This window comes from Oryza sativa, chromosome 7 (assembly GCF_034140825.1).
Source record: "Oryza sativa Japonica Group chromosome 7, ASM3414082v1".
Classification (NCBI taxonomy): domain Eukaryota; kingdom Viridiplantae; phylum Streptophyta; class Magnoliopsida; order Poales; family Poaceae; genus Oryza; species Oryza sativa.
Genome location: NC_089041.1, coordinates 24,551,844 through 24,666,496, shown reverse-complemented (window position 1 = coordinate 24,666,496; position 114,653 = coordinate 24,551,844). Strand labels below are relative to the sequence as shown.

At 45.8% G+C, this 114,653-nt stretch overlaps 11 protein-coding genes, 1 long non-coding RNA gene, 1 other non-coding gene and 1 pseudogene across 20 annotated transcripts; 5 read left to right on the top strand and 9 right to left on the bottom strand.

Moving 5' to 3' along the window:
- Positions 1–1,279: 1,279 nt before the first annotated feature.
- LOC107278250 (zinc finger protein ZAT1) lies at positions 1,280–3,227 on the bottom strand. The gene has a single exon (XM_015790755.3). The coding sequence runs from the start codon at positions 2,920–2,922 to the stop codon at positions 1,651–1,653; it is 1,272 nt and encodes a 423-aa protein (XP_015646241.1). The 5' UTR covers positions 2,923–3,227; the 3' UTR covers positions 1,280–1,650.
- A 5,711-nt stretch (positions 3,228–8,938) lies between these two features.
- LOC4343806 (uncharacterized) lies at positions 8,939–12,605 on the top strand. Of its 2 annotated transcripts, none has more exons than XM_015789731.3 (7): positions 8,939–9,396; positions 9,653–9,733; positions 10,546–10,648; positions 10,743–11,344; positions 11,539–11,706; positions 11,911–12,021; positions 12,175–12,605. In XM_015789731.3, the coding sequence occupies exons 2-7, from the start codon at positions 9,653–9,655 to the stop codon at positions 12,214–12,216; spliced, it is 1,107 nt and encodes a 368-aa protein (XP_015645217.2). In that variant the 5' UTR covers positions 8,939–9,396; the 3' UTR covers positions 12,217–12,605. The 2 variants fall into 2 exon arrangements, with proteins under 2 accessions (XP_015645217.2, XP_015645216.1); XM_015789730.3 differs by having other exon boundaries at positions 12,144–12,605.
- A 5,253-nt stretch (positions 12,606–17,858) lies between these two features.
- LOC107277183 (amino acid transporter AVT6A-like) lies at positions 17,859–19,166 on the bottom strand (annotated as a pseudogene).
- Positions 19,167–19,439: 273 nt separating this feature from the next.
- Positions 19,440–21,874, top strand: LOC4343805 (pentatricopeptide repeat-containing protein At4g21705, mitochondrial). Its single transcript, XM_015789589.3, has 2 exons — positions 19,440–19,819; positions 20,443–21,874. The coding sequence occupies exons 1-2, from the start codon at positions 19,469–19,471 to the stop codon at positions 21,610–21,612; spliced, it is 1,521 nt and encodes a 506-aa protein (XP_015645075.1). The 5' UTR covers positions 19,440–19,468; the 3' UTR covers positions 21,613–21,874.
- Positions 21,875–22,278: 404 nt separating this feature from the next.
- LOC4343804 (heparanase-like protein 1) lies at positions 22,279–24,455 on the top strand. Its single transcript, XM_015790812.3, has 4 exons — positions 22,279–22,609; positions 22,720–22,756; positions 22,833–23,016; positions 23,108–24,455. The coding sequence occupies exons 1-4, from the start codon at positions 22,376–22,378 to the stop codon at positions 24,240–24,242; spliced, it is 1,590 nt and encodes a 529-aa protein (XP_015646298.1). The 5' UTR covers positions 22,279–22,375; the 3' UTR covers positions 24,243–24,455.
- Positions 24,456–25,282: 827 nt separating this feature from the next.
- Positions 25,283–38,529, bottom strand: LOC4343803 (uncharacterized). Of its 3 annotated transcripts, none has more exons than XM_015791573.3 (25): positions 38,033–38,529; positions 36,828–37,163; positions 36,273–36,405; positions 35,151–35,326; positions 34,705–34,778; positions 34,055–34,090; positions 33,888–33,978; positions 33,344–33,403; positions 32,732–32,924; positions 31,672–31,868; positions 30,658–30,759; positions 30,420–30,530; positions 29,719–29,784; positions 29,534–29,632; positions 28,920–29,007; positions 28,657–28,814; positions 28,438–28,569; positions 28,273–28,362; positions 27,835–28,143; positions 27,123–27,307; positions 26,931–27,033; positions 26,642–26,787; positions 26,367–26,446; positions 26,148–26,293; positions 25,283–25,581 (listed from the first exon to the last, which is right to left on the bottom strand). In XM_015791573.3, exons 1-25 carry the CDS (start codon positions 38,381–38,383, stop codon positions 25,513–25,515), a joined length of 3,531 nt encoding a protein of 1,176 aa, XP_015647059.1. In that variant the 5' UTR covers positions 38,384–38,529; the 3' UTR covers positions 25,283–25,512. The 3 variants fall into 3 exon arrangements, with proteins under 3 accessions (XP_015647059.1, XP_015647061.1, XP_015647062.1); XM_015791575.3 differs by having other exon boundaries at positions 28,687–28,814; XM_015791576.3 differs by lacking the exon at positions 33,344–33,403.
- A 2,466-nt stretch (positions 38,530–40,995) lies between these two features.
- On the bottom strand, positions 40,996–45,594 carry LOC4343802 (EID1-like F-box protein 2). Its single transcript, XM_015791571.2, has 3 exons — positions 45,300–45,594; positions 44,145–44,968; positions 40,996–41,347 (listed from the first exon to the last, which is right to left on the bottom strand). The coding sequence occupies exon 2, from the start codon at positions 44,909–44,911 to the stop codon at positions 44,165–44,167; it is 747 nt and encodes a 248-aa protein (XP_015647057.1). The 5' UTR covers positions 44,912–44,968; positions 45,300–45,594; the 3' UTR covers positions 40,996–41,347; positions 44,145–44,164.
- Positions 45,595–48,180: 2,586 nt separating this feature from the next.
- Positions 48,181–52,616, bottom strand: LOC4343801 (uncharacterized). 3 transcript variants are annotated; one of them, XR_001547227.2, is made up of 6 exons: positions 51,895–52,616; positions 51,089–51,227; positions 50,499–50,560; positions 49,916–50,054; positions 49,247–49,502; positions 48,181–48,585 (listed from the first exon to the last, which is right to left on the bottom strand). XR_001547227.2 is itself a non-coding variant. In XM_015789546.3 (5 exons), exons 1-5 carry the CDS (start codon positions 52,446–52,448, stop codon positions 49,365–49,367), a joined length of 1,032 nt encoding a protein of 343 aa, XP_015645032.1. In that variant the 5' UTR covers positions 52,449–52,616; the 3' UTR covers positions 49,019–49,364. The 3 variants fall into 3 exon arrangements, 1 of the variants encoding a protein (XP_015645032.1); XR_010742786.1 differs by lacking the exon at positions 48,181–48,585 and adding an exon at positions 48,872–48,894; XM_015789546.3 differs by lacking the exon at positions 48,181–48,585 and having other exon boundaries at positions 49,019–49,502.
- A 2,494-nt stretch (positions 52,617–55,110) lies between these two features.
- Positions 55,111–57,374, bottom strand: LOC4343800 (NADPH HC-toxin reductase 1). 2 transcript variants are annotated; one of them, XM_015790288.3, is made up of 5 exons: positions 57,174–57,374; positions 56,901–57,067; positions 56,582–56,806; positions 55,672–56,060; positions 55,111–55,431 (listed from the first exon to the last, which is right to left on the bottom strand). In XM_015790288.3, the coding sequence occupies exons 1-5, from the start codon at positions 57,283–57,285 to the stop codon at positions 55,299–55,301; spliced, it is 1,026 nt and encodes a 341-aa protein (XP_015645774.1). In that variant the 5' UTR covers positions 57,286–57,374; the 3' UTR covers positions 55,111–55,298. The 2 variants fall into 2 exon arrangements, with proteins under 2 accessions (XP_015645774.1, XP_066168334.1); XM_066312237.1 differs by having other exon boundaries at positions 56,901–57,056; positions 57,174–57,332.
- A 12,887-nt stretch (positions 57,375–70,261) lies between these two features.
- On the bottom strand, positions 70,262–71,042 carry LOC9269852 (uncharacterized). Its single transcript, XR_001547360.3, has 2 exons — positions 70,637–71,042; positions 70,262–70,487 (listed from the first exon to the last, which is right to left on the bottom strand). It is a non-coding gene; the product is annotated as an uncharacterized lncRNA (long non-coding RNA).
- A 1,911-nt stretch (positions 71,043–72,953) lies between these two features.
- On the bottom strand, positions 72,954–75,064 carry LOC136357485 (uncharacterized). The gene is made up of 4 exons (XM_066312757.1): positions 74,773–75,064; positions 74,438–74,696; positions 74,060–74,345; positions 72,954–73,969 (listed from the first exon to the last, which is right to left on the bottom strand). Exons 1-4 carry the CDS (start codon positions 74,886–74,888, stop codon positions 73,485–73,487), a joined length of 1,146 nt encoding a protein of 381 aa, XP_066168854.1. The 5' UTR covers positions 74,889–75,064; the 3' UTR covers positions 72,954–73,484.
- A 9,954-nt stretch (positions 75,065–85,018) lies between these two features.
- Positions 85,019–86,115, top strand: LOC9266470 (uncharacterized). Of its 2 annotated transcripts, none has more exons than XR_001547309.3 (3): positions 85,019–85,385; positions 85,466–85,770; positions 85,882–86,115. It is a non-coding gene; the product is annotated as an uncharacterized protein (transcript). The 2 variants fall into 2 exon arrangements; XR_010742443.1 differs by having other exon boundaries at positions 85,045–85,388.
- Positions 86,116–89,936: 3,821 nt separating this feature from the next.
- On the top strand, positions 89,937–93,793 carry LOC4343798 (probable LRR receptor-like serine/threonine-protein kinase At1g74360). The gene is made up of 2 exons (XM_015792147.3): positions 89,937–90,182; positions 90,267–93,793. The coding sequence occupies exons 1-2, from the start codon at positions 90,137–90,139 to the stop codon at positions 93,539–93,541; spliced, it is 3,321 nt and encodes a 1,106-aa protein (XP_015647633.1). The 5' UTR covers positions 89,937–90,136; the 3' UTR covers positions 93,542–93,793.
- Positions 93,794–95,807: 2,014 nt separating this feature from the next.
- On the bottom strand, positions 95,808–100,599 carry LOC4343797 (probable mitochondrial saccharopine dehydrogenase-like oxidoreductase At5g39410). The gene is made up of 2 exons (XM_015792407.3): positions 99,836–100,599; positions 95,808–96,742 (listed from the first exon to the last, which is right to left on the bottom strand). Exons 1-2 carry the CDS (start codon positions 100,517–100,519, stop codon positions 96,056–96,058), a joined length of 1,371 nt encoding a protein of 456 aa, XP_015647893.1. The 5' UTR covers positions 100,520–100,599; the 3' UTR covers positions 95,808–96,055.
- Between the last annotated feature and the right edge of the window lie 14,054 nt (positions 100,600–114,653).

Genomic DNA, 114,653 nt, shown 5'->3' with positions numbered 1-114,653 from the left:
CCTTTTGGCATTATATTCAGACACCTCAATTTTCGACAAGAGCTACATGATAACCAACACCACAACACATATGGACCTACAAAAAATTGTTTTCCAGCAGCACAGTTTACTGAATATCTCAAACTGAAGCAAGGCATATACTATTGCAGAGTAACAAGATTGAGTTTAAAAAGCCAATGTTGGAAAATTGACTACGATGAAAAAAACCCTAACATCAACTCTAATATTGAGTTTTAGTACTAAAAATTTTGGTCGCGGCTGATAAGCTAACAAGTAAACGATGAAAAAGGCCTGCAAGCTGCAGTTAAAGGATGCAGCTATACTGTGTCCTTTGTGATGGATAGAATCATAGAATTATAAGCAACACTATTATAGCAGATTAGCAGGTTTCTCCCTGACAAAGAGGCCAGCCAGGCAGCCTCGAGTGTCCTGTGTGTCTCCCAAGGCAAACCAGTTCAACAAAGGTAGGCAAGAAAGAGACATGAACAACACAATGTTTGTGTGAGCTGTCTGTGCCTGTGCACCTCCTCCTCTCTCTTGAGAGAGAAACAGGTGAGGGAAAGATGTCATGATTAACAATACTATTAATCTTTATTGAGGAAAGAAAACATAATCTAGTTTAAGCTGCAGGCTTGCTAAAGCAACAAGAGGAGGGGTTGAGAGAGAAAATGACACCGGAATGGTAGAGTGAGAAGACTTGTCCTGGTTGCTCTGGTGGACAAGTGAACAACCCCAGAAGCATTGATACCACATGCCATCACACACACACACACATGCATGCTTAGTACCTGCTTCTTCATAGAGACTTGTTGTTAGTTGTTACACTGTACTCACCAATCATTTTCATCACTAGTCTGCAGCTTCTCTCTGCTTCCATCACTCTCTACTCACCTTGCTGCTTGCACAATGCTTTCTTGATTCTTTATCAGCATTTGCATTCTTGTGTTCTCTGTCACAGATAGAGATAATGTACTGGTTCTTGGGGGTCCAATGCTATTGTTGCTTGCTTCTCTGCTGCACAATGTTCACTCACAGCCACACCAACCAATGGCATGACAGTACTGATGTACTAAGCATGCAGCAACTGAAGCAAGTGGTTACTTTGAGGCAACCAAGCTGTTGCTGGCTTTGCTGCTGCCTGCCTCCCCCAAGGCAGATCTCGGATTAGTGCAGCAAAAGTAGGAGCAGAGCAAAGGTTAGCATTGACCCAGAAATTCACGGGGGATTCAGTTAGTATACTGACACAGGGATAGTTGCTAAAAGCAAGCAGATAACAGAGTTAAAAACAGTTGCTTTGAGCTAATCTTAAGCTATTAATAACTGAATCAGTTCAGATGCTGTGAGCTCTTATCATCATAGGCTTATTGTGATTTAGCCCCTTCAAAGAAGTTCAAAGGAGAGAAAACTAAATAAAGGAAATGTTAAAAAAAAAAGAAGAAGAAGAAACAAAAATGAAGAAAACTTTGGAATAACCTGAGAAAACTCTGATCACTTGTCGATTTTTTTTTCCTCAATGATCTTGGAAAGCTTGGAGCTCGAGATTGGAATGAATGGAATGAATTGAATCTGTACAGTTCCCCATTGATCGCCTCGATTTTCGGATCAAGAAATCTTTGGCTCCGTGCAGCTGCTGACGCGGCCAATTCTGCTTCAGTTCACGCCAACCTCCGATGAGGCCGGCGGGAAGTTGAGATCAAGAAACCCCGCGGCCGCCGCCGGCGAGCGCTGCTCCAGCTCCAGCTCGGCGTAGAGCTCGTCGGAGGAGCACGCGCCGCCGAACTTCTCCTCCTCCGCTGACGACTTGTTGTTGGCCTTGCGGTCGCCAATGCCGGCGGCCGCCGAGCCCGGCGACGCCGAGGGGGAGAGGGTGCTCAGCGAGGCGTACGTCTCCGAGCTCGGCTCCGGCGCGGGCGCCGCCGCCGCGGCGGTGGCGGGGGAGACCTTGGGGGCGCTGCAGCTAGTGTTGATCCGCTTGTGGCTCGCGCGGTGGCCGCCAAGCGCCTGGTAGGAGGCGAACACCTTGCCGCACCCCGGGCACTCGTACCGTGTCCGCTTCGCCGGCGCCGCCGCGCGCGGCTGCTGCTTCTTCTTCGAGGAGATGGAATTGGGAGAGTGGTAGCTAGCCCTTCGCTTCCTGCTCTTCGCGACGTCGCCGCCGTACTGGAGCAGAGCTGAATCCTCGTCGGAGTTGTAGCCGTAGCCGTAGCCGTTTCTTGGGAGGGGTAGCGGCGGCGGCTGCTTCGCCGTCGCCTTCTTCTTCTTCTGCTCCGGCTTCTCGAACGTCTCCGCCTTGACCGGCGAGCGCCACACGCCGGTGTCGCGCGAGAGCATCAGGAGGCCGAGCGCGACGTCCTCCTGTTCCTTCTCGAACCCGCCCAGCAGCACCGGCCGCGGCGGCGCGGGCGCGGGCGCGGGCGCCGCCACGCGCATCGACCGCCGCCTCCGCCTCGGCGGCGCCGCGATCACAGTCACCGCCGCCGGCGCCGGCGCCACAATCTCCTCCTCCTCCCCGCCGCCGAACTCATCCTCCACATCCACGTCGTCATCGTCGTCGTCGTCGTGATTCCTCCCTCCGCCGCCGGATGCATGGCGCCGCATGTGCCCGAACAGCGAGCGCCACGACGAGAACAGCTTGCCGCACTCCCGGCACGCCCTGAGCTCGCCGCCATCGCCACCCTCCTCCACCTCCACCTCCTCACCATCACCATCACCATCAAACTCAGACAGCCGCCTCGTCTTCTTGGGATTCTCCCTCAGCCCGTACCCAACCACGCCGCCATTGGCGCCGAGCTCCGCCGCCGCCTCCCCAAACGAGATATGCGACCGCATGTGGCCACCGAGCGAGCGGCCGCACGAGAACCCCTTCCCGCACACCCTACACCGATGCATCACGCCAGAGAGCTCCACTCCCCCCGCATCCATGGCGAACCCAAGAAAGAATTCCAAGAAACCCCGGAATTCAGGATCCGGGGATCAAGAACGAACGAACCTGACCCAGCTGGGCGCGATCGCGCGGGAAGATCTGAGGCGGCAGCGAGCATTCGATCGAAGTGGAGGTGGAGGAGTAGAGGGGAGGAAAGGTAGGGTAGGGTGGGGTGGGGTGGTGGTGTGGTTAAGCTGCAGAGATGGCGAGGGGCGACGCGATCGAGCGGGGGGTGCGGTTGAGGTTGAGGGAGAGGGGGGAGGAGAAATCCATGCATGGAAGCAAAGTTAAAAACAGACGGAGAAGAGAGAGTCACATGGGCCGAAGAGGAGAGAGAAAGAAGGGGGTTACATTGGAGAGAGAAAGCTGGTCCGCTGTGGAGGCTGCTTTGATGACGTGTCAAGTCTACGAGGACATTTTTTTCTTTTTTTAGAAACATAACCTGCCCATATCTTTTATCAAATTTGGACGCCTCGCTGTCGACAGAATAATTAGTCGTAAATAACAACACTCATGTTAAGTTAGGACTTCGATTTAAGTGGACTGGTTTTATCATAAGGAATCTAATCAATTGAGTTATGCTTACTTCACGAGAATAATATGAAATGATACCTTGGTAAGTGTTCACACAATCTATAAAAATCATCTCTCTTTTTCTCTCACGGAATTTACAGTTTTTAAGTTGGCTGGAGTTGACAAACCACTCGGTAAATCAATGATTTTTTTTTAAAGAAAGTCAAACTGAATTTTATTTTTTCAATAAAATTTAATCACTTTTCGTGAAAACTTGGAAACCCACCAAGGAGACGGCTTTGTGAACCCTGATCATGGTGATATGGATATATACCACCGTATATAGATTTTCTCGAGCAACTGTATATAGCTATCTGTAGGGAGCAGTAATGGTAGAGGTGGCCAAACGGGCCGGGCCAAACGGGCGGCCCGGGGCACGGCCGAACCTGTAGCAGGCACGGCCCGGCACGGCCTGCTACAGTAACGGGCCGTGCCGGCACGGCCCGAGTAGCCGTGCCGTGCTTGGGCCGCTGGCCGAGCCCGCGGGCCGGCACGGCACGGCACGGCTACTGTAGCGGCACGGCCCGGCACGGCCCGCGGCACGGCACGACCCGTTTCGCCGGCGGCCCGTCAGGCCGAAAGCGCCACGTGGGCGGGCGGCGGTCGAATGGGAAGGCGCCACGTGGCACACTAACGGCTATTTGACCGTTCAAATTTGAAAATAACCGTTGGGAGGCTAAAAAATTCATAAAAATTTCGAAAAAATTCTAAAAAATCTCAAATTTCGCCCCGAACGGCCCGTGGGCCGCAGGCGTGCCGTGCCGGCACGGGCACGGCCCGGCCATCCACGGGCCGTGCTTGGGCCGGCGGCTCGGCACGTGGGCCGGCACGGCACGGCCCGTTTCATCAGCCGTGCCTAACGGGCCGTGCCGAAACGGGCCGTGCCGGACCCGTGCCCGTGCCGGGCCGGGCCGTGCCGCCCGTTTGGACACCTATAAGTAATGGCGATGACCAGATGGTGTCTATCTATCTACAATGACACATACGCATCGCTAGTTGTTCATGGGTAGGCTAGTGTAAGCCGACAATATTCATTGGAGATAGAATGGCGTGATATATGGTAACATCGCATACATCGTCTTATAATAAAGTAGTGGATATTTGTCTCTTTGCTGCCAGCTGATAAATTCATCCACTGGACCTCTTTTTATGATTATTGCAGATTATATTGCAGGCTTTTTTCTGAGTGGTAGGAAAGAATTTAGAGCTTTTTCATTATTGTTTGGATACATTTAATTATTCATAACACTATTAGTTTACCACTGAGTTTTACCTATCGTTTGGCCTACAACTAATAAGTTGTTTTACGATTTATCGGTAAAATAAATAACTTATGAGTAATATTTTTATACGTGTCCTTAGTGACTTCTAAAATCTATGTTTAAAAAACAAACTATAACGAAAAAAACCTAATATCAACTTTAAGCTTAAGTTTTAAAGTTTAAAATTTGATAGTGGCTTATAAACTGAAGAGATTTGCTCCGATACCTCACAGTACCAATCATTTCCTATCGTTGGATCTTAATGGGCATTATTAGATCCAACGATCGAAAACGATTTGATACCGAGAGGTACTGGTACCTTGAGATACTTTTTGTTGGACCGGAGCAAATCTATAAACTGCAAGGTAAACAATAGAAGCTACCACGTAGTTTACCAGTGAGGTCTGGTAGATATACCAAATGATTATTTTCTAAAATATGGTGCTGGACTATGTAGCAATTGCATGCGTATCCATCGTTTTCTTGTACCTTGTACCCAATAATAATGAATTAGTAATGTACAGTACGCTATTACCGCACAGTGACACGGCAATATAACGCATACATATGTGTTTTATATGGATGATCTCCTGGATAGTTGCAAATGTTATGGCGTGCGAGTGACAGCTTATTTACACTTAATTCTTTCTTAATCAGTCTAGCTGCTTATAATTACCCAAATTGCCGTTTAATTTCCCAGTTGTTGTTGCTAACCAAGTCTGTCAGTTTTTTTTTAATTCACAAGGATGTCGGCAGATTTGGCCGTCATGTAGTATGTAGTAGCTTCAGTGATCAATCACACCCATCAAACACTTGTTCAAGACTCCAAAAGGAAACAAGAAAGACGAAGAAATGCAAATTCTCTATACCTGGGAGGCCACCGCCAACTTGAAGGAAGTCCCAAAGAAAGCACTTCGCAAGTTAACACTTCTGGTCAACTGGAAAATCTGGAACGAGAGAAATCGTAGAATTTTCCAGCACAAAGAGCTATCTACAGGAAGTCTGTTAGCCAAAATTAAAGAGGAGGCCAAAACATGGTCTCGGGCGGGGGCGAGGCATCTTGGTAGCTGGCTTGCTTTTTATTTTTAGCTCAGTAGGACCGAAGGTCCTGGGCCTGGTTTTTCTTACTTGTAAAGTTTACTCCTTCTCTATTCAATGAAATTGGCAGCTTGCCGATTCGTTCAAAAAAAAAAATTCTCTATACCGTTGAGTGCTGTGCTTACTTCTCAATGCATGCAACTATGCGCCTATGCAAGGTAATAAGGGGTACATTTGAATGTGGATGATGGATGAATCTGAGTTAAAAACAAATGAATTAGCTATTACAAAGTAAAATAAAAAGATCAATTTTTCTTAAGAAATGCTCTGTTTTTATATTAAGATAACAGAAGATTCTATTAAACTTAATCAATTACATCGAGACGATACAATTATACCGAGACAGGACTCCTGGCCTCTGCCATAAGAAATGCTCATGAAAAAGTTTTAGTAACAATCATAACATTTAGAAGATTGGGATGTGTGCAGTGATAATCCGGGACACTATTTTAACAGCTCGAGTGGACGTCCACCAGTTTATTGCATGTCATCTAAATGGTTATAAAAAAAATTAAAAAAATATGAACAAGATAGGTTAATATGTAATATATCAATCCACAAACATGCAAGTTAAAATTCAACTTCTACAAATTGTAACAAAAATAATAAACAAAAATTAAATTACTATATGTATATTTACAACTAAATTTGTTATTTTTGTTACAACTTATAGAAGTTGAATTTGAACTTGCATGTTTGTAAAGTGATATATTATATATTGATCTATCTTGTCAATTTTTTTGAAATTTTTTCATAACCATCCAGTTGACATGCAATAAACGATCGAACATCCACTCGAGTTATTAGAATACATCTCGGTGATAATCCATCAACCATAAAAGTCTCATACGAATGGAGCAACATTTTCTATCAATATGGCACTTTAGTTTTACTTGTCTGGCTGTCTGAGAACGTGCATATACTGACTTTAACAACCAAAGGACATTGGTGAGTAACACAACTTTGGTGTGCAACTCAAATTGAAGATTCAGGTGAGAAAAAATAATATTCAGGCTAGGCTAACTGAGGTGTAAATAGGTTCTCCTTATGAACCTAGGCATAAGGAAGATAGAATGACACAGTTAATTACAAGATTGTAAACTGTTTATTAAAAAAATGTTTCTTCCCCCCCAAAAAAAGAAATTGTTTCTGTTTGGAACAAGCAACAAATTTATATGGGAACTTATCTAGTCATGGGAAACACTGAGTCCACTAAATGGAACTACAGGACAGCAAGCTGAATAAACTAGTGCTTCATGTTGACATTTTTTTGGGCATCAAAAACAAACCTAATCAAGCTTTTGCCAATAGCTGTGCAGCTCTTCAAAAGGGAGTACAATACGCAAAGCTAGTACTACGTAATTTAACTGCATGCATATAATTAAAGAACTGCTTGATAAACTGTAGGTATCAATATGAACATCACTTTCTGTCAATTAGCCATTAGGTCAGTAGCCCAAAGTCCTTTGTTAAACCTTCATCCAGTCCTGAACACATAAACAGCTAACTTTGCTGCTGTGTTTAAATACTGAAACAACAAAAGTTGCTCAATTAACAAAGTTGATTAATCAGACTAGTAGAATCGCCGGGTACCCACATGCCTGGTCAGTGAATCATCACGCTCTGCATGCCTGCATCTGCATGGACCAGCATTATGTGGCGCCAAATTAAAACTAGTTATTAGTGTGAGATGACCAGCGAGTGATTGGTAAACTGTTTCAGTGGAGTTGTTGGAACATCCAAACACGTCGTATCTTTGCTGCAGCCTCCCCATTTGCTGCATCTTCTACTGGCATGTCTCCCTGTACTTAACTACGGCCATCAAGGCATCAACTTTGCTTTGCTTGCTGCTTATCTTGCATAGATACGGCCGGCTTTTCCCTTGGGTGCACACATCGATCCCTGCAATTAATTAATTCTCCATCGTTGCAAGTTAGCCAATTTTTTTCATGCAAGATTAATTCTTCCAGAAGGATCATTAACAAGAACTCCAGAAGGTGACTTTCTGTTCCTTCCTGAAGAAAATAAAGGGAGAAGTATCATTGACAACGCATAGAGGCTACACTGATCAACCTGAAAAGAAAAAAAAAGAAAATTCAGAAATCTAGCACTAGTTGAGTAGTCCTTGGCATGGTTGGCAATTGGCAACTTTATTAAATTCTTTCATGATCTTACTACTGGGATAAGAGGTATGAAATCTAGAACTAACAATTTTTTATTAGTATGCTACTTGTGTATGTTGAGCTATTATCTAAAAGAAAAACCTTGTGTGTGAGCTATTGAGCAAAGAAGTGTCAAATTGTACTTATACCGTTTTTAGTGAGTTTAGTCAGTGCGTACTTAAACTGTTGACCAGCAGTGCTGGGTAATGATTTTCCCGGATGGGTGATGCTGTCATAGTGAAGAACAAGTGGGGACAAGTGTGCCTACATCTGTGAGACATTCAAGAACAGGACTAGTACTACTAGATTAACTAATGAGCTGCATTCATGAAGAAACACAAATGCACAATGCAGTTGCATTGGCAGATTGAGTAGCAAATGACAAATACACCCTTAGTAATAGTAATAGAAAATTATCCTGAGCTTTGCTCGTTCCTTTGTATACCCTTGAATTTTTTTTTTATTTTGATCCCTTTTATACCTATTCTTTTAGCTGACTGTTTAATATCAACATCTCATTTTAACGGTGCAAAGTTTAGAATTTGGTATATATAGTCTCATGTTTGACCCATACAACGAAAGGCAAACCCCAAACCTTATGCGTATTGAGTAGTAATGTGCTATTTGGGGTTGTCCATTGATAATGAGGAGGATCTGTCTGTGAGACAAAACCTTGGTCGCAAAGCTTAGCATTGGACCAAGTGGATTGCACAAGTTTTGGATATGTCTTTCTTGCAGCTACTGTCCCTGAAAGTTCCTCCCTTATAGAACGGAGAACTAAATCGAGCAGTAGTAGCTTAGCTTGTCCAAAATTTGATGAATTTTCGCTTTTGGATGATGTTTTGAGGTGAAGCATTTGGCAAGTTTGGTTCACACATTTTCTCATATAGGTGGCGTGCATGTTGTTGTGGCCAATTCTCGAGAAAGGTGGGCAAAAAGCCTCTACTGCTTTACTCCGTAGCGGCGGCGGCGGCCAAGTCCCCACCACCCTCGCGTCTCACCCCCCCACTCCGGCGACCACCGCCGCCGCCACCCAACCCCACCCCGAGGCCGCGGCTGGCCCCCCGTGCTGCCCTGCCTCCCTCGGCCACCGGCCGCCCTCGCCGTTCCGCTCCCTTCCCCCCTCCGCCGCCGCCGCCGCCGCCGCCGCCCGACCTAACCGGCGGGCTTGTCGTCGGTCGCCGACGCCAAGCCCGCGGCCGGGAACTGAACTCGCGGTCCGCCGCCGGCCGAACCCTCCTGCTTGACTGCTTCCCGGAGCTAAGGTCGGAGGCAGCGGTGGGAGCCCAAACTTGCTCCCGAGTAGCTCTCGATTTCGTCGCTTGCTCATAGTGATTCCTGGTGTACTGTATCTATCCATTGCTGAATCTATTCAGAGGTACACGCTGTTTTCGTTCAGGGCACGGCTTCGGTATGCTATGTAAATATTGGATCCGCATTTTGGTTTCTTGGTTTGCAACTATAGTAGCATGAGAGTCCATGTTGGAGTGATTGCCAATCTCTAGCTTCGATATGGCAGCGTAGTAACTACTCTAGTAAATATGTTCTTGTGCTTGATATCACAGGATAATGTCATCTTAATTGAGTTCCCCAAATTTTCTGTCAGTAGGGCTTATCCGTTGCTTTCTTTGCAGATGTCTAGTAGCTCCAATGGCAATGGGCATTATCCTGTTAATGGTGCAAAGGTTCTGCAAAAAAGAGAGAACAATCAAGAGGTACCTGACATGTGTTTCGTGATTTATTCGTTGTAAAACTTAATTTTTTGGGAGCACTGGTATTTTTTAGTGTTGTGAGAAACCAGTAATCTGACATTCTTTTTGTTCAATGGTAACTCTGATATTGGCACTTGGAAGATTTTCTCCCTTACCCTGCAAATTAATGATTGATACAAAAAAAAAGAGAGATTTTTCTCAAGTTTCCAGAACACTTTCTTCTCAGCCTATTTGTCTACTCACTTGGTCACATGTGTAATGCCAAATTACCTAACCATTTCTTGATATGCATTGAGGATTAGGTTGTTATTTACACTCAGGTGTCAGTTCATATGATTCATGTGAACTTAAGTTACCACTCCTGGTAGTCTGGTATCTAACCTAAGTAGCTTCATGAGCTTTCCTATGCTTGAAAACTGTTCCTTGTTATTGTTAAGAAGGTGAGAAGTCTTGGATATTTCCACCTGGTATATGTGTCAATCTATCACTGTAAAGTGGAAATTTTAGCTAAACAGTTGTTTGATAGAATCCTCATATAGTGTTTATAAAACATGTAAATTGAACATAACTATGACAAACTGTAAGCCTGTAAGGTGCAAGCTCCTTCATGGAATTTTCTATGTACTGGCATGATAATGTTTCCATCTCATTTCGAAGTGACACTCCAGATCATGTGACATTTTGATATGTTTCCAAATCAATGTAACATAGGATAGTATTGCGCATGTTCTCCAAAACAATGTATCATAAGAGAGAATTGTGTTATTGATTTGTTAGCACTCCGATGGAGCTAATTGTTTTATTAATTAATGCAGAAAATGCTGCTAGACAAAAATGCAGCTTTTAGGGCCTGTCAGAAGGACAGGCATTACATCGAGAAATTGGAAACAGAACTGAGGAACTGCTATCAGGAAATTGGTATATTCCTTTGTTTCTACTCTCTCTATTTGCTGTTAGTCCGTGCTATTGTTAACACAATGACTTGAACAGTTTTTGTTGGTTTCAAATCCAGACTATTTGCAGGATCAGCTAAATATCCGAAATGTTGAAGCAAACATCATGGGAGAGCATATCCACAGTCTTGAACTGAAACTAACTGAACTTGAAAAGTTTCCTGAAAGAGTTAGAGTTATAGATGATGAGCTGATGCGGTCTGATTCTCAGTGCTGGCTTCTGATGGAAGAAGTCCGATGCCAAGAAGAGAAATTGAAAAAGGCAGCCTTACAAATAGAGAAGCTTGAGAATGTAAATTTGGATTCACAATGTGAGATTGAGAGCTTAAAACTTGATTTAACTACACTTGAACAGAGACTGTTTGATGCTGACAGCTTTGGTCAGCATGTTTCTGCTGATAAAGCCATAGCAGATAATAAACTGAGGGAGTATGAGCTCCAGCTGCAAGAGGCACATAAGACTATTGACCATCTTTTACTTGAGAATAAAGAACTAAAACGGTTGTTCCCTGGAGGAGTTGCCACTGCTTTAACATCTGATGAGCAAGTTGACAAAACAATTGAGAAGATTGATGGTCAATACTATGAGAGGGGCGGTGCAATACTTGAAAATATGGCAAAGCGAAGTGAAGAATCTGAACTACTGATTGAGCAGCTCAAGGTTAGTTTATGTCTACTAAATGTACTTCGGCACTTTTGCTTTCCCTCCCTCTATTCTCCCGCTGCCACGTCCTACCGGTGTGTTAACTGTACCAAAAGTAGCTAATTTGAGGATGTATCTGTTCCATTTGTTTTTTATTTGAATAGCTTCGATCATTTGGTGTAATGTAAGCATTTTGTTTTTAAATATGTTAGGAAGAGCTTCGAGAACAAAAACTGAAGGCAAAGGAGGATGCAGAAGATCTCACCCAAGAAATGGCTGAACTAAGGTACCAAATAACTGGCATGCTTGAGGAAGAATACAAGCGTCGGTCTTGCATTGAGCAGGCAGCTATCCAACAAATCCAGGAACTAGAGGCTCAGGTACTGATAAATAAATAAGTTAGATGTGTAAATGTAGCTAGAAAAACGTAAGTATAGACTACGTGAAATGGTTGCCCCATGATTTAAAAAACCAAGTATGTTTTAGTATATAAATATAAGTGAATTTGACTTGTACCTTTGTTTTGATATATCTGTGGCTTATCTAGTTTACTTTTTATTTTTTATTCCTGATGCACTAAGCAGGTTTCCAAAGAGCAGAGAAAATTGAGTGGAGCCCTGAGGAAACTGCAGGAATCACATGAACTAGCTCAGAAGCAATCTATGGAGATAAAGAAATTGAAGGATTCTTTAGGGGTATGTGCTTGCCAGGGCGATAGTGGCCTAGTGCTCCATCATGTTTTCTTAGTCTTTACATTATTCCTCTGATGCTCCATCATCAGCTTCATGGTATACTGATATGTACGCGTCCATTCCAGAGGTTTAACTCTGCGTTGAACCATGGGACAGTTTGCAGATCTTGCTCCTGCGGGTTCTGCGCAATGTTGTTAGAGCTGTCTAACTGCTCTATCGAAGGACTAGTTGATGTTAGATCTTCCAATGAGAAGCCACAGAACCAAGCTCTACTAGAATGGCGTCCTGATGAAGATGCGGATGGTGAAGCCGGCTAGAACATAGGAGTGCTAGATGATCACTTTTGCACTCATGCGTGCAGTTGTTGTAGATAATTCTTTGTACCAACATTGTTATATGTAAATGGGGTTAAATGCACATGTATTTGTAAATCTTAGTTAGCTGTTTTGTTTTCCAGATTGCTTTTTCTAGCTTTCTCTGGGTGTTGATTTGCTTTTTCTAGCTTTCTCTGGTGTTGAGCTCCAATTAGTAGTGAAAAATGTATGTTAAACTTCATGTTTTTTTCCCAAGAAATTTTGGGTGTGCCATTTGTGCAGCAAGTTGAATGCTGCATCTTTTCCTTAGATAATGCTAGAAGAACATGCATCTTAAGCAGTCGGACCACCTTGGTGATGCTGTGTGTGTTTTCAGCAAGGGGAAAATCCAAATACCCCCCTACAAGTCACTGCTCTTTCTACTCTCCCCTCTACAACTCAATATTGTTCAAAACACTACACATAAGTTAATTTCTCTTCCAATTTCCCACCCTATTTGGTTTTCACGCTTTCTCTGATGCGCTCAATTTCTCGTTATCGTGGGCCTTTAGCTCAGCCCATGAGCGAAGTTTCCTCGTGCCACCTTGGCGGCAAAAGCGCGCGCATCTCCATCCGCTCTTAATTCTGCGAGCCATATGGGTAGGACGACATGACGCTAATATAAACACAGGAAAACAATTTCTAGTCCACCAGTGCAAAACAACCGTGTCTGCCTCCTGATTCGTGATTCCACATCAATATGAAGAATGGCAACACCAAGTCAAAAACACATTCCAGAATATTTAAGACATGCTTATTGAAGTAGAATCCCCTTAAAAATCACAATTCAAATCTGATAGTTAGAAGTACAGAAAATTATTTGTCGTAAAAAAGATGGTACTGAGATTAAGAAGGGATCAGCATCCCCCACTAATTGTAGCTAAGAATTTTGATGTAAATAATACTACTGCATAAAAATAGGAGATCAGTTTCTCCTAATTTGCAGCTTTCTTCCAGTAGGACCGATATAAGGCCCATCTGGCACATGATGGTAGAGACCAACACCAAATGCATTGTCCATATATACTGGTGGCTGTGTGGATGTTGTTGGAATATCATCTCTTGAACTAGAACTAATAGGCTGGGAATTGCTCCTCTTCTTCCTCCTAGTTATTTGTGTTTTACACTGAGAGAAACAGACAACAAATTGTGAGAAGTAGCAAAGTACAATGTCTTTATATGATAAATTAGTAGTGTACTCACATTTTGAGATGAAGAACTTTGGTTGTCTTTTCCATGCTTTCTGCTGTTATGACCAAACTCTTTGCAGACGCTACATCTAATTGTTGTCTTTGCAACCGACCTTCCTTGAACCCTAGGTTCATCAGATGCTCTAGTTCTCTTTGTTTTTGGCCTCCCTGGTTGTGTCCTAGCCACAGGTGGGTCTACATCTGGAAATGGAGTTTTTTCCCACTGTGTCTCATCAGGAACGGGATAAATCATCCCACAATATGTCCTCGCATATGCATCCTTTGTCAATATGTCATCAACATAGCTCTCTGGCCTTTGCTTGAAACCTTGAATAGCTGAAACAACATGCAAACATGGGATTCCAGTTAAATCCCATTTTCTACACCCACAAGTGTGCTTGTTCAAATCCACTACATATTGATTACCAAATGCGGACACTTGCCAAATGCCCCTACCAGCACACACAGATTTGCAATATCTTGCCTCTCTCTTCTCTGCCTCAAGCTTCTTTAATATATTTGGTGGGATTTGCCAATTGTCCCTTTCTACACCTTCCCTCTTATTATTGAAATCACCCATCATTTTTGTCCTTATGTGCTCAACCATGGTAATTATGGGTTCATCTCTAGCTCCCAGTATCTTTGAATTGTATGTTTCACTTATGTTGTTAAGAAGAAGATCTGTCTTTGCTCTAGAACTAAACATATATCTACACCAATGCTTGGTTGGAACCTTGCTTAGCCACTCCCATGCCCTCAAATTGTTAACCTTTAGTTCTTGCATAGCAGCATTGAACTCAGATTGTCTATATGCATATGCTGCTCGTTCCATCAAACCCTTCAGATATTCCCCTCTAAATCCTGCTTGGGAAAAATTGGCATGTAGGTGCCTAAGGCAGTAATGGTGCTCAGCTCCTGGGAAAACTTCAGCCACTGCCTTGCGTAGTCCCTATATATGGCAGCAAAATGTTAAAAAAAACAGTTGACATGTATTAATGCAAAGTAGACATATATGATAGCCATTACCTTTTGTCTATCTGACATGAATACCCAGCCCCCAAACTCTTCTCCTTTTCCAATGGCCTTCTCCAAACATAGTAAGAACCATGTCCAAGATTTTGTGCACTCAGACTCCACTACTACAAAGGCAATAGGGAAAAGATTATTGTTGGCATCCCTGCCTTGTGCTGCTAGTATTTGAGAACCATTGTTGAGTTTGATGTCACATCCATCTATACCGATGAAGGGTCTGCAACCACCTAAGAAGCCAGTAATTTGAGCATCAAATGACAAGAACAACCTTTGAAACCTAGGCCTTATTTCTGGCTCAGGTGATACTTCGCACTTAACAAAAACATTGCTTCCCGGATTAGCAGATAGCACAGCATGAGCATAATCTTGAATTCTTTTAAACTGCAAATCATGATCGCCCATAACTTTCTTGTAGGCCTCCCTCCTTGCCCTATATGCCTTACTTATGCTGACTTCTATATTGGTATCTCGCCTGACACAATCTTGAAAGGCATGTGCATCCCATTTCTTCTCAGATCTAAAGAATTCCATGTATTCATTAGTAAGCCATCTCCAGTCAAGCTGTGCTATATTGTGTGATTTCCCACAGCTATGTTTTGAAACATACTTCTTTATTTTAAAGGTGTCTTCACCAGGCAATTTTGAAGCATATATGTACCAAGGACAATTATCTGCCTTACACTTGACAGAAACTTGATTCCTATCATTCTTGCCCTTGAACACCTCCCTCCCCTCGTTGATGATCATATTCTTCAAAGCAGCTCTGAAAAGATCAACATTACTGAACAACATGCCAACTTGCATGTGTGGACGCCGTAGGGTGGACTCATCAAAAATGATGTCTTCAATTCCTCTTGATCTGTGCACATAGATAGGTGCTTCGTCATTGAAATCTATTGTGTCATCATTGGGCTCATCTGACAAATAATCCACCTCAGCTGATTGGCCTATATCCTTCTCTTTTCTCTTGTTAGTTTTTTTCCCTACTAGTTCTTTTTCCTGTGTAGTTTTTCCCGGATGTGGTTCTGCTTGGTTAACCTCTGCATCTATCTGACTAGTACCATATAGGTCCTCAGTATCAGAGTCTCCTTGGAAGAACATTACTGGCTCCTTGCCAATAGCAGGTTCCTTGCCTTTTTTCTTTTCCCTCAACTGTTGCTGTACATACTCTTCATGCAATGTCAAATCATCTTTATCAAAATCACCTGGGACACTGTTATGATGTCCGATTAATGGGATACTACTTGGGCTTACAAACCTTGATGTGCTTCCATTATCAGTCACTAATTCCTGCGGCCTTGCAAAAATGTACAGTGAGCACTCTGTTTCCGTCTTATGATCATCCAACATCATCTTGATTTTTTCATCATTTAGAATCAGTACAAGACCTTGTGGAGGGACATAAGAAGGCTTCAAGTAGTATACACCATCTCCTTTTTGATATCCATGTATAAGCAATGACTCCTCCAAATCGATGAATTTCAGAGAATCCCTGTCTAAAAGATAGATCGATGAACAATTCCTTTCCCCACCAGATTTCCTAGGGCTTCCACTAGTTGTACAACCAGTATGAACAATGAAGGAAATACTAGTTCGACCCATCTGCAGAGATTATACCAATTTATTGGTTTGCAACCTAAATCAAAGAGCAAATATTCGATTATCTGAATCTAGTAATACAACAATTACATGCATAAAACATGATCCGACCAAAACCAGGGAGAAAAAAGGAACCTGTAGAATGAATTGACGAGGTGATCGAAGTACAGGATGCTTCAGTGCTTCCTTCTACGACTTCTCTTGCCGGGCAGGGGATTTGATATCCCTTCTCTCTGTACTATGCGATCATCGTCGTACTTCGCCGTTGTACCGCTGTTCTTTCGCCGCCTTAGTGTTGCAGTAGCGATCGTGAAATTAAAGCAGGGAAAGATGGAAAGTGGAAGAAGGTGTGCGCGCTTTTGCCGCCAATGTGGCACGAGACAACTCCACCCGTGGGCTGCGCTGAAGGCCCACGATAACGAGAAATTGAGCGCATCACGAGAAAGCGTAAAAACTGAATAGGAGTGGAAAATTGGAAGAGAAATTAATTTATGTGTAGTGTTTTGAACAATATTGAGTTGTGGGGGGAGAGTAGAAAGAGCAGTGACTTGTAGGGGGGGGGTATTTGGATTTTCCCCTTTCAGCAATGTTCTGTGAGATTTTTCACTGTGACAGGAATTATACTAGCAAATCATACATCCTAATTCAAATTATCTCCTTTGGATTATAAACTCAAATTAACCATGACCTACAAAAATAAAACAAATTAGCATTTAATAGCCTCTCATCGTTTGCTCTATGGCTGATAAATAAGTGGAGAAATCAATGTAGCAACCAAAAAAAAAAAACTTGTCCTAGTTTCAACAAGTTGGCCACGGCGGAGGGCCTAGGGGGAGAGGTGTTCCATCTTCTCTCCCACCCTTTCTCCCTAGATCCTGAAGACGTGGATGAATTGGGCTTTATGTTGTTTGTAAGGATAGGGTTTTGGGCGATCTTGGTTGTTTCCGTTGTTAGCTTAGCGGCGGTCGGTCCGATGCTAGTCTTCTCCAAGACTTGTAGTTTGGCGCTACCGGTGTGTGGGTGGTGGTATATTTTTTCGTTTTTCCTAGTTACGACCTTACATGGTTGTAATCTTTGTAATTTTTTCCTGTTCTATCAATAAAATTTTGCACCGTCTTGTGCAAGTCGTTAAAAAAAAACTTGGTGATGTTCTTAGCAACTTAATTGCTAATGTGAAAAAAATAAACTCTAAAATTTTTCGAAATTTAAAGTTCGGATGCAGCGGAGATAAGCTGGAGTAACAAACAAACAGCGGAGAAATTATTTTGTCACCGCGTAAACCATTTCCCAAATTTAAGAAAATTTGCACAACCGCAAATTGAGGAAAAAGTACACCGAAGGTCCCTCGACTTGTCATCGAGCTACAAAATCATCCCTCAACTGCAAAACCAGATATCCGACGTCGCTTAACTAATCAAAACCGGTTACAATATGTCCTTCGGTGGTTTTGACACCGGTTTTATCCTACGTGGCGCCTGAGTCAGCGTAGGACCCACGTGGGCCCCACATGACAGGATGACACGTCATCTCTCTCCCCTCCTCTCTCTCTCTCTCTTCTCTTCTCTTCTCTTCTAATTCGCCGGTCATGCCGGCCGGCCGAAGCAGGGGCAAGAGCCACTGGTGGAGGGGCTAGGGGGGTCGTGTCGCCAGCGATGGCCCAGACAGAGTTGGGCGTTGGTGGTGGCGGCGCTGGCGGCGGCATTCCGTGACCCGCCGCAGCCTTGTCGCATCGGGGCGCAGCGGATGGCGAGCACCACCTCGTCGCCGTCTTCTCCTTCTTCCCCGCCACCGGCGTCGAGCTGCCGCCACAAGGATTACGGCGTCGAGCGCGGCCTCATCGGAGACACGGCTGCTGCCACAAGGATTACGGCCGCGAGGCAGCTGTCGCCGCCGCCTCCGCAGTCGACGTCGTCGCCCATGCAGCTACTCCCAGTGAACTGGAACGCGTCCCAGATGTTGGGGTCGAAGTTGGCGGCGAGGAAGATGACCGTGAGGAGCGCCGCCGTGATCGCGCCGAACCTCCGGTTGTCGCAGCCTCGCAGGAGAGGGGCCTCGCTGAGGGGAAGAGGAGGCCGTCCATGTTGAATCGCAGCGCGTGGAACACGATGGGGAAGACGAGCATGTCGTCCAGCGTCGCCTCGCCGAAGAGGAGGAAGTCGAAGAAGCTGGTGGTGGTGTACACGACCAAGCAGAGCAGCAGTGACGCCCGCACTATTGGCCTGATCTGGGAGTGGTCCTTGAGCTCGTTGTGAATTGTGTGCACTGAATGCAGTGGCAAGTTAATCACATTCCCACAGAAAAATGCAAACTTAGCTGGTAATTAAAATGTACCGTTGTAATGGCAAATGTAGGCGGTCACAACTCACAAGAACTGGAGCTGCAGTGTGAAGTCTCCAGGTGGAGCTCCAGTCATGAACATCAGGGAACAGCTTAGGCATCGGAATCTGCCCTCTCATCAGCTTGATGGTGGCGATTCCGACATTGATCACCACGAACACGATGGCCAGAGCAACCGACACGGCCGGCGTGTATTTCAGTGGATCTGAACTCATCCCAGGGAAAAAGAACACAAGCCATTAGAGTCACAATGAAATGTTCAGTGAATCTGACCATCACGCCGACGTTGTTCAGTTGTTGACGACGACGCAGAGCTAGAGGATCCCCCTGCCGAAAGCACCGAAGGCGTCGCCCATGGCCTCGCCGTACGAGGTGGCGCCCACAGCGCGGCTGAACTGGACGAGGAGCTCGATGGAGGCGTCCGTGAGCACCGCGGCGAGCATCACCAGGATGAGGCCCAGCACGAGACTGAGCACCTTCATGGTGGCCGGGAGCGCCATGATGCCCGCGCCGATGATGGTGGTGGACAGGTTGAACACCGCGCCGGAGAAGGACGCGCGCGGCTCCTTGCCCCGCCGCCTGCCGACCGTGCAGCTGCTCCCCCGCCGGTGCCCGTGAAGAAGAGAGGAGAGAGGAAGAGAGGTGGAGAGGGGAGGGGGAAGAAGAGGCTGACGCGTGGGTCCCACGCTGAGTCAGCTGCCACATCAGACAAAACCGGAGTTAAAACCATCAAGAGACCAAGAGACCTAGTTTGTACTGGTTTTATAAGATGGGATGCTTTATATCCGGTTTTACGGTTCAAGGACGATTTTGTAATTCGATGACAAGTTGAGGGACCTTTCGGTGTACTTTTTCCGCAAATTGAGCAACCTTCACAAGTTCATATCACCTCCTTCAACCCAAGAGGCCCAAAAGGGAGGAAAACCCCAGTTAACCCCCATGGCCGCCTCCTCTTCCTTCCTCGCCGCCGGCCGCCGCCTGATCCGCCTCGGCTGCGGCAGGCTCCTCCCCGCCGGCCACGCGCGATCCCATGGCTCCACCCCTGCCCTCATTCGAGCCGCCGCCGCCGCCTCCTCCCCCGCCTCTCCTCGCGGCCACAGCGGGGGGAGGAAGCCGGCGCGGCCCCCGAGCCTGCAGTCCACGCTGTGGCCGCTGGGCCACCCGGGCACGCTCCTGGTGCCGGAGATCGAGCGGTGGGCGGCCAAGCCAGGCAACCGCCTCCGCCACGTCGAGCTCGAGCGCATCGTCAAGGAGCTCCGCAAGCGACGCCGCCACCGCCAGGCCCTCGAGGTAACTCCACCTCTCCCCCCCCCCCCCCCCCCCCCCCGTGGCCCGTACCTCAGCTCAGCTCATCATCAGTAGACTATTATGGGGCGTTCGATGCCGTTGCGGCCTCAACCGCTGTTTGGTTTCTTGAGTTGCACTCGCCAAATTGTTGGCCCTCTTCATGCATGTGAGGTGTATGATGTAATGCTGCACCATGAACAAGAAGAGAGATGTAGTAGCGTCGTGTTAATATAGTTTGGGCGTTATGAAGAACTGGCGATTGGCTGTGTACAACTGAACATCATGAGGAGGCTTGCATGACAGTTTGTTGTCAATTGGGAGTTGGGAGTGTTCATCCAATTAGAGGATTTGACTGATTGCTAAGTGTTCCATCGGTTAATGTATTTGGTTTAGTTTCTGTGATGGGATTGTATGTTTTTTTCCCCAAGAAATGAAACCTGATCAATAGTTAAAAGCACTAATATAATGTGCTTATCAATTATGGTTGCAACACTGATTCATATCTATAATTTACACTCCAGACCTCAAGAGCTTATCACCATTGGGGCTTCTTATTTTAATAATCAAGTGCACTTCCTAGTTGGCATGTTTAATTTGATTTCTCTGTAACCTTTTACTTTGCGCAGGTCTCTGAATGGATGAATGCCAAGGGACATGTAAAATTTCTGCCAAAGGATCACGCTGTTCACCTGGATTTGATTGGTGAAATTCATGGAAGCAGTGCAGCCGAGACTTACTTCAACAACCTGCCAGATAAAGATAAGACAGAAAAACCCTATGGTGCACTTCTTAACTGCTACACACGGGAACTCCTGGTTGAAAAATCGTTGGCTCATTTTCAGAAGATGAAAGAGTTGGGTTTTGTGTTTTCCACACTCCCCTACAACAACATCATGGGTCTGTATACGAACCTAGGGCAGCATGAAAAGGTTCCTTCAGTAATTGCAGAGATGAAAAGCAATGGTATCGTTCCTGACAATTTCAGCTACAGAATATGCATTAACTCTTATGGCACAAGGGCTGATTTTTTCGGGATGGAAAACACCCTTGAAGAGATGGAGTGTGAACCTAAAATCGTTGTTGATTGGAACACGTATGCTGTCGTGGCAAGCAACTACATTAAGGGCAACATAAGGGAGAAAGCATTCTCTGCCTTAAAGAAAGCAGAAGCAAAAATAAATATAAAAGATTCAGATTCCTATAACCACCTGATTTCCTTGTATGGACATCTGGGGGACAAATCAGAGGTCAATAGGCTGTGGGCGCTCCAAATGTCGAACTGCAATAGGCATATTAATAAGGATTACACTACAATGCTTGCAGTGCTCGTGAAACTTAATGAGATTGAAGAAGCTGAAGTGTTGCTGAAAGAGTGGGAGTCGAGCGGAAATGCATTTGACTTCCAAGTTCCAAATGTCCTGCTCACTGGATACCGCCAGAAGGACTTGCTGGACAAGGCTGAGGCACTTCTGGATGATTTCTTGAAGAAGGGAAAGATGCCTCCTTCAACCAGCTGGGCAATTGTGGCAGCTGGCTATGCGGAGAAAGGTGATGCTGCGAAAGCATATGAGCTGACAAAGAATGCCCTATGTGTATATGCTCCAAATACTGGTTGGATCCCTAGGCCTGGGATGATTGAGATGATACTTAAGTATCTTGGAGATGAAGGTGATGTCGAGGAGGTTGAAATTTTCGTTGATCTGCTGAAAGTTGCTGTGCCACTGAACTCAGATATGACTGACGCTTTGTCAAGGGCTCGAATGAGAGAAGAAAAGAAGGTTAAAGATGCAGTGTAAGCACTATGATGAAGAAGATAATGTTTCACGAGCTCTCAAGGCTGCTCTTTGGTCTGCACTGACACTTTGTTCTTGCTGCATTTCTTCTTCTCGTTTTTTTTTCTTTTTTAGGAGAATGTGGGTGGGGGATGGTAACCAAAATGAGATATTATCTGACATACAGTAGTTCTGGTAACATTGTCTGTACCTGAGTACCTGAGTGAACTTGTTATCACTCGATTGGTCACTTTAAGTATGTTGCTGGGATTCTCAGCAATAGTTATATTGCTTGAGTTATAACGATCGTAGAGCCAAAATCACTCAAAATGTAGATGATTTTGATCTTGATTTTGCACGTATGCATAACAAACGCTCATCTCACAATCGTTTGAGAGTTGAAGTGAAGCAAAAACTTCCACTAAACCCATGTTTTCACATGATATTTCGCCAACCTTCTTCGGCCTCTCTTTGCGTTTCCACTGAACAGCATATCCATGTATCGATTCATCCATCTATCCATCCATTCAAGATCCAACCACTTCTCCCTAACTCATAGGTGTGTTGTTGCGTAAGCTAAGCTCCGATGGATTTGCATCCAAATCCAAAAACCGTTTGCATGGATGCATGAGAAACAGCTCATCCCTATTAACTCTGCACCTAATAACAAATCCAAATCTCGCCAAAATCTTATCCCTTTTCAAAATCTCTCTTTTATATACATGTAGCTCTCCATCTCATTTCACACCATCACTGGACGAGCAGTAAGTAAACACTCTGTGGAACAATGGCCGCCGTCCTTCCCTTGCTCGCCGCCGCCCTCCTCGTCCTCTTCTCCGGCCTGCATCCCGCCGCCTCCACCGCCGCCGCCGGCGGCGAGGCGGCCACCGTGGTTGTCAAGGCGGCGGCGGCCGTCTCCCGCACCGACGACAACTTCGTCTGCGCGACGCTCGACTGGTGGCCCAGGGACAAGTGCAACTACGGCATGTGCCCCTGGTACAACGCCTCCATCATTAACCTGGTAATTACCACCCCTGAAACTTGATTAGCCAAACTTAATCACCTTCATTTCATATATGGATCAATCTACTTCTAACTGACACTGAGCACGTCACTCTTCTTCCCTCACAGGATCTGAACAACACTATTCTGAACAATGCTGTCAAAGGTAAATAATTTGCAGATCACTGATCTATCAAAAAAAATTGTACTGAAATTAACCAGAGTTTTATGTGATGTTGCAGCGTTCAACTCGCTTAGGATTAGGCTCGGAGGGTCTCTTCAGGACCAGGTGACGTACAAAGTCGGCAGCAACTACGGCGATTGCCGGAGCTTCCAGCGAGACGACGGCGGCCTCTTCGGCTTCACCGACGGCTGCCTTGAAATGAACCGATGGGACGAGCTCAACGTCTTCTTCAAAAGAACCAAGTAATTAAACTGCAATTATCGGCTAATTAATCGCCATTTCGAGGAGGATTAAATGACTAATTATCTTTGATTTGATTTGATTGACGTGCAGCACGACGGTGACGTTCGGGCTGAACGCGCTCAAGGGCCGGAGGAAGGCCGCCGGCGGCAAGGACACGCTGTACTCCGGCGACTGGGACGCCCGGAACGCGCTCGACCTGATGCGGTACACCGCCGGCAAGGGCTACCGCGTCGAGTCGTGGGAGCTCGGCAACGAGCTGTCCGGCAGCGGCGTCGCGGCGAGGGTGGCGGCGGCGCAGTACGGCCGCGACGTGGCGGTGCTGAGGAAGGCGGTGGAGCGTGTGTACGGCGGCGGCGGCGAGGTGCCGAAGGTGCTCGCGCCGGGCGGGTTCTACGACGGCGCGTGGTTCTCGGAGATGCTGCGGGTGTCGGGGCGCGGCGCCGTCGACGGCGTGACGCACCACATCTACAACCTCGGCTCCGGCAAGGACAGGGACCTGGCGAGGAAGATGCAGGACCCGGGGTACCTCGACCAGGTGGAGAAGACGTTCCGCGACATGGCGGCCACGGTGCGGGGCTCCGGGCCGTGGAGCTCGCCGTGGGTGGGCGAGTCCGGCGGCGCGTACAACAGCGGCGGGAAGGGCGTGTCGGACAGGTACGTGAACGGCTTCTGGTACCTCGACCAGCTCGGCATGTCGGCGGCGCACGGCACCAGGGTGTACTGCCGCCAGGCGCTCGTCGGCGGCAACTACTGCCTCCTCAACACCACCACCTTCGTCCCCAACCCCGACTACTACGGCGCGCTGCTCTGGCACCGCCTCATGGGCCCGGTGGTCCTCAAGGCGGCGACCACCGCCGGCGGCGGAGGTTCGCCGTACCTCCGGTCGTACGCGCACTGCTCGAGGGAGAAGCCGGGGGTGACGGTGCTCCTGATCAACCTGTCGAACGCGACGGCGTTCGACGTGTCGGTGGCCGGCGGCGCGCTCGGCGCGGCGCCGTGCGGCGGGCGGAGGGAGGAGTACCACCTGAGCCCGCTCGGCGGCGACATCCGGAGCCAGGTGGTGCTGCTCAACGGCGAGGCGCTGGCGCTCGGCCCGGGCGGCGAGATCCCCGAGCTCCGGCCGGCCGTCGTCGGCGACGGGTGCGCGGCGCCGCTGCGCGTGGCGGCGCGCGGCATCGCGTTCGTTAGGTTCACGGAATTCAAGGCTCCCGCATGCGCGGCCTAGCCGCCTAGGCTTAATTAGCACGTGCTAGTAATCGCGAGTTCGTAGATTATGCAGACATGAACAACATTTGCATTGTATCATGAGTTTAATCGTTTTTGATAACTCTGAGAAATGGAGACGTGGTTATCAGCTTTGCTTCTGGTTTGATCACTGTAAAATTATTAAAGCACATTCTGCACCGATCAGTGAAGGCAAGTCAGTGAGATTTGATCATTTCTAATAGAGATTTTTTTTACTTGAGTACGTACAAATCGTCCATGTAGTTTATAGTTGCACGCAAATCGGGGAGGTAGTTGTGCCAGTTGATCAATAATTTTCAGTTACGATTGTAACCTGTGTTTTCATATTACTCCATTTGTCGCAAATTATAGGACATCCTTTAAAGGAAAATCAGACTCGATAACTTTACACTTAACCAATATCACTAGATTTATATTTATATTTTAAAGTATTTTCATGTGATGCTAATTTCATTTTTGTTGGAAACATAATATGAGATAAATTAATGGTTAAAGTATGTCATTAAAAACCGTGTAAAAAAATATAGACTTTATAATTTGGGACAGCGAGAGTACATCACAGCCTATATATAGGGTGAGTTTGAGGAGAGGAGGATAGAGAAGATTGAGAAGATAACGAGGTGAGCCATTAGCGCATGATTAATTGATTATTAACTATTTTAAATTTCAAAAATGGATTAATATGATTTTTTAAAGCAAATTTCCTATAGAAAATTTTTACAAAAAATGCACTGTTTAGTAGTTTAGGAAGCGTGCGCACGGAATACGATGTCCCTTTCTCACCCAATCCCCCAGAACGAACGCACCCATAATGTACAAACAAGTTTGCCTCCAAACAAAGTTTTTTTTTTATTTTTTAGACTTTTTTATTTTTTTTTATTAATAGATCATCCCAACAAGCATTTCCAAATCTGAACCTTGGAAATGTTTTTTTTGTAAAAGTCTATTAATAAAATTAAAAATAAAAAAGTTCCCAAACAAACATGTGGCAGTTCTCCAATGTTTCGTGTGGGTAAAAACTGAAAACAAAATTGACATTTCCTTTCTTCTTTCACAACCATTCCTTACACAGCCCAAAATGCCGCCCCGACTAAACAGAAGACGGTTGCAGATCGCAATCATAATGCATGAGTGCAATTGCAATCTTGGCCACACGCAACAAATATATGCACAAAATATTGGTGCCCTTTGGAAGAATGTCCAACTGTAATCTACATACATATGCTCTAGCCAGAACCACGCTACCCAACTCAGGAGTAGGCACTACCAGGGACAACGACAAGCAACGACTTATCATCTTCTTCTGCTGCTTCACTTGCCTACAATGGGAAAAAGAAAAAAAAAACAATTGGAACCATAGTCCAGGAAATAAGTCAGTGAGTGCAATCTTACATAGCATAAAGGGATAGACATTATCCAGATCAAGCTATTTACTACCCTTTTTTTTTCAAAAACAAAGGGTGTATTTTGACGATCCAAAAGACAAGCTTTGACTGTAAAGTTTCCTTACATTATTTCACTTACGGATACAAAAGCATACTCAAAATCCTATAATATCACTTTTCATGGCAAAATGTAAATATTATTAGATTAATAGTTGGTCAAAGCTCAAAATTGGACAGTCAAAATATGCCTTATATTTCTGAACGGAGACAGTAGATGATTTGCCTTGTAGAATGATCGCAAAATTATCATTCTTCACCATGCTTAAGAAATGGCATGACAGCCAACTGGCAATAGTAACAGAAGCTAATATATGAGAAAGTATCAACAGTAAGCACAGGAGAGTCACTGTGTTACTGTAATCTTAATAATTTCAGAGATGGCATCACTTCAGAGGAAAAATGTTTTCAAAAAAAGTTTGAAATAGGGCAGGACTACTAACTTCATCCTTCTGCTGATTATTGACGGTGTTTTTCAGAAGCTCTTTAGCTTTCTTTGTTAAATCTTTTCGCTCCTTTTGCTGTGCACAGGTGACCTCAGAATGACAAGCCACACAAAGAGTTCTCAAATTCTCAAGTGTGCATTCCCCTGCGTGAGATCAGATAAATTAGACCATAATGTTAAGAGCCAAAAGCACGCAAAAATTATGCACACACTTTACCTCCTCCTTTATATACAGGCACTATATGATCTGCGTGCCAAGCATTACCCTCATTTGGCTCATGTACAAGCTTATCTAGCCTGTGGTAAAATATAGTGAAAAAAACAGTGTCACCATCAATCTACAAATTAGGAGAACTACTCATATTCATTAATATTTTGTGAGTTCAGACCACAATAGTGTCCCCAATAGCCTGTAAGTTGCCTAAATAGGCAAAGAGAAGTTAACATAAGCACAAAACATTGAAAAGCATAATATCAAAGTATGGCACTTACAATTTCAATCTACTTGCAATATTTGGAGCAACATTCCTAATGTATTCTTCTCTCTTTTTCTTGCATAATGGTCTGATATTCTTGACAAGCTCGTGACAGTCAAGTTTACACTTGGAGCATATACCATGTTCAATTTCAAATAGTGCCTATTCATCAGGCAAGCATTGCTTTAGTACATATAACTTCCATATTTTCACATATAGCTGGCATACCAGCTTTATTCATAAATAATGCAACTTAACACTTTGTTTATGAATGCTAATTGCAGAAGATTAAAGAAAAATCTCACCTGCCGTGCAAACCTGCCACTAGTTCTCGATCTGAACACCTCGAAGCAAGGCAGACCACAGAACAGGTCTTCAAAATATTCAGGTGACTTTGCAAGCCTTCCACTGATCACAAATAACAACATTGTTATTTTTTTTCAAAAAAAAAACACAGATGGCTACTGGAAATAAAGTGCACAAATGAGACATATTACTTGCAAGGTCCTTGACATAATTTGCAGAGAGGTTCATCGTGAACAGTCCAGCCTTGAGTGTACTCTCTCTCTCTACTTGTACCATTATGCAAAACCACCTTTCTCCATTCAGCATTTTCTGGCAAAGGATTACTAATATCACACCATGGTGTTACACGCCTCTTACTTCCTCCTTTAAGCAACCCCTATGAAGTAGAGCACAATTGACAAAAAATAAACATGATTAAACCAAGGAATGCCAAGACATATTTTTTTTCATTTCATGTTCTTAGTTTGGTACAAAATCAGATCCTTTAAACTGTATTTCAAATGAAAAATTAATACATCGGGATGATATGATAGCAGCTCACAAGCAAACCCTTAGCTACAATGAGATGCCTAGGGTAGTGTGGCACTGTGGTGGGCCTAGCAGCTTAAAAGCTGCAGTTTTATTTTGCTTTTTTTTTGTATATGCCAAATCACCAATTGAATCCTCCATTAGAGTAATATCCTCCATTAGAGTAAAAGTCAAACATTGCAATATCCTCTATTAGAGTAAATCCTGATAGAACTTGAGCAATTTCTAGAACATAAGAAAAACTTGCATAAAGAATGATATAGATAGAACATAGATATGCTTAATATCATGGAAGCGTTGCTTTTGCATATTTTCTGCAATATTTGGAATTAAACCAATATTCAAATTGATCACTCAAAATCAAGAGGAACGTACTTTTGTGCTGTGGTTGTTGGTATCTTTCAGGTAGCACAACTCAAGGCTCAAGGGAAGCTGTAAGGGCTTTCCCAGTAGTCTCTTCTGCTCAATTGGTCTAAGCGCCAACCATTCCTTCACGAACGCTTTGAACGTATTGCAAAATGCAGGATCCCTCTTCAAGAGACGATTACTTGTTTTCATGGTATTATCAGAACATAAAGGTGACTCTACTTCTTCTGGCAGGAAGTTTTCAAAAAGTGGTCTGGGTCTTGAATCATGCCCTGGAACACATATGTACAAATGAATTCGGCCTGTGTGCTGGCTAACCTGTAAAATACGAAGATAAATCAAATGAATTCAAAGAATGAAGACCGGAATGGAATGTAAAATGAAATTAACTTCACATTAATGAGACAAGTCATGAGAACAGAATATGAACAGAGAGGACAGTTAAACCTCAAATCGCAGAAACTTCTCTTCAATATTGCAGTCTGTAGTTGCTGGAAGGCCTAAAGTCTGAAAAATTTCAGAAAGCCTCCGACGAGCCTGCGATATTTGAGGTGATGTTGCATAGGATATAGTGCAAAACATTGTATAATACAAGCAAGAACTTTTTATTACCTTTACTGATTTAGCGCTTGACATTGAAGGGCAAATAACTGAAGCTTGAGAGATAGAAGAACTATCAAAAGCTATCTCTTCATGTGCTGTTGGAGATGGACAATTTTGCATTACCGTATGAAGGCTATCATCCTGAGGAGGCATAGAAAAAGAATCAGTTGAAGGATTTCATAGGACTACTGACTGATAAGTAGCAACTAGCAAGTAGTAAACATGTACCAAAATTTGCAAGGAACGCCTCTTTTCTACCTCAAAGTGAAGAGGAATTGTCCTAATACTGAAGAAATCTGACTCAAAATTCATATCGTTGAGGCCAGGAAAATTCTCAATGGACATATCATCACTTTCTACATTCTCTCCTGGTCCATGCCCACAATCTGCATGAGGTTCAAAAAATTCAGCCTTTCATTTCACTTACAAGCATGTAATAATGATTGGTACCAATGCATGAATTCTCTGTTAACGATGTTCAGATGTTTTACCAGCATTATGATTCTCCAAAGGAAGAAATCCAAGCTGTGATTTTCCCTCAGATTTACTGCTTTCCTCAAGGTGGTAAACTTGATCAACCTTAGAAAGAAGGAAACTATATTGAATGAATAAACACCAAATACTGTAGAACAATGCAGTCCCTTAATTGGTCTGTTAACCAACAAGATTCTACTAAGCCAATTGATTCCAGCAGTGATATAAGAAACTATGTCTCAGCTGCAAAGGTATATTGAGTAGTATATCAATCCCTTCTGTTAAATGTTGAAGTTTAATGGCATCAGACTTTTATAGTACTGGTAAACTATTTTGGTTCATTTTGTAAATTATTTTCTACTTTTACAGCACCAAACATGAAATGGAAAAGATTGAATATGCAAACATTCAGTACAAATTCAGCATAAATTTCTAAAGTTATGTGGTGTGTCGCATTATAAACTATAGAAAAACCTAACTCCAAACAATGGGTGCATACTTACATTTTGTCAATTGTTACGGACCATGGAAGCACCTCAATCCAAACAATACTACACTTATATTGTAGTGCCCATCCTAACCTCCCTAAGGAACAGTATAAAATCAAAAATTACATGACCCTATGGCCTACCTCAATCTCTCTTATAGCATCTTTCTTTCCATTCATCAATGATGAGACACGGAACAGACTCTGGTTCAAATGAAGCCAATGTGACTCATCTAATGTGTTCTGTGACCAAGACAAAACAGAACAATTTATAGTTATAATTTGACAAAATTACAAAGTACGCTACAGGAAAAAAAAAAGGAACTAACCCTTGCACAGAATATATATATGTTGACAGCATTTGTTTGACCTCGCCTATGAGCTCTATCCTCAGCCTATCATCAACAATCAAATGTACCAAACAGTTAGAAACACAATAAACAAACACTAACAGTAGGGTGCACCATGCATGCGTCCAAGAGAGCACACACATTAAGTGTGCGAAAGCATGAAAACTCATGCGCATGAACCATGAAATGTAGCAATTTACTGTGCATTATTGATTTGTTTCATTTACCAGATAATCTTAGTCCACATCGGGATAAAGACCATGCAGAATTGCATTTGAAGCAGGCAATAGACAGATTGGGTAAGAGGCGTAAAGGGATCAAAAGAGAGCAAATAGGAATAAGTGTTTTTAAGCAAATAGAGGAGAAACATTTCTTCTTGCTCGACTGATAGGGGATGACTTGACCTGATCCCTATGGAAAACATATCTGTAAAGAAACTTACATATATATAAAGAAATAAACCCAACAATAAAACTAATTATTCTTATCTCTGAATTCCAATTAAAGCTACACCACCAGGCCCAGTGAATAATACTGCAGTTGCTACAGTACATATAAATAATATCATAGTGCGAATTGTGAATGGTGGGCTACACAACAGGATGGTGAAAAAAAACTCAAAAGTCTTCTTGTACCCTATGGATGAGGAAAATGTATGTGCAAGAGAGAAGGCTAAGGACCTGAAGCAACTCTGAAGCTGACTTTGGGAGCTCCACGAAAACAACATTCTGAGCAGATGAGAAATCTAAACCAACACCGCCAGCAGTAATTCCAATAATTGCAACCATTACCTATTTGGTAGAAAATAAAAGAACTAGTAAAATAGTAAATAATGGATAGGCAGTTTGAGAATAAAACTTGAGAGCTTAACATGGAATACCAAGTATGAATCGAACCGAATGGAAGGGAAGGGACAACCTCTGGATTTAAACGGAAAGAATCGACAGCATCTTTCCTTTCCCTAGGAGATGTGCTTCCGTCAATGCGGACATACTTGATCCTCTGCTCTGTGACAAACACCTACGTACGAAGAAAAACTTCAGTCAAAAGTATTGGCAAATGTTTTTCATAAAGTTAGATGGTATAGTTTAATATGATATAATGCTATCTAACTATTATAAAGTGAAAGTGTGCACCCGAATATCCGATTGATCATTAGTCTGATTTTTTCCATGTATTCAACTGATTAATGGACTATCTTGAACATGGCGGCAATGGGATGATTGTCTTCAATGGAGTATCTCCAAGTTTATCAACCGACTTGATGTTAGCAAGTGAGGAAGCTGGCCTATGTAATTTGGCGGGGCTAAGGGGCTCTCCCTAATTATGGACCCCAGCTAGGGCATTTTATTTTAGTTTTAGTTCCTTTTGGTCATGTAACCGCCTTTGCAATGGGTTGTTTTGCGGTGGTGAGGTCTTGTACTTCTTGCTGTTCTTTGGCGTGTTTGGACTCCTATTAATGCAATGATATGCATCTTGCGTATTCGACAAAAAAAACTTCCAAACCATTACGAGAACATCTACAGTCCCACAGAAAGAGTATTATATGCTAGAGAATGCCAGAATGCTGGACATGGTACTGGTGGCTTCTAAAAAACGGTGCCAATGACATGTACATGGCCAGACCAATTTTACACATACACCAGTGTTTCTATTCATATGAGATCCTATAGTCCAGCTTCTTGACACATCATTTATTTTGTTTCATTTACTCTAAAGATGAAACTTCTATTTCATTAGGAGGAAGTGAAGCTTACAAGATATATAGAACTACAAATAGTTGAAATGATACTTGCAAAATCAAAATTACATAAAGTAACATAGTTGTGATTATAAATCTTTTCTTACTGTTCAAGATTCTATTGTCAATCGTGAGAAACATAGCATGATAAACTCGCAAAAAAAATACAGAAAAGAAACCTCAGAATTTACCTGAACTCCATCTAGGACCTTTAAATGATGGGCGAAAATTATTGTTTTCTGGCAATTAGACTGAGAGTCCAGACTACCATTATCAGCTGGTTCTTTCATGATGAAATGATTTAAGAACCACTCGCTGAACCCAGGTATTTTCACAATACCAATTTCTTGTGTAGTGAGATTCCTTGGAGATTTCTTGCAACCATCAGCTGTGGGCAAATGAAAAGGAAATACAAGGAAATGAGCACAATGTTTATAAGGAGCAGACAGACCAATCTTACTAATCTTGAACCCTGAAATAGTAGAAAACATGTGCTTTATCCCAAGTGTTAATACCAGTGTTACATTTAACATTGTTACATTAATAATTGTTTATGAGAAAGAAACATGTTACATAAGGATAAAAAGAGGAAGGTTGTCTCCTTTAAAGTGGCACGCTACTCTTAAAAAGAGGTGGTTGCCTGGTTGTTTGTCAAAAAGAAACATAATGTTTTGATCATGGTAGTTCATGTTTAACATATCAGAATTTTTTTAAAAAAAAATAAGTACAATGATTGGAAATGGCAAGTAATGTTCTTCACCTGTAAAGTACAACAGGATATTGCACAGTTGCACCAACATTTCTACTTGATATACATAGTGTTCTTCAGAACAGAAATCAACAAAAATGCTGGTTATCTTTTTCTTGACAAATGTTCTCTGTTACTATAGATAAGAAAATGGCTCTTTTTGAAAAGAAGTTGTAAATAAATTTCGATTCAGACAGTGTCAAGTACAATACCATACTGCGCCATATTGCATTGCTTATGTCATAACCAACTGCCAATATGCAAAGCTGTAAACCCATACATGTTTGGCATTGCATATGCCACAAATGCCAAGCAAGCTTCAACAAAATTACAGTTCCATATAAGTTGTTGCATTTTGTTATAGTTCTGAAATCTAACAATATCAAACATTCAAATGCAACAAGGTGTGTATTATATATTTCAGCATAACAAAGGCACATAAAATTATAACTGATACAAGGAGGTCTCATTATCATATCTGCCATTAGCTCAATGAGTGTTACCTTCTTCCATGTTCACCTCCTCAGAGTCATTGCTATTGTCTGGCGAGGCAATTGTAGGAATCTCATCACTAGTGTTCACCCCTTTGATACAAGATATAGCTGTCTTGATATCTGATGCATTCAGCTTCAACCAAATAATCTGTCGACGTTTGGGAGGTAGTTCATTCAACAAATGCTCCTTCAAGCGCCTAATCTACAGCACAGAAGTAAACATCATCTGTTATATCCGACATAGAATGGTCGATGAACAATCAATTACCAGACAAAAACATCATGTGGTTAGCATGGGTTGTGGCGACAAAACAACTACAATATTTGCAAGCATATTAATAATAAACAGAAATGGTATAAAAGGGAAATTTGAAAACTTGTGGCAGTATTATCGTGTACTTACAAATCTAAACTCGTGAACTTCCCGTGTCACAGTACTGATTTTTCCATTTACAAATTCAAGGAGAAATATCATCAACATAACACATTTGGAACACTTCATATTTCCCATAATAATACTTATGGATAGTCTGAATACCACATTCAGATAACATATCATGAATAAAATGAACGAAACAAGCTATGCATAGCAGGCATAAATAATAGAGAGAAAGAACAGACCATGAGAGTCTGACTGAGCAAAACATTTAACTCTGTCAACCGAGCACCCTTTGAAAAATCCTGCAGAGAGAAAAATGGTGACAGCCCTCAACAGAATCAAATGTTTATCTACATATGCTCCTACTACTGGAACAAAAATTATTTGGAAGCACTGGTTTTCTGAGTTTTTCATAAACTATTTCACAGTTCACTGATTGATTAGTGTATAAGCAGCATAGATGGTACACAAAAGCAAATACTCCTTGTTTCGCATTATATATCTGGTCCTCGGTCCAATAATCAAGAAAACATAAAATCGTAATACAGTTGATAAAATCAGACCAAATTTGATGCCATTAGATAGAGTACTTGTACATCTATCTAATAAAGCAACAATTGTTCAATTCCACCAAAAACAATAGTTCAATTCCACATTTATCTAATATTGTGCCCCCTTAGTATGTACACCAGAACAATATTGTGAAATAGAGGGAGTAACAACCTAGTAGAGCTTAGCAATAGAAAAGCTGGAACTCTGCCTTGAGAAACCGGACACTCAAAATACCTGGTAAGTTCTCCCATTGCAGCCTTGAACAGTATGTAGCAAGCAATATTTGTTCGCAAAGTCAAATTTATTGCTGCCAAGCAAATGGGGCCTGAAAAGCCAGGGAAGTGTGATCAGAAAAGTTTGATAAGACTAACACAATACAATGGCATTCACCTTTTCCTTACCATAGCATATTTATCTGATGATAGATGTCAAAAGGTCTATTGTCTCCTAGGAGAAAACAAACTGTGAGATAGATCTGACAAGCAAAATAGAAGTCTCCAATCAAGGCTATCATAAGTAAACCATACATAAGTACCAAGAAATCAGATTAATCAAGTAAAGAAGGAAACATATAGGAATGACAAAAATGTACTTGAGTGCTCTAAATCTCTACGGTACAAACAGCCAGACTTCGAGCCAAATATGGAAAAAGGAAGATATTGCAAGTAACAAGTAATGACCAGTAACCAATGAACATAGTGCAGAGAATGCATTTGAAAATAATATGGGTAAGTACAAATACACTAGATGAACAAAAAATGGTTGAAAGAGTAATAGACAAAAAAAAAAACTTTCTGTAAAATTTCAGAAAATTGGGCCATGATAAAGTTTTCATCATTCCCTTTTCTCAATTACAAGGCGCAGGTAGCTTGGATATTGCTATCCACACCCACCTCTGGAATTTTAAAACCGTTTAGATGATGTACACAAAATATGTCATATATCATAGCAGCTATCTGCATGATTGGAGATCCAGATATCAAGGAGTAAAATAGCACAATAGCATAAGGAGCTTTAAGAGAAATTCAACCAATATCTTTAAAGTTACAACCTTGACAAAGAGGGTGTCCCAGAGAGCAGCACAATGCGACTGACATTTGGCGCTAGTTCCAGTACAGCCTGTGTCTGTCATGAGGTCATAAAATAGTACCAACGGTCACTTACCATTAGTGAAATCAAATGCAATATTGATACACAAGGTGACTGAAGTAGTTGGAATAAATAGTTTGAGATAATTTCAACATTTGTGCATTGCAATATTTTAGAAAGCAGGGAGAAATGCTGAAAAATATAACCAGATCAATAAAATCAACTGGGAGAATTTTATTTTAAAAAAAAGTGAGGCGTTTCTAGCACAATAAAATATGATCTACCAAATTTACAAAGCACCAAATCACCATCATGGTCTCATGGATTGGAGAATTCAAGAGCTGAATACTTTATGTTAATTGTATTGATACATAAGATTGTTGCATGACAAGCTAATAATTTAAACACCTCATTTTTTTCGTGTTTTTTCTTTGTGCAGCGTATGTTGTGTGATTCATCGATAATCATCAGTGCCCATCTCCTATTCATCATGCTTTTGCGAAGACGGCTTAGCATCTGATATGAAATGACCACTGCCTTTGGGCAAGCTCCTAAACGTTCAAGACTGTCTTGGTGACCAAACACTGAAAATTATACAGTGACAACCGAACTGTTAAAATTGTGCTCCTAATTAAAAAAATAAGTATATAACAAAACTGAAAGGCTAAATAAAGTAGTAATATACAATTGAAGGACAAGTGACAAGAAATATGATATTAGCCATACTTTTTTAAACAGTATCTTCAGTTCTTCACTAGTATAGAAGAATCAAATTATTATATTGCATATGTGACTCAGCCAAAAGTTAAAGGCACTATTTAAACCTCAAGCGCACTGGTAAACTTGAGTAAAATACTTATGTTACCTAAGTTTAGGGCTGAAGTTCACAATTTTCAACTCAGGTCAATACAATCAATCTTTGGTTACTGCATTATAATTCCTTTCATACTGTTCATGAAAGCATTTCATTTTTAGCTAGTGCAACTTTACTACAAGATTTACAAAACCTCTAGCTGATCCTAGGAAACAATGAGTTCAGTAAAATCTCAAGTTAATTCAACTAAACAAAAAAAAAGTAGAGTGAATCAATCAACAAATAGAAGCAGGTCATCTAATCTGTAATGTTACTCTATATTGAAGCATTTCAACTGGATTGACGCAATGAATGTAGCTTTCTCAATGTCCACCATTCAGAATTTTCAATACATCAAATATAAAATATGCAACATTTATTAAAAATAATACAATCTACAGTCTTTGGAGAAATAGAATGTATATGCTTTTTAATTGAAAAGTGAAAAATACTATACTTTTCATTTAAAAACTATATTTACTGGAATCAAACTAGAGTAAAGAGAAAGCATTGAAGACCCTAAATGATTACAGTAATGAAAATGCGGGCAAAGATAAAATCAGCACTTCACAACTATCAAAGGCAAAATGAGTTTTATACACCAGAGCTTTACAATAATCATAATACCAGATTTCACATCAACAAACTGTAAAGACTATTAGAGGTTGAATGATTACCAAGATGAATATCTTTTGGCAGAAATGAAGGATCCCATCGTTCCAATTCCTCTGCCCATGTATAACGCAAAACAGCTGGACACACTATTAACACTGGGCCCTCATCCTTGTAGCAACAAGCTATTGCAATTGCCTGCATTTAAATGAATGAGAATGTGCTGCTTTCACAGGGAAAAAAGGACGCTCAAAAGCCTATTCATTCAATTATTCATATGCTCTAAAAAACATTTTTTTATTAAGAATTGTTTGGAAATGAAACTAAAATGGAAGTTGCTATTTCATATAAGCTGTGTTTCTCAAAAACGCAAGAGAGCTGTGCTTCTTTGTATTATCGAAAGAAGAAGAAAAAAAGACCCCTTACAATGCCTCAGGCAGTTTAATATTCATATAAGTCTAATTTATTAGTGTTGTAAACAGTAACATGCTTTAACAGTGTGCCCAAACTTCAGCATTATGTAGGCTCCAAAACCTTGTTTTCAACAATAATACTTTATTCATGTGCACAATAGTCATACAGAATAGCAATGGTTGCATGCTCTCATGTAAAATGCTCACCTGGAGAGTCTTACCAAGCCCCATCTCATCTGCAATAAGGCAGCGCCCATGCCTTCGAAGCCCAAACTTCACACCTTCAAGTTGAAAGGGTAGGAGTGCATCTCGTAAGTGTTGTGGCAACTTCATGAGAAGCCCGTCAACTTCTTTATCAGAAGCGCAGCTTTCGGCAAAGAACTTAGGGAGATTCTTGATAACATTCCTTGTTTTGTAAGGTATATCTTGCACAGCAACTCCAGGCAACTTCTTCAGGCATTTTAACACGGGCTCATAGTCCATGAGCTTAAATACGGAGAAAATATGGCCACTTTGACTTTGTGTTGTAGAGAATGGTGCAGCCTTACCAACAATACAGGGGAAGGATCAGTTTTAATTCTAGATCAAGAACATAACATCCCAGAAAGCCAATCAAAATAGGTTAAATAGAACAGTAAATATTTGTTCTTTTATGCTTGAAATCTACTCATTACTTTACACCTAGAAAAAAATAGCTCTGAATTGTAATATCGCTCACATCATAATGCATCCCCATTTTGTGCTTATAACCATTGAGTTTGAAGGCTCTTCATCTTGCTCAGAAAAATTAGTGGCATGGTCATTATTATTGAAAAAAGATCGAATAGAAATAAAGAAGACGCATAAATTTCTGTTATTCATAATAAAGACTCAAATGGCACCAATAAGGCCTTAATTACCCATAAAACTTAGGTGTATATTTTAATGGCCTTGCTAGAAGCCAGTAAGTAACGCTTTCAGTGTTCGACTACATATGCTGCCTGTGAACATGTTTAAGTGCATAATGCATCTATATATCGAGATAATTGGTCAAGTATGTGAAAGGGGAAAGCCCGTTGATGGGTACAAGTAGACATGAGAACAAGTCGATTTGGATTTACCAGTTTTAGGGACTTTAAACATTTAGAACTAGGGTTCACCCAACAAACTCCCGACGAAAGTAATCCAAATGGGACTAGGGTTCATCGTTTGTGTGTGGAGAGACTATCTTTATCGAGTCACCGAATTCTCGGAGTGATATTTCAAGAAATGCTTGCAAATATCCACGGACTTGCTAAGCTGTCGCCAAGAAACACGGGGAAAAATTAACGAAATCTTGAGAAAGAAACGCTCCGAGGTATCCAAGAAAGCACCGAGTTTGTCGAGCAGCATATATATTATCAAGAAAGGGATGAAGAACGGATGAACCGTACCGAAGAGATGCAATCTTGGACGGCGCGGAGGCACTCGGCCTCGCCGGGGTAGGCGAAGCCCTCGGCGGGCCCCACCGCCACCGAGAAATCCTCGGGGCCGCACACCTCCAGCACCACTTTGAACCCCACCGGCGGCTGCGGCGGCGGCGGAGGAGGAGGAGGAGGCAATGTCCGCGGAGGAGGAGGAGGCAGCGTCGGCTGAGGAGGAGGCGGAGCGAATCTTGGGCACTTGGCGAGCCTCCACCCCACCGAGGCATCGGCGGCGGCGGCCTCCGCGAAGCGCTTGCGCCTCTCGAGGGCGGCGAGGCGGTTGGCCTCGATGCGGCGGCGCTGCTCCTCCGTGATCCCCATGGGCTACAACTAGTACTCCACTACACCTCCTACACTACCCTACTACACCTCCTACACTACCCTAGAGTGTGCGGATTCATGAGGATTCGGGAGGAGGGTTTGGCGTTCGGGAAATGGGCGGGCTTTTGGTTTGGTCGTCGGAGGGCAAGAAATTTGCACATGTACCACGGTTAAAAAACCGGCTACGCTACGATACCGTCACTTAAATGGAATTCGCTTCAACGTTATCCTCGAGATGTGAGCATTCGCTATAATGTCATTTTCACCATTTGTTACAATTCCAAACCATTTTCCACCAAAATAATATTTTCGCGGACCGTTTTGCCCCTGGAACAACTCACCCCTCCAAAAGCTAGGTCGCGGCGCCAGCTCCTCTCTCCCCAGCTGAGCTGCTTCTCCTCCTAGAGCCGATTCCCTGCGCGGCGGCGCAGCTACCCCAACCACGCCGTCTCCATCCTGGTCCTCGTCGGCGTCGTCTTCATCCTGGTCCTCGTCAACACCGTCTCCATCCTGCTAGCACGCCACCTCCCCCGATGCATTGCACAAAGTGTCTCAATGGACATACTCTGTTTGGGCGGCGGCGACTGCTACCACAGGGAAGAGGCGCCCGGTGCACCCTACGGTTTGGGCGGCGGCGAGGTGGGGAAGGCGTCGACGAGGTGAGGGAAGGCAGCGGCGAGCTGAGGGAAGACGGTGCGAGGTGGGGAAGGCTACGGCATGGATGGCGGTAGAGGAGGTCGCGTCGTCGCGCTGAGAGGAGAGCGGCGCGTCTAGGCAGCAGTGGTAGCGTCCCCTATGTGTGGTTCAGTTCAACTAGATCTAGGGGCAAAACGGTCCGCGAAAAAATTATTTTAGTAGAAAATGGTTTGGAATTGCAACCAATGGTGAAAATGGCATTGTAGCGAACACCCACATCTTGAGGATGGCGTTTGAGCGAATCCCATTTAAACGATGGCATTGTAGCGAAGCCGGTTTTTAACTGAGGTACATATGCAAAATTCTCTCGGAGGGCGTGGACGGGAGGGGAAGAGCTACAGAGTTCTTACACACAAATGCCCTATTTGAATTGCTACCAAAAACATGCCCTACCAATATTTTGGTAATTTGAATAGTACATGTGTTTGATTTGAATTGAAGCACATTCATTGGTAATACCTAATCTAGATTTGGCATCATCTAGAATATTCTTCACTATAATTTTCACATTTTGGCTCTAGGTTGGTAGCAAACCAAATATGATCAAAAACAATATTACCTTACCAAAAATTTGGTAGTGCCAAAACTTGCCTGTATTTTGGCACTACAAAAAAATTGGTAGGTAACCGTCCAAATAGGCCCAAAATTTTACATAGTTCTAAAAAAAAACACGCATGAATCAACAGATCTGTGTAAAATTTGTGAGAATTATGTAAAAGAAAACACATGAATCAGAGTATTGAGCAGAGCTCTCTAAACACAAATGAATCACCAACGCAATTTTACATAGTTCTACAAAAACACACACACACAATTTTACATGTTATTACGTAATACTTCAATCATCAAATCCATCCAACGCTCTATATTTATCTACATCGGATCAAACGATCCTGGTCGACTCGACCTCACGTGCCTCGTCGCGTCGTCTCGCTGGTCTCCTCCCCCAGCTCCCCCCGCCCCGACCAGTGTTTCTACTTTTTTTTTTAATTCAAATTCAAATTTAAATGGGTATATAAACATTTGAGTTATAAACTTTGGTTCTATAAACTTAAGGTATATAAACTTTATATGTATAGAAAATACTATATATAAAAAAATATTTGAATTTAAATTTAAATTTAAATCGAATATATAAATTTGAATCGGATATATAAACTTTTGACTTATAAACTTTGGGTCTATAGACTTGAGGTGTATAAACTTTAGATGTATAGAAAATACTATATATAAAAAATATTTGAATTCAAATTCAAATTTGAATAGGATATATAAACTTTTAACTTATAAATTTTGGGTTTCTAAACTTGATGTGTAAATTTGAGGTGTACAAATTTTAAATGCATAAATTTACTAAAATAGGAAAATAATGCGGTGCCAAAAAAAGAAAACCATGAGGAGGGGTGATCGCTCGGGGCGATCGATCGCCCATTAGGAATCTCGCGTCCAAAGCTGCGTTTGGGTTCGGGAAATAGAGGAGATAATACAAAGTAGTTCATACAAAATTTTGAATGTTTGAATCCCTGGTAATTTGTGGTGAACGAAGTAAAAAAGGAAAGAAAACGTTTCAAACTCTAAAGGACAGAATGGGTGTTCCAAAGACAGCAAACCCAACCGAGCCAAATTATAAGTAAGAATTTTATTTTAAAAGTAAAGTAAATTCATTTTTCAAATTTTATAATGATTAATAATTAATTAATCATTCGCTAATGACATTTTCTAATCTGACCCGAGTTGCTCAAACGAATGGGAATACGACTTTGGTTGCAAAACGAATGAAGACCTAGCCAATTTTTCTTTTTATTTTTGCAATGACCAATGTTTGCCATTACCGAAAAAAATGGCAAGGCTATGTATGGCAATGAACCAGCATGCCTTAATTCTCAAAAGTAATGCAGCAGGAACAGACAGGAAAATGAAATGCATGTGATGAGCACCAGTTTTATATTTTTGACAGTCCAATTAAGCTAAATAAACACCACATTACGTGCTGTGAACATATAGGACATGACAGGAGATTGGTGTCTCGGTTACAATTAGGGGAAGCAGGGATGAGGCATCAATGATAAAGGAGAGAACAGTATAAAAATAGCTTTTTTTCCCCATCTGATGCAAAGTTTCAGGAAGAACAACACTGCGATGCAAAGCCATTCTTGTCATCCTGCAGACCTGCAGGTCGCCTTGCGCATGCATTCTCCCACTGTTAGTCGCAACCAAAGATTCAGCAACGAACAGCATGCACGAATCCAGGGTTTCAGTCTTGCAAACCTGTCAGCAACAAACGCTTGTTCAGAACACTCTTGTTTTTTTTTCTTGAGAGAAACATATTTTCAACCAATTGGGAAAATTATGGTCCCAGAAGGACAGAACTACTTGTGCTAAGCAATTGTAGATTGATTTTCTAGCCACTGTTCATACTACTATCACTAAAGTAAATAGCTCTGCATTTGACTTTCAGATTGTACATCTGCTTTGTTATCTTAGCTAGCAGCTTTGTAAAACAATAATTAATGAACTTGAAGATTGCTGACATGGATAAGATCATCCCACTTCATGGATCATTTTGAATATGAAAGTTCCTCAAACTATGGTTTAATAAAGAGCATTCATGGTTCTAATGGCATTTAAAAGAAGGGTTAATTGGATCCATGCCACTGCAACTTTGCTAAATTTAAAAAATACCACTACTATTCATCATATCGGCTACATGCCACTGAAAATTTATAAAATTGGAACCATGCCACTGCCGTTCCTTTTTCCATCTCCTATCTCACGCCGTCTCGTTTCCCCCGTCAGATGTGGCGTCATATCACGTTATTTCCCTCTTCTTTCTTCCTGCGAACTCGGCGGCCACAGCGAGCGCTCGAGGGCTGAGGAGGTCAGAGAGGAAGACGTACGGCGACGCCCGCGGGGGAGTGGAGGAGGGAGCGGAGGAGGTCGCGGAGGTGCGGGAGCGCGCGGCGGCTTCCTGGTCGGCCTCCGCATCCGCCGGGAGCTTCAACGGCCTCCCATCCGCCGGCCGACCATTCGTTCCTCTTCTTCGGCGAGGAGGCCGACGCCGCCGGCTGCCTCCTCCCCCGGGCTTGCTCCTCGTGCTCCACCGCGGCAAGAGAGCGTCGAGGAGTGGAAGTCGCGGCCGACGGCCAACGCCAGCCGTAAGCCACCTTCGAGCTCGCCGGAGACAACGACGACGATGGCGACGAGGAGGGAGTTCCTCCCCCTGGAGATCCACGACGATGACGAGGACGGTGACTTCCTGGTCGCCGACATCCACCCACCCCCGTCGCGCCGCAGCTGCTACGTGCCCGGCCGGCGCAACGTGGCGTCGCCACCGTCGCACATGGCGACGCCGCCGTGCTCGACGATGAGCTCGGTCTCGGGAGCTGCCGCCGCCGCCGTCCTCGACGATGCAGGTGCACGACCTTGCCCTCATGGCCGTCAGAGTTATAGGTCGCCGGGGAGCCGAGCGGCCGCTGGTGCCGGAGGAGAGCTCGAACGGCCATGTGTAGATGAAGCTCTCGCTGGAGCCGAACAGCCGCCATGGCTGGAAGGCGATGCCGAGCAACGCAGTGACCAGCGCCACCTTGGCGAACGTGAACTTCCGCGGGCTCAAGCTGACGAGCGCGTTTGCCGGCACCACCACGTTGGCGGGAATGTTGGTCGTGATGGTCCAAGTACTTCTCGAGCTTGCTGATGCCCTCCATGCCGTGCATGATGACGCCGAGCTGCGCGGCCCAGAAAGCGAGGAAGCACGCGAACTCCAGCGGCGCAGCCCCAGGCCTGGCACTGGCGCGAGCAGCGGCTGGTACGACTTGAGCCTGGACGGCAGGAGGAGGAACACGGCGCGGCCACCGATCCAGGATTCGATGCCGAACCACCCGCAACCGATGAGCACGCTGATGACCGCCAGCAAGTGCGTGCTGCGCACCCCGAACGCCGTACGCGCGAGCACCAGGAACGGCAGCCCGTGCGCGCCTCCTCCTCCACCGCCACCATCGCGCCGACCTCCTCGCAACCTCCCTCGCGTCAACCTCCAGCGGCCATGGATAGATGGACGATGGAACAAAGGAGGAAGGGGATGAGGACGGGATGAGGATGGCGTGAGAGAGGTGGATGGAAAAAGGGACGGCAGTGGCATTGTTCCAATTTTAGAAATTTTCAGTGGCATGTAGCCGATATGACGAATAGTGGTGGTATTTTTTTGATTTGGCAAAGTTACAGTGGCATGGATCTAATTAACCCTTAAAAGAATGCAATAAGAGTGGCAACTGATTAGGTAGAGTCGGTCCAGGGATCATGAATACTGCATAACACAACCATGTAAACAAATGAGAATAAGTATAATTAGTAATGTCTACCAAGCTTTTTTTTAGACAATAGGCAAATTTCATTACCTGGCCCTTTGAAGAAAGCCAAAACATAACAAGGTCTTATACAAAAGAAACGAAAACTAAACAACAGGGACAACTAGCTACTGAAAACAGGTAAAAAAAGGATGGGGATTCCAGCTAACCAGTTCAGGACCCGTTCTCTACACAGGGAGGCAACATCAAAAGCAGTATCAGGCTATCAGCGCCCCATAACCCAACCCTTAAACAGACCATAAACAAACAACTTCTATATTCCCAGATCATCAACCAAGCTTTTCAGACATGAAAGTAACTATAGTATAGTTTCCAACAAATGTTAGTTAATTCTTTTGGAGCTACTAGGAGTAATATCAGTTATCACATATGGAGCAAGCCACATATATTCATGAGTTGAATACAAAAGGCTTAAGCATGTAACAGTTTGACATACACAATCTACTGTTGAACATTAGTCATTCTAGATATCCAACCATGAAAAGTGATATTGGCATTCAGAATGAAGAAATGTGCTGACAACGAATGGACATAAAAAATGTCTGGATATTCTTCGGTTTGTATATTCATAATGAAGATACCTATATATTTATCTTGACCAGTAGTCAATAAAAAGTCAGGCTTTGCAGTTTCAATTCAGTAAATATAAACAAAGTTATACTTTGCAAGACAGCAAAAGAGAAAATGTAAAATATGATCACCTGATTCAAGTTCCTGATTACTACTCCTCTGGTACTTCCTCAGAATCAGACAGAGGTAGAAGGGTACCAATTCCAATGACATGTCCGTTCAGGCATACAAAATACTCCACAGAATCCTCGTAAGCACCAAGCCTGGCAGAAGAACTCCCCGGCGACATATTTGCTTCCAACATGCTCCACAGCTTAGCCTTACAGTAGGGACATGACTCGCTTGGATGGAACCTTGCCCGCTTCTCAATCAACATCTTCTTAACCTTTGAGGTGGCGAACGACATGAAGATACCACGGAAGAAACCCAAGTCACCTTCATCCCCTTGATCAAGATGCTCGCATGGATCTGAGACATATAAGACATCATTCCTACACTGCTGGGGCAGGAAACTCTTGCCCGCGGTCCTCGAAAAGCGTGTCCTGAACACAAAGTGCCCAGGGACATGAATGTTGTTAAAGAGGCCCCCTTTTGTGCAGCCATTGCAGTAGATGAGAAGCTTCCCGAGCGCCTTCCAGTTCCCGTCGACAATGTGACTGCCACCCGAATGCAAATCCAGCATCATCTTCGGCGCCCTGGCGTGGCAGAACTCCTTCCAGAGCACCTGCTTCGCGACCTCGTCGAACCACTTGCACACGCACGAGAGCACGGCGATCAGCCTGGGGTTCCAGTTCATGTGACGAAAGACCAGGAACAGCGCGTCCTCGCTGAGGTGTCCCTTGATGCAAACGCAGCTCGCCGAGTGCATGCACCGGTGCTGCTTCACCACCAGCACCATTTCCGGCAACCGAATCACTCCAGCTACAATGCTCACCTCCTCATACTCCCTTCAGTCCTGCATCACATTGGCATTTCAGTTACATGCAGAGCAATCGGTTACCAACATCGCAACAAATCAATAAAAATGGTCAAGCCTTTCATACAGATAGATCAGGTACTAAACTATACCCAATCATTTTGGACAGTTCTAACGATCTAAACTAAACCACGCATGTGGGATTCACCATAACCCCCAATTTTTTCAGAAAGAAACAAAAACTGATTTTAGTACTGTGCCACGCAACGAAGAAATCCGAATCAAACTAAGCCGGGATGGATCTCCACGCTACCACCACGCCGCCGGCTCATGAAGCGGAGGGAGAGAGCTGAGAGAGAAGAAGGAATACCTCCGGTGCCGAACCGCCAACGGCGGCGGCGGAACGAGCGAGGCCGGCCGCGCCGCGCCGCCCCCCTCCCAAAACCTGTTCACACCGGCCCGCGGCGCGCGCGCGCGCGCGCGGGAGGAAGGGCGGGAGTCGGGAAGGAGTGGAGGCTGCCCGAACCGTGCGTGCCGGAGCGGCCAAGCTCGCCGGCCGCCGCGCGAGGAGGAGGAGGAGAGGCGGAGCGGGGAGGAACCAGCCGAGCCACCGCCGGGGGAGAGAGGAAGCGAGGCGAGGGGAGATAGAGAGAGGGGAAGGAGACGACAGATGGAAGGGGAACGGGGGCATTTTGGTCATCGCCATTTTCCTCACTTTGTTTAGAGCAGGGCTATATCTATATTTCTAGTTGTTTAACATATTAAGATTTGAAAAAAATAAAATACTATAATGTCTTTATCAAATAATTTATTGTTGAAAATGGAAAGGTCGTTGAGGGGTAGAAGAAAAAGAATTTAAATAAGATGTGAGTGATAGGATAAGTAGTATTTTAGAGTGACAAGTATTGTTAGACAAAATTTGAATGGCAACGGATAAAGTAGTTTGGATTGCTACTTTACCAAAATTTGCCCTACCAAGAGAGTAGCAAAGCAAACATCTCTATTAAACACTATCTTTGCCCATGAACTTGTCTCTTATGAGCATATTTTTGTTTCAAACCAGTTCATTTTTAACTTTACCCTATCAAAGTTTTGGTAGTATCAAAATTTGATCAAGATTTGGCGCTATCAATATTTTTGTAGAGCATCAATTCAAACAGGTGCTATGTCACATTCAATCTTAGGTTTATATTTTTGAAAGAGAGAGTAATTAAAAATTCTTATAAATATCAATCCCTCCAATCAAAATTTGTTTTATGTTTGGTACCACAAAATTCCACATATTAATATTTTGTTTAAAAAATAATAACAAATAAATGGTTTTAGGTAGACTTGCCTCGAAAAGAGGTACATAATATTACAAACTTAGGAGTATATTTTATTAATTTATTTTAATATAAAATTTATCAAATCATATACTCGATGTTAAAGATTTGTTTATGATGGAGGGAGTGCTTCAAACAAATATTTATATTTGATTTATTCACTTGGTTCTTATGGAAAATTGAAATGTAGTAACATTGTTTTGTAAAAGTTTATGAGATTCTTTTTGTGTTTATATCATTTTTTTCTTTTATTTGTTCGATTAAAATTTAAAAATTCATGTCTAAATCCATCTTTCCTCCCACCAGTGCTAGACAGGAATAAATACTACTCCAAAATTAATTCGTTTCAAATGCCAAAATTAATAATTGCTTAAACTCCAGATATTGAAAATACAAACATTTATTAGTGGAATAGCGAGGCAGAGGACTCAGGGATTACGAGATTACCCCTGGGCCAGTCGGCGACTAGTAGTCGGCGAGATGAGGTCGAGCGGGGGCCACCTCAGGATATTTATGAGTTTGTTTAACTACAGCTTGTTAAATTAAATAGAGTAAAAGTAAATGGCAGGCAAGATCGTACGGCCCAATGTTTATTGCTGATGCATCTCTTCCATCTCTCTGGTTTATGGCGATAGCGACATGTACTAGGCATTTTTTTGGCATGGACTAAGGTAGTATCCACCTGGTGTATTATAATACGAAATTAATACAATATAAGAAAAATACTCCTACAACCAGGCTACCAACTTGGTTGATGCCTCTTCAACTTGTACAGACGTTTTATTTATTTATTTTTTATAACAAGGGTTGTGTAGACATGTACTCCATACCATTTACTTTTAACTTTTACCACTCGTCCTTTTTTTTCAAAAAAAAATGTAGTATAAACTTGGAACCATAGCCTCGTTAATAACAAATTAAATATGTAAAAGTTATTACATTGATTAAAGTTGAAACATTGATGCTTAATAGTGACAGAAAAATGAGTACGGATGGAGTACGCTCATGTAATATTTTTACAAAGTTAGTTTAATTTCTTTTAAAAATATTTTAGAATTCTTCAAGTTGATCAAGTTTATAGTCCTAAATGTGGTCAAACTTGTTCAGAACTTTTAGAATCCTATCTCAAACTTCTTTCAGGTCAAACAAGTTTGTAGAAGAACAAATTTCATTAAATCCATTGTATATTTGTTTTGTCAAAAATGTCATTATTACCTTCATCTCAGAATAAGTTTATTTTTGGTTCCTCCCGTTTGTTCAAAAATAAGTTAGCCAAATCTTATAATTTTATTTAGTATGTAACTGAGGAAGTATGGTAATTAATTAGACAGATATATAGTTATATATGCATGTCTATAACAATAGTAGTGGTAATATGGTAATATAGTAATCGGTTCTGTATCTACCTATACCATTATTATCTAAAAAAGAAATCTACCTATACCATTAAAAAAAATAAAGAAAATAAATCCACGAGTGATCCACGGGAGCATGGTATATCCGTATATCTGGAGATGCGCCGGCCACGGGCAGCAACTTGCTCCGATCCCACTTGGCCACTTGAGCGTCTCACCTTGCCAACTTGGCAACTTGCAAAGGGAGGCGCGCCCCTCCTGTCGATATCTTTCGTGCAGCCGAAAGCCATGTCAGGCCCATAAATCCGGGCCCACATAGCGCGGTGTCTGCCCGCAGCCCAGGCCCACGTACGGGCGTGGGCCCGATCGGCCCTGTGAAATGTACTGTGCATAATAATTAACTTGATCGATCATATTAAATGGAACATTTTTTTTTCTTGTTGTTATTATTAACACATTGGCAATACTACAAGTAAATTTGTTCATTATAGTACCAGCATTTATTTATGGAGCTAAGGCAAGAGATGGGGAAAAAAACCCAGAAATTCTGGAACCGCTCAGAGTATTTGAATAACCAAAAAATAACCCTCTAGCTCTGTTATTGTGAACAATCCGAGAGAGAAAACATGACATTAAATCGCTAAGAGAGTTGAGTTCTGAGTGCAGTGTCTCACATCGCGGTAAAAGGCAGTAGTTAAACTCTAAAAATTATCAACTGGGGTTCTAGCGAACGGAGAGAAAGCTGCATCGATCCTTTCTTATATGTCAGCATCCAAAACAACATCTTAGTTTTTGCATCAACTTCCAAATTTGGGTAGCAAGCAATGTGACTGAAATAGTAATGTCATCTGTTAAGATAATGCGATAGCTTGATACTCTGATAGATCATAGTCCTGTCAAAAAATTCTGTTCTGAAGTCATCATCTTGAGGCACCATGATGGTCAAGCAGCCTGATAGTTCCTCTCCGTAAAAAGCCTTCGTCAAGAAAAAGTAATCAGGAGGGCAACAGCTCAGATTACCATGTGCAAACATTAGAAAAATGGTACTACCTCCGGTTTTTAATAGATGACGCCGTTGACTTTTTCTCACATGTTTGACCATTCGTCTTATTCAAAAATTTTATGCAAATGTATAAGATATAAATCACACTTGAAGTATTATGAGTGATATAACAACTCATAACAAAATAAATTATAATTACGTAAATTTTTTTGAATAAGACGAATGGTCAAACATGTGAGAAAAAAATCAACGGCGTCATCAATTAAAAAACGGAGGGAGTACCTGAAAGCATTCAAAAGAGGATATTTAGAACCCATGAAAAAATGATTTAACAAACACATGCTATGTTAAATGGATACCAATCTGACAAAGATGAGTTAAGAGAGAAGTTGAGCAGTCAAAGGGAAACCACAAAAGAATGCATATTCCACACCATCTCTATCAACTTGGTTTAGAGAAGACTACAATCAATAGGCGAATAGCCAATATTTTTTGAGGAATACAAATATACAATAACAAAACACTGGGAACTACAAAAGAAATTGTAGGTGGCATCCTTCCAGCATTTGATAATAATGCTGATACGATAATATGACAGCAAAAGGAAAACTATAAGGAATATGAAAGAGCTTACCAGCTGCTCTGTCAAAAATGATATGCCAGAGCCAGAAACTCCAATTGCCAAAGCAAATCTCTTTGAATGAATACCTAGGTTGTGTATATTTCTCCTTCAGTAACTATAATGATAGTTGTCAAAGTTTGGCCATGAAGTTTCCTGCCTTTCTTTTGGCATATTCGTGAACTATGCCAGCTGTGCTCTGTCTGTGGCGCAAATAAAACTCCGCAAGCAATATTCTACTTTCTTCAGGCAAGAGATCACCATGATGACCCTATCATTAAAAAAAAAAAAACTTCTGGTAAGATAGTATTCGTTATACATTTTTTACAAAGAACTTTTAAGCAGAATATGCACTTGGCAGTGCCCTTGTTTGAAGGAATATTTGGACAGAATGAACAGAGAAGTGAATTTATAAAGACACATTTCTTAAAAGAAAGTAAGTTCAGACCATTCCAAAATCCATCAGTGAGCTGAAACTGAAACTAACAAGTGATGATTCAAGCCATTTGGATATATTAACTGCAAATCGTCAGGATAAAAAACTGACAAAATGCTTCACTGGTTGTTATACATTTCCATAATTTATATATGAGTTTGGAGACAAGTTCAACCCACTAGCAGAAACTGAATTTGGTGTTTATTCTTCCTGCTGGTATATTTAGTAGTAATGCTTGAGACACTTACGATGCGGGAAATTCGATCACAGACAGCATGGTGCATAAGGATTCCAGCTGCAACAGATACATTAAAAGAATCCACCATGCCTTTCATAGGAACACTGCAGTGCAAGTCTGACAACTTTAAAGCATCATCACTTATGCCCCTGCCATAGAAGTAGAATGGCTAGTTAATATACAAGTAGCTCCACAAGTATACTGAAAAATAAATTCCCCTAAGTTAGTGTGATATACTGAGTACTCTCTTTACTTTCCAAGGTATAAATCCATATAAATTTCACAGTGGACTATTTGGAACTTCTGTAGTAAAAACAAACATGGCATTTCTAGTTTGTAATAGGAAAACTTCTAAGCAAACCATTTTGTACAACATACATCAAGATGATTAAGCAGATTTCTTGCAAGAGGAGATGTCAGATTAGTTACCCCAAAGTGATTAAAAAAGATGTAGAAAAGTAATGATAAAGTACAACATACATGAAGTAGAAAAGAGGACATCGTATCTGATCATTCCATTTAAATACTTTTGAGACTCATTATAACATGATTGCAAGAGAAGATGTGCATCTGGAGAAGAGGAAGAGCCCTACATAAGTTCATTGCCCACAACAATAGCGGTAGGTTGCGACCAATCCATGTCGTACACACAAACCTACAGATCCATTACGAGCATAGTTATTCCTTGAACTGTATTACTTAGATCAGTAAATGATAAAGCATCTTTCAATGCAATACAGAGCGGAAAAAAAGTATATTGAGAAAATGACAGTGTAGTATTACATTGTTGCAAAATCCCACAAAAGGCTGAAGTTACCAATTCACTAAAGAATGTGTATTTGGGACAGATAAATATATCTTTCATTCTAACCTAAACGGTCACTAATATACTCTCAAATAGGAGATGACAATAATCATTCTGCAATCAGTGATCAACAACATTGGTGGTGGCAACGACCACACACCAATCTATTTCAAGGCTTTTCTAGCCTAATTTTACAACAAATGTTTTTATCTTGTCTATGTAAGTCACTGAAAATGTTCTTACTTGAAAAGAAAAAAAAAGAGTTGTCTTTCACTGCGGATAACAAATGACAATGCATGTAATGATCACAATCACTCTTTTTTGGCTTACTGTTCAAAATACGAGCGAAAACTAAAAAGGTGAGCAACAACAAATTACCGAATCATTTCCCAAATAAGTAGTTGCAATGCGATAACCACGCTTTTTTAAAGCATCAAAGCATTCTGCAGTTGAGCTCCATAATTCGATATCAAGCCATTTCTCAGCACCCATGCTCACATGCCTATTGTCTCTATACCTGCAATAGTTAAGAAGTATATTCATTCAATGGTCTTGCAAGTTGAGAAATATATACAAATTTTAAAGGATGCAATACGTATATAATTTCATTCAGATAATCAGATATCAGAATTTATGTATAAAAAAACTAATAAGAAAGAAAAATGTTCTGTGTTCTTCAGTACCAATCCAGTGGTCTAATTAGGAAAAAATTTAGCATAAGGAATCACTCTCTTTGTGTTGGATATTAGAACTACATGACTAGATGAGGGATCATTTCCTTCCGGTCAGTATTTCTGCCATTTTTGTACAAACTACTGAATGGACAAATAAAATGCACAGGTCACAAAAAATATTTCTCATTTATTTTGCACCTCAATGAAAAAAAGAATAATACCATGCAGTATTGAGGTAATCAGGTATTGCAGATTCAGTGTATTAGAATATTATTAGATGCAAACTGGCAAACTGTATGCTGAAATTAGATGGTTGAGCATTATCAGAAGTTCACAACAACAATTTCTTCATGGGATCAAACTAAAACCATCCATCCAAATAGATTAGTATAATTCTCATTCTCTACAACTATTCATAGTTCCCTACTTGGCTACTTCGCTCAACCAAACCGAGCAATAGCAATGTCTGTCATGAAGAGTAAGTTAAACATTTTGGTTTCACCTCTGCACCTTTTGTTGTTGTCGCAGGAGATGACGTGCACGGACTGCACGCCTAGCGCGTCGGCGGACCGGAACGCCGCGGAGACGTTCCCGAAGTCAGAGAGCCCCTCCACGACGAGGCAAACGGAGTAGCTCCGGTTCTCGACGGCGCGGCGGATCCGCTCCCGCCGCGCCTCCATGATGTGCGGCTCCAGCACCTCCAGCACCTCCCGGCTAGTCAGCTCCACGCCCCCCGCCGCCCGGAACGCGTCCAGGTAAGGGAACCACCTCCGCCCCGCCCCGCCGGGGGGGAAGTCCCCGTCCGCGCGACGCTGCAGCTTCATGAGCCGGTCGATCCGGCCCCTTCCCGCGGAGGAGGAGGAGGAGGAGGCGGGGGGCTTCGTAACGAGGAGCTGCTCCACGGTGTCGACCCCGTCGGCGGCGTCGCCGTCACTGGCGGCGGCGGCGGCGGTGGAGAGAGGGGAGGCGCGGATGCGAGATGGAGGCGGAGGAGGGGGCCTGGGGCGGGGGATGGAGGCGAAGGCGGAGGCGAGGGAGGAGACGGAGAGCGTCCTGGAAGCCATAGCTGCGGCGGAGGCGGCTCGCCGGCGTTCGTCTCCTGTAAGAACTGGACTGTGGGGAGGAGGAGAGCAAGTCGCCGCCGCCGCCGCCGCCGCGCTCACCGCTGCTGCTGCTGTCCAAATTCCAACTGCTAGTGAGTAGTGACCGCTCGATAGGCTGGAGTGTCTCGCGCTCATCAGAACGGGCTGGGCTGGCAAGTTTAGCTGCGGCACATTACGGCCCAGGCCCATACTGCGACGAGATGCAGCGGGGTGTGCACGGAGCCCTTGGAGTGGTTGGTGAACTGGTGATCGGGCCGTGCGGCCACCTACCTGGACTGGACAGACTATCAGAGTCTCCAGCTCCTCAATTGCCGCTGGCCGCTGCTAGCTTTCCTTTCTCTTTTCCTGCATAATAAAAAAGTTGTGTAACAAGTCACCATTTTCAGCAACACTCAGCAAATTACCACTAAAATTTCCAAAGAGCTTTATTCACACCAGAAATTCAGAAACAACACCATCTCCCGAGTGGCCAAAATAGTTGGAGAAGGTTAAGATAGTGAGTAATGTGGATATATCGACAGCGCCCCTTCTGCGAATTATATATGTGCTAGACTGTTGAGAACGTCAATTCCAAATCTAGTTTCAAGAAGATACATTGCAAAGACAAGCCATGAATCACCCTTCAAGGTCGCTTCAACAGATCTGCTTCAACAGATCTGGCATCTTCTCCCTTTCATGGTCTTCTTCCCTTCTGTTGGAGGCGTGAAATTGGAATCGATGGATTGGATTTTAGGCTGTGGAGAGAAGTGCAAAAGCTATACGCATGGAGGCGGCAGTGGATCTCAGGGTGGAGAGATGATGGTGCCCCCGCCGGCGGCTGTGCGACGGGAAGAGGATGGCTCGATGTATCCCTAGACAGGGGGGGGGGTCAGCGGCTCCCCAAGTTTTCGGCTTGGTTTGTTGTTTTGAGTCTTTCAACACATCGGCTCAACTCTAAAGAAGGCTTGGATGCATGCGTCAGCTGTCTACGCGGTGTCGCACATGAGGCATGGTGCGACACTGCTGCAAGAATTTTTTTCCTCGTCCAAGTCTGCTTTGTCGACGAGGACAAGATCTGCTGCCGCCTGCCAGTGCAGAGCCTCCTACCGCCCCCCCCCCCCCCCGCATCGCCGACATCGAAAACCAGTCAGGGAAGAGTGGATGACTTCTGGTTCAACATCAACACAGTGGCCTACTTCGAGGCGGTGAGGATTGTTTGCATGAAGAAATCCTTTTATAAGCCCAAGGTATACATCCTTTATATAAGTTGTTGGGTTTGTAATAAGTGAAATATTAATCACGTTAACAAATCGTTGTTGAATACTGAGTTAAATAAACAAAAAATGAACAATGAATCTCTTTAATTTATGGTCTTGTTATACAAAAATATTACAATAAACAAACAAAATCTGTCAACCTTTAGGTTGAGATGACATGAAACAGTTGGGTTGATCTTATTTTGGATTCTGTTTGGTTAGAGAAACTAGAGGCCAAATCATATAGGGCTAGAAGTCAGACCGGTCAATGCAAAACCAAGCAACAACAATACATTTTTCTCGATTACACATGGTTATCTCGTGTTAATATTTCGCAGTTTTGGATCGATTAGATACAGGTAGTATTTTTTTGGGTTAATTGGATTCATGCCAGTATAAATTTGCTTGTTTTGAAATTTACCATTACCATTCAGTTAATTGAAAATATGCCACTTTTGTTTGTTTGTAATTGTAATGATGCCATTGATCTATATATTTTACATACACTTGACAGAAATGCCCCCGTCTTCAACCTCCTTCTCTTCCCCGTAGAGCAGCAGGAGCATTCTTTCTCACTCGCTCTCGGCAAGCAGGAGCTCGGCGTCCCTCTCACCAGCGTCGGGCATTGCTCCGGGACTCCGCTTGCTCCCCTCACTCCGGCGGCGGTTCTTGGCAGATCGGACATGCGGATATCCGGCCGCGTCCAGGCAAGGGGGGTAGGCGGGGGGTCACGGATCCGGTGACGATAGAGGCGAGGGGCTAGGATTCGGCGGTGTTCATCGCCCCGTCTCTCTCCTCTAGCAATCAATGGTGCACGAGACCACTCCCGACGGTAGCGGTGAGCTCGTCACAACAGCAGCAAGGTCTCGGAGACGGCGGGTACTGCAACGGCGGCACGTCAGAGAGCTGATCCTACAGAGACAACGAGCTGTGTAGCGGCAAGCAAATCTGGCTGCGAGCTGTAGCAACAAGCTCGTCGTGAAGGTATGGATCCATACGGGACCAACAGCGGCAACAACAGTAGAAACGACATGGGAGGAGGAGGAAGAAGAGTGAACAACGCCTTGGACTGGCTCAGCCCCAGTGGCGACGGCTGCGCACGCCCTGACCCTGCCGCCGTCGCTTCTCTTTTGGTGCCTATCAGTGAACCCTGCCGTGGAATCGCTATGAGCTGGACCACCGTGGAACCATGGACGAGCAGCAACACAAGAGAAGAGGCGAGACGACCTCAAGCTCTACCTGCTGCATATTGAGGGAGGAAGAGACAGAGAGAGAAGATGAACAAGAGGGAAAGGAGCTGAGGAAGGAAGAAGACAAGGGCATATTGGTCCATACGAGAATACATTACACAAAAGGATGTATAACATGGCATGGTTCCAATCTCAGAATAACTGCAATGATATGGTTTCAATTATATAAATTATAATGGTATTTTTCAAAACTAGCAAAATAATAATGGTATGGATCTAATTAACCTTTTTTTAGCATAAAGGCACAAACACATCTGGGTCCAAATCGGTGCCAACTACACATACGCAAATTACTAAACACCAACGAGCAACGCAACAGCCGCATATCACAGCAATCCCATTCTCTTGGCGCATTCCACACTACCTTCCAGCGTCTCCTCCACCCCATACTTGTATCTGAACCCCAAATCCGTGAGCTTGTTTGTATCAGCTCCCACCCTCACGCCCTCCCCTACCACCCTGCGAGTTCACAAACAAACACATATAAAATTAATGAGTAATATTATACGTCCAATCTAGTTGTACAACTTATATACAACCAGAGATATGTTTTTAGATATGCAAATTATAGATCAATTAAAGACGAGCATGCTCATATGCATAGCAATTTCCACAATTAATAAACCATGTAAACAAACAAACAAACAAAAATCAAAAGAGAAAACAAGAAAATGATTAATTGATCATGGGCACACATACTCTCGGAGCTTGATCGTGATCTCCGGATACTTGGCGGAGAAGTGGTCGACGAAGTCCTTCATGTTGGGGTACCCGGCGGCGCAGAGGAAACGGCCGGCGATGGACGGCTGCTCCATGCAGAAGACGTGCGCGTCGCAGACGTCGTCGATGTGCGCCAGCGGCACGGAGCCGAGCAGCGCCTGCAGGTACTTGAGTCCGCCGTGGTAAGACTCCTGGCCGATGAGCGGCGCCACGATCGCCGGGACGCTGAGCAGGTGGTAGAGCCGGGTGGTGTCGGCGTCGCCGCCGACGAGCGCGCACGCCAGGGTGACCACCTCGAACGCCCTGCTCTCGGACTCGTTGTACCTCAGCAGCGCCTTTTCGGATAGCGTTTTGGATGATGCGTAAACCTACGAAGCACAGATTTATATTCTGAATATTTTCGCTAGGAAGCATGTGTTTTCAGTATTGGAATACTTAAGGCATGTTTAGATCCCATCCTCAAAATTTTACACCCAGTTACATCGAACGTTTGAACATCTCAATTAGGCTTAATAAATTCGTCCGCGGTTTATTGACGGATACTGTAATTAGTTTTTTTATTAGTGCCCGAACACCCCATGCAACACCCTATATAATACCCAATGTGACACGCTAGAACTTTTGACCCCTGAATCTAAACACCCCATTAGTTGATGGACATTGATATTAGTACACCTAGGAGCAATTTAAGCACACATTCTTCCAACGTGTATCTGCAGTCGGAGAAACTAAAATAACAAAAAAATACACTGTAAATGAAAATTTGTTATTTTCTTTCTTTAAGTGTAGGGCTAATTTGTTGTACTAACTTATGTTATCACAATATATATCTTGTTGTTTTTTAAAAAAAATTATTTAAAAATAACCTTTTTTTTTGCTGGTTGATTACTTGATTTATAGCCGACATGTCGCTGCTGTATGGGTGAGACTGGCCGAGTGGAGTCCAGCAGGACTCGTTGATGAAGTCCTTGTACCCCTCGCCGCCGTCCTCCCGGAGCGGCGAGGCGGCGGTGACGGAGGCAGTGTGGATGACGCGCTTCACCGTCTTTGATCGCTCGCATTGCTTCAAGATGATGCGCATCGCGTCCACGGCCGCCTCGGCGGTGTTCTTGTACTGCAAAATCAACAAATTACCCACGTTACACATGATGACATGACATTGATATCTTTTTCCTGCGTGTTCCGATCGAGCTTGTGACTACGTATACCTTGCTGCTGGGTTCATGCTGAAACGGGGTGGCGAGGAGGAAGACGAACTCGCAGCCGGCGATGGCCGGCTCGAAGGTGTCGGCGTCGTACATGTCCGCCTCGAACAGCACCAGCCGCTCCGCCGCGCCGGGGAGCTCTCTCAACGGCGCCGCCTTCTTCTCATCTCCTGTCAGATATATTATCTCCATATCTCCAACAATTGGAAACAGGGAGTGATTGGGAGAGGTCTCTAGCTGGCTAGCTAGAGATGGATCGGAGTACGTTGTACGTACCAAGATTTCTCAATGTTCCATGGACGATGCAGCCTCGTTCCAAGAGCTTCTTGACGAGGCAGGTCGCGATGTAGCCGCTGGCCCCGGTGACACACACCCTGCAGCTTACCATAGCTCCTATTTCCCTTCTTTCTGTTCCTCTCGATCGGGCTCTAGTCAAGTGGAATATTTAGTTCCATGGCCCTCTCTACCATCGCTCAAATAGTCGAAGGGACTATCTATTTATGTCGTTATATTTTTTATTGTAAGAAATGTCTTTTTTATTTTCCACTGTATAGTGGAGTACATACGTTTACACCATAAAGGTTAAACTTGCTCTGTAATTTCTCTAATGCGCACCATTTCTTTTACTTCCGCCAACCATAAATATTTGACTAGATAAGTTCTTACCAAACTTTTTAAACTTTGACCATAAATTTTATATTAAAGTAAACTTATAAAACTAATACTTTATGATATTACAAGTACCTTCTGTTTTCGAGGGATTACATCAAAAGTTATTATGGCGAGGTATTACTAGCTGGTAACAAACAGGGCGGAAAATACCACATGGTGAGGTGGACAGATTTGGCTTTCCCAAAAGACTTTGGGGGTATTGGCTTGACTAAAACTAGAATGCTGAACACTGTTCTATCGGCCAAATGAGTTATGAAAATTGAGTCCTCATACAATAGTCTGTGTGTTGAGTTGTTGAGAAAAAAAATATCTTTAGGATAGAGGAGTTTCCCAATGTAATGGTCAAAAGGGATCACAATTCGAGAAAGAATTCTGAATACCAGAAAATGGATGAAACTAGGGTCATAGTGGCTTCTAGAGGATGGAAGACATATATGGTTCTGGCATGATCCTTGCCCCCTTAAGACCACATACCCAAAGATTTTTTAGATTTGTAACCAACGAGACATCACAATCTCAAAGTTGGTAACAAAGAGTGCTAGTTGTTTATCTTTTATAAGATCTTTTGAAGACATAGAAAGTATGATGTCACATATATAATTGAAGAGATTGTACTAGTCAATTCACCAGACCTCATGATCTGAGGATTATCAGCTAATAAACTATACACCACAAAGTCACTCTATGAAGCAATGGCCTTTAGAGGTGTGAGAGATGTGAAAATGCAGTGTGTAGAAGAATTAAAAAAAACTGGGAGTGCTCAGAATTTTGTCAATAGGTGGGGCACTTGTATCGACCACCCACATTCTTTTTACCTACCTCATGGCCTCTTTAACTTGGTGCATTTGTAGAGATTCTTTTGGGTGGGGAACAAGAGATTTTGATGAGTTCTTTTTGCTAATTAACAATTCTAACCAAGTTGAATCTAGAGTTTTTACTGCTGTATTTGTGGTTGTTTGCTGGTTATTATGGACCACTAGAAATAATATGATTTCCAGATCCAAGCCGTTGTACTCTCCACTGATCCTACCTTTTCGAATCATCTCTCTTTTGCTGCGGAGAGCCCTTTGTCACACTAAGGATGTTGTGGAGATGGAAATGGTTGCAGAGAAGTTGAAAAATGTGACAACCGCTTTGAAGATCCGAAGAACAGGGGTTGGGTAGCCTATACCTCTGCTAATGTTCTGTATTATTCCTGTTTTGTAATAGATCTAAGAGACATCAGGTGCTTGCTACTTTAGAGCTGCAGGTTTTATCCCTGTTGCATGATGATCGCATGGTGTTTCTCCAAACTCGTTGAGTCACTTGGTTAAGTTGTTCATCTTTTGTAAACTGGCAACCCCCATTACCAACTCTACCGTATGACGTAATGTGGCTTTCAATATAAACCGGGCCGCAAGGTCTTCTCTCTAAAAATACAATGTACGTACTTTTTTAGCCAAATCTACCCATATTTTTGCTTATTTAAATTAAGCACTTAAGAAGCTATAAATTGTTGAACGCTTTAAAAGTTTGGCTAGATATCGTCCTGTACATAGATTGATTTACAACAGAGGCAGTAGTTGTCTGTCTCAGGGTTTTTATTTTTGTAAATCTGGAAAAAAATGATATAAGTAAGATTGGTTGGAATGAGAACATTATTGGAAATGGGACGGATTGCGATCAAGTTATCATCCAACTGTTCATCCATCCTGTGTGGGATGTGTGGCTCACACATATCCTGTTGTTGTCCTGTACCTCTCCGCAGTGTCTGGATCAACTGTATCCTCCCCAAGTTGTAGTACAAACTTACATCAAAGCCCTGTGCCCCTGTCCTAGCTGAGTGCATCCAATGTTTTTCGCCGTTTAATTTCCTACACACGTGAGTGGATGGCCCGGCCGGCCTGTCTCTATATATGTACTAGGAAAAACAGTGGCTGGCTTGCTTAATTATGCATTTGCAGGAATGGAACCAGCGAGGAGGAGACGGGAGGATGGACTCAACAAACCAAACAGATCAAGCAGGATATATAGGTGCCCGAAACCTATAGTAAAACCTAGACCATCTGATCTGAGCCAACGGTCGTCACTCACAGCGTGGTCCGTGTAGGCAGGGGCTCGCGATGACGACGCAGCAGCAGCAGCTAGCTATAGCTACCTAGCATGGGGCTGGAACTAGAACCATGGCGGACGACGCGTTGCCAACCGATCAGCGGCTCAGGCCCCTTCGCCGGATCACGAGCGCCGCAAGCAAGCAGAGAAGCAGAGACGTATAATGGAAGCTTCTGACAACTTTTTTTAAAAGATAATGGAAGTTTTATTAATAGTCAGTAAAATACACCAAGATGATACATTCTAACTTAATCCACCCCCAGCCTCTGCATAGAATTCACACAGCCAAAAACACTAGACCTAAGAAGACTTCCCCATCACAAAACATAGAAACTAGTGGTTATCAATCCGTAGAGACTAGGTCGCCACCCATGCTTCTGGGTAAAAAAAAAAACTCCTGTGCTACCTGGTCGAAACGTTGTGATACCACCGCAATAGTATCCCGAAGTCCCGGTTTGTAGAGGATGGCCCAGGTGCATAGCCACCGGATGACTAAAGTAGCTTTTGACAACTATAGTTTCTTCAAGGATCAAAAGTTCTACCAAATAGTTTTTTTTTTAGATTCTGAGACGTTGTAGTTGTAGATTTCAGAAAATGAAAAGCTCAGCTTCTCCAGGATCTCACAAGATAGTTACCGATCAGCTATTTCTTAGAATTTTAAGGCTTTTTCAAATAGGTCCATAGTTATATATGAGTCTTCACATCGGTGACCAACGGATTGTAACAACTCCAACCGTTACGAATGGATGGTTCCTAGTGAATGCACCGTGCATACTGTAGAGATTATGGATACCTCGTACCCACACGGCATGTATATCCGACTGGGTATAGGGGTACCATATACGGTTAGAATATCTTTAGTAAAGGACTCGGTTGTTATGTTAACTTGTATAATAATAATTAAACATTCGATAGTCCTAGTCGGTTATGATTGTAGTTTATCTTTACTTGCATATTCCGTTAGTAATATGAGCTGTATCTTGTAATACGGACTCCTCCCCCTATATAATGAGGGGTTCGGGTGCCTCTAGAGGCACAACTTTTCTCCCAGATTATACGATCAATAACACACTCGGCGGATCAATCCCTGGACAGGAATAGGGTATTACTTCTCATTGAGAGGGCCTGAACCTGTATAAATCTTTCGTCTCCTAAGAGCATCTCCAACAGCCTCTCTATCCCACTCTCCAAGTTAAATTTTAGCTATTCTAGCTAAAAAAACGTGCTCCGGCCAACAGCCTCTTCAACCGGATGGCTAAGCCATCCGGCTAGCCAAAACCCTCCCTCCACTAGCCAAATTTGGCCACTTTATTTGGCTGGCCAATTGTGGGCCCCCCACAACCCATCTCCACCATCCCCACACACGGCAACTAGGAACAGGAGGAGCACGAGGAGAAGCCATGGAGAGGAGCTCGAGCACGCAGCCGCCGACCACCGCTCGCCGTGACCACCGTCCTCCACTCGCCGCGGCCGCCAACCCCCACGCGGCGCAGCGCGCAGCCCGCCGGCCCCCGTTCGACGGCGCCCGCCTCTCCTCCGCGCGCCACGGCCGCCGGCCCCCGTGTGGCGCAGCGCGCAGCCCGCCGGCCCCCGCGCGACGGCGCCCGCTGCCCCCGCGTGGCGGCGCCCGCCGCCTCCGCTCACCGCAGCCTCCGTCCTCTACGCTTTCGATGCTGTCGCCCACCGCCGTCATCGGCACCATTGCCCGCCGCGACCTCCGCCGTCCTCCACGCCGTAGCCAACCACGACCGCCGCTGAACCTCGCTCCTCCTCGCTCCCCGCCGCACCTACCACCGCCGTCCCCTCCCCACTTGCCGCCTGCTTCCTGCCAAAGTGAGAGAAGAGGAAGAGGGGAAGGAAGAGGAGAAAGAAGAAGGGAGAGGCTGACCTATGGGTTTCGGTGTCATAAAGTCAAAGTAGAGATGGTAAAAGGAGAGGCTCTTGGAGTGAACAATTAGTTTGACTAGCCAAATCAGATGGAGAGTTGGTTATATGGGTGTTTGGAAAGTTCAATTTAGAGAGGCTGTTAGAGATGCTCTAATTCATCCACTTTTCCTGCTTGACAGCCACCCCTTTTAGTATTGCTGAAATATTGTTTCGACACATTACTGAATGTACCGTCTTGTCACTAGCTATGCATCGGGCCAGGCATGACCGCATAAATTCAGAGGTCGAGGGATGGTTTTGTGGTGGGTCGGAGAAGAAAATTAACAGGCTACCTGATCTGATCCTGATCCTCGTCTCTAGTGCTCCAAAGTAATCGCCACTGTACGTTGATACGATGGAGCACACAGGCCGCCGGCCACGAGGAGAACGATCCATATACCCAACCTCTGAGGAGTCGGTGTTCCTTTCTCCGACCCACAGCAACGTTATGTGTATTGCACTGCACGATCCACAAAGAGAGTAGATTTTGATTCCTCAATGGGATGTCCTCTCGTTGTTTATATGTCGCTCAAATGGTTATAAAAAGATTTGAAAAAAATTGGAAATTTGTATTAACATGTGATATATCACTCTACAAACATACAATTTCAAATCCAACTTCTACATCTCTCAACGAAAAAACAAATTTGACTGTGAATATATGTTAATTAGTTGTAGTTTAATTTGTTTTGCTTTTTTTCGTAGCGAGATGTAGTAGTTAATTTTGAACTTGTTGTTATAAAACCAGCCCCGAAATCGGTAGCTAAACGCGGAAGAAACGCCATATGAGATCTAAACATGACGACAACACCGAGACACGATATTTGGTAGTTCAGCCGTAGCCTACATCTCCGGGGCACTAATTACTAGCGCTCTTTCCCGATTCAGCATATTACAACATATCAGAGTTACAACGACTCACAGCCGGTCGCTGTCGGCATCCGCTCCCTCTCGCTATGCTAAGTCTCCATACGATTACAGTAGGCATGCCCCTCTATTTAAGATAGATTCTAAGATAGAGTTCGATTCTTAGTCTAATCCTAATACCTATTACAACTCTAAGTCCTAAACTATAACGAACTACGTAAATATATTCGACACAAGCTCATAACCATTTGAGTGACATATAAACAACGAGGGGACATCCCCTCGAGGTATCAAAATAGTTTACAGATCCACGAATGTATATGCAGTTGTAAAATATAACCAGCTAGCTAGCGTAGTGTGCATGACTAAGCTACGTTCTTCACTCAACTTTCCCAACCTCTACTCTCGCGTGTATTGTGAACAAAAAAAATCTTTCTTTCAAAATTCATACTAATCCACTTTTTTTAAAAAAATAACTAATACTTAATTAATCATGTGCTAATGAATCGCTTCGTCTTGCATGCGCAAGGGGTTAGTTCCCACCACCAACTTCATAGCTTTTACAACATTACCTTGTTCAATAGTGCTCCCTCCGTCCCATTTTAAGTGTATCTGTTCTGTCTTACTTGAAAATTTTATGAAAAAAATAAAAATAATAAGTCATGCATAAAGTGATATTCATATTTTATCATTTAATAACAATAAAAATACTAATTATAAGAAAAATTAAACAAGACGGATGATCAAACGTTGGACATAGAAACCCATAACTGCATTTAAAATGGGACGGGGGAAGAATAAGATGTCGAGAAAAAAACTAAATGATGGAGCATGCAGACAAGTGGATGACCGATAAATAACATAAGAGCGAGCTGAGGAGGTGAAAAATAACATAAGAAAGGAGGACAGCGGCCGGACCATAAAAGAGTAGGTGGTGGTAATTGACGGGATATCCAGAAACTTAAAAACAGAATTCCCAATAACAATTAGGTTCAATTTTTGAAATTTCAAAGACGATAAAGAGGAGGGGCGGTGGGCAAAGGCGTAGTGTCAACTGCCATAGTGTCCTGGCAGTTGATAGGATTTTGAAAAAGTAAGAAAAAAAAAGAACCCAACGATGATTAGGTCTAATTTTTAAAATCTAATAAAAAGGGAAGGGGATAGCGGGCGAGTCTTAAAGCAGTAAGTTGACAACGTTTTATAAGACTTTAAAAATTCATAAAAACGAAGCCGAGCGAGTAAGTGGAGGAGCGTTAAATGAGTGAGTCAGTGAGAGGTATGTTTGGATGGTAGAATTTGCATGGATAGAAGATGACGGTCCATTTTCTTACAGACGAGAATTTCCTCGGCTTTGTCGGAACACTGCCACCGCTAGTGGTGGCAGCATCAGACACCTCCTTGACGACCTTAACTTTCAGAGATGACGCCACCTGATGGTCCGCGAGCGGTCCGATGATATCAGTCAAAGGAAGGGCTTACGCTCAATCAAGTCATAAAGTGATTTCGAAAGGAGAATGCGGGATGTTCATCAAATATACTTACATTGATGGCTTCATCACGTTCCGCCGCCCCCTTTTCACAAAGGGGCATAGGGATGTCACTCGCCGTGGTCGGGCCACTGATCATCACTTGGCCGACGCGGCGCTCCACGGTTTCGCCGCTCAAACCTGTTAATCGAGAACCAACCTTCGATAAGTCAAGAGGAATGCGAGCACAAGTATGTCAAGATAAATGCGAGAAAGATACCCCGAGGAGAAACCCGGGTCGCGTCCTCTGGCCTGGAATAGTTATAAGCTGGATGGGCCCGAGCCTGAAGCGGCTGGATCCGCCTACCAACGAAGTCTGCAACGACTTCATATCCCGACAAACCCCGTACTCGGAGATCGTCGATGATGTCGATAAACGATTGAAGAGAGGGGGTCAAGGGGGGCTTTGCGGTCCAAGACGGAATCTTGTCCGGTTGATCTTCAGGAACCACGAAGACAGGGTTCGAGTTCTTGATCTCAAGATAAAACCACCTATTCCTCCACTTGCTGCGAGAAGAAGGGCACTGGAAGGGAACGTAACGCAACTTCAGGCCATCCCGAAGTCGGAACCCGACGCAACCAGATACCCTGTTGGATTCCATCCAACGCAGTTCATAGTAAAAGCGAAAAAGATCAAGGAAAGGCTCTACCCCGATGTAGGCCTCGCAAAGATGCACAAAGATGCTAAGGAAGGCGATGGAATTGGGGTTCAAATGGAGAAGAGAAAGACCATAGAAATTCAAAACCAGGAGAAGAAATTCAGAAGGTGGAGGGAGAAAACCGCAGAGAACATAATCTTCGATCGCAACCATGCGACCCAAGATGGGCTGAGGATTAGTACCTCCTGCTTCCCTCTCCATGGTTCCACGGCCAGGAAGAGCGCCATCCTCCTGGAGTTTCTTCAACGTTGCACTGGTGGAAGCTGATTTGCCGAGGTCCATTGCTGATCGAAGGTCGCCGGAAAACGAGCCTAGGTTGATGAACTAGGGTTTCTTGCGGCGGCAGAGAAGGCAAAGAGTGCATGGAGGTGGTGTGTGTTTAACAGGTTTGGCTGACTTCAAAATAGACTCCCAAAATTCCTTTAAATAGGCGCACTACCGACGGTGCGAATTCCAGGGAACAGAGAGATGCCCGCCGGAAATTTCTGGTCCCGTTACGCGCGACGGTTTTTTGGACTTCAGTTTAAAATTCGCTCGTGACCGTTGGGCTTCAAATGGCGTGCTCGACTATGGTCTATCTCCGCGGTCCTCGCACCGGGAAGGACAACAGTCTCGACACCCGAAGTCGCAAATGGTTACACGAGTTCATTTTAAGCAGAAGTCGGGGGCTACTATCAGGGTTACGGGTTAGGCATACCCTTTACCCTTCGATATACGTTACATATCGATATGGCATACCCACGCGCATGTAGATATTTCCTGTATATTCTAAGGAAACCTTTCACAGAATCTACAGATGGGAAGAATCCTACTCGGGCAGAACCAGGTCGTTGGCGTATCGTATAGGGTCTGATACCTCCGAGTTCTATGAGGAAATCTCCACATCTGCGATATAAAAGGGGCCCCCCGGGGAGGGTTTAGACATCGAATCTCAGAGCCAACACAACCTCCACAGCCTACGAAGCCGGAGCTTACGAGGAGCCAAGTCATCGAGAGCTAGTCGAATCAACTCGACTACAATCTCGCCGGATCCGACAAGTTCCCTTGTTCTCTTTGTAACCTGTGTTTTCTACCATATAATTCCACATCAACTGGACTAGGGCTATTACCTATCAAGGGGTCTGAACCAGTATAATTCTTGTCTTTTGTTTGCTTGATGTCGTACTACGTAGATCCTTGTATCAACGTACCCCAATACCCTCTATATCCGGTCTACGGGTATCACCCGTCGACAAATCTATGATCCGATCACACCGTTGTATTCGTTGTAATTAAATCTTTACAACAAGATATCGCATGATTATATTTTGATAAAAGAAAAACATATGTTTCAATCTGTTAATACTTATTGTTTCACATGTGACAGCGACATGTTACAATGTGTATCTTCACCATGTTTCATAAAATATTTAAATGTTTCAATTGCTGTTTTTTTTGTTTCACCATATATAACTTAATATTTCACTTGTTGGTCAACGCTCTCCCCCGCACTGTCGTGCGCCCGCGTTGCTCCCGTGCCGCGTTGCTTGCCTGTCCTGCATGTGTTGCTTGCGTTGCTGCTTGCATACTCCCTCTCCCTCTCCCTCTCCCTCTCCCTCCTATTACATGTGCCTAATTTTTTCCTCAAATTTTAAATATTTTTCTCCAAAATTATATATCTGATCTAAGTTTCAATTATACCATTAGATTTTTGCACAAATACTTAATTATGTTGAAATATTTTTAAATAGACGCTACAAATCATACGTTCAATATTTTTTTCAAATATCAAATGCTGTTTCTCGTCTGTATGCAGGAACGCGTTGGAGGAGTGAGGTTGTCGCGTGCATGCATGCAGGAGTATAGCTGGTTGCCAAGGTGGCCTGAGGAACCATTACTCTCTCTCTCTTAATCAAACTTTAAACAAAATTCTATTCTAAAATATATATCCAATCTATAATTTATAACAAGATCTCACATGAATATATTTTGATAAAAATATATATGCGTTCTAGAAAAAAACAAACTTATGTTGAACTATTTAAAAATAATTCTTTCATCACTTGTGGAGATGTTTCAACGCACTTCACAAATTGTTCCAAAGAGGTACAACAAATAAAAAGTATTGACTGCAACAATAATCATTATTACATGAAACATTAAGTCCCGACTAGTGAAACATTTTTTATATTTAGATTGAAACATCGAATTATAATTATTGTTGAAACATAAAAAATGTATTTGCTGAAACATTGCTAATGCATTAATGAAACATCAATAAATGCTTGTTGAAACATTTCAGTAACAATGTGTGTAACATTTAGAAAGTAAAATAAAAAATCATCGGAATGTAGTCATGTGATATCTTGTTATAAAGATTTAATTGTAACGAATCCAATGATATAATTAGTTTGAAATTCAGATAAATAGTTTAAGAGAAAAAATCATTTAAATTTTGAAACATGTTTGCATGCATGCTCCGTTGGCTCGTCATACACCTAACTAACTGTCTCACCATGCACCTACACGGTTGTTCTTTTAGATTGAGACGCTCGATTTTTTATTTCTGGCCGGACGGCCGATGGTAAGCATTTCCGCAAGAACACGAGCCATTGGAATCTCATTTCTCTCTGCCATGCCAATTCATGTGTGTGTAAAATTGATTGATAGGAGTTTGACAGCAAGAACGCAAGAACCATTTTTTTTCTAATGAATTCGTGAAATTTGCTTATATTTTTTTAACACGAGAGGAAAATTACTCGTTTGCACGTATTGAGTTTGGGAGATAAATAGAGATATATGTGGTGGTGCGGGCCGGTATTCTTACCATCTCCAAGTTTGAGGTGATCATAAGAGCTTATCCACCCTACTACTCCTAACTAAACATAAATCTAGATAAGCAAATTCCACCAAACAAAAAACTAGACCACCATATCTATACCTAATAGAAAAATAGGTAAATCTTCCATAAAATTTTTCGTCCATTGGTATCTGGCTTCGATTACTATTTCCTCGATGATCCGTGCAATACAAAATCCGGACGCATGACGCTAACGCCTAACAACGAGATTTTTTGAGGTCCCTCATCTACAAAACTAGAAATCTTAGCCCCTAAACTCATTCAAACCGTTCACCGGAGGTCCCTTGGCAGTATATGTAGGTGGTTTCGCTGATGTGGCATCCTAGTCAGCAAAAAAAAATTAAAAAAGGCCCACATGTCAGCTGCAGTTTTTTTCCTTCTCTTTTCTCTCCTCCTCTTCTCTTTCCTCTCCTCTCTCTTTGCTGGCGGCGGGTGGCGATGGGCGAGCCCGCGGCCGGAGTAGGCGGAGGGGCGGCGTCAGCGCGCGGCTAGAGCAAGCGGAGCGGCAGTGTCTCCGAGCGAGCACGGCTGCGGCGGCGGCCGCGTTCGGCTGCCCCTAGCGAGTGGCGGCCACGCCGGAGGCCGTGGACGTGCCGCGGCTGGTGCTCCACTTCGATAGCGCTGGGTCATGGAGTAGCAGAGCTCGAGCACGGGGGCAATGCCGCAGAGCTCGGGGATTACGTCGTAGCTGAACCCGAACCCGAGATCCACGCACCCTTCAGCTCCTCCAGGTCGTCGTCGACTCGTCGGTCAGGCTCCGTGCGTGCCGCCGCCGCTGCCATCGCTCCCGCTCCTTGCCGTACACGCGCCGCCGCCAAAGACGACGACGCCGCAGGGCTCCTCCTTGGCGACCACCACCAGCTTCGTCCACCGTGGCCACGCCGCCTCCGAGCGCGGCGGAGGGCAAGCGGCGGCTCCGGGCGTGGGCGGCACGCGGCCGGAGCAGGCAGAGCGGCGGCATCTCCGAGCGCGGGCAGAGCAGAGCGGCGGGGGACGCGGAAGGCATGGCGGGCGAGCGGCGGCATGGCGTCGCCTATTTCCCCCTCTCCCGCCGGCCTCATCTCCCCCACTCCGCCCGGCCTCCTCTCCCCCTCTCCCCCACCACCACCATCACCATCACTTCCAGGGAGCCGAGGCCTGGAGCGAGGCGCGCCGCTCTCGCCGCCAACGACGACACGGCTGGCGAAGTAGGCCGGCGGAGCTCGCCCACCACCGCCACGCTCCTCCTTCGGCCACCTCTATGCTCGCCCGCCGTCCGCTCTGCCCGCAGCCCGCCGCGCTTGCCTTCCGCTCGCCCGCCGCCGTCCAACGCCTCTCCGCCTGCCGCCGCGCCGCCCGCCACCGTTCTGCCCACAGGCCACGCTCGGCTGCCGCGCGGACCCGCCACCGCGCTTGGCCGCCGCCCATTCCTCCTCCGCTTCCTTCCTTCGTGCTCACCCGCCGGCCGCGCTCGCCTGCCGCCTCCCACCGCCACACGGACCCGCCGCCCGTGCAACGCCACTCTGCCTGCCGCTGCGCCACCTGCCTCCGTTCTGCCCACAAGCCGCGCTCGGCTGCCGCGCGAACCCGCCGCCGCGCTCGGCCGCCGCCCATTCCTCCTCCCCGTGCCATTCCTCCTCCTACTCCTCCGCTTCCTTCCTCCGTGCTCGCCTGCCACCGCTCGGCTGCCACGCGAACCTGCCACCCACGCATCGCCGCTCCACCGGCCTCACTCACTCTGAAGAAGAAGAGAAAGAGAAGAGAGAAAAGAGAGAGGAGAAGAAAAGAAAAGAAAAGGAAGATGTGCAACTGACATGTGGGCCCCATGTACTTTTTAAATGTTTTTTCTGCTGACTAGGACGCCACGTCAGCGAAACCATCCACATATACTGCTAAGGGACCTCCGGTGAACGGTTTGAATGAGTTTAGAGGCGAACATTTCTGGTTTTGTGGTTGAGGGACCTCAAAAAATCTCGTTATTAAGTTGAGGGACCTCCGGTGAACTTATTCCCCCCGCAAATAAAAGAGAAAAGAGAGAGAGAAAAAAGGAATAAGTTCATCTGAGGTCTCTTAACTTGTCAACGAATCCGATTTTCGTCCCTCAACCAAAAAAACCAGACATAACGGGTCCCTCAACTATCAAAACCGATGCAGATAAGGTCTCTCAGCGGTTTTGAGGGTGGTTTTTGCTGACGTGGCACCTACGTGGCTAATTTGACACGGTCTTCATCTGACGTGGCGCTTACGTGGCAATCCATTCAGAAAAATAATAAAACCCGTGGGACCCACATATCAGTTTCACGCACAAAATAATAATAAAAAAGGTGGGACCCACGTGGGCCCCACTTGTCATCCTCACCCTCCCTCCCTCCCTCTGTCTATCCTCTCTCTATCCCTTTCCTCTCTCCGGCCGATGGAGCGGGGCGAGTGGCAGCCGGCAGAGCAGGCGACGGGTGGGGCGGAGCGGCTAGCCGGCGGAGCACCACGTTGTCCATGGCCCTCAGCTCCGGTGGCACGTTGGGCTCGTCCTCGAACACTTCCAACCCCGCGCCGGCGACCCTTCCCTCCGCCAGCGCACGCACCAGCTCCGCCTCGTCGATGTTGGCGCCGCGCACCACGTTCACGACCACGCCCACAGCGTGTCCAGCACGCCCCAGTCCATGATGTGATGTGTCTCCGCCGTCAGCGCGCACGCCACGACGAGCACGTTGGAGCTCGCGGCGAGGTCGGTGGTGGTCGAAAAAGAAATCAACAAAAGAAAGACATCCCCAGAAAAGAAAAGGCATCATCATTTGATGAACAACATAGGGGAAAAAGGTAGATTAATAAACGCATGAATGAACTAAAATCTTGAAACCACGCGGAGCAAAAATGAAAACCGAATGAGTTCCTAAATCCCCGACCAGCCCTTATCTTTGAAGAAACAGAAGGCAGATTGGGGAAGAATGTTACCACCAAAAGAAAAAAAGATACAATCTCTGAAATTCATAAAGGTTGAACTGGTGATGACGAGATAGTCCTCAAAAGAAACCTGCAAAAAGACGATCTCGCAGCAAAGTAAGAGAGCAGCAATACAATCATATGAAACCATAGAGAACATCAAAGGCCATGTCTACCCAAGAACAGGAGAAGGGAGAAGGAATCACAACCAAAGCTGATGCATGTCATCAGAAATTTCACCTCTTTTCCTTTGCATTTGCAGCTGCAACCCGATGGAGATCCAGCTGCTCCCTATAGCAGAAGCGGGCGACGACGCGGTGCTCCCCCAGCGCGTCAAGCACGCCCCCAGTCCAGATGTGCCGTGTCTCCGCCGTCAGCACGCACGCCACGACGAGCACGTCGAACAGGGCCGACAGCGGTGGAGTAGACCCCGCCGGCGTTGACGACCTGTACGCCGCGACACACGCACTCGCGGAGGTCGATGTGGTTGATCCCCGCGCTGATGGTGATGATGCAGCGGAGCGACGGGACGGCGTCGAGGAGCTCGGCGCCGACGCGGATGGGCCCGCCGCCGAAGACGAGGACGACGCGAGGTGGGTCGGCGTCGGCGGCCACCGTGTTGAGTAATGCGTGGATGGGAAGCGTCGGCGCCGAGGAGAGGGGAGAGAGAGGATAGAGAGGGAGTGAGGATGACATATGGGGCCACGTGGGTCCCACCATTTTTTTTATTATTTTGTGTGTGGAACTGACATGTGGGTCCCATGGGTTTTATTATTTTTTCAGCTCAAATTGCCATGTAAGCACCACGTCAGTGCCACGTCAGATAAAAACCGAGTCAAATTAGCCACGTAGGTGTCACGTCAGCTAAAACCGCCCTCAAAACCGTCGAGGGACCTCATCTGCACCGGTTTTGATAGTTGAGGGACCCGTTGTGTCTGATTTTCCGGTTGAGGGACTAAAATCGGATTCGCTGACAAGTTAAGAGACCTCAGATGAACTTATTCCAGAGAGAAAAAGAGAGAAAGCTAGCTAGCAGCCCAACCAAAGCAGCAGCAAGCCGGCCCAGCAAAAAGCAACTACAGCCTAGCAGCTAGCCCACAGAGCAGAGGAGCAGCAGCCCAGCACAATACTGCATGACACTGTAGCAACCAAGCACGAACAATACCACCTCGCTTTTCCAGCTTGAGCAACACAGCTTAAATAGGAGGCTTGTTGAGGACTATTAATGCTGCATAGAGTTTGGACTTACACAAACAAGGATCGAAGAAAAAATAACACATTTTTAAAGTTATAATAAAAACAATCACATGCCTTTTTTTTAATTGAATCGTGTTTACATAACCTAACCACATCATCAGTTTTTTTTTCTTTCCATTCATTGCACGATTTCCTTCTGATTTTTGTAGAGTGAAATGATTTTACGATTGGAGTGTAGTGAACTTGATATGATAGCTAGCCAAAAAACATTTCTTCTACTATGGCTCTTCTTTGCTAGTGAATTTTTTTTATCAATATCAAGTACCGGAAAAAATAACCATTCATTGCAACTGAATCTAATAATAATACATGACAAAAGTAAATGTTTATTATGGTTTCAAATTTTAGTTTGTAATACATAATTTTATTTTAAGGTGGTATTAATAGTTTTTTTATAATCATCCATGTCAGTGGATCTAGAGCAACAAATAATTATGTTATGTGAGTGTCTTTCCTCTTTTTTTAAGAAAAAGGACACCCATGTGAGTGTCTTTCTGGCACTGGAAATATTTGATTTGCCTATAAGGACTTCACTTAACCTGGTAATCTTACGCTTCCACACATTCACTACTACTTTTTTTTATACTTCATCTAGTGCAACGTACCAACATTTTTACTAGTATATGGGTGATCATATTCCATCTCACTTGACCATCATCCAAACACGAATTTTTTTTATTTATAATTTTTTTTATTAAAAGTTTTACAAAAATAATTTTTCATTTTGAAAATTAACGGAAATAGTCGCCTACCGCCCTCCCAGAGGGCGATTTTTAAAAATCGCCCTCCCAGAGGGCGGCGAAAATGACGTGGCAGACGGCCGTTCGCTCTCGGGCGACGGCCGTCAACGAAATTTGCAGGCGGCCCCCTTGCCGCCCTCCGCGAGGGCGATTTTCTACTGTGCGGGGGGCCGCCTGCAAATGGGCGGCGAGGGGGGGCATGGAATTTTGCAGGCGGCCCCCTTGCCGCCCTCCGCTAGGGCGATTTTGCACTGTGCGGGGGGCCGCCTGCAAATGGGCGGCGAGGGGGCATGGAATTTTGCAGGCGGCCCCCTTGCCGCCCTGGGGGAGGGCGATTTTGTACTGTGCTCTATATTTTTTTTATATAAATATCAATAGTTATCAAATCTTTTTATATTGAAAACTATACAAGACTAAAATCTCCAAGACTGGTAAAATACAATTTTATTATTTTTTAGGGCATATTTGGAATGTTACCGTACAAATATTTTGTTAATGCCAAAATATAAGCAAGTTTTGGCACTACCAAATATTTGGTATGGTAAAATTGCATTTGATCATATTTGGTTTGCTGCCAAAATGTAAAATTGTAGTGAAGAATGTTGTACATAATCTCAATTCTAGATTACGTATTACCAATTAATAGGCTTCCATTTTCGTGTGTGGTGTGGTAGTGGGAAAGAAGATATGAAGAGGTTGCCTTCAGATTGTCAATTATATAGCGTCGTTTTCACTGCAATATATGTGAACTCAATGAGATACATTATTCATTAGATGTGACAAGACGATCACGCGTGGGCGTGATTCACTTTATGTCAACAGGCAGCGCCGAAAGTTGATAGTGATAACTCGAGCTGCCGCTTTTCATGTGTGCTGTTGTGGACTGTGCGCGCTACTGGATATGGCACTACCGTGAAGCGCCGAAAGTGTGTTGTTGTGAGCATAAGTTGTTCAAGCACCATACGAATGAAAAGAACTACGTAGACGAGACAAACACAAGTAGTACTGCAGTAGTAATAGCAAAAGTAGTACTGCTTTACAAGTTTGTAAGCCAAAAGAAACGGTCACATAAGGACTGAAGAGGTAGAACACTACTGACGAGGCCTCTTACCCCTGTCCCTCCTACCCTGCGCCCTAATGTGCCCCTGGGAGTACGTGAGTCGGTCCGGGGGTACGGCACGGCCAACCCGTCCTGCCTGTACAGGTGTGACCTCTGGCTGCTCCTGAGTGTGCGCCTCTGGAGCTCCTCCAAGCTGAGAGGAGCCTAGTACGTCCTGGTGGTCTGCACCGTGCAAGTCGTCGTCGTAGAACTGGCTAGTAGGACCAGTCCTACCGGCGTGAGACGAAGAGGCCCCAGTACCGAAGATCCCGGCTGCAAATCCTGCTGGACAAGGACCATCAGTTTCGTACAGGTATTTAACAGTATTAATAAAAAGTAAAGTACCGTGTGGGTGAGGGATCGACGCTCCGTGAGAGGAAGAGCTGGCGAACGCGCCCGAAGAGGTGGCGAACGCCCCTGCGGAGCTCGCGGAAGCGCCGGTCGTGCCTGCGAACGCGCTCGAAGGCATACGAGGTCCTGCGATGAGGAAACGTGCAGTTAAAAAATGGTGACACATTCGTGCAAAAGCTGAAACAAAAATGAACTAATATCTGGGCTGAACTGTACCGTGCGAAACCGGTGCTGTAGGTCGCACTGCTCCGAAGCTAGGGGCGCTCGAAGACAAACGAGGTCCTGCTCCGACGGTAGGACCGCGAGGCCGTGGGTGTACCGGACCAGCTGGAGGTACGACGTCCACGGCGCTGCGACAGGAGAAGACGCGCATGACCGCACGCATCTTCTCCTGCATCCGGTCGAAGGTCGACCTCTGCTCAACGTCAGTCAAGTGCAAACCTCTGCTCAACCTCACCTGGACTGCGGTGATATCGGCACTGATATCCCGTGCCGCATCAGCCTATGCAAGATGGAAATAAAAAATTCAGTAGTTGTCCTATATTATGCAAGATAAATGACATAATTGTTGGAAGTAATACAAATTGGACGTACCGCCACGAAGTAGTCTCGGTCACGGTGCGTGGGATACGCGTCCGTGACAGCGGCAACGTGCGGCTCTGGGGCGTCTGGAGTGAAGGTCACACGCGCACGAGTGCGAGGAAGGTACCAGCGAAGGTAGTCACGGTAGTTCTCCTCCGTGTGTGGGAAGAGCTCGTTGATCACCTCCTCTGTAGCTAACACCCAGTCGTCAACGTACTGCTGTACACGTGGAGCCCAAAGTGCGCCTGCTAGCTGTCCCCGTCGAGTCAACCTGTGAAGAGAGGTAAATTGTATGGCTCGATGATGTAATTATCATAAAAATTTAGAAATGAACAATCCGAACTCACGAGTGGTCGGCAGGGGGGACGGTCGGCTGCACGTTGCCCGGAAACACCTGCCTAAGTCCGAACTGTCTCATCACACGCTGCGGGCAGTGAGGCTCAACGAAAATGTCGAACACCATCGGCAGGATGGTGAGCCAGTAAGCCTGGTCGCGTGTGCACAAGGACGAAAGTCCTAGCGGTGCTCTCGCAGCGACGGCCTCTTCTGTGTACGGCTCCCAGATGACGTCGCTCGGCTGGAGACGGTCAAACTCGAACACGAAGTCCGGGTAACCACGTCTCACCTGGACGTGAGCGTAACGACGCTGCAATAAACATGATCGGAATTAGACATGTTATGTGAAGGAAAAAAAAAAGAAGAGGACTGATAAACTTATAACGCAGCGAAGTTGCACTAACCCCACGTCGACACCAGTAAGTCCCCATCGTGGGACCGTCCTCTGGCCACTGCGCGCTGCGACCAACCCCGTAGGGTGCGCTGTCCACCACTAGTCGCCCTATGGCAAACCTCTCGGCTGCCCAAAGCTGAAGCAACATAGGACAGCCAGCGATGATCGCTCCCGCGTCAGTCTTCGTGCACGCCTCACAGAGGGCACGGTACGTGGCTGCTAGCACGGCAGAACCCCAGCTCCACTGCGGCACGTCCTGTGGCTGAGCATCCGCGATGGACCGTGCGTAGTGGACCAGCCGGAAGTCCACAGCGTGCCCGTGGGTGCTAGTGAACATCACCCACCCGAACAACCACAACAGGTACGCCTCAAGGGAGCGTCGGACCGAGTAATCATCAGCGTCAGGGTGCAGAAGGTCCGCCTACAGTTAAGAATGAAATGTTAGTACAAAACACTCAGCCGGTCGCAAATAAGCATGTATGATAATAACAACTTATTTACTTACAGTGAACTGGAGCAACCAAGCCTTGCTAGGCCCGACTGTAGAGTACGGAGGAAGGGTGGTGGTCGGTCCTAGGTGTGGAAGGCGCATCACCTGCTCGAAGCGCGCAGTGATATCCTCCTTCCACCCAAAAACACCGTCGACGGGACCAACTGGTGCTCCCGCCAGCGGTAGCCCGAGCAGGTACGACACGTCCTGCAGTGTCGGAGCCATCTCCCCACAGGGAAGGTGGAACGTGTGCGTCTCAGGTCTCCAGCGGTCTACAAGAGCGGCAAGGAGTGACCGGTCTGCATCCCACCGCTTCGCTGGGTCACGGTCGTCCGCCGCCGCCTCAACAAGCCTACAAAGTGGTAGAAGGCCTGCCGCACGCAACCTGTATAGAGCAAACTTCAAACATAAGTGCAAAACAAAGCAAAGTTGAGTTCAAATGTGAACATACGCGTACCAAGGAACGTGACGGGGGTCGACACGCAACCACTCGCGCGACGTGCGTGGACGGAAGGTGCCGAGCTGTGCACCCTCGACTGCTGACAGGAACGAGCGGTGGTTCCTGTCAATCCCACGGTTCAACAGCGCCGGTGTGTCGTACGCCATACCTGCATCAAATAGGTTGATCAGAAACATATAAATAATTAGTTCAACATAAGTAATAAATGTTCATAAGCGAATTACTAACACATATTAAACAAGAGTACAAACAAACAAAAGTGTTTAGTCCGAACACTCATCACGATAACATTATGATACAACACCGAATAGTTCGCAATACTACTAGTACAACAATAGTCGGAGGTACTCATTACAACAAGATTGAATTGTAATTACACGATAGAAGTATTTAGTCCGAACACTCATTACATCATTTTATTTCCTAAATCGAAAGCATTGTTACACCATGGAATCGCCTGCTGCGCGACGACGCCTTGGCCTTGCGCGCCTGCTTGTTGTTCCTTCACCAGGTGGTCGCCTACCATCACTTGCCTGTCCAGATGGACTAGCATCTGCGCCGCTTGGAACTTCTGCATTCTTCGGGCATTTCTTGTAAGTATGGCCGCGCAGATCACACTTGCTGCAGCGTAAAGTCCTCCCACCTGCTTCTGACTCATCCATATCATTTCTGATGCGTCTAGTTTGGCGTCGACCCTTTTTCACCCTTAACTTTGATGGATCTGGAATATAAAAAACTTGGGCACTCAGCGTTGTGTAAGATCCTGAGATCCCGAACCCATATATCTCCTCACTCCATGTATGAAAGATTGCTTCTTTCCTGAAATAATTTGAGACGTACACATTGGGAGATATGCCACAATCACCGGCAGCAGCAAGAACGTGTGAGCAAGGAAGGTGATGAAGCTTCGGCTTCATACAACTGCAGGTACATCCACCATCCGCCTTCAAGACACATTCCTGCACGGCTTGCTTGCGATAGATACCACGCCTGCTCCTATCAACACACATTATTTCATACCGATGCACTTGTGTGCCTTGAGCAACAACTCTATGTCTCCGTGCCTTTTTGATTTTATCTTCCATGTACTTTGTCACTACGTTGCCAAACACTATGTTGTTATCGGCCATGGACGGACCAATTTTCTTGTATCGATCCCTAAAGTAGGCTTGCGTGCCGTGAAGGATGAATTCAACAATAGCAACCAATGGAAGTACCCGAACTCCTCGCATTACCCAGTTGTACACCTCTGCCAGATTGGTTGTCATTATGCCATACCGAGATCCATCGGTGTCGAACAATAGAGCCCACTTCTCCTTAGGCTCATTCTCAATCCACTGAGAGAAATTTCTGATGGCCGACCCTGACCTCCTTCTCATTGTTGGTGGGTCATCATGTAATGCACTAAGAGGTATGGGAGGCTCGTCACCTTCAACTTGTGGTCTGCGAGATTGCTCATCTGTTTGCTTCGTTGTCAACTCATCCAACTTGTCCCACAACTCATTAAATTTCTTCTCTTGGTTCTGTGCACAGAGCCTCTTAAAGAGATCCATAAGATGCTTGTTCTTGAATTGCTTGTACAAATTTGCACCCATGTGACGCATGCACCACCGACTCCGAACATCAGGCCACTTAGCTGGAAGTCCCTTCTCATCCCAACCGTTCTGCAAGTAGTCAATAGCCCGCAACATACCCGCATGACGATCATGTATAAGGCAAACGTTGGGCCTCATACGCACCACTGCAATGTGCACTCTCTCTAGGAACCAGTACCAGCTTTCAGTGTTCTCACTCTCTACAAATGCGAAAGCCATAGGTAGAACCTGGTTGTTCCCATCACACCCAATTGCTGTCAATATCTGACCTCGGTATTTACCTGTCATAAAAGTTCCATCTATGCATAGAACAGGTCGACAATGCACAAAAGCATTGATGCAAGCACCCAATGAGAAAAAGGCTCTTTGCAGCACACTCTTTGTTCGATCTTCAACCGATGTAAATGTATGTAGGTCATAGTAAGTATTATTATTCCTCTGGGCAATGGTGGCTAACAAACGAGGCAAATTATCATAAGAAGCTTCAAATGTGCCATACCTCATCTCAATGATCTTTTGTTTGGCTCTCCAGGCCTTTGCATAGCTTATGGTGTACTTGAATTTGTTCTCGATGTGCCTAATAATTGATTTTGGTTCAAAGCCAATGTTACCAACAACACTGCTGTACATCTCACTTGCCACAAAAGCTGAAGTGATGTTTCGGTGATACTTCTCCACCCCTTGTAAGTAGCACTTGTGCTCGGTCACAATGCTAACTTTCCAATAATCATTCCATTTACCCTTATATGCATGGACACGCCACGGACATTCTTCCTTCATGCACCTCACTTCATACACATAATTTGTTGACTTGACCACCCTAAACTCTCTCTGCAATGAAACTGCCCAATGCTTCACCGCCTCCTTCATCTCATCCTTATGAGCATACCTTGCACCCTCAATTACCTCGTTCTCCTTATACTCCCAGGGTACATGATCACCCTCTGATATAACAAGACCAGAGAAGTCCTCATTTGCCCAATCAGTGGCCATTACATCACCTTCCTCATCGGATGATGCGTCGTCCTCCGCTTGCTCATTATCCGAATCTTCCCTCTCCATTTCATCAACAATTATACCGACTCTCTCCCCCTCATCCGCCATGCCCATGGCCTGCTTCTCCCTTGGTTGATTTTCCTCATTTTGCATCGATGGTCCAACAACATCCCCTGCATTGCTAGGACCCTCCACATCTTCGGTTTGCATTGAAACATTTGTATCTTTCTCTTGTACCGACACAAATATAACGAGGGGCCATGACCGTTCAAAAGCCATTTCCACATACCGTCTCCAAGCAGCAGTGCTGTCCATCGGCATTAGTTCCCAAAAATAACCTTCTATTGCACGACTCACTACAACAGATACTGACATTGTGTAGACTTCTTGGTCTATTCTAAATCCTCTCAACAACCAACTATAAATTGACTCAAATGTTCTCTCCGCAGGCCTATCGATGCCCTTAGATGTCATTACAAAATCTGACAGATCAACACCATCTGGACCAAATCTAATATTTCCTTCACCGTGAACTATCTGAAATGTGACCTTACTTGACATTGTGCCTGATGAAAACAATAACTGCGTTAACCTCGCATTTCTGTACTACGCCCTAAGTTACATTCTCTACAATATTGTTCTCTAAATTTCTAAAAGTAGGTTACATTCTCCAGATCAAACTAAACTACATCTTACAATTAACACTACTGTCTATGTCTCAATTCATACTATTATATTCTATGCTCTGGATCTACACATATGTGCTGTGTGCTACAGATCTGCTAAAATATATGGAACTAAAACTAAAACGCAACATATGTACTCAAACGTAATATATTAGTACAAATGCAAAAGATGTATGGGAGCATACCTGTGATGAAGTGAGCGAACCAGCAGGGCTTCGCCGCTCCCCTTCTGCTGCCCTCCCCTCTCTCTCTCTTTCGTTTTTTTGGATTTTTAGTGAATATAATGAAATTTCACAGGGGAGGGGCTGGGCTTTATAGGGGGGAGGCAAAAATCGCCCTCCCCCAGGGCGGCAAGGGGGCCGCCTGCAAAATTCCATGCCCCCTCGCCGCCCATTTGCAGGCGGCCCCCCGCACAGTGCAAAATCGCCCTAGCGGAGGGCGGCAAGGGGGCCGCCTGCAAAATTCCATGCCCCCCCTCGCCGCCCATTTGCAGGCGGCCCCCCGCACAGTAGAAAATCGCCCTCGCGGAGGGCGGCAAGGGGGCCGCCTGCAAATTTCGTTGACGGCCGTCGCCCGAGAGCGAACGGCCGTCTGCCACGTCATTTTCGCCGCCCTCTGGGAGGGCGATTTTTAAAAATCGCCCTCCCAGAGGGCGGTAGGCGACTATTTCCGTCAATTTTCAAAATGGAAAATTATTTTTGTAAAACTTTTAATACAAAAAATTATAAATAAAAAAAATTCATCCAAACACATCCTAACAACTGAAAACGCTTTGGGTGTGCCCCGATCATGCACGGGCCGCGGCGCCTGGGCCACATGCCGCAGCAATCGAGCATATGGGCCGAGCCGTCATTGCAGCCATAAAAGCATCGCCCAAACTTGCCTCCTGACGCGAAAAATAAATCAAACGATTAGAGCGAGATTAATTAAATATTAATTTAAAAAATAAAAGATAGATTAATATAATTTTTAAAGTAATTTTTCTATAGAATTTTTTTGCTAAAAAACATACTCGTTTAGAAATTTAGAAAACGTATACCCAGAAAACGAAAAAGGTGAGTTGGAATAGAAGTGAAGAAAAAAAAACAGTCTGCTCACCATCTCTTGACCTCTACCGTGTCACCTAGCTGCTTTTGTGCTGCCCAAAGCTGAGCCGCCGCCGTAATCCGGCCATGGCAAATTGGCAAAAATGATCGATACGAGAATCGAAACACGATCACCTCTCCATGGCTGCATCTGCACAAAACGCATGGTGGCCTTGCTGTCCCTCCATGGCGTCTTCTCCCCCCTGCAGCATGTGCCGCTGATTGCGACGACGGCAACGCAACAAGCAAACTTTATTCCACCACAGATATACTCATTAGTTACTACCTAATTAAGGCTTAATTAAGGCTGTATTTAGATAAGGGGGTAAAGTTTTGGCGTGTCACATCGGATATACGGATACACTTTTAAAGTATTAAACATAGACTAATAACAAACCAAATTACAGAATCCGCCTGTAAACTGCTAGACGAATTTATTAAGCCTAATTAATCCGTTATTAACAAATATTTACTGTAGCACCACATTGTCAGATCATGCAGCAGTTAGATTTATAAAATATTCGTCTCGTAATTTACACGTAATCTGTGTAATTAGTTATTTTTTTCGTTTATATTTAATATTTCATGTATGCGTTTAAACATTCGATGTGACAGAGTGAAAATTTTTGCCAATTAATCTAAACAGGGCCTAAGCTAAACATATCTGGACTAATCTTGCCAATGATTGACTGATCACATACACTAGCTTCCGTTAATTAATCCCCTTGTTAACAACCATATCTACACATGTGCCGGCGTCGATCAAACAATCATTCTGTCTCGATTTCCCAAAATCTGAACCCAATGATCGATCATTAGATACAACATGTAATTTAGTGCACATATGAAGCTTAACATTGGGCCTTGTGCCGGTCATGCATAAACTACCAAAATGACAGTGAGAGATTGCACGTGCCAAGGGTACACGTCGCCGTTGTCCAGCAGTGTGCATTATTGGTTTTTTCTCACCGGAATTTGTCCTGGCTCGGCCGAGCAGTGGCCTCTGTGGAGAATATCACACTCTGTTAGCTTCATGGCAACATCTAAAACACCCTAATTAATTGATTCATTTTGTGGTAATCTTCACCTAATCCTGACAGATGCCTGAAGCCCGAGGACTAGCTAGCAAGTCAAAGCACGAGGTTGAATATGTAGAATTGGTTAACATGATTAATTATTAATTAATTTCTGGATAAATATTACTACTAGTATAGTACATAGTAGTATAGTACTAGTGATGTGGAGTATACTGTGCCCTGTAGGGATGGATAATGTATGTGCAGGAATTGCCACGTCATGCATGAGATTTTCTGCTTAATTGACATTTTTACAAGTGCTTTTTTCCTGCATTTTTCTTTGTGCGCATATATTGGTTCGTGGGTACTGATGGTAACCGGCACGTACTCTAGCAGTACGACGCACGTGCGCGTGTAAAAGCAGTACAATTTGGAAGAAAATGCATTTGCATTTATTTCCGGAATCAATCAAATGGAAATAGTGAATTGAACCACATGTGGTAAATCGATGCAAAGGTACTGCATTTTTTCCATTCTGTGCAGTGGCATCAGAAAGTACTACGTTGAATTTTCCCTTGATAGTTACTCCAATCCCTCCTTTTTCAAGTAAGCCCATGTCATTAAATTTTAAACTTTTGTCCTATAAATAAGTGTATGTTTTGTATACTGGTATCTCTCTAGCATGCTCGTCTCTCCTTTAGGTTGAATTTGGTTTGGCTAGAGAGGTACACATATAGACAACTATTTGGTTATTTGCACTAATTTAATTAGCCTAAGATAGTATCAGATTTTATCTAATTGCTTCTATGAGTAATCCAGTTGGGAACTGATTTTGTTTGATTGGTTGTTTGAATTTAAGTGTGGTTAAAATTTAAAGTTGGATAAGGTTACCTATATAATATCATATCATAAAAAAAAGAGATTTAATCAATTAGTAGATGTAAACAAGTTATTACATATAAAAAATAATATATGTGTGAAATCATTGTAGCATTCTTTGTCTAAAAAAATAAAATATGTGTTTGACCCTTTTTACAACAAACAGGTGAAAAAAGAAAAGAAAGAAAAAACAAAACGATGAGCCACTGCATTGTCAGCCATTCCCAACTTTTCTGCCACCTGTCGTTCCCCACTTCCTCTACCGACAACAACTCCCACTCTCCCTTGCCGTTCGTCGCTCCTCTAGGCCCATTACTCTCGCTCTCCGCCCTTCTCTATCTCGCTCGCGCTCCTATGTCATTGTTGCTTGTCATCACCGGAGTGGTCGAATTTGGCAACCAAGATGGCAGATCTAGTGGCCTCATACACCTTGCTACCAGATCCGGCTAAACAAGGAGGAGGAAGAGATGATGTTGGGGCATAACAGTAGAGGCGACAACAAGAAGAGGACGATGATAGTAAGCTCGTGCAGGCCAGATATAGTGACAGCGTGCTCATAGCTACCATCCCAAGCCAAATCTGGTTGGATGAGATATGATGGCGATCCGGCAAGTGGATTGGAGACAACGTCGAGCTTTTCTCATCACCCTTTGCAAGGTCGAGTTCCTCGCACTTCTGTGAGACGAATGGGGTGGGGGGATGAGTCAACCCACACCCCTGCATCCGTGCCTACCCTCACGCTCGCACTGTTGCACCACGCCTGCACGCGTCGGGCCTGGCTAGGTAGCAAAGGTTGAAACATGTATTCTCTTTGGGTTTGGTTCCAAGGTGCCTTTCGCACGAGTTCGGTCTAGATTGGACAAATGTGCAAACAACCAAACACCACTCACCTGCACTCGCACATACACGTCAAGATCAATGTAGGCAATCAAACACACCCATAAAGGCAATTTTCTCTTAAATGAAGGTAGTATAAGTTAGTGACAAAACCACGTGCTAGCTTAAAATGACCATATAGGTTTTAGAAATTCACTGCTAATTAATATAGATTCAAGCCTCAATAGCTATCCCAAATTCTGGTTAACTGGATACTCACCAGCTGCTTCTCAGAATTAATCTAGCTACTTAAGCAGACTAAGCAATGAGACTGCTCGAATCATGCAAGGAAAATTCATGCTCACGTCAAAATCAACGAAAGAATCAATCAGTACGTAGCAGAGCAGAGGAAGCTACCACACGAGACATGTGTGTCTTCCATCAACATGTTTCCTAAGAAAATGGATTGCAATTGTGTGGAATTCACCCAATTGAACTTGGTACCTGCAGGGAGAAAAGATCTCCCGAGAGGGACCCATTAGTTTGACACATTACACAAAAACAAACAATTAAAATAATTAAACTTGGACAGCACGGCAAATATCGACATTAGCAAGCAACATTTACTCTCTTCTCTAATGCCATATAGTCCCAGATATATCTTTGACTCTATCTATATGAGGTTCGTCCAAGAAACCTGCAGGCCAGTCGTCACAAATGAATATATAGTTTATTTGCTAGAATGAAGATCATGCATAACACATGACTATTCTCCAAAAACGTACGTCATGGGTTACGAACATTCGTGCAGGAATGTATAACCAAGTACAAAACCAAAGGAATGAGTAAATAACTTAAGAGAACTGACTTAACTGTAATAAATTGTAATGGTGTAGATTAATTGATCAAATATATAAATATTAAACTGGTGTTTATTTTTTTTTATATATAAGAACTACACAGTTGCGTTAATAATTTGTAAAATTGAACTTAGTTTCTTCAACTGATATAATTCCATTTTTTAAAAAAAGTTGTAGATCAAGTAGTTTTGTGCAACTAATTGCACAACAAAATCGGCTAGGTTTTTTTTTCATTTTTCATGTTTTGACGACGGTTTAATTTACAGCTAGCTATTTAGGATGAGAAAAAATGGTGGTGTCGTGGAAGGAAGATGTAGAACACTAGAAAAAAAACGGGCCTAGCAGAAAAACCTAGGAATAAGCTAGATTGTGAAATGTAATCTCTTGCAGATAGCAGACTATAGATCCAAATTGTGTCACAATTGAATTTGAATACTATAAAACTATTGTTCTCATGTATAAACAATCCACTATAATCCGTTAAACTATACGAGTTGTTTAGTCTCGGTCTTCAGTTTTAAAGTCTGAAAAAGAAGGGTCTTAGGTTCTTAGCGCTTTTGTTTGACTCCTGATCGTGTAGGCTGACAAGGACATCCATCCAAAATGCAAAAAACATGGTGCGTATTGAAGCAGAGCCCACCACACACTCAACTAAGCATCTTCAGAGATATTGCATGTTGAACCACTACACCAGATCCTCACATCTCTGACGGGATACCTGTGACGGGCAATCGAAATGGTCACTGATGACCGTCACCTCTGACGGGTCATACGGGATGCCGTCATCGGTGAGGCATCCGGCTGCGACCCGTCACAGGTAACTAGTCACCTGTGACGGGTTAAAAATAGAACCCGTCACAGGTGAGGTTACCTCACCTCAAACGGGTTTAAGTCCTAACCCGTCACAGGTGACTAGTTACCTGTGACGGGTCGCAGCCGGACAGCCCGTCAGAGGTGAGGTATACTCACCTCAAACGGCTCGTCCCTAGAGGCCGTCACAGGTGTGGGTGGGAAGACTTTGACTAGGGTTGGACTAATATATCTCTCTCCCTCACTCTCTCTCCCTTATCCTCACTCTCTCTCTCTCTCTCTCCCTCTCACGACTTGCGGCGGCGGCGGAGGACCCGACGGCCCTAGCTCGGGCGAGGCGGCGGCGGTGGTTTGGCGATGCGCGGCGGCGGCGGTGGCGCTGGGCGGCGGCTCTGGTTCGGCGACACGTGGCGCCGGGCTGCGGCTCAGCGGTGCGTGGCGGCGGCGGCGGTGCGGTGGCGAAGCGGCGAGGTGGTGCGGCGGCGCGTGGCAGCGGCGACGCTGGGCGGTGGCTCAGCGATGCGTGGCGGCGGCGAGGTGGTGCGGCGGCGGTACCCCCATCCTCCTCCCCCTTCTTTCTCCCCTCCTCCCCCTTCCCGATCCGGTTTTTCTTGCAGCGAGGTGGTTCCAACGGCGAGCGGCAGTTCGGCGGCCTGCATCCTCGACCGCGAGGAGGAGGTGAGCGGCGGCGCCGCGGCCTCAATCCCCGTCCGCCTGGCGCCGGATCCGTCGTCCTCAACTGCCGGGCGTCGTCTCCTCCGTCCGCCGGCTGCGTCCCCAACTGCCGGGTGCAGATCCGCCCGTACGCCGCTTCCCGGGTGCAGAAGGCGAAGAGGGCGGCGTCGAGCAGCAATGGGGACGAGGTCGCCTCCAGACCGAGCTCAAGAAGGTCCAGCATGCCAAGGAGTTCAAGCCCATCGTGGTATGATTCGATCTCAACTTGTGATTTGAACCCAGATCTGATTTCTGCATCCATCTCTCTCGTGGTTATTCTGGTGAATTTGATCTGATTCGATTTGGTTTTGCCTTGCAGATTATTCCTCTTGTGAAGGCATTGATCGAGAAAGACAAGGAAGGAGAGAAGAAGAAGGGCACCTTCGTTTTTTTTTTGTTGCTCGTCAGGTGTTTGATGAATTGCTTGCTTGCCATGGCTGTTTTATGTGTGATATGTTCATAAAGACTTTTATCTGTGATGAAATGTTCTAGATTTTTGTGTGTGATGAATGCGATGGCAACTACCCAGAAATACTTTTTTTTTGTTTTTTTTCATCGGAATCTACATCAGTGACGGGTGTTGAGCTGTGGTTGTGGCTCTTTTTTGCTTTTTTTTTTGGGGTGATTTTTCTCATATGTGACGGGTCACATGATACAACTCGTCAGAGGGGAATGACACCTCTGACGGACCTCCACCCGTCAAAGATGACTTGAGTCATCAGTGACCACTGATCTGTGACGAGGGGGTGTATCCGTCACAGATGAGAGTTTGAGCCCGTCACTGCTAACTTGTTCTGCTGTAGTGAACCAAGCAAATTGCGTTTATACTCAAGTATATGTTTGAACATATCTGAGATATTGTCCCTGCAAAAAGAAAAGATTTAAGGGATTGCAAGCTTTGTCACGCCAAGAAGTGAAGATTTTGAACTTAGGTGAAAACTCGTGTAAACCACACCACAAAGTCATCTAAAATCACAAAAAAAAATCTCATATGTAGATAGATGACGATGAATTGTTGTGTGAAAAATCTTGCCTAAATTCAACTTCAATTGTGAGATAAAAATGACAAATTTCAGACAAAGGATTGGACACTGTTTTCTGGTTCGAAATTTGTTTTTATATCCCGCAAAGATTCTTTACACGGTCTATTCATCATCATTTTAGCTTCATGTGGGATTTTTTTAGATGGCTTTTCGGGTGTGGCTTACATGAGTTTTCACATAGGTTAAGTTCCCACCATAAATTTATCCTATATATTGGTGTTTGATGTATGTCATGCATATATGATGAGGTTAATTAAAAGGCTAGGCCTTGTGTGCTGAACTTTAGGCTAATAATATAAAGGGCATGATTGCGGCTGTGTTTTTTTTTTTTTTTGGAGGGGTGGGACCTCCCCTACCCACACAAAATAAAACGATGGATTAATATATGATTAATTAAGTGTTAACTTAAAAAAACTTAAAAATAGATTAATATGATTTTTAAAAAACAACTTTCCTATATAAATATTTTTTAAAAAAAGTTAAGCAATTTAAAAAGTGTGCGCACGAAAAACGATGGAGATGAGTTGGGACCTTAGGCTAAAGAACACAGCCCTGTATATAGATGGTTATACATAATTTCTTTGTGCATTCTATGTGCATATATAGATGGTTAGACAGAATTTCAATACTCAAACCAGAATCCCATCGAGCATATCTCTTGAAATGGTAGCTCGAGCTTGGACTTGGAAGCATCTATCTTGCTAAAGTTGCTATGCACGTAGGTCTCCATCTTCTCAATTTCTTTTATGCTTTACGTTTTGTGCAAAGTTCCTTTTTCAGATAACGCTAGAAGTGCAAAAATCTTTGTACAGCATCCCCTGCCTTGGGCTGGATTGTAATAATTCCGAGTTCGATTCGGATTCGAACCCCTACCCTTTCTAAAACCCAAAAGCAACTAGCATTCACCTCCATATACAAGTACATGCATTGATTAAGAATAATCGTATTACTCAACCTCGAATAACTCGATAATTTCAGACCTCCTAAATACCCGACAGGATCTCTAATCAGTTTTAGTACCACTCATACGTCATGGATAAATGAATAAAGCAACCAAAATTTGAAATGAATGAAGCAACAAAAATGATTGAGTGTAAAATATTATATTTATATCATTAGCAATATAAAAACCAAAGCTGAAAAATAAATTATATGATTAAAAACTGTCAAATGAACTGTAGGACTAAAATTACATTTCAAAATTTTAAATTTTAGTTGTAGCCTATAAGCGAATGAACATATGACAAGGACCTAAATATTTTAAAAAATAATGTCCGCGGACACATAGAATCCTATTAGTAGGCCAAAGGCTGGTTATATATTAAACGGTTTATTTAAAAAAGAATAATTAGACTAAAAATTTTATATACATGTTGTATTTTTAGTGATTAAATGTTAATGTTTTAAAATAAACAACATAATTTAAAATTTAAATCTTAACATCGGCTTATTTATTATAGGGCAAATGATGAGATAAGTCGAATCGTAACTACTTTCTCTATTCCAAAATAAGTTATCCTGGGTGTAGGATGGGATTAAGGTTCACAATTCCGACGAAAACCGGTCGAATTCTGTGAAATTTTGAGGTTTCGACGAGGCTCGAAAGTAGAAGCCGTCTGAGATTTCGATGAGTTTCATCCAAATTCAAATTTGAATGGATAAAAAAGGAAAATAAAATCTTATAAAATAGTACGATATTCATAGAACCTATTGGGATATAAATTTTTGATAAAATTGATGTATTCTGTGTATTTACTGAGATTTACAGTAGTAAAGAAAATAATAACGAATTAAAAAAGGAAAACAATTTCAGTTTACCTCTTTTTCTAGCTACAATTGAAATTTCAATGATTTCCCTCGGAATTTTGCCAAAGCCGACGAGTTTTCGCGAGCTTATCGGTAAACTTAAGGAATCTGTATTCAAAATTTGGTTTGTGAAATTTGTTCAGAATATATCGGCTTTCTACCGGTTTTCGCTAAAACCATTATTTCGCCATAGCCCGAAATAGACAGCCATCTTGGAATCGTAAACCCTAGATAGGATACGACTGAAACTAGTTCAGCGTAAGCAACAGCGCCACCCCGACCACCGCGCGGCGCGCCCATCCGCCCCCTTCGCCATCGCCGGTCGCCGGTCACTCACTCATGCCGGATCACGCATCGTCGCGGTGGTATCGCGCTCCCCACCCCACTTGCAGTTACAGTTTACTCCGCCCGACCGCGAGCCCCTCCTCCGCCTGGAAAATTCCAAAAATCCGAAGGCCGCGTGCTGTTCGTGTTCTGGTCAGCGCATGCATGGGCCGCACGCCTGGTCGCCCGCACGCATCCGCGATCGATCACGCGCGCGCGTGCGTGTGTCCGCGCCCGCGCCCTTCTCCTCCCCGGCACGGTGGTGGACTGACCCGACCCGACCAGGCCGAGTCGCTCGTCGTCAACAACGGCGGCTTTCCTTCCCTCTTCTTCCAACAAGCAAGAGAGACCCACGAGATTAACTTCTAAACCATAGGAAAAAAACCCGTGATTAATCGGGAATTAGTTTCAGACGTGTCGATTGGTACGTTACTAATCGCAGTTATACTCGCAGCTCATACATTGAGCAGAAAGGTAGTAGCAAGGGTTTAAGGGTTGGTTTGGTTTATGGTCTAGATAGGTCTTACCAAATTTTGTTAATGCCAAATTTTGGCATTACTAATTTTGATAAGGTAAAATTGTGTTTGGATTGAAGCCAAAATAGCCTAAGTTTACTATTGAAATGTCCTATTTTCTTAGGCATGCCAAAATTTGGCTTCAAAACAAATAGACACTAAACACTATTAAAATTACCAAATATTGGTAAGCCTAATTTAGGCCTCAAATCAAACCGGCCCTAACTTTTCGATATCAAAGTAAAAGCCGCTCCTCATTAGTTTACTGAAATCCAATCAAAAACCGTAAAAACCGATAAATTTTGATCAATGTCATACGAAAACCGGCAATTGGTTTTTCATATCTGACAGATTCATAAAAGCCGGTCGATTTTTACGAAATTTCATCAGTTTTGTGAGGGAAGGAAAATAGTACAAGTTGTACTATAAAGGAGAGGAAGAAAATTCAGAGGCCATAACCAACGAGCCATCGTCAGTCGGTCCATCACCCTGTGTCCCCCGTGTGGTCAGCAGCAGTGGCGAAGTTTGAAACCCCAATTAAAAACCGAGAAAAGAAAAAAAGAAGAAGAGAGGAATACTACTTGTATGAAACAGCGACGGCCATTACCTTACCCGGTTCAATTCAACGCAGTCACATGTCGCTTATTAGGCCTTAAATAACCTCCGGTTTAGCACTCAAAAACTTTATCCTTTTTTTTCTAAACTCTCATCTCACTTCGTCAGTTCGTCCCTCTCACTTTCTTCTTTCTATCTTGCCACTGGAATTGGCGAGACGGAGTAGCAGCGGTAGCTGAGGCGGAGACGCAGCTAGCACATGAGGATTCGTCCTCCCGCCTCGTCCTCGTCGTAGCTCCCCTTGTTCTTCCATGATTCTCGAAGGCGTGCCATGTCTCCCCTGCTTCTTGGATTCCTCTGCTTACTCCTCTTCGCAGGTAGCTCTCTGTTCTTGGTTTGGTTTGGTTTGGTTTGCTCGGTTTTGCGCGGAATTTGACCGAATTTTGGTGAATTTTTTGTAGGTCAGGTGGCGGTGGTAGCCAGCGACGACGACAGGGAGGTGCTCGTCGAGCTGAAGAGGTTTCTTCAGGCGAACAACAGGTTCAACCGGGGGGAGTATGACCGGTGGCCGGAGTCCGACGCGTCGCCGTGCCGGTGGGCCGGCGTGACCTGCGACGGGCGCGGCCGCGTCACGGCGCTCGACCTCTCCGGCTCGGCCATCAGCGGCGCCGCGTTCGGCAACTTCTCCCGGCTCACGGCGCTCACGTGGCTCGACCTCTCCGACAACGGCATCGGCGGCGAGCTCCCCGCCGGCGACCTCGCCCAATGCCGCGGCCTCGTGCACCTCAACCTGTCGCACAACCTCATCGCCGGGGGGCTCGACGTCTCCGGCCTGACCAAGCTGCGCACGCTCGACGTGTCCGGGAACCGGTTCGTGGGCGGCGCCGCGGCGAGCTTCGTCCCGGCGGCGTGCGGCGACCTCGCCGTGCTCAACGTCTCCGGCAACGGCTTCACCGGCGACATCACCGGCCTCTTCGACGGCTGCCCCAAGCTCGAGTACATCGACCTCAGCACCAACAACTTCACTGGCGAGCTATGGCCGGGCATCGCGAGGTTCACGCAGTTCAACGTCGCCGAGAACAACCTCACCGGCGGCGTCCCGGCAGCCACGTTCCCCGGCGGCTGCAAGCTCAGGTCTCTAGACCTCTCCGCGAACCACTTCGCCGGAGAATTCCCGGACTCCATCGCAAGCTGCTCGAACCTGACGTACCTGTCGCTGTGGGGGAACGGTTTCGCCGGCAAGATATCCGCCGGGATCGGGGAGCTCGCCGGACTCGAGACGCTGATCCTTGGTAAGAACCGATTCGATCGCCGGATTCCGCCGGAGCTGACGAACTGCACGTCGCTGCAGTTCTTGGACATGAGCACCAACGCGTTCGGCGGCGACATGCAGGGGATCCTCGGCGAGTTCGTGACGTTGAAGTACCTCGTGTTGCACCACAACAACTACACCGGCGGCATCGTCTCCTCCGGCGTGCTCCGGCTGCCGCTGCTCGCAAGGCTCGACCTCAGCTTCAACCAGTTCTCCGGCGAGCTCCCCCTCGAGGTGGCCGACATGAAGAGCCTCAAGTACCTGATGCTCCCGGCGAATAGCTTCTCCGGTGGGATCCCGCCGGAGTACGGCCGCCTCGCCGAGCTCCAGGCGCTGGACTTGTCGTACAACGGCCTCACCGGCAGGATACCGGCGAGCATCGGGAACCTCACGTCGCTGCTCTGGCTGATGCTCGCCGGGAACCAGCTCTCCGGCGAGATACCGCCGGAGATCGGCAACTGCAGCAGCTTGCTCTGGCTGAACCTGGCCGACAACCGGTTGACCGGCAGGATCCCGCCGGAGATGGCAGAGATAGGGAGGAACCCCGCGCCGACGTTCGAGAAGAACCGGAAGGATGTCAGCGTGCTCGCCGGCTCCGGCGAGTGCCAGGCCATGAGGCGGTGGATTCCGGCGACCTACCCGCCGTTCAACTTCGTGTACACGGTGATGACGCGGGAGAATTGCCGCAGCATATGGGATCGCCTCCTCAAGGGCTACGGGATCATCCCGATCTGCACCAACTCGTCGTCGCCGGTGAGGTCGAACACGATCTCCGGCTACGTGCAGCTCTCCGGCAACAAGCTCTCCGGCGAGATACCATCCCAGATCGGCGCAATGCGGAACCTCAGCCTGCTCCACCTCGACAACAACCAGCTCACGGGCCGGCTGCCGCCGGCGATCAGCCACCTGCCGCTCGTCGTGCTGAACGTCTCGAACAACAGCATCTCCGGCGGGATCCCGCCGGAGATCGGCCACATCCTGTGCCTCGAGATACTCGACCTGGCGTACAACAACTTCTCCGGCGAGCTCCCGGCGAGCCTCGGCAACCTGACCGGCCTGAACAAGTTCAACGTGTCGTACAACCCGCTCCTCTCCGGCGACGTCCCGACCACCGGCCAGCTCGGGACCTTCGACGAGCTCTCCTTCCTCGGCGACCCCCTCATCACGTTGCAGGATCGAGGCCCTCGCCGGCAGAGAGCGCCACAGGCCGCCATTAGAGGGCGCGGGATGTCTCCGAGAACCATCGCGCTGTGGTTCGTCTTCTCCCTCATCATCGCCTTCATCGCCGGCACGGTGGTGTTCATCATGGCCAACCTGCGGGCGAGGTTTCCGGTGGACCAGGACCCGGACCCCGAGTCGCTCTCCTGCGAGAACCCCAAGTGCGGCGGCGGCGGCGGCGGCGGAGGCAAGTGCGGCGCGTTCCATATGTCGGCCACGTCGTCGCCGCCGTCCGGGTGCTCGTCGTCGTGCGTGACGGGTTGCTCGTCGTCGTCGGAGGGGGTGAAGGTGTTCAGGCTCGACAAGACGGCGTTCACGTACCGCGACATCGTGGCGGCGACCAGCGGCTTCTCCGACGACCGCGTGGTCGGGCGTGGCGGCTACGGCGTGGTGTACCGCGGCGTGCTCCCCGACGGCCGCGACGTGGCGGTCAAGAAGCTCGCGAGGCTCCGCGACTGCGGCGGCGGCGGCGGCGGCGAGGACAGCGGCGAGCGCGAGTTCCGCGCCGAGATGGAGGTGCTCGCCGACCGGATGGGGTTCACGTGGCCGCACCCGAACCTGGTCACGCTCTACGGCTGGTGCCTCGCCGGCTCGGCCAAGATCCTGGTCTACGAGTACCTCGACGGCGGCAACCTGGAGTCCCTCATCGGCGACCACGCCGCGTTCGGGCGGCGGCGGCGGCTGGACGCGGCCATCGGCGTGGCGCGCGCGCTGGTGTTCCTGCACCACGAGTGCCGCCCCGCCGTGGTGCACCGCGACGTGAAGGCCAGCAACGTGCTCCTCGGCCGCGACGGCGGCGTCAAGGTGACGGACTTCGGGCTGGCCAGGGTGGTCCGCCCCGGCGACACCCACGTCAGCACGATGGTGGCCGGCACGGTGGGGTACGTGGCGCCGGAGTACGGGCAGACGTGGCGCGCCACGACCAAGGGCGACGTGTACAGCTACGGCGTGCTGCTCATGGAGCTCGCCACGGGGCGGCGCGCCGTCGACGGCGGCGAGGAGGAGTGCCTGGTCGAGTGGAGCCGGAGGATGGCCCAGGAGGGGTGGCCGGCGAGGGAGGCGGCGGCGTCGAGCGGCGCGGTGCTCTGGGACATGCTCATGCTCGGCATGCGGTGCACCGCCGACTCGCCGCAGGAGCGGCCGGACATGCCGGACGTGCTCGCCGCCTTACTCGACATCGCCGGGTCCGGCGGCGGCGGCGAGTAAGCAAACAAGCTCACATAGTCAACGTAGGTGTAGATAAAAAAATCTCACCAACAAACAATTCTTCTTTTTTTCTTCGTACAAAATTTTGTTTCCAAAATCTCTTTTTTTTCCCTTTAATTTTAGCCCCAATTCTTGATGTGAATAACACAAGTAGGATCATCAAAAGAGAAGCAAATTTTGGTTGTATCCATCACATTCTCCCCCACAATGTAAATGCATTCAATAGTTCAAGCACAACAATCTTTTTTTTCTCCCGTTGTGTTCTTCTCCCACACCACCTCATGCGGAAGACAGATTCCGATCACTCGAGAGGACATTCTCTCGCATTCAATTACAAACCACCATCCCAATATTCTTCTACTATACTACCCTCACCATCCCAATATTCTTCTACTATATTACCCTCACGTAGAAGATGGATTATGATCCCTCGAGAAAACGTTCCCATGCATCGCAATTGCAACCACCATCAGAACGCCTATTTCGCTTTGGTTTCACGCTCGCTTTCTTGGACCGTGACGTCTCTATGCACGCACACACGCACACTCTTCCCCTCTCACTAGTCATGATGCATCGCACTGAGAAAGCGAGATGGTCAAAGACGAGACAGCCAAAGGGATCGAACGTTTTTTGGGCCATCACCAGCACACACACCACTTTGCACGCATACTCCATGCAACGGGGAGGAGGGGGACAAAGGTGTTCGAACAGAAAGCTCTCATGGAAAGCACACGGTCCAGTCCAGGCAAGATGCTGCTGCCGCTGCCTGCTATCGAATGAAATCCGTATGGAGCACTACTCCATCCATCCATCTGCAGGAGGCGTGCACGCGAAACCAAATGGGAGACAAGAAGAAAAGAGAAGAAACGCGTACTGGTAATCCATCATTATTCCCACCCAATTTCCCTCTCGAATTCGCGTTCGAACGCGCTCGCCCGGATCCCCGGAGTAATCTTGCCGGTTTGCAGATTAATCATCTACGAGGGCCATTTGATTGTTAGCTGGTGTTGCTATTTTAGGGTCTTCTTAAGAGGGTAGTGGGGCTCTGTCCCTCCCTATTTTTTAAGTTGCGTTTAGCCACCGTAGTAGTTTCTTTCTTTTTCTCGTTTTTTTTCTCATTTTTTCTTTATTTTTTTGGCATAAGTCGGTCTGACGGATTGCGGTGCGTATCAAACGCTCTTTTCTTTTAATATATTGACATATAATTTTTTTTACACGTTCGCGAAAAAAAACATTAATCCTATTTGAAACATCGGGATTTGAATTTGCTGTATGAGTAATTTGAAAGTTTTCACGAGATGATTTTGGATTGGATTTGCCGTTTCGGCATGGGCTTCGTTTCCTTTTGTCCGGTCCACGAAAGCGGCCGCCGCTGGTCGGTCGGTCGTCGCGGGGGCCCACGGGGAGAATAAGCAAAAGTCGTGGCTTTGAACGAGGAACCTGTGGGAGGGACGACGGCGACGGCGACGACGCGAAGCAGGAGCAGCAGCTGCTGCGGCTTTCGCACGTGTGCGCGCGCGCCCATGCGTGCGTGGCCGTGTGGCTCCAACCGGCACGGAAGCTTCTGGCACATCACCGATGGATAAATTTTGCCCGAATTGCACAGCGACTTTCTTTGAGAAAAATAGGATACAGAATGCACGAGAGTACGAGACAACATTGCTACGGCCCCAATGTTAGTATTTTCACTGTTCCACGGAATAAGGCACCATCAAATTTAATGTTTCAAGAAAAGTTAAGACTGATCAGGTTCTTTACAGTGGAACACTCTAAACTTAACACTGTTGCTTGTATTTACGGCTAATCATTTCCTTAGATATATCGTCGACAGCAAGATGTCGATTCAATCTGTCAAAGATACTTCTAGGGATAGGATGTGCGTGTGCGCATTTATAGAGGATGAATATGCACGCTTCGTGAGTACCTTTTTCTCAAAAAAAACATTAACTCTTAAAAAACTAATATTTAACTTAATTTTCTATATACTACTGTATATATATAGCAGCAAAATCATACCATAATAAGGCCGAGTTTAGTTCCAAACTTTTTCTCCGTACTTCCAACTTTTCCATCATATCAAAACTTTCCTACACACACAAACTTCTAACTTTTCCATCACATCATTTCAATTTCAACCAAACTTTCAATTTTAGCGTGAACTAAACACACCCTAAATTAAATTTAAATGTCGTAGACAAGACAATGCCCTTGCTTTCACAGGCCAACAACCATCTACGCTACACTCGTGGAACCCAGATGATTCTCATTACACAGGAACGTCATTTTCATTTCAGATGGAACAGTATAACAACTTGTACTACACACAAGGACAACACATAGTTTCGAGTTTCGACATGTAGAAACACACTGTTACTTCACACAAACACAACACACGTAGCAAGAGACTACTACAGTACGTTTCTTCAGTGTAAGGTAGCAACAAGAGGCAGGTTCCAGGAAAAGGGCAACAGGTTCAGGAACAAACCGGTAGATGCTCAGCTTCTGAAGTTCTGATCACAGTGTCCTAGTTGAGACAAGGTCGAACGACAGGCCATTCTCCTGGAGGCGCTGCTGGATATCGGTAGGGCCGAAAACGGCACCCGGTGTGTACACCCCGCCCTTAGGTAGGTTCCCTCGCTGGCTCAGCAGGACGAGGGCGCATTGGACCAGGACGATCGGGGTTGTGATGTAGCCGATCTCTGGTCCCGAAACCCTCGTGATGATCTCCTTGTCAGGCTTGCTCCCGCGGTCCGATGCACGAGCCGCGTCGCTGTAGCCACGCCCGACGAACCACATCTTGAACGAGGCGCTGCTCACCTGTTCCTCCGTCGGTCCGCTCTTCCTGAACCAACCAGCGGAGAAGAATGAGGGGAATTTTAGTAGGAGGGACCTGCCAAAGGAGAAACCTCCCAGCAGGCCGATGCAGAGTCCAGTGAAGATGAACTGCGCAATGCCCAGCAAGGATTTGGAGGTGAGCTTCACTCCGAAATGCGCTGGTTTAACAGAAGACCAGAAGCTCTTCCTATGCTCAGCGAAATCCGTGGATTCTTCCACCCCAGGAAGGCCCTCAGGATGCTGTGTCACTGTTGATAGGGTTCTCTTCACAACCACTGTGTCTGCAGAAGGTAACTTTATAGTCCACAATCCCAGTGCCTTGTCATGTTCAACCAGAGATCCTTTGGGAGGTGGAGGGCCTGGAATCTGTCGAAAGCAATAAGCGTTAGCATCAAATGTGATTATTATCTCCAAAGAAAATAGTTTGGTTTCTATCATAATTTCACCCAATAGGCACCATCGCATGCAATGAATTTAAGGGTTTTAGTTTAAGCAGCAGCAGAAACAACAACAATAACAACATGAAAAGTGTTTCCATGCTTCAGTCCTTCAATAGGGTAAGTAGTAAGAAACATCTTACAAGATGCTCTTCAAAATTTTGCAATTCTCAAATTTGCAACTCATAAGTTGTAATGAGTAAGATTCCTGCAACAGTTAGTTGGATATTCATTCAGAACAGACTGTGGAATCAAATTCCTTATTTAGTTCCTCTACATTGAGATTTTTCCCTTCCTCACCCTCTTACTTCTATTGCAATAGGTCAATAACTAAAATGAAAAAACACATTAAAGTCAACTTTACATCATAAATTCATGTAGCTATTGCTTTCCTAACTCCTGTTGCTCTCTTCATATTTTGGCAGTAGCCTGCCATTTAACAAGATCTATCTATTAACTTATTAAAGGAATAGAAAAAGAAGCCTCCACGTTCGCTCTCACGGCTTAGAAATTCCCACATTAATCGGAGAAAAAGAAAAACAGAGTCCATATAGAAATACAATTTAGAAATAGTTGAAATTCGGAATTAAAAAATAAGGAATATTGGAAGAGGAGACTAGAGTCCATATAGAAATACAATTCAGAAATAATAGAAATTCGGAATTAAAAATAAGGAATATTAGAAGTAGAGTATAGAGTCCATATAGAAATACAACTAAGAAATAATAGAAATTCGGAATTAAAAATAAGGAATATTAGAAGTAGAGCATAGAGTACATATAAAAATACAACTAAGAAATAATAGAAATTCGGAATTAAAAATAAGGAATATTAGAAGTAGAGCATAGAGTACATATAAAAATACAACTAAGAAATAATAGAAATTCGGAATTAAAAATAAGGATTGTTAGAAGTAGAGTATAAAGTCCATATAGAAATACAACTAAGAAATAATAGAAATTCGGAATTAAAAATAAGGAATATTAGAAGTGGAGTATATAGTCCATATAGGAATTTTAAACTAACTAAAATTCGAAATAAACATAATAAAATTGAAAGTAGAGTTTACAGTTCATATAAAAATAGTACAATTTACAAATAACTAAAATTCAAAATTAAAAAAACATGGGAAGAAGAGTCTAAAGTCAATATAAGAATACAATTTAGAAGTAACTGAAATTCAAAATTTAAAATTAAAGAATATTGATAGATGAGTTTAGAGTCCACATCGAAATAATAGAAATATTCAGAATTAAAAATAAATAATATTGGAAGAACAGCCTAGATTCTATATAGAAATACAATTTACAGATAACGAAAATTCGGAATTAAAATAATATTGAAAGACGAGTCTAGAGTCCATATAGGAATATAATTTACAAATAACTAAAATTTGATATTAAATATAATTAATAAATAACACGTATATAAAATGCAATATGAATTTACACATTAGTAGATTCGTAAGTTAGCACAAAATTTAAAATTATGTTGTTATTTTAATATATTTGAATAATACATTGAGAAAACATATATGCTATTATACGAGAGAAAATATAATGATGCTAGCCGCGCAATCTGCGCGGCTAGCCATGCTAGTTTTCATGATTAAGTAGGATTTTAACTATTTCTATGTGAAAATAGCGCAGTGATACTTAAGAGCCTTGGTGTTGTGGTAAAATTAGGCGTGTAGGTTAATACATCACTCTGATCTTAATCAAAGGATAACAGGCCCTGTGAAAGAAAAGAGGCTCTGTCTTGACTCATGTATTAATAGAGCGGAAGAAAATAGCAGGCCCTAAGAACACAATACTAACAACTTGGAGAGGGAAGCAATTAATCATTATCAAGGACATCAAGGGGAAGTGTGGAGTACTCATATAGACATGTAAGACACATAAAGAACTAGCAAATGTCAATATGATGCACAAAGAAACAAGAGAACCTATTCCTCATGGATTAGCGTCACATTCACACAAAAGGCACGGTACCAGTCATTTAGTTTACATGTCACCAGTATGACAGTACCGAGACTTTTTTTCTAAAAAAGGTGAAAAGTTATTCATTAGCTCAAAGATGGTGCATAATATGGCAACAACTTGATAGAATAGTGGATTAAGTGGCAGAGTTTGCTTGGCATGTGATTGTACCAAGTACCAACAACAGACCACTTGAAACAAAGGTGATGGTTAGAGTAGGACATATAGATCTTTTGTGGACAAATTAAAAAGGGAAAGAATGATACTGAGTTAATTAAAGGGCGCCCACACAGCATGTTTCACAGACATCAGTAGTGGTGTATATCGTCTTAATAGCAGTCGAAATATGTGGATCGCCCTTCTTCATTGTATCTATTCTGTAACCTTCAACCATCTTATACTTATATTAAGAGTCTATTCCTCGTTTGGAAAATAAAATTGTACTGCTCCAGTACAAAACTCTATTCAGCATACCCCTAGGGGTTTTATTTTTTCCTGCTATATTCAATGAAAAGGCACAATCTCGTGTTGTTTTCCCTTCAAAAGAAAAACTCTATTCAGCATGAAATAAACATTGATCGACAAAAACCAAATTCTCAATTTTATCATAAGGACAATAAGTTTGCTCTTAACCAATTGTCATTACCAATCATCATTTTGTCAAACAATGTTTGGAGCATTTGGGACTTAGGATGTATTCTATATCAAAACAGGGAAAATTTCATCCTCGGGCAAACTAGAAAACAGCACAAAGGAAATCACAACCATTCACAATAAGTCAATGACACCAATAACAAAAGAAATTTCACAATGGACCAATAAAACTAGAAGGTTATCAACACTGAGCAGCATATCCAATTAGGGGACGAATCATCCTTCTAAGTTCTAACTGTATGCAAATGTTGTTTCGGTGAGGTAGCCTTAGTTCCCTTATCAACTACCACGCCATTGAATGATCGAATTAGCAACTTTATAGATGATTGAATTAGCATTTGATAGAACTCGTAAATCAATTCACAAACTGAGAGAAGTCGGTAGCTCACATTGGGCCTGGGTCGCCTTGGCCGCGACCGGCGCAGCGCCTGAAGTTCACCGGCGTTGGCCACACCGAGCACGGCCGACTCGTACGTCCCGAAGTTCCCGACGATCCTCTTGTCCGACTCCAGGCTCAGGTACGCCTGCACAGTCACCGGCACGGACGGCGGCGCCCACTGCCTGGAGTGGAACAAGAACCCGAGCTCCGCGGGGATGGAGTCAAACCCGCAGGCCGAGATGATCAGCGACCCGTTCTTGGCGGCGGCCTCGTGGAACTCCGCCTCGACGCGCTCCATGAACTCGGGCTCCCCGGAGATGTCGAGGCAGTCGGCCCCCGCGGCGGCGCAGGCCGCCGCGACCTGCCTGCCGTGGAGGCGGAAGGGGCCCGCGCAGGACAGCACGACGCGCGCCCGCGCCGCGAGCGCGGCGAGGGACGCCGGGTCGGAGGCGTCCGCGACGAGGATCGGCAGGTCGGGCGCCGCCCCCCCGGGCCCCGCCGCCCAGCGGAGCGCGGCGGCGACACGGTCGCGGCTGCGGCCGGCGAGCGCGAGCGAGCGGAGCGGGGACGACGACGGGGGCAGGAACTTGAGCGCCTCGCGGATGACGTACCTTCCGGTGAACCCCGAAGCCCCGAAGATGACGACGTCGAACACCTCCGGCGTCGGCGCCGGCGGCGGCGGCGGCGTCGCCATCGGCGGCTGAGCGGTTTGGGCTCGCGAGTCCGTGGACTGGTTGGCCGGTGCGGTGCGGTGCGTTGGGCTCGGTCGGTTTCCGACTCCGACCGGGTGGGGGTGGCTTTTCTACTGCGCGTCGCGAGCGTTTTTGACGTGCTAGATGGGCGCGCGGTCACGTGGAGTGGTACTAACTTGCAGTTCGTTGCGTTTCAGGTTAGGGTTAAGTGTAGGTGTCAGGTGGGTTGTTGTTGATGCTCCTGCAAGTGCCATGTTTAGTTCATGTGATAGATATCGAGGTTTTGGTTAGCAAGTGGGTTGTTGGCTGAGTACTTGCATTTTGCTTAGCAACATTCTTCTTTAATGTGAGCCCTGTTCGTTTCCTCTACTAGCAGAGATAAAATTTTGGATACTCAGTGACATATTTTTCAAACGGCTAAACGGTGCGTTTTATGGGAATACTTTCTATATGAAAATTGCTCTAAAATATCGTATTAATCTATTTTTTAAGTTTGTAATAATTAAAACTCAATTAATCACACGTTATTACCAATTCATTTTTGCATGAAACACTTAATCTTTATCTTCGTCTTTATTTTCAGGAGATTCAAACACCACCATAGATAATATAAATAAAACACGGTAAATAAATTGTTGGCCAAAGCTAATTACGCCGTAGAACTTAAGAGGCTCACAAAAACATCGTACAACCATGGATTGAGAAAAAAAACTCGGACCCATAAATCACATAGCTCAGCTTAGACTCATATATAATATCATAGGCTAGCTAGCTCGCATGAGCCGGATAACCGCTATATTATACTACCTCCTAAAATAGAACATTTTTTAGCTATTAGTCTAGATCCTTACATACAATCAAATTCATAGCTCCTTCATCATTGTTATTGTCTTTGTTAGCTCTTTGTGCCGTATATGTCATCCCACGAAAGACACTGGTCTTACATTTTTGTGGATCATCCCAGTAACCAAAACGATGGAGTGCAGTTTCTTGCGCTCTAATTTGGTCCTTCCCTAGCTAATATGCAACCACCGGCTTGCAAAGCTATCTACTCCAATCAAAGGAGGTATTATGTCAATCTTGAACTGCATGCACATTAGCTTACATTGTCTTTTTGAATTTATAAACAAATAAGAGGTGTGTTTGCAGGTTTGTAGCAACTAGCAACGAAACACACAACAGTCACATATTTGTGCCTCACATTTAAGCTTTAACACAAGTTATAGAAGGCTATACTTGACTTAATCCAATCCTTATTACTTCATTTGTATCAAATTATAAGTCGTTTTAACTTTAGTCAAAGTCAAACCATTTCAAGTTTATAGAAAAATATAGTAATATTATCAAATTAGTTTCATTATAAATATATAATTGAATATATTTTCATAAATGTATTTGTTTTGGATTGAAATTTTTACTAGTTTCTCTACAAATTTGATTAAATTTGAAACTGCTTGACTTTGACTAAAATCAAAACGACTTATAATATAAAATGGATGAAGTATTTACTTGCATTTGACTTTCCATGTTACCGAGACTGTAACTGCCACCTCTTGTTTGCTTGTGGTATCTGCATCCAACTCGTCCCGTAACCATGTAACTGGCACGTTCCCGCTGAACTGGACACATGTTCTTCACGAAAATATAATGTTTAACAGTTTAGAAAGCGTGTCTACAAATAATAAGAAAGTAGCTCAGCCGTGTAGCTAGAAGAATATTGTTTACACGTAGCCCTGCTAAAAGTAACTAGAAGAATATTATTTACACGTAGGGATTAACAGAATCATCTAAACACAAAATGACAAATAAAAACGTCTATAGTCAAGAAAAAAAACATTTTCTCACGTGCCTCTACCTTACTTTTGATTTTAAATTTTTTTTTCTTTTACAAGACACAAACGTAGACGCTTATATATACACATACGCAGTCACCTCTATAAATATGCACACACATCCCTACCCCTATAAACACATATAAAGACTGAGCCGGCACATGCATATCGAGATTGATACACATGAACGTATCACACACCTTTACCCATATGAGCACATTTAAAGACTGAGCCGACATGCATATTGAGAGATTGATACACATGAATATGTTGCACACCCCTACTTATATGAATACTGAGCCAGCACATGCATCTTGAGATTGATGAAGGTGTATATATTATAATTGACGAACTCACCGAAAGTGTATAACTCGAGATTGACAAAGGTCTTATCTTATTGTTAAAGAGTACATCGGTTATTTATGAAAAAAAAACCGTAAATACGAGCAACAGTACTAATCTAGAATTTAAACTCACGTCAACTCGTTCCACCACAGGAAAACCTATGGCGCCCATAGAATTTTTGCATCATGACATTTGCTACACGCCAACAAAGTGCCGACATACTGGTCAACTCCACGCAATATTCCATGTCTCCTATACATGCGCAATAACAATATATTAATGGCTCATATAATCCACAGATATACTTTGTAAAATATCAGTGTTTGCCTCTCTGTTTAGTCTTAACGGAGACGGTATAGAAAGCTTACGTACATAGCAGAGAAAGCCTACACATCTGAACGGAAGACAGCAGACAAACGCCTACACATCTATATAGATATGCATTTCTTTTTACCCTTCTTATAAAATTTTCTCTAAAATTACTTATCCGATATACAATCCGATTACACCATTGTGTTCGTTACAATTAAATCTTTACAACAAGATCTTACATGATTATATTGCGACGAAAAAATATTTATGTTTGTAAATTACTTTTATTATATACGTAAGTTACTTTTATCATATATATATATATATATATATATATATATATATATATATATATATATATTACTTTTATATTTGACTAAGTTACTTCTTATACATTCATAATGCTCTAAATTGATTATTTGTATTATTGTTTTTAGTCAATTCTGTAATTTGTGGACTTTAAATTTAATTTTTCGATAGACCATATTTTCTTTCCTACAACGAATTTACTTGTAACAATTTACTTGCATTTTATGCTAAGTTACTTTTATGATTTATGTAAATTATTATTTATACTACAGAGAGTTAGAAGTACTTCTATTACATAACTAAATTACTTCTGTTGCATATAATTACTTCTACTACAGAAACTTATTTCTATTGCATAGCTAAGTTACTTCTATTATATAGCTAAGTTACTTCTATTGTATAGCTAAATTACTCTGCAATTTAAATACATGACTTTTAAATTAATAAAATATTTGAATATATATCCAATATGGATATTGCATTGTCACATATTTTATGTAGAGCATAATGACGCAAATAGATCCAAAAACAATACGTGATTTAAAATATATAAGTTATTAAAGAGCTTAAATCACATATATGACAAAAGTAACTTACAATATATATATATATATATATATATATATATATATATATATATATATATATATATATATATATATATTGTCGGTGACATGGGACCGGGAGTATCACGACTAGAGGCTTGAGGCAGACACAATCGCCCACGTGGCCTGGCACCCTCGGGGGACGTCGGGCCCGAGGGTGATGTGTGCGCCCACCTCTTGGTCTCCCCGAGGGGGGGTCGGACCACTCCTGCCTCGCCCCCGAGGGCCGAGGCGCCCCGACCCCTCGCGGGTTCTACTCCGCGTGTATGGGTTAGGTGAGCACAGCGGGGCTCACCTAACCGCATTTATTGCGGCTCGGCTAAACGTGTCACGCCGCACGAAATACAGTGCAGTGCACTCGTTTATCCGGTCTGTGACCAGTCACAGACCGGTCAGATCGCGGGTTAGGAGGCGACAGGCGGTCTGACGCACGCTTCGCCCCATCCCGTCAAGACGAGAGCTTCTAGGCACTCGTCCCCAGCTGGAGCTAGCGTGTTACCTCCCAGAGATGGCACGTTAGCCCCGGTCGGATATATGCCAGGCTTCATCCTAACCATTACAAGCAAGATGTTGTGTGAAGAAGGGCAAACATGCACGTTGCTAAGCTGACGCGTGGTGGACAAGAATGACCGATTTGTGACCGGTCTGACACTGATCATGTCGTCGGCAGACAGCCACGTTCCCAACACGCGCCTGCCCCCGGCAGAAGTGGAGGTAGGTATGTGCCGTCCCGTCAGAAGGACGTTCGGAGGGCAACCGTGCAAATCTCCGTCCATTTATGAAGAGAAGAAAAGTCCAGTTTGGAAAGGGAGGGTGCATGTGGTATCCCCTTGAAATATAAAAGGAGGACCTTGCCCATGGAGAAGGGGGATTTTTTGGATTCTTTCCTGATTCGGAACCTAGAACAAAGGGGGAGGTTGGCTCACACTTTGTAGCTCCTTGATACACAGATCCACTAAAAACACAGGAGTAGGGTATTACGCTTCTCAGCGGCCCGAACCTGTATACATCGCTTGTGTCTCATGCTCTTTCGATAGGTCGCGATCTTTCCACGTACAGAGAGAGCTTGGGATCTCACCCTGAGCCCCCGGCCGAACCGGCAAAGGGGGGCCTGTGCGGTCTCCCGGTGAGGAGCCCCACGCTCCGTCATCTGGCGCGCCAGGTAGGGGGTTCAGCGTGTGTCTTCTGAGCTCTCGCACTCTGCCCTGTGCGCCAAGCTTTTCCTGTTCAGCCTGATGGCCGAGCAAGCAAAGGCGCACGACCTCTCTCCGAGTATGAGTGGCGACGACGGGGAGCCGAACCCACGCCGTCGAGCTCGTACTCCACCGCCCCCTCCACGCCAAAGTCCTAAGCAGGGGGAGGCGCTCGAGAGGGTCGAAAGATCCGCGACTTCACCGATCGCGGGCGACGGAAAAGAACGGCGAGATGGGGAGCGTCGCCTCCTCGTCTACGGCGACGGCAGCACGCCCCAGGGCGCGCTCCAAGCTGCGGGCGCGCTCTTACGCCACCCGCCTGTCGTCCCTGACCCGGAGTCTCCAGCCCAACGATGGCTGGACGACGTGGCCAAATTGGTCATGACGGCGCGGCAGCGCCTAGATGCTGGTGGGCGGTCCTCCGCCACCAAGGCCTCTGGTGCTGCTACCACCGGCTCCGCATCGTCAAGACGGAGGGCACGACGAGCGGCAGCCGCTGTTCGCCGTTCGGCTGCCACTCCTTCGTCGACTCCTTCGACCCGGGAAGATCTGCGTGGGGAGCAGGACGCCCGCACCAGCATCGAGCGCCGGCGCAATGACCGAAGTGCTGCCCACGCAACGGAGGGCGCTTCCTCGTCCAGAGTGTCACCTCGACACGGACGTGGGGATCAGCCCTCCGTGCCCCCGGTTGGTGGTGTCGGCTGTAGAGCCTTTGTGGCGAGTCTTCGGAATGTCCGTTGGCCCCCAAGGTTCCGGCCCACCATCGCCGAAAAATATGATGGCAGCATCAACCCCGCCGAGTTTCTCCAGGTCTACACGACCGGGATTGAGGCCGCCGGGGGTGATGACAGGGTCATGGCGAATTTCTTTCCCATGGCCCTGAAGGGGCAAGCGCGGGGTTGGCTAATGAACTTGCCACCCGCGTCTGTCCACTCCTGGGAGGATTTGTGCCAGCAGTTCACTATGAACTTTCAGGGCACATATCCGCGCCCAGGTGAAGAAGCGGACTTACACGCAGTACAGCGAAGGGATGATGAGTCGCTTCGCTCGTACATTCAGCGGTTCTGTCAAGTCCGCAACACCATACCATGCATCCCTGCACACGCGGTAATTTACGCGTTCAGGGGGGGCGTGCGGCACAACCGCATGCTCGAAAAGATCGCCTCCAAGGAGCCCCAGACTACCGCAGAGCTTTTTCAGCTCGCGGACCGAGTGGCTCGCAAGGAGGAGGCCTGGACTTGGAACCCCTCCGGTTCCGGTGTGGCAGCTTCGGCCGCCCCCGGATCCGCTGCTCAAACAGGGCGGCGTGACAGGAGGAGGAAAAAGAGGTCAGTCCATTCCGACGACGAGGGTCATGTCCTCGCCGTTGAGGGCGCTTCGCGGGCCACCCGAAAGGGGAGGCCTGCGAGCGACAAAAAGAAGGAGGCCAGCGCTCCCAGCAGGGAGCGCCCCACCGGCAAGTGGTGCACCGTCCACAACACCTCCCTCCATGACCTTGCGGACTGTCGCGCAGTCAAAAGCTTGGCTGAGCGGACAAGGAAGTGGGAGGAGGAGAGGAGGCAGGAGCGCCGGGAAGGCAAGTCCCCGGCGGTTCCTTCCGGCCATCGGCGAAGTGAGGCCAAGCAGAAGGCCCCCGCCGAGGACATCGATGATGGCGATGATGACCTAGGTTTTCAAGAGCCTGGGGCCACCATTGCTACCGTCGATGGAGGAGCGTGTGCTCACGTTTCTCGCCGGAGCTTCAAGGCTATGAAGCGAGAGCTTCTGGCCGGGGCCCCTACTCATGAGGCGACGCGTCGGGCGCGGTGGTCGGAGGTTGCCCTCACCTTTGACCAGACCGACCACCCACCGTGCGTTGCCCGGGGAGGGCAGATTGCGATGGTGGTTTCCCCCACCGTTTGCAACGTGAAGTTGGGGCGGGTCCTCATTGATGGAGGAGCAGCCCTCAACATCCTTTCCCCCGCAGCCTTTGATGCCATCAAGGCCCCGGGGATGATGCTCCGGCCGTCCCAGCCAATCATCGGTGTGACGCCGGGGCACACTTGGCCGCTAGGTCATATCGACCTCCCGGTCACCTTCGGTGGACCCGCCAATTTCCGCACGGAGCGGGTGAACTTCGATGTGGCGGACCTCAGTCTGCCCTACAACGCGGTCCTGGGGAGGCCCGCGTTGGTGAAGTTCATGGCGGCGGTCCACTACGCCTACCTCCAGATGAAGATGCCGGGCCCCGATGGCCCCATCTCTGTCCATGGCGACCTCAAAGTCGCGCTCGCTTGTATGGAGCAGCGCGCGGACCGCCTCGCCGTCGTGTCCAAGCCCGAGGGTGGCGACGAGAGGCTTGGTACATCCGCCCCCGCCGCCCCGAGGCAGCGGATAGTCACGTGCGATGAGGTCCCGGTCAAGGAGGTTGTCCTGGGCGACGGCCCGTCCAAGACCACACGGATCGGTGGTCTCTTGGATGGCAAATAGGAAGACGCGCTCGTCTCTTTCCTGCGGGCAAACGTTGACGTCTTCGCATGGAGACCGGCGGATATGCCCGGGGTCCCCAGGGAGGTGATTGAGCACCGTCTCGCCGTACGGCTGGGCGCAAGGCCGGTCCGGCAGAAAGTGCGGCGCCAGGCCCCGGAACGTCAAGCCTTCATCCGCGAGGAGGTGGCGCGACTTCTGGAGGCCGGATTCATCCGCGAGGTCATCCACCCGGAGTGGCTGGCGAACCCGGTGGTCGTTCCTAAGGCGAACGGCAAGCTTCGGATGTGCATCGACTACACCGACCTTAACAAGGCATGTCCTAAGGATCCTTACCCCCTGCCTCGCATAGATCAGATTGTCGACTCCACCGCGGGGTGCGACCTTTTGTGTTTTTTAGATGCATACTCTGGTTACCATCAGATTCGCATGGCTAGGGAGGATGAGGAAAAAACTGCGTTCATTACCCCCATAGGAACCTATTGTTATATGACAATGCCCTTCGGGTTAAAGAATGCAGGTCCTACTTTTCAGCGTACTACTCGAATTTCTTTGGGTAGCCAAATAGGACGTAATGTTGAGGCTTATGTCGATGACTTGGTTGTAAAGACGCGCAACCAAGAGACTTTACTCTCAGATCTAGCCGAAACTTTTGAAAGTCTCCGCTCCGCCCGCATAAAATTGAACCCCGATAAGTGCGTATTCGGTGTACCTGCGGGCAAACTTCTCGGGTTCTTGGTCTCTGCCCGAGGCATCGAGGCCAACCCCGAGAAGATACGAGCTATAGAGCGGATGCGCCCCCCCCAGCAAACTTAGGGATGTGCAGTGTGTCACCGGTTGCATGGCCGCCCTAAGTCGTTTCATATCGAGGCTGGGAGAGAAGGCGCTACCCCTATTTAAGCTCCTCAAACGCTCTGGGCCGTTTGCTTGGACGGAGGAAGCTGAACATGCCCTCATTCGATTGAAGGCATATCTCAGCTCTCCTCCGGTTCTGGTCGCCCCAGAGCCAAATGAGCCCCTGCTACTCTACTTAGCGGCGACCCCCCAAGTAGTTAGCGCAGCGTTGGTTGTGGAGCGTGATGAGGACAATCCTCATTCCGCGCACCCCCACCCTGTGCTGACTTGGCCCGGGAGCGAGCAGGGAGGAGAGGCCCCCGAGCCGAACGGTGGCCTAAGGCCTCTGACGACCGGAGTCGGCCCTCTGCCCGCTCGTCAGACGGTGATGGGTGCCCCCGACCCTCAGGAAGGCCCCGAGGCCACTGCGGGAAGGCCGCACCTATCGCCCTTTGACCCCGAGGCTAACCCTGTGCGGACTCGACCCAGGGGAGAGCAGGGAGAAGAGGCCCCCGAGCCGAACGGTGGCCTAAGGCCCCTGACGACCGGAGTTGGGCCTCTGCCCGCTCGTCCGACGACGCCAGGAGCCCCCGACCCCCAGGACGGCCCCGAGGCCACTGTGGGAAGGCCGCCCCTGTCCTCCTCCGACCCCGAGGTCATCGGCACAGAAAGCGAGTGCGCCCCGAGAGGCCACTTGGACGAAGAGCGCCCCGGGGATATGGCCCCTAGCGAAGAGAATCGGCCCCGCCGAAAGGTGCAGCGGCCTGTCTACTTTGTTAGCGAGGCCCTCCGGGACGCCAAGACCCGATACCCTCAGGCCCAGAAGATGCTTTACGCTATTCTGATGGCCTCGAGGAAACTGCGCCATTATTTCCAGGCGCATCGGGTCACTGTGGTTACGTCTTACCCCCTCGGTCAAATCTTGCATAATCGAGAAGGTACAGGACGGGTGGTAAAATGGGCAATCGAGCTTTCTGAGTTCGATTTGCACTTTGAACCACGCCACGCTATCAAGAGCCAGGCCCTCGCCGATTTTGTGGCAGAGTGGACCCCGGCTCCAGAGACCGTTTCAGTCTCTGAGGCCAGCTCGGACCCCTCGCAGCTGCCTCACACCGCCCATTGGGTGATGCAGTTTGACGGCTCCCTGTCTCTTCAGGGTGCCGGTGCGGGGGTCACGATAACTTCTCCGAGCGGAGACGTCCTCAGATACTTGGTCCGTCTCGACTTTCGAGCGACCAATAATATGGCAGAGTACGAGGGGCTCCTTGCCGGACTCAGAGTGGCAGCTGGACTGGGGATCCGCCGCCTCTTGGTGTTAGGCGACTCTCAGCTGGTTGTTAACCAAGTCTGTAAGGAGTACCGGTGCTCTGACCCGCAGATGGACGCCTACGTGCGCCAAGTACGGCGCATGGAGCGCCATTTTGACGGGATAGAGCTTCGGCACGTGCCCAGACGGGATAATATGATAGCCGACGAACTCTCACGACTCGCGTCCTCGCGAGCCCAGACCCCACCGGGCGTCTTTGAAGAAAGGCTTGCCCAGCCGTCGGCGCGACCCGACCCCTTAAGGGAGACGGACGCGCCTGATCGGCCCCCGAGGCCCGTCGGAGCCCAGGCCTCGGGACCCGAGGGGAGCGCTCCTAGCTCCCTTAGATTGATTGCTTGGATCTATGAGATCCAAGCATACCTCACAGATAAGACTCTACCTGAGGACCGCGAAGGGAGTGAACGCGTCCAACGCATTTCCAAACGCTACGTGCTGGTAGAAGGGATCCTCTATCGGCGCGCGGCTAACGGAATCCTCCTGAAGTGCATTCCTCAGGAACAAGGCGTTGAGCTTCTTGCCGATATCCATGAAGGCGAGTGCGGAGCCCATTCCGCCTCGCGCACCTTGGTTGGCAAGGCCTTTCGTCAAGGATTCTATTGGCCGACAGCTCTCAATGACGCGGTCGACCTGGTCCGGCGATGCAGAGCGTGTCAGTTCCACGCCAAGCAAATCCACCAGCCGGCCCAGGCCCTGCAGATCATACCACTTTCATGGCCATTTGCTGTCTGGGGGCTCGATATCCTGGGACCGTTTAGGCGGGCCCCGGGCGGGTTTGAGTATCTGTATGTCGCGATCGACAAGTTCACTAAGTGGCCCGAGGCTTATCCGGTCATCAAGATCGATAAGCACTCCGCGCTTAAATTCATTAAGGGCATCACGGCCCGGTTTGGAGTGCCTAACCGTATTATTACGGATAACGGCACCCAATTCACTAGTGAACTCTTCGGCGACTACTGCGAAGACATGGGCATCAAGCTCTGCTTCGCCTCACCTGCCCACCCCAGAAGCAATGGTCAAGTGGAGCGCGCCAATGCAGAAATCCTCAAAGGCCTTAAAACCAAGACCTTCAATATTCTCAAGAAGCACGGCGATTCATGGATCGAGGAGTTGCCAGCGGTGCTCTGGGCAAACCGAACCACACCAAGCCGAGCAACCGGGGAAACGCCTTTCTTCCTCGTCTACGGCGCAGAAGCGGTTCTCCCATCCGAGCTCACCCTGAGGTCTCCTCGGACCACCATGTACTGCGAGGCTGATCAAGATCAGCTTCGTAGAGATGACCTCGACTACTTGGAAGAACGAAGGCGGCGTGCGGCCCTCCGAGCCGCACGCTACCAGCAGAGCCTGCGGCGCTACCATCAGCGCCACGTCCGGGCCCGATCACTCTGCGTCGACGACCTCGTCTTACGCCGCGTCCAAACGCGTGCTGGATTGAGCAAGCTCTCACCAATGTGGGAGGGTCCGTATCGAGTGATCGGCGTCCCCCGGCCGGGCTCCATACGGCTGGCCACGGGCGACGGCACTGAGTTGCCTAACCCATGGAACATCGAGCACCTTCGTCGCTTCTACCCCTGAGGGGGGGGTCGGGTGTTAGGTTTCAGGCTCGGGCCAACCCCGCACCCCCTCGGGCGTGCAGGGTTGGCCGGGGGCTGCCACACATGCACTTTCTTATTTCTCTTATTTCAGAATTTCAATAAAAGCAGTTTCAATTTCCTAAAGGTTGTATCTGTGCTGTTTTTTCCTTTTGAAGAATCTTGACTTGAAATAGGTCACTCGTGCTCAATCCTGCCCTCGGGGGCTCGGGTCGGCTAAAAATCGCCAAACGGGGCCCAGAACCGAGCCGTGCCCCGGGGCGTGGTGAACTCCGGGGGGGAATCGGCAAAAACCCACAATTGGGTCACCCATAACCCTCGGTCACCACGTTCCCGGCCTGGCCAGTCTCGACATGTGGATCTCCCCAGGCACTAGCCCTGTCACACCCCGAAGTTTTCCTCCCAAGTCAAAATGGTAATTTGCAAATGACCCTAAGAAAATGCAGGTGAAATCAGGAGAAAACCCTAAAGAAAGTAATGCAAATAATAATCAGACTTGACATGTGGAATTTTTCTTGAGTTCTACATGTCAAAATTCATTAACAGGATTTTTAGTGGAATTTTCAGAGCTCTAGAAATAATTTTAACCAATTAAAATTGAGCAAGCAATATTTTATTCCAGGGAAAAATCCTTTTTCCTTTTCTTTTTCTTTTTTCCTTTCTTTTTCCTCCTTTTTGTCAAATGGGCCGTCGGCCCATTTCCCTTTTTCCTTCCCTCCTCCTTGCTGGGCCGGCCGCAGGCCGAGGCCCAGTCCGGCAGCCCAGGCCGCCCCGCTGCCTCCTCTCTCGGGGTCGCCGACAGGTGGGGCCCACCTGTCGGACCCGTCTCCCTCCTCCCGCCGATTCCGGCGCGCCGCCGCGCCCGCAACCGTCGCCGCGCCCACGCCTCCGCCTTCTCCGGGCCACGTCGACCACGCCCGCGCGTGCGCCGCGCTCTCCGCGCCTTTTCCCCTCTCTCTCCCGCTCGCGCCCGCGCCCGAGATGGCCGGGATTCGAAAACCGAATCCCGCCTCTCTCTCCTCCCCACTCCCCCGCGTCGGCCGGCGATTCCCGCCTCTCCCGGCCACGTCCGGTTCCCTCTTCCCCTATTTAAGCATCGCCGGCACCCCCTCTCGCTTTTTCCCCATTTCGCCGACCTCTCCCGAGCTCCCCATCGCTCCCGCGCCGTGCAACCACCCACCGCCGCTTCTTCCCGCACTCCGGCCGCCGCTAGCCGCCGCTAGGCTCGCCGCCGTCTTGCGCCGTCGCCGCCGTTAGATTCGCGCGGCCGAGGTCCACCTCGTCCACCCCTCCTCCGTTGAGGTTCGCCGCCGGAGACCCATCCCCGTCGTGTGCCGGTGAGTGACGCCATGGCCGCCGCCTTCGGCCGGCGCCCTCGCCCTCTCGCACTCTTCTCTCTCTCTCTAACCCCTCTCCTTTTGTTCGTTAGGAGGCTCCGGAGCTCGTTCCGCCGTCGCCATCGTCCTCCGTCGCCCGCCGTCGTCGACCGTTGTCGGTGAGGCTCTCCTCCTCGTTTTCTCTCTCCCGCACCGTTTAGCCGCCGCGCCGCCGCCTAGCTGCGTAGCCGCCGCTCCTCCTCTAGCCGCCGCTCTCCGCCGCCGGTCGGTCGCCGTCGGCCGTCGCCTTGCGCCGCTACCGCCTGCGCGCCGCCGCCGCGTGAGCGCCGCGCCGCCGGTGCCATGGTCGCCGGTTCGGCTTGCGCCGTGCCCGCGCATCCCGGCCGCGAGCTCCCGCCGCCGTCCAATTTACCCTTGGGTAGATCGGGGCCGTCGGTCCGGCCGCCACGTGGCGCCGCCGCCCCATCCTTTTCCCCGGGTCGCTGACCTGTGGGTCCCGCGTGTCGGCGCCCTCTCTCCTCCCCGTGCCGCTGACCGGTGGGCCCCGCTTGTCGGCGCCGCACTCCCCCGTGCTGACGTCAGCCCTGGTTAATATTGCGCAATAAATTGTTTAAGGTTTTTCTTTTATAGTAATAAACACAGTGAATCTTCTAAAATTCATAACTAATTCATCCGAGCTCCGTTTAATCCCATTCAAGTCTCAGTAAATCAAGAAAAATGTGTAGAATCCATTAAAAATGGTTTTGTTCCCTGTTTCAGTAGTCTTATAGCCTGTTTGCAATGTTTGCTTTGTATGTCGCTAGATTCCGATTCCTCTGACGCTCCGGTGTACTTCGAGATAGTCGCCGAGGTTCCTCCAGCAGCAGAGCAAGGCAAGTCATGCTTGTCACTTGATCATATTGATCCTATATTGCAAATGTCCTAATGTTTTCTTTCAAATACCGCATTGGTTTTGCAATATTACTATGGGATGGTTACCTATTGTTACAGCCATACTATTTTGATACCATGCTCCTTTGTTAGCTTGGGGTTATAACATGATTAGAGTTTGGACTAGGAATTGCTTAGCCATGCTTAGTTCAACTAGTTCACAATGGGGAAAATCATATTAATGTTTAGACTGTTAATTCTAATGGTAATGTTGGATTAGTACCACCGCTCTGGTGTTGGTTAATTAAAATGAATCACATGGTGGGCTGTGGGTGCATGGTTTTGCTGGTCGCACTCATGGCAGTTAAGGACCGGTTCGCGGGATGCCCTGGAAGAACTTATCGTACTTACCACAAGCCAGCGTGGGCAACGGCTGGGCTTGTAGTGTAGCTTTCCTCTAGTCGACGCATCCAGGCAAGGGTGGGCGTGATGGAGCGGGGCGGGCCCTGCGACGGCCTCTGTCGCTTCCGGATTCACCTAGGCACGAGAGGGGACTGCCTGTTGCCCGCTGGGGACGGGGGTGAAACCTGAGGTGTGGTGTGCTTGGCTAGAGGGGGTTATGCGAAGGGTCCTGTCACGGCCTCTTTCCGGTATGTCGTGGTGGCATGCCGGCGCACGGAAACGTGTCGTGGGGCTGTGTCTTGTGGGTACAGTTGTACACCTCTGATCAGAGTAAAACTATTCGAATAGCCGTGCCCGCGGTTATGGGCGGTCAACCAGATTCACCGTGATTAGTCTCACCCTAGTGTAATCTGTTGAACTTGGATAGTTTAGGTGGATGGTTGGGCCTGTCGCAACGTGGGTTAGCGTTGGACAGCGGATGTTTAATACTGCTTAATTATTACAACTGTTTTCGCATTAAATTCCTGTTTATAAATGCCAGTATTTATGCAAATGAACCACTCTAGCTCTTCTTTGTTAATTCCCTGCATCATACCCCTATTCCGGTATGACTTGCTGAGTACAGTGGGTAGTACTCAGTCTTGCTCTACTTTTCCCAACCCCAGAGGACGGGTATGTGTCAGATGAAGGTTTCCCCGAGGAGTAGGCTTCGTCC

Bases quoted from the DNA above. Each gene is read 5' to 3' on its own strand.
- LOC4343804 (XM_015790812.3), top strand. From the start codon at position 22,376: ATGGCCGCCGTCCTTCCCTTGCTCGCCGCCGCCCTCCTCGTCCTCTTC. The intron at 22,757-22,832 runs GTAAATAATTTG...GTGATGTTGCAG, and splicing joins TCTGAACAATGCTGTCAAAG to CGTTCAACTCGCTTAGGATT. The intron at 23,017-23,107 runs GTAATTAAACTG...ATTGACGTGCAG, and splicing joins GTCTTCTTCAAAAGAACCAA to CACGACGGTGACGTTCGGGC.
- LOC107278250 (XM_015790755.3), bottom strand. From the start codon at position 2,922: ATGGATGCGGGGGGAGTGGAGCTCTCTGGCGTGATGCATCGGTGTAGG.
- LOC4343800 (XM_015790288.3), bottom strand. From the start codon at position 57,285: ATGGTAAGCTGCAGGGTGTGTGTCACCGGGGCCAGCGGCTACATCGCG. The intron at 57,068-57,173 runs GTACGTACAACG...TATATCTGACAG, and splicing joins TGGAACATTGAGAAATCTTG to GAGATGAGAAGAAGGCGGCG. The intron at 56,807-56,900 runs GTATACGTAGTC...TTGATTTTGCAG, and splicing joins AGCATGAACCCAGCAGCAAG to TACAAGAACACCGCCGAGGC.
- LOC136357485 (XM_066312757.1), bottom strand. From the start codon at position 74,888: ATGGTGTTCGACATTTTCGTTGAGCCTCACTGCCCGCAGCGTGTGATG. The intron at 74,697-74,772 runs GTGAGTTCGGAT...CTCTCTTCACAG, and splicing joins GTCCCCCCTGCCGACCACTC to GTTGACTCGACGGGGACAGC. The intron at 73,970-74,059 runs GTACAGTTCAGC...TCCTCATCGCAG, and splicing joins TACAGCACCGGTTTCGCACG to GACCTCGTATGCCTTCGAGC.
- LOC4343805 (XM_015789589.3), top strand. From the start codon at position 19,469: ATGGCCGCCTCCTCTTCCTTCCTCGCCGCCGGCCGCCGCCTGATCCGC. The intron at 19,820-20,442 runs GTAACTCCACCT...TACTTTGCGCAG, and splicing joins GCCACCGCCAGGCCCTCGAG to GTCTCTGAATGGATGAATGC.
- LOC4343802 (XM_015791571.2), bottom strand. From the start codon at position 44,911: ATGGTGCTGGTGGTGAAGCAGCACCGGTGCATGCACTCGGCGAGCTGC.
- LOC4343803 (XM_015791573.3), bottom strand. From the start codon at position 38,383: ATGGGGATCACGGAGGAGCAGCGCCGCCGCATCGAGGCCAACCGCCTC. The intron at 31,869-32,731 runs GTAACACTCATT...ATTTGCCCACAG, and splicing joins GGAGGTGAACATGGAAGAAG to CTGATGGTTGCAAGAAATCT. The intron at 26,447-26,641 runs GTAAGTGCCATA...ATTTTACCACAG, and splicing joins ATTGCAAGTAGATTGAAATT to GCTAGATAAGCTTGTACATG.
- LOC4343798 (XM_015792147.3), top strand. From the start codon at position 90,137: ATGTCTCCCCTGCTTCTTGGATTCCTCTGCTTACTCCTCTTCGCAG. The intron at 90,183-90,266 runs GTAGCTCTCTGT...AATTTTTTGTAG, and splicing joins CTGCTTACTCCTCTTCGCAG to GTCAGGTGGCGGTGGTAGCC.
- LOC4343797 (XM_015792407.3), bottom strand. From the start codon at position 100,519: ATGGCGACGCCGCCGCCGCCGCCGGCGCCGACGCCGGAGGTGTTCGAC. The intron at 96,743-99,835 runs GTGAGCTACCGA...TGCTTTCGACAG, and splicing joins CAAGGCGACCCAGGCCCAAT to ATTCCAGGCCCTCCACCTCC.
- LOC4343801 (XM_015789546.3), bottom strand. From the start codon at position 52,448: ATGGCTTCCAGGACGCTCTCCGTCTCCTCCCTCGCCTCCGCCTTCGCC. The intron at 50,561-51,088 runs GTAATTTGTTGT...ATGGATCTGTAG, and splicing joins CTTATTTGGGAAATGATTCG to GTTTGTGTGTACGACATGGA. The intron at 49,503-49,915 runs GTAAGTGTCTCA...TTTTAATGATAG, and splicing joins GTGATCGAATTTCCCGCATC to GGTCATCATGGTGATCTCTT.
- LOC4343806 (XM_015789730.3), top strand. From the start codon at position 9,653: ATGTCTAGTAGCTCCAATGGCAATGGGCATTATCCTGTTAATGGTGCA. The intron at 9,734-10,545 runs GTACCTGACATG...TAATTAATGCAG, and splicing joins AAAGAGAGAACAATCAAGAG to AAAATGCTGCTAGACAAAAA. The intron at 12,022-12,143 runs GTATGTGCTTGC...CGTCCATTCCAG, and splicing joins AATTGAAGGATTCTTTAGGG to AGGTTTAACTCTGCGTTGAA.